General features: G+C 46.9%; 2 protein-coding genes across 17 annotated transcripts in view; both read left to right on the top strand.

The window, feature by feature from the left end:
• Window positions 1-16,009: 16,009 nt before the first annotated feature.
• Window positions 16,010-63,776, top strand: NTMT2 (N-terminal Xaa-Pro-Lys N-methyltransferase 2). Of its 14 annotated transcripts, XM_075156714.1 has the most exons (12): window positions 16,010-16,353; window positions 23,802-23,977; window positions 29,396-29,645; window positions 32,280-33,052; window positions 34,830-35,939; window positions 39,710-39,837; window positions 40,722-40,924; window positions 42,428-42,588; window positions 43,800-43,913; window positions 58,146-58,330; window positions 61,844-61,892; window positions 62,399-63,776. In XM_075156714.1, exons 1-4 carry the CDS (start codon window positions 16,110-16,112, stop codon window positions 32,552-32,554), a joined length of 945 nt encoding a protein of 314 aa, XP_075012815.1. In that variant the 5' UTR covers window positions 16,010-16,109; the 3' UTR covers window positions 32,555-33,052; window positions 34,830-35,939; window positions 39,710-39,837; window positions 40,722-40,924; window positions 42,428-42,588; window positions 43,800-43,913; window positions 58,146-58,330; window positions 61,844-61,892; window positions 62,399-63,776. The 14 variants fall into 14 exon arrangements, with proteins under 14 accessions (XP_075012815.1, XP_075012814.1, XP_075012816.1 ...); XM_075156713.1 differs by having other exon boundaries at window positions 32,280-35,939; XM_075156715.1 differs by having other exon boundaries at window positions 32,280-35,939; window positions 43,783-43,913.
• Window positions 63,777-117,547: 53,771 nt separating this feature from the next.
• GORAB (golgin, RAB6 interacting) overlaps window positions 117,548-121,896 on the top strand; it is a 10,285-nt gene continuing 5,936 nt past the window's right edge. For 2 of the 3 annotated variants that reach the window (XM_075156708.1, XM_075156709.1), the window contains exons 1-3: window positions 117,548-117,676; window positions 118,657-119,005; window positions 121,420-121,521. In XM_075156708.1, coding sequence (XP_075012809.1) covers window positions 117,613-117,676; window positions 118,657-119,005; window positions 121,420-121,521 — 515 coding nt within the window. In that variant the 5' untranslated portion in view covers window positions 117,548-117,612. Of the gene's footprint in view, window positions 117,677-118,656; window positions 119,018-121,419; window positions 121,522-121,896 lie in introns of all 3 variants that reach the window. The other variant, XM_075156707.1, reaches the window with a different exon arrangement.

The following is a 121,896-nucleotide window of genomic DNA, read 5'->3' as shown; positions in this document are numbered from 1 at the left end:
TATAAGATGCAGAGCAGATCCATGCATGTGTTGTTTTCTGGAGTGCTCTTTGCTGGATTACAGCCCCATTGCATACAACTGAAATGGCTGTCTACCCAGAGCCATAGAGGTGATACAGAAATAAATAATAGTCAGGTACCTAAGCTTCTGTTTTTATTGTGGCAAAATATTAAGAATAAATACTTAATGTCTACTGATCCTATTGAACACTAAAAATTTTTATATTTTCATGATCTGTGACAGAGCGGCAAAAAATATTTTGTGGTATCCATACTGTGCCCTGCCTTTATTTTAACAGAAAATGGAAAAAGAAAGTACCCTGTGAAATATAAAGTGCTACCTTAGAATTTACAAAACATTGCTAGAACATAACACTTTTGGTACTATCCTTATTCTATTTTTTATCACAGTAATATTTTCTATTAATGACTGTCATAAAGAAAAATGTATATATGACTACCTGATCAGAGCAACAGTCTTCAGTGATTTCAGCAGCTCTTCAGATAAGCATGAGCCAAACGTTGAATTCTGAAGTCATATTAATAAATAGTCTGATATTTCCTGAGTGCTAAGTACTTGACAATCTCCATCTATTTCACTGAGAATTTCTTTTTTTAATCTGGTCACATATGCCTACAAATGGAGACACCTATGAAAAAGTAGGTCAAAGATTAAAGATGAGAATGATACAAAAGAATGTGAAACCTGAAAAATATGAGAAAAGGAATATTTATTGCAGTTAAACGTGCCATGATGTTTGGGCTAAAATTGGCTGTTTGTCAGGCCCTGAAAGGACAGCAGAGCCTGTCTCAGCCTGACAGAGTCCAAATGAAAATACCTCACCTTTGTAGCAATTGAGCCACAAGCAGCGCCAAGATCAGATAATTTTGTCTCTCAGTGACAACCAGTTGATGCTGGGTTTAGAAGACCACATGGCACAAACACTAAAAACCTTGCATTGCATGGTAGATTCTTTTAAAATTAAATAGTAAAACAAACGCCACTAGAGGTCTGGTTCTACACCCTTTTCCTGAGCTGTTAATGTTGCTTTGCACAATTTCTTATATCCCTTTTGTTATAGTGTGATGAGGTTTATGGCATTACTGCAGGACCCTGGAGATTCCCCTCACCTCCATGTTAGAAGCATACACAAGGAGAAAGAAAGAGTGGTATCTGAGGGAGGAGGGTGATTGAGTTGCAAAGGGAAGCTGGAATGTGCAGTATTTCTGGGTTTCTCTTTTTTTGTTTTCTTTGGGTGGTTTTGGATTTTGTTTTTTTTCTTAGAGCAGCTGTAAGAAATACTGTTCTAAAATCAGGTAGAAGAAAAGATTTTTTTAGTGAGGGAGTATAAAGAAGAGTGGAAAAGAGCATGAAAAGAGTTGCAGAGAAAAGCAGAATAGGAAAAGAAAAGCAGAATAGGAAGAGAATGGTGGAGGAAGCTGCATGAAGAGAAGTTAGGTGAGAGAGGAGTGAAGCAGATGGGTAAACAGAACAAGAGGAAAGACAGAACTGCAGTGTTCTCAAGTTAAATACATGGTAGAATAAGTGTAGAAGAAATGGACAACAACATTTTTGTAGAATAAGTGTAGATGAAGAAATGAACAACATTTTTATTCTTTGTTTGCATTAAAAAAGTGAAAACGCTTTTTAATGTCATTGAGGAAGCACACTTTTATGCAAAAAATTGAGATTCTTTTTCTTTTTTTTTCTCAAGATGTGGCCAGGTTTTCTTAACCAGATAGACAAAATACACTCTGTGACATCGGAGCAACACTCACCATACTGTCTCACGGTAACTTAGTTTTATTTCTTCCTATTTGTTCTCTTAGTATAAAACAAATTCATTATGACTGAAAAGTACTGATGCTAAGCCTGATTTTGAAGTCAAAAAAGATGTTTCCATTGTCTTCAGTGAGCTTTATATGGGCCTTTGGTATATAAGCATGAGACTGCATGTTGAAAATGCCTTGGGGTCTGACTTCTTCCAATTTCATTGAATCCTACACAGATTTTTTTACATCATTGTGAAAAAAAAATCAAAAAAATAACCAACATTGCTTTTCTATAGCAAATTGAATTGTTAAAATGTAATAGATTAATTTCTGTCTTGCGGAATTAAGAAAGCAAAGCAACCCTGAGACTTGCAATCTCTTCACCAAAGATTGCATCTTGCTCTCAGGAAAAAAGAATATGGGTGGATTTCAAGGGAAGAATAGTAATACAGGATATTTTCCTAGACCTTGTAAAAATGAACAATGTATAAAACTCCTTAAGGCCTTTTATTTGCTAAAATAAAGCGCAGCAATCTGAAAGGATGACTTTCAGAGAAACATTTTAAGTGATTAGACTATGCTGCTCAGTGGGGGACAGAGATGATGTTCTGATGTGCTGTCACATAGTTAGTGATTGAGGTATGGAGGTAATAAACCCTTGGCTTAAAAGTTTATATTGGAAGGAAGAAGTGAGATGAGGCAAAGCAAAATCTGATATGCAAAGGGAAAGTCTGGCTTAACTCTTCTGGATGAAATTAATCTTGGGACACAGATCAAGGTGATTCTTGAATGCTTTTTTGATCAGCAGTGACAGGGACATCTGCGCAAGAGAAGGGCGTTTTCGATATGACACACGATCGTGCTGGTAAATGTTGGGTGCTCTTGTTATGCTTGACCATGAGACTTCACAAAAATGAAAACAGGAGTCTCTATGGAGAGCTTGATTTGTATTTTGTAATATATCTAATTCAACACTGACCTAAGTAAATGCATCAATTTGCGGCTCATTTAAACCAGTGAAGAAAATTAGCTGTAGGTTTTCATTGTTTCAGATGTAGAAAGAAAAATTTAAAGATGTGAAAAGAAGCAGACTTCTTCATAGAGAAGCAGAGCTTTCTTTTAACTAGACATTGTAGAGCAAAGGGTACACTGTTTTCTCCCTTGGCTTATTCAAATCAGAATTGCTCACTTCCATGAAAGTGATCTGGTTTGATGGCCTTGTACGCTCGTTCACTTGGCTGAGTGAGTATATCCAGCTGGTGGCAAGCTGACCTCTGCCATCTTGTGCCTCAGTGCTTCTCAGCAGCTGGAGTGTTACAAACTCTGCGTGTGCAGACCTGCGCAAGCCTGCAAGGCAGGAGTACCCAAGCTCAGCTGCAGCTGGTGATGTGGCGAAGCACCCATCTACATAAACTTTCAGTACCTAACTTGAGATTTGAGGGGTGCTACTTATGGAAAAAATACCAGTTTACTCATGTCCTAAGCAAGGCTGATCTAAGAAGTGTTGGAAGATACAAAATGTGCTGTAATGGTGCTACATTACCTTTTTTTTCCTTAAGGGATCAACCCTTTAAGAGGGAATTTTGCTGTGAGGAACACAGAACAGCATGTTGTGTTTTTTCATAGAATCATAGAGTCATTTAGGTTGGAAAAGACCTTTAAGATCATCGAGTCCAACTGAAAACCTAACACTGCCAAGTCCACTAATAAACCGTGTCCCTAAGTGCCACATCTACATGTCAGGATGTTCTGTGTGTATATGTTCAGTATGTATGGTGCACTAGAATTTGTGTATTTCATTTCTGCTTATTTTCTGACAAAATACCTGAGATGTAGTATCCCTGTCCAAAGAGCCAATGATGTGCTTTCAATTTGAGTTAATTTTAATTGGACTAAGGAAGACATAGATTAAATATAAAAGTGTCTATACAAGAGTGAGCAGATGGCCTCTCTCTGCTAATATCATCCTGTGGGCCCCAGTGACAATGATGGAGATTTCTTGTGCAAAATCCCAGTTCTGCTGAAGTCAATGAGAGTTTTACCATTGACCCCAATGGGGACAGAATTTCACCTCTTAATGTTTATTAGATGCAGCAGGCAGAAAGCAGACTCGTAGCTATAAAGGCTATGACATTTTATGGTTCTGACTCTGCAACCACTCAAGCACATGCTTAATTTTGCCACAGTAATAAAGTTAAGCGCCAGCTTAAGTGTTTTCAAGAAGGGGTCTCCTTTACACTTGAACAAGGCTATATTTGATCATAAATCAGGAATTCCCCCTCTTCCTCATCCCTCCCCTCCAAAAGAAAAGGATTCTGCATGTGATCATCAAAGTCTTTCTACTTCGCTCAAAAATAATTGCCTTTTTTTTCAGTTTTTGTCAAAAAAAGCAAAGGGAGAGTAAGGAATGAGTACCTCAGCTGAAGTGGTGTTGTTCAGGTGACATTTGACTTAAAGCAAGTTACTCATTTCAAACAGATTCAAACGGGAAATTTTCATTTCCAACAATTTATTATAAATATCTCAGACAACAGCTATTTCCTTAGAAGAAGTGAAGATTTTGCACAACACTTTACAGCCAAAATCTTTTTCATTAAGTCTTTGAACTATCCTGGACAGCACTAGCCTTGTTCTTCATATCACGGCAAATCCTGCTCCTTTTGCAGATAGCAGCATTTGTGTATTTGTTTCCACTTAATTTTAACCAAAGCACATGGGATGTGTACAGAGTAGAAGCACAAGGAGAGGCATTTAAGCTAGATGAATTCAGACCTGAAATCAAGCATAAAATTTTAGTGGGATACCACTTAACCAGTGGAATAACTTACCTTAGGATTTGTGACTGGATGCTTCCCCATTATTACCAGTCTTTATGTCAGGAGTAGATGCCTTTGTGAAACAAATGCTCCAGCTTAAACAGACTTGCAGGTTCACAGCAAATTGTTCTGAAGCAACCTCTTTCAGTCTATCCCCCTGCCCCAAGCCAAATAATTTGTACCCGTATTACTCCTCTCACCAATATAATCTTCAGTGATGTGCATTATAGTCTTCTTGCGGAATCTGTTCCAGGACTGAATTGCTGTTATTGCAAGAAAAACATTCCTTTTTTGTATCAAAGCTACTCAGTCAGCCCATGTTTTTCTTGAAGAGCCATGCCCAAACCTGGGTACAGTACTGCAGCTGAAGTCTTTCCAGTGCTGAATAGGTAAGAAGGATGACTTCATATTGTTTATGGGGATGAAGTAATCCTTCTGCTTGGTAGTGATAAGGCTGGTCTTGATGCGGGGATCAATGGATGGGGGTCTTTGGTGTGTATTATACTGAAGGGCCAACTACATGGTCATAGAAGTCCCTCCTGGTTTTAAATCTAAGAAAGAGAATGTGGATGATAAGTATGCAGTAAATTCTTTCACGAGTTCTGTTCTTATGCTAATTTGTTTTATTTACATTGTGGTTGATAATAATAGAGGAAGTAGTCCACTGGGAAGGGAGGGTGATGAGTCAGTTTTAGACTCATCAGGAACCCAATCAGATGCTGTACTTCTGATTTAGTGCACTTGCACCTTCACCCTACTTGGTCTTCCCAGAACAACCTGTGGCAACATGGCTGGGGTGGAAACTGTAAGAATGTATACAACAGAGACAGCTGTAAGAAAAAATGTAACTTAAGTGACAGTCAGCTGGGAGCCGATGACAAGCAGGATGCAGAGAGTGAAGGCTCATCATGGGGGCTGTGGCTGCTTTTCCCTCACAGTTAGGAGAGCCTGAAGGCTGCACTTGCTTGCTGCCTAGATCCCAGCTCATATTCCACTTAGGCCATCAGTTCTGGGTGGAACGATATCAGGCAAGATGCCTTTTCCTGCAGAGCTTTCCAAAATGCTTCTGACAAGAGTGGATGTGACTTGTGGGCAGCCTGAGCTCTGGAGCAGTGTGTGTTCCAAGTGCTGTCCTAGCCAGCCCAGCACAGAAACAGCCAGAGGGATTGCTGCCTGTGAAACATACTGAGGGAATGGCAGAAGAGTATATGAGGCGCCTGGAAGAGACTGTGTCAGAAGAGGAAGGTGATGGTGTTCAAAACAAGGTGTATGGAGGGCAACAGGAGGCCTGAGAGGTGGAAGGGAACATGGGGTGAAGAATATTTCTCCACCCTCCCAGCTGCACTTCCAGGTGTCTGGAAAGCACTGGGGGAAGGAAGGATCAGGGGCTGGTCTGGCCGGCCTGTGGGTAAGAAAATACAAGAGCCCAGGAGTTCAGCTCTGGTAATTACTGTTTCTCATGAGCTTCTGGGTTACAATAATGGAAGTTTTACAATGCTGTTGAGCTGTGTGTTGAAAAAACAATCCTTCAGCTTTCAACTAATTTAGTTACCATCTGTAAGCTGTTTAGGTAATTCCCCTCATTTCACTTTCCCCATTTAATTTTGCTATGTATGCTTTTCTTCATTACACCTCCTACATATGCATCTGTACAGGCACAGAGTAGCACATAGGTGTGTAATTCAGGATTTTCCGTAGAACTGGAAAACATAATTGACACTGATGTGCTTTGAGGGCAAAACAGGATAATGCTAGATTACTGTAGCCCATCCACAGACTGTAGGCATTTTGCTGAGGGGACCTGTGGTCTGTCCCTCACACCAGTGTATTTTAGACAGATACAGGAAGTGCAAAAAACATAAATAAAAAGTGCTTTATCCTACAAAACTCCAACATTGGCATTTGTATAGATGTCTGGGTTTTATTTTGTACCTTCCGTACAAAACTCAATTCGCTGTTGGATTTCAGATTTCAAAGTTAACATTAAAGTTGTCCTTAGTTCACCCAGCTCCAGCTAAGTATTGCATCTCATATGATTCGTAAGATTTCCCTGGAACCCAGGGGCATATCAGTTGTCGTGGCAAGGCACAGTGAGGTGAGTTAATTAATAGCATTCCAAGATATCCTGGGCTTTATTGGCTAGTAGTGAAGAATCCCAGAAGAAGAAAAGCACTGTAATTGTGCCAGATCCATCCTGTGTTTCCTATAGTTTCGTTCTTGAATTTTTTTCATATATATTATATTGTCTCGGTGCCAGTGCTCATGGTCTCTGAAATTAAAAGCATTCCTCATAAAGGGGATTATAAGATTAAAAATATTGCTCATAAAGAACACGTTGATCCTCACTGGGAGGATGATAGACATAAAACCACCAAATTACTGATGTCACCAAATAAAACTAATTTAGGAGATAACAATGCATTTTTAGAGAAATAGTGGGGATGTGTTAGATTTACAAACTGCAAGAACTTTCCTTCCCAGTATGCTCATTCTTCATTTATCATTTTATAACAAGAAAACCCCTTAAACTTAAAGTTAGTCTCATAGAAATGTCACTTGCTAGCTTTCTTGCTAATCCAGAGGAAATATTATCCTAGTGGTCCCTGAGGTCCAATGTCTAGGTGTTGGATACATGATAAACTTACTTGAAGCTTTCTTAGTGAGATATAGTCCTCTGGAGACAGCTGTGGATTTAATTTTTCAAGCTTTAGTACAACCTAACCCCTTAAAAATAAGATTTAAGTTTCCCTTGTCAGGTCACTTAAGAGTTTCTTCTTTTATTTCACTCTTTTTTTTTTTCCTCCTCTGCTACTTGCCCAGACTTCTAATCCCCAGCCTCTGGAGGAAACATTTAACCATCACAAACTTTTCATGTCTTGATTATTTTTTGGTTCCAAAGGACAACACACATACATTTGGCTTTTGAATGGTTCTAGTCTGAGAGCTCAGATAGAAAGCGTTCATGCAAAGCAAATAGTTTCCAGTCTTGATCATTTAGGTTTCTACTCTCAGTTCTGAACAAAGGTGGTTTTTGCAAATTTTGAGCCACTCCTCTGTGTAAGAGCAGTATTTCACAAGAAGAGGTGTGTTTATAGCCTCTGCAATCCATGTTCCTGTGTGTTTATGCTGTCCAGGAGTTGGGCTTAATCTGGTTTTCTTGCCCCTTGATACTTATCACTTAGTTTTCCAGAAACTGAGTTTAATGTTCCAAGGCATGCACAGGATTTAACTGCATAGTTCTCAGTATTGTGAAACTCCACACAACTCCGAGACAAGTCAAGGATGAAGGCTATCCAAGCCAGCAATGTCACAGATACACGGTATCTGAAATGCAGGTGTAGTATACTCGTGATACTTTTACTGATCCAGTAAAAATGCTGCTTACAGCTCCTGAGCCCCTCTAATTTCCCTGGTGTGCAACTCCCCCCCGCCCCGGCTTCTGCCAGACCGTTTCTTCTCAGGAGCTAAAGGTGGGAGAGGCCTTCCGAGGTCACTTGTCAGATTTGTTCCCTACAGTCAACTTTTCTTTTTTTCCTTCCAGCTTGTTTTCCTTTGGCTTTCTCAGGAAATGAGTTTTATTTTTCCTTACCTATCCATGCATTCATCAGGTCTCTTCTTCCTCCCTCTAATAACTTCATGACATGTTGGCCAAGTGCGATCACCATTGAAAGATGTGCGCAGAGTTTGAAAGTTAATTAAGTTTCTGGAGGTTTGTGTGCTCTGGCTGCCAGGTAGATGAGAGAGACCCATGATAGGGACTGCGCTGAGGGAGGGTTATGCAGAGTTCAGCTCTTTGGCAGCAGTGAGGGGTCAGTCACTCTGTGCACACTAGCCAGCCAGCCAGACAGCATAGATGAACGGGCTGGCCAAGCTGTCCCAGAGCAGCTCCAGACTGGCTGCAGCACAGGCAGTTTCTTGTCCAGGGTGGATATTTCACGATAGATGGCAAGTCAGAGGAGGCATGGTGGTTATTTCAGGTAGAAGCAGTAAGACGCAAATCTAAAAAAAACTAAGCGTCATGTTGCTCTATAGCTTACAGAATAACACATTTTCCAGTCTAGTTTTAACTGCCCTAACAAAAAGGATGTTCTCCACCGCTGCTGTGAAATATGCTGCTGTACCAGATCAAGGAAATGCCAATCTGATGGTTGCCATCCTAGCCAACAGCAGGGAGGGGTCCACAGAGCTCCAGATCTGAAAGCCTGGATCTCTACATCTCAGCCTCTGTAATAAGAGAGGCATATTGCAGAAGGTTAAATGATCTCTCTAATCCATGGTCTGCCAACATCACTTCTTTCTGCAGATCTGTTGTTAGCCATTGCACTCTCTGCTTCCTCAGGTTGGAGTTTTTGTTTTGTCAAGATGTTCACACTCCAGAGAAAGGCTGTCCTCTCCTGGCTTCACCACTCTCGTATCCCATCACATCACTAGCGTGTGCCCTGGTATGCCCAGGATGGGAGCCTTCATGCCTGGGCCTTCTAAGAGTTCAGGAAAATACCTGGTCTGGCTCTGTGCGGGAGCAGCATGTAAGTGCTAAGGACCAGCCAAAGAACATTCCCTAGCTAATGGGTTTAGACTGTTTCCCTAGGCATTGCTGCCGTTTGCTGTCAGAGACAAGATAACTGGGCAGGATGCTTTTCGGTCTGAGCAGATGCGTCAGTCATATGCCTTAGGTAGGAAGGATCCTGTTGAGAGGAAGTGGAAAGGCATGTTTTTCTGGCAGTGTTGTGTACAGAAGGAGCTTTGGTGGTGTGGGTTGCCATCTTTCTTTTGCTTTGGAATTGAAAATAAAGCCTTGAGAGACTTTTTACCAAAGCATTTCTGTCATTTGCTTGCCAGAGCTGAAAGAGATTAAGACTAACTTATCTCGCAGTTGCCCAGTTCTCCCACAGGCTTTTCTGTATTGCTTTTTGTGCTGTTTCCTCAGTGTGCAACATCCTCTTTATCCTGGCTCACCAAACCACTATCCCCTCCGGTCACTCCTTAAAACTCTCTCCTTATGTGCAGTCCACAATGGCTGAGACAGCCAGTCTCCAGACTCAGTTCCTCCTTGGTTAAAGAGCTGTGCCTGCATTCTTAAACACAGAGCTATGGGGGGATATGAACTATGCACACACGCACGCACAAGGCTACAGCTAACTTGATCCTGCATTTTCCAAAACCCACAACCCCTGCCACTCAGCCAGAAGGAGAATTTTGCTAGCTTTCACCTAGAAAAGGAGCTTTATCATGCGCTTGAGCCAACAGAGGGCAATATACGCAAAATTCAATATTGAGAAGAAATGCTTTTAAAAGACGACTCTAAGCAGCCCAGCCCTTACTGTATCTGGAGTCACATATCACAGTGAAAGGCGGCATTCCACGCTGGACCTAAAACCTTCTCAGGCTCCATCAATTAAACCACCACATATGGGGTGGAAGAGACTCAGCAAGGAACTCTCACTAGGGTTCAATGAAAACCAGATGTTGTGGGCAGAGCTGTCATGCTTCTTATCAAGAACAACAGAGCAGCCCCTGCTGCAGTTTCATCAGGAACCCTGCCCTTCCTTCCCTTCAGCCCCAGCACTACTGAGAGTCCCTAACCAGAACCAAATAAAATCCTCCCGGCCAAAGCATGCAGGAGTCCTCCCCAAATATCGCTATTTACGTTAGCACACTGTTTATGGATCTCCAAATCAGGGTCCCGCTGTGACTGTCGCCGTGTTTGAGACATGATGAGACAGACTCCCACTCCTACCTAAGAGTGGCTTCACTCACTCCCTTAAATATGTAATTTAGTGTTGGCTCCAGAGCTAGGATTAGAGGGAAAGAACTGTGTATTCCCTCCATAGGGATAAAGCTCTGGCCAATTTCATTTACATGAATTATAATGTATTTACCCATAGGGCTCACATGCTGTGTTCTGTTGCTTTAGATGGAATTCCAGATTGCTAAATTCCAATTGTATAAATGATAACAGATTGCTGCTGTGACTGCACCCGTGAAAGCGCACGGGAATTGTGCAGGATATGCCCTGAAGGGCGTGAGTCATCCTGACCTACAGGCAGTGAACTCTGCTCTGGAAATGTGGTTCAAAGCAAGGGTTTCTCACGAGAGATCAGAAGTCCTATCCCAAGGTTGGGTCTTTGCCTAAGGACCTGTTTTGCTCTGCATTTCCTTGGGTCCTTTTGCCACAGAGTGATTTTGCAAGACTGACTAGTCTACTGGTGACAACAGTATTATTATTGTTTGCACTTGTAAATGATATGCTGAAACCAAATTTACCTAAATTTAATTACAAATAAACAAATAAAGAAGTGGAAGAAGGGAAATAACCCTGCAAACAAAACAAAACATTTTGTTTGGCCTGACACAGAAATTTTTTTTTGGGTGAGAAAAGAGAAATATTTCAGTTTCTCGTCAACCCAAAACACTATTTTTTCTCAATTCCACACTCAACTGAAAAACAAATTATTTTCACAGTAATACTTCTGAAGACTGCTGAGTCTAATTGAACCCATGAGCGGAATTTAGGTGGGTGAGGATTGTGACTAAGAGTTCTGGACTTCAACAAGTCAGACAATTAGTGCATCCATTGTCATACTACTATTTCCCAGCTTGACACCCAGGCACTGGCGTACACTGTTGCTCTGAATAAGCCACCGAAGCTGCAGTCAGAACACCACAGGCAGTTGCTTTTCTGGCTGCAGCAAAGTCAGTTGTAAAGGTTACCACCTGCCATCCAACCTGCAGCTGTTCTTCACTGCCCTCATAACTGCACGTGTGCTCTCTGCCTGGGCCTCTTCTATCAACATGATCCTGTGGTTTTCAGGAACTTTTAAAAACTTGTTGTCAAAGATAAAACAAAAATTACTTGCTTTAACCACATCTATTCCTGACAGCATATGCCAGGCGTGAGCGTGAGGGAGAAGAATTAATATAGAGGCCTTTTTAAGATAAAAAGACATCTTACAGCAATCCTGATGGCTTGTCCGTGTGGAAATCAGATTGCATACCAGGTGTTTTGTAAGCAGAACATAGTAATTTAAAGGCAAAACTGACCCTTTGTGACCTGAGTGATATGTGGAGCTAGTGCACATGTTTTTCTTTTTCTCTTCTGTGCAGCTGATGTGTTTCAGAAGTAGCGTGTACAGCTTAGATCTGCAGAGATAGGTAGTAACCTACTAATATAAAAGTAAGTTCAACTTCTCTTTAAATACCCTAATGCTCCAACAAACAGATCTGCCTTGGACCTTGTAGTGACTCATCATAAGCCATCTGGTACCTTATTTTAAACCTGCTACCCTGAGGCAGAGATCAGCTGCAGGTATTTTAACAAGAAGCCGCTCTAGCTGATCCTTCATTTTAATCTGTGATAAACCTGATGTCCTAGAACTGCCTGATCTCACAAGCAGGAAGAAGACGACACATAGAGGAACTATTTGTTTACCCACATAAATACAAACACGTTCTTATTTTAGACCAGAAGCTGCTTGAGACAATGGCTGTCATGCATTATGGCTGTGTCTACTGTTGTTTTAGTGTAGGGCTTCAGTTTATCCAGAAGTCCAGATTCTCCAGTGACCCTACTACCAACAAAAAAGCTGGCTAGCTGGCTTCAACTTAAGAAAGAGTCAAATGGCCAATTTGGGAAAGGAAACTGATAAGTGGGTTAACTCACATTTCAGCAGTGATCCTACAAGTAGTATGGGTGCCATTGTGCCCCTACTTAAGCCCCACACTTCTTGTTAATGGCGATGTAGGATATATAATAGTGCTTAAATTATTTGCAGCTTCTGGGTAGATCAATACTACTCCTGTTCAGAATATGGGGTTAGGAGACAGTGTGAAGCAGTCGTACGTTGTTCTTAGCAGAAGACATTAAGATGCTGCTGTTGACAAATAGGCAGAGAATATAGCATCCACTTTTTGACAAAAACTGCTATTTCTGTGGCCTTTTCCAGGCACTTCTGGGCACAAATCTAGGTTTCATCATAACCTTTGACAGCAATAGGAAGTGCTTTGAAAGTGCTTTAAAAGGCTTCATGCTGTTGTGATTCACCTACTTAGCTGCACTAGTATCTGAGGACTAAGTGTGTGTTCACAGTAACTCTTAGATGCTAGAGCTGTTTGGAACAGGGACTTAGTCTTGATCACATACAAATAGAATAAATAGAATTAGTGTTTATGCAGCCTTCTGTAGATCTTCACTCTTTTTGTGTGGGGTGGGACTACTGTGAGTCAAACGCACTACTAATTTATCAAAAAGAGTTATAACCAACATTCAGCCTGAAAAACTAATCCTGTGAACTGTTGTTTCATGACACATTTGTGTTGGATGGTTAAGAATGGTACCTTGGAAAAAGAGGTGCAGATGTACCCGTGCCCATCCCTCCTTACGGGTTTTACAGTGTCTCAGAAGAGTGAAACTCACTTTGCTGAGTGACACCAGGATAAGACCTGTCTCTCTACCCCATCTGTTTTGATGCAAGCTTTGAAGTAGTTCTGGGATTTGTTTGAGATAGATAGGTTTAAATGTTGTTTGGTGATAGGGTAATAAAAGTCATAGACAGAGACATACACAACATGATTGCACATATCTTTTTTCCTAAGGAAAGTGGGCTCGAGTATGTTATGAGTAGATCACTTGCAGGGCATTAAAATGATAGGGAGCGACTCTGAAATATGCTCTGTTTGCCGTGTGTATGTATTCACTGTCGTAATTGGCCACATTCTCAGAGGGTGTAAATTGAGAGCGCTTCACTGGAGTCGCAGTCGCTGGGGCACTTTGTAGGCACCGGGGAACCCAAATGTGCTGCTCCAAAGAGAGAGTTAAACCCCACTTGTGCACAGAAGACCGGAGAAGCAGTGCCCTTTTCTGCCTTTGCACTTCTCATCCTCCTAGCGAATGTAAAAGCCCAGGCCCCTGTGGACCTCCTGAGTGTCAAAGCTATGGGGAGCCCTAGGGCTGCGGTCCCAGCACCCTCCACACTGCTGTCCCAGGTTTAACTCCACTAGGACACGTCAGGGCTTAGGTTTCATGCTTGGAGTCACTGCTATCTCTAAGCAGAGGGGTCAATTTGCTACACAATGGGTATTGCCAAAACCACAGCCATGACAAATGTGAAACGTGGTATCAAATGTGGAACAGGTGGGCTCTGAGTTCTTAGGGGTGTCTTTTGTCGGTGACAAAGTGAGCTTGTGCAACGTCTTTCCAAAGCATTAACATGCTGTCTTGATGCATCCGTTCCTGGCGCAGTAACTGGCAAGAGGCTGAAAATAGATAAGCAACGAGAAAGGGCCAGATTTGTGTGAAAACCAAGAGATACACCAGAATTCTATCTGGGCTCAGATATTTCAAAATTAGTTGGAGAGAGCCTGGTGCTTCTCTGATAGATACATAACCAGAGTTATTTCAAGGGATGGCTAAAGTTTCTAAGGCTGTGTGAAGAACATCGCCCTGTGTTCAAGCAAGGGCTCAGACTTTGGTGCAGTGGCATCAGAGGTGATCTAACCACTGCCGTGATCCCACTCTCCCCACCCCATCCTCAACTGCACACTTCTGCCTCCCTTCTTGCACTTTTCTGGCAATTGTAAGCTTTGCACTGAGCTGGTTCACAGTCCTGACCAGACAGAAAAAGCCAACTGACGTAGCAAGCTGAAATGGCTCAGCAGAGACCCCAACAGTGGAAATGCATGAGCAGGGAGGGGTGGGAGCATAGAAACATATCTTCCATACTTAGATTACCTTTGGCTGTCATGGAACCACCTCCAGCACACCTCTCTGACAGGATACAGGGAGGAGATCTGCATTATTTGTAAGGCCGTTGTGTATTGTGGCTGTATGAATACCTCCTCCACACCGCCATCCAAAGTGGCTGTTCCAGCCCCCATATTGTAGCACATGACAAATTCCCTTGTGTCAGCTGCAGGCTGGATTGAGGAACTGATCCCACTTGAAAGAAAAATAAGTATATTTTTCTGAATAAGATTTATTCACTGATCTGTTCACCAACACATTTGCACGATCATGTAGATTGGAACAGCTGGGGGAGCAGCATGTCAATGCAGTTAAGTGAGAATGAGTAGTACAGGATAGTAGCTGGGGAAACAAGAAAGGCAGTTATACCTAGGGATGATTTTGCCCCTAAATACTTTCAATAAGTAATATCAAAGCAGACATACAGAGATTGACTGCTTCAAGGAAGCGGGATGGAAAATATGCTTTAATTGATGCGTTGCTAAATGCTGCTTAGCATCATCTGTAGCTGAATTACTAGTGATTTTCCTTGGTGGAGGCTAGGTCATCTTTGTTCTGCTCTCAGAAGCTTAATCAGATGTTTATCACGAGTTGCAGTACTGCTCAGGACATATGGCAGCCCTTTTGTATTAAAAACATCCAACTTTCTGATCATGTGTTGCTGCATTATAGTGTGCTTACGCTGCAGACAGCTGGAATAAACAGCTTGAAAAGGGAAACCCTCATGGGCACAATGTGTGATCAGTGCAGTCAGTACAAAGCCCCCATCCCCTTGCTGGGTACCTTTGCAACTCAGGAGGCTTGAAGCTGTGCCACACCGAGTGCCCTGAACTACCAAGGGGCAAACAAGGTTTTGAAGCACTATCTTTCTCTCCTCATCCCTTGAGGGCCTGATCCTCCTCTGGGATAGGACATACGTATGATATACAGCCCCCTTCAGCAGCTTAACATTCTCCATCCTAGAAGCACTTCAGCTTCTCACCCTACTCCACTTCTTCTAGAATTTTGCGCGCTGTAGTGACCTGAACCTCCTTCTCTTTTCCAGCCAATGTATTTGTCTAAGTTTGTTAATGGGCAGTTTATCTCCTTTTGTTCTTCTGTGTATTTTGTTAGCTAAAGCAGAAAGCTCTTACCCTTCCCTGGCTTTACCATTCCTGTGTTCCCAGACAGCAATTTCTTCCAGCTAGCCTCTGCTGATGAGATAGTCTGTACCATTTAAACAGATTAAATGAACCCGGGCAGATTGAAGTGCATAGAGAGTGGCTTGCCCTGCTGTACATAGTGGCAAAGCATGAAGTTAAATGTGTTGCTTTCTCTTTGCTTGCTATAGTCACAGTTTGTTAGAACACACAGTTTGTGTAGAGGCATGTCCACGTTCTGTCTTCTGGCCTTCCTCTTGTGTGCCCCGGACTGAAAAACAAATAGCGAAGAAGAGACAGAGAAACAAAATCACCCTTTGAGAGAGAAAAGAGGGAGATGGGTGATCCTGGATAATATCTTAGTTCCTTTGAAGTGAGGGCTGAATAGATTAGGAAAAGTGTAATTGAATTAAAGCCACTCTTTCTTGGAGTAGATATACTTTTACCCTGGCTAAGCAATTTCCTGGTTGAGTTTTTTATCACTTTCCAGCACCTGCTCGTTTCAGAGGGCGACACTCCAGAGATTACTCTGAGCCAGTGCCAACAGCCAGCATTTCTCACTCCCCTCTTGCCCGCCTCCGCCCCCTGCACTGCTCTAGACATACACCCCGATATAGAATGACAGCACATTGCCACAATTTAAATGACGCTGCCTCTGCCTCTTCGGAAGGACAGGTCCTCCAGAGAGCACCAGCCAGAGCAACTGTCCACCCTTGCAAAAAACCTCTTCATCATGGCGTATAAAGCAGCACATTTGGCCTTTAAGTCGCGCTGGCACAAGACAGACGAAGAACTTTGTCGGCACAGTATGTCCTTTGTCTTGCATAAGGCGATCCGAAATGACTTCTTTCAGAGTTACCTTTATCTGCTGGAAAAGCTTCCCCTGGGTGAGTAGCTGGTGGGCAGGAGTGTCTGTGTGCGTGTGTGACCGTGCTCCGGAAAGACGTATCATGGTAGAGTGCAGACACATTAATGACAATAACTAGTAGTTTTGAGAAGCCTGGCTAGAGAGACTACAGTGCTAGCTAAACCACTCGGTACTCTCTCTCGGCTCCCTCTAATTCAGTACTCTGTTGTTTTACCTAAATACTCCACAGATTGTTGGGGGGGGCAAGGAAAAGACCACAGGAGTGAAAGAAAGTTTGGTTTCTGGCTGATGGTTCCTTTTTCTGTCACTGTTCAAGTAAAACATGCATTGACCTGTTTGGAACTTGGAAGGACAAATGCAAAACTAGCAGAGCTGACAGGCTTTACTTTCTGTTGCCTGATACCTGTTTTGTTGTCATTCAGTGTGTCCTTAGACTTGTCATTTGTATTGTTTTGGACAAGTGCTTGACGAGTAATGATTTTTAAATTTTTTTTCAAGAGTCTTTGTAATCCCGATCTCTGCAGCAGGCTGTCTAACCTACTGTTTGTTATCTGGGAGGAAAATGCTTCCAAAATGTTTGTTTATAGCCCAATTTCAGTGAAAGCCTCTGGTACAGCATGCCGAGACATTTTTTTTTAAAATGCAGAAAATGAATGTTCATTTCTTAGGAAAATTTGTCCCTGAATAAGAAACAAAATTTCCCTAGGACAATATAGCTAAAAAGTAAATTTGACTTGAGTCTGTATTACGTTAGCATGTCACTTTTTAAGCAGAATTATTCAGCCTCCACTCAATGTTAGAACTGTAGAAATTTAAGATGGAAAGGATGTGTCTATGCAACCTGTTAAACTACTCTTCACAATGAATTCCTGAGGGCTCCTTCCTAATTGAATGATCCATTTAAGCGAGAGGATTATCTTACCTGATTGTGTGAAACTATATAGACCCCAGAATGAGAACTCTGCTCAAGATGGTAGAATTCATGAGTCCTGTAAACAGAAAAAGCATTTCCGTGTTATCATAGTATTTTGATGTGGCTTTTCAAATGCAGCAATATCTGCAGCTATTTAAAATGAAACGTGGAAGATAAATACTCCTATCCCTAGTGGTAGGTAGCTGTGAACGATGGAAAGGAAGGAAAGATGGAAAGGAAGGAAAGTCAATTATAGGTCGATGGAATCTCAAGAAGTCTATGAAAATGTTATTCTTTCATTTGTTTTGAAAATAAACACAACATATTAGAAACTGAGCAAGATTTCCTACAGTGTTAACTGTTAGTGTAAGTACTAATAGATCATTTTAAGGCTAGAAGGTACCATTATGAACATTCAGCTTAGAATTTCATGTAAAAGTTCCTGCATCGTGCTTGTAACTTATACTGGCTCACAGTGTATATTTATGAAAACAAAAATACCTTGGTTTAAGGGCTGCAAATGACTGAGAATCCATCAGTCCATCATTAAGCTGTTTCCAGGGCTAATTACTTCACTCTTGTAAAACTATATTTTATTTCTTGTCTGAATTTTATTTGAATTTCCATTCCCAGCCAACAAGCTTTGTAAAATGTTCCTATCAGACTAAAGATCCCCTCTGCCAGGCTTTTCATTACCTGAATCATTATAACTTCACTAAAGAGCTTACAAGCTTGTTGCCAGCCTATCCAAATTAGTTTGCCTCCATGGAAAAGGTACGGTGAGTCCATCCTTCATGTGAACATGCAGTATGTCTGTTACTCCATGGTTATTGTCACGAAGTAAAAGTGTGCATAAGGTCAGGTACTGTGGGATAGCCCATGCACTATGAACACACATCCAAGAAACTTCACACCATGGTAGGATATCATGGTCTGGATGGGTGGACAATCAGATGGGTAAAAAGTGGTTGGGTGATTGGGCTCAGAAAGTTGTGGTCAGATCTCGAGGTCAGTGGAGTACCACAAGGGTCTGTCCTGGGGCCTGTCCTGTTTAACATCTTTATCAATAACCTGGAGGAGGTGAAGGGCTGCTTGCTCATCACATTTACAGATTGCAGCCAACTGGCAGGACTTGTCCACAAGTTCTAGGTCAGGACTGCCATGCAGAGGCACCTAAATAGGCTGGAGGGAAGAGACAGTGGAACCTAGTGAAATTCAAATTCACTGAAATTCAAAGGCAAATGCCAAGTCCTGTACCTGGAAAGGAAGAACCTTTGGCAACAACAACATGGGCTGGGCAGTGGCGGGCTGGGGAGCAGCCATGCTGATAGAGTTTTGGTAGACAGCAAATGAACGTGAACCAGCAGTGTGTCCTGGCAGCAAAGGTGGCCAACAGTATCCTGGGCTGTATTAACGAAAGCATAGCTAGTTGATCGAGGGAAGTGATTATCCCCTTTTATGCAGCAGTCATTAGACCATATGCGTGGAGTCTTGAACTCCCAATGCAGGGCATGACATGGAGTGAGTTGGATGACCTCCAAGGTGGTGAGGGAACAGGAGCATGTGCCCTATGAGGAGAGACTAAGGGAATGGGGCATGTTCAGCCAGAAGAGACAGCCGCAGGGAGACCAAATATCAACCTGCCGGTACCTACAAGAAGATCATGAAGAAGATGGAGCTGAGCTCTGCACAGTGCTGTGAGGCAGGAGGACAAGAGACAGCGGCCATAAATGAAAACAAAAGAAGTTCAGACTGCCTATAAGGAAAAACTCTTTCCCCGTAAAGACAGTCAGGCATTGGAACAGGTTGCCTAGCGAGGTCGTACAATTCTCCATCACTGGAGGCTTTCAAAACCTAGCTGAATAAAGTCCTGATGAACCTCATCTGATCTCATGTCTGTCCCTGCTTTGAGCGGAAGTTTGGACTAGAGACCTCCTTAGGTCCCTTCCAACCTGCATTATCCTGTGATCCAGTGCCCTCTGTGATGGACAGGACAGAATGTGGCAGGTCTGAACATCTCTGCAGAATGACATTTTCCAGTTCAGTTCAGAAAGGAACTGAGCAGAAATGAACTGAACTTCTCAGGCTTCAAGACTAGATCCAGATATCTCTGTGTAAACAGTATTAAACAACTAAAGCAACACTAAGACTGTGACCTAGCAGGGTAGTTAAGCATGTGTTTAACCCTAAGCATGAATAATGACACTGAAATCAAGCCTCACATTGAAACTTGCAGTGCAGCCCAGGGTCAGCAAGGTAGAAAGTTTGCTTCAAGCTATGCTAACTCCACAGTCCCCCCACTCCATTGCTAGGTTCAGTGGTAGAGCACTTAGGCATGTTTACCTATGAGTTGAGCGTATCTGGTATCACAGCCTGTTAAGAGAAACATGTCACTTTTACAGACCAGGGTAACATTTATAAATAAAAGACATGAGTAACTTTAGGCCCTGATCCAACAATGTACTTAAATGTGTGTGAATGCCCTTAAGCCCAGTGGACTTTAATGGAGCTATTCAGATGCTGGAAATTATGCATGTGTTTACATGGGCTGTGGGACTTGGTGCCAGTGGGGTGAGACCTGCAGTGGAAAACTCAGATGATCAGTCCACGGAGACAAATATTCCCGTGTGTGAAGCACGTGTCTGTAAAATCTGCTTTGGGGGTGGGCTGATGTTCATCCTCTATAAAACAGAATTTAAATGGTTCTCGGACCACAGTAGAGAGGTGAATTCTACCCTGCACCCAGATAACTATTTTTCAACTGATGCACAAAGCAGATGTTGCATTTAAAAGGGAATACTCAGCCAAACTGGAATTAGTTCAATATCTTGCAGAAAGCACTTGGAGCCACAAAATAATGTTCACAAATAAAAACTTCAAAAAAATTACTTGCAACATTTACTTCTGCCAGGGAAATTTAGCTGAGTAAACCCTGCAACCAAGAACTGTAAGACAGTCTATTGCAGGTTGGAATTGCACCCGGTCTTACGCATTAAGTGGTCCATTTCTCTAGAGATTTAGATCAGATGCACTGGGAAACAAAGTTTTGAACTGATCTGTAAGAAAATATTAGAGATAATCTTTTGGACTTTGCAGGGCAGAAGGGCTTAGGTAGATGCTCTCTGTCTAGTCCAGGGGTTGGCATTCAGCTGTAGATCACCACTCTGCATCCAGACTGTGTTTGCAGCGACTGAAAATTATTAACGTCTCATGACTGTGGAGTAACCTTTAGGGACTAATTGCTGTTCTCAGCCTGCTTTTGCAGTGAGTTTCTTTTAACCATCTCCACTTGGGGGACTTGCCAGCAGATTCACCTGAGAGATGAAGTGTGCCATGAAAAAAGTTTCTTCTTACTTTACTAGAAACACATTTCTAACCTTAAACCTTACAAGTTACCTTTCCTTACACTGAAAACCTTGTCTGTGAAGGACAGCTGCCCCCACTCAAAATGTCTGAGAGACTTGCAGCCTCCATCATCCTATCCTGCCTGTGCCCTGCTTTACAAAGTTCATTGAAATCAGGCTGTGTATCTGTAACAGACCTCAGAAGTATTTCATTTCCTGATGCACGAGATAGTCCCACATGGGTCATGGAAAGGGAGATGCCTCTGGCTAGACAGGTCCTGTGATGAGGGGGAGGCGCGCTGGAGCAGAGCTGCAACACTAACTGCCACTAAGGACACGTGTGCCTCCTCGCTCTTCTGTTTTGGGGTAGATTCCTGCAAGCTGGCAAACCTCCCTCTGCCTCTGGTCCTGCTGCTGGAGCCTGCATGCCAGGCACAGCTGCGAGGCAGATCAGAGGTGAGGTTGATTGGCTGTGTCTGGAAAATTGGGTTGTGCATTGGAAGAGTTGGCAGTGTTGCAGATTCATGGGAGGGAGGAGTAACACTGAGGCAGCAAGAGGTGGAAATCAACTCTATAGTGAGTTGCATGAGTGAGACTGGGGGTCCGCAGGAGTAGACTTTGGGTACAGTGCCATGTTAGCCTTTTACGTTAGCCTCTGTCCCTGCATGCCCGCAGGTGGGAGAGGTGAATAAAAAAATCTTTGCAAAGTTTGATGCATAGAGAAGACCCTATGGATGCTAAGCCCAGAGCTGGTTTCGGATGCCAGCACGTAAGGCAGGGCTCTGGGGCCCCAGCTGGCCCGGGAGGAGCCGCAGTCAGCTGGTGTATGCGTGCAAGTCCCGGCAGGCATTCTGCAAGCCTGATACTAGTTCTGAGTGAGAAATCTGAGAGCACACACTACAGATCTGATCTCCTGAACAGCGTATCATCCCCATGTGTTGCCTCAGGTCAGGCTCATGTTTTGAGTGGAAGGACTCTGAATATTTGTTGTTCATGCTGCCAGCTGCCTGCAACACCCTGTCCTAGTGGGCAGACAGCCTGTAAATGCCTTTCCCTTCAATGTAGCAAAATGGGATAAATTACTGTCCCTTGATAGGTCCATTAAACAAGCCCTAGAAGTCATCACTGGGCTCTTACATGGAAGATCTTGCAAAGCCAACATGCAGGGATTCAGTTCTGTTCACCAGACAGGCTGGCATCTGAAATGGAGGAAAAAGAGACACAGAGAAAACAAGATGGTGCCACTCCCAGGGAAGATGGAGGTAATTTACTGGAAGAATCACAGCCACCGATGGAGTCTTTTTCCCAGGCTCTGGGAGTCACCCTGGCCAAGTTGTGCTGGGGATTGGCTGCTGCCCCCTTCGTATTAATTTCTTCAGCTAAATGGTTTCTTCTGAGTATGTGAATGTAATCGGTGGAGTGTGTAAAACTCCCAGGTTTGACCCTTGCTGGGCTCAGTGCTTCTTGTGGTATAAATTTCTCAGGCATAACATAAATGTGTAATGGATTAAAGCTTTAATAGTATCCGTTCGGCAGTTGCCTTAAGCAGGTGATGACAAGAGGGGCTGGTAATGCTGCTTTTGTTGGATGAAGGATATGCCGGGCATGCTGCTTATGTGTAACCCAATAGCACTATTCTGTTCCGAGTGGTCCTTGGTGGTAATTACTCCTCATCCTACTTCCTTTGTCCCCCCCTCATTTGCCTCCAAAATGTCATTCTCCTGCTGAGGATGGGCAGGCACACACTTATCATTCCCTGCTGAGCTTGCTTGCCCTCAATAAATACATTCCAGGCTTATATTCAGGGCCTCTGGCCTAGCTCTCATCCTCTGCGTGGAGGGCATAATTCCTGTTCCCCAGCCGGCGTAAGCAAGGCATGGCCTGTTCAGACCCTTCCCAGAGCTACTGGCAGTGCTCCTGTGGATGTTTGAAGATGCAGCGACAAAGCACTGCTCCCTGGTCCTTCTGTGTACGCAGCCGGCAGGGAGCCCTCCCTTTACATTGTTATTAACCCAAAAGATGTTTGCTGCTGGCTCGTTTCCAGTTCCTCAAGCACGCTGGGAATCTGCAGCAGAGCTGGTCTCACACTGCAAGGTGATGCTCACAAAGACTTGTTCCCAGTGTGGCTCCATCCCTCCTTACTGCTCAGCTTTCATAGACAGGCTTGTAGTTGTGTTTTCGTTGGAAGGTCTGGCTGGGAATAGCTGTGTGTCGTACACACAGGAAACTGCCTGGACACCTGTATGTGTGCATGAGATAGTAAGAGGTGCTGGTTTCCGAGCAAACTATTTATGGCCTGCCTCAATCCAAACTTTTGAACTGCAAAACATAACTACTTTTGATATGCCGATGCACATCAAGTATAGAAAAAGCCAGGACGCGGAGGATAGACTTCCGTTTTTTAAAGAATATGGGAAAATAGCCCTTTAACCAGCAAAGCTCACAAGTTTTAATAAAACAGCTTCAGGCTTATGATTGCTGTATATTACCAGCAAAATAGCCAAGCAATGAAAAGAAACATCCAAGCCTCTGGCTCGCAGGAACTTTCCAGTATATCACCCACTGATTATCTCGCTCCTTGATCTGTGACAGATGAAAATTTAGGACTGTCTTTTCTAAATTGTCTTCCCCCCGGATACTCATTTAGGCCCAAGACTACCATCTGCTCTTTGGTTCAGCTTACTTGCAGTGCCACAGACTGTACAGTATCACTAAAAATAAACCAGCGCAAGTGCCTCATTCATCCACTCTCTTCTTGGTGCACTCTCCACGCAGCTGTCAATGGCTATAAAGCATCTATGGAAATCTGCAGAACAGTTAGGTTTGTGATAGCGGAAATGATGACCCTCTGTAGCAATAAATGCCACCCAGAGCTTTTCTGGGAGCAAATCAAACCCCTTGCTCTTTTTGGCATGCATATTCACTTCAAACTTGAAACGATTTTTCACTGATGTGAAAACATAGTGTGATGACAAAAATGATGTCTGAGCCCGGGAGGCACTGAATTTGCCCAAGGGGGGCTGTGTCCCATCAAAGTCTTGCAGGATTAAATCCAACACCTTTCCTTCCACCTTTGCTTTAGAAACAGCGGTTTGGTGATTTGAAGGCTCAACTTAAGTTTATAGATCTTGGCCATTGTGCCTCCAGAGCAATAAATTAAACCAGAAATATCTGTCATTAACAATAAAATAGTGATTTATCTGCTTGCAGTGAAACTTTACGCTTTGACAAGTCAAGTTATCAATGGGGAGATGCAGTTCTACGCCAGGGCCAAACACTTCTACCAGGAGGTGCCAGCCACAGAAGAGGGCATGATGGGAGACTACATTGAGCTCTCCAATACAGACATTGAATCCTCCAGGGAGTTTCTCAGGAAATTTGTTGGGGTGAGTCATTTAATCCTGTCTTCTGCAAGAAACAGTGGTGATGTGTCATAAATGACATGCAGTGCACTTGGTCACATATCTTTTAAATGGCACCATATGTCATATTTGATATGCAGTCACAGGCCATAACTGACTGTCATTAGGTCTAGTAATGTATTCTGCCAGGTCATGCATCATCATGAATACACATTTTACCTGGCCATATGCCGTTATTTACCTGTTTTGCATCCTTTTCTTATGCTCCAAAGCTTCAAAGAGGATTGTGCAAGGAGTTCTTAGAATTGTGTTTGGGTAGGAGATTAATTCTCAGTGCAGAACTGGGACCTTTCATGATAAAATCCTTGCTGGCTTCAGTGGGAGATTTGTCTGTGCAGTATATTTGGGAAAGTAGCTGAGACTAAATGCCAAGTTTCTGTTTTGCCTATTTATAGATATTTCTGAGAATGCTGCAACAAAACCCAGCCCTCCCTGCATGCCCCCCCCTCCCCAAACATTAGGAGTATATAGAATAAGCTACCCATTAGGAAAAATATTTTTTTCTTAAACATTCCAGTGTCACTAGGGACCTTTGCAGGCAGATTTCTAAAGGTCTGTAAACATCTTCAAAGGTCTGCTTTGACCTGAGATGCAAAGAGATGCCAGGTGGGATTTTAAAAGCACCTACAATAGCAATATCACTTTGGCATTTAGTTTTCTGAAAATCCTGTTGATGCCTAAATGTGTCCTTGGAAATCTGCAAATCTCTAAAAGTGTGGCCTGATGGTTTTCTGATTGCTCTTCCCTCTTCCCAGGGGAAAAGCCCACTAAATTAGCTCAACAACAGTATTAGATGCTAAAGAATCCACAAAGCTACAGGAAACCAAATTTTTTAGTCTTAATGATCTACTGTGGGAAAAAAGCTCAATAGGTTAATTAGATGTTGTGTATAAAAAAGGGCACAGTTTAAATGGATTGGGATGGAAAATGAGCATGGCTTAACAACAGATAGAAATCCTGTATAGCAGTGAAGGGCAACTGATGCCAGTTTGCTGTACCTGATAGAGGGAGGCTTTTGGGGCAGTGAGCCAGCAAAACACAAGTGAACAGCTACATTTTTTTTATTAACAGTCATTTGTATTAATGCTAATGCAAAAAGGCCTCACAACATTTCAAAGCTTTATTGTATCAGGCTTTCTACAAACACAGAATGAGAAAATACAAAGAAAGTTCAGCAAGGCAGCTGAACCTGATGGTAAAATGGCATTTTCAGAAAAAATGAAATGCAACTTATAAGCCTAGAGCCAGCTCAAGGCATATTCCTTAAATTTTACTTAAATCTTGTTTTAAGGACATTTGTGGAATTCAAGTGGTGCATAAGCATGTACTCAGGGAAAGATTTCACGCTTCCTAGACATCATATAGATTCAGTTTCCTGAACGGCAGGTTTATATCACGCTGTTATGCTTTCTCATCTCCAAGACCCGAAAAGGAAAGAAGTACAGTCGGTAGCAGAGTTTCACATGCCAAAGAGAAATCATACCCAATGCATCAGGTGTGATGACAGATACAAAATACTCCAGAGCAGAGTTCCTACTTCTATTATTAGCCAGGGATAGAAAGGATACTCTGAATGGCCAAGATCAAACAAGAAAAAAAAAAAAGGAACAGAAAGGAATCTGCACGTTTTGCTAGTTCTGATTTAGTTTGTTAAAGTCTGTCCTCTGTTGAGATACAATCAATTGGTTATGTTACTTATGGTTTATTTTCCTTTCTTACTACTGCAATTTGAATCCTACTCGACCAGATACAGATTTTTACTGGCTTCCTGTAGTAGTGACTTTATTGTAAAACTAACTTGACTTAAGTCTTCCCAAGTTTATGGCTTTATGAATAATTTTTTTTCCAATAAGGCGATCAAGATAGAAGAAAGCAATTTGCTTCACCCTAATATAAACTATACTTTCTTTTTTAAAGAGAAGTTTAACAAAATCAGAAAATAGGAAAATTAGTTTCAGATCAACTTAACATATTTCACTTTTTTTTTTTATTGTTTTACCCTGAAAAACTTTCCCCTTTGTTTTCAAGATATGTCAGTTCCAAAATGAAAAATGCTGTTTAGAAATGAAAAGTTGACAAGTTATTTTCTTTTCCTTGAAAGTCGTGAAAAAGAAGTATCTTGACATTTTCAACATTCTTTCCCATGTTTTTTGGCTATAACTATTCTTTAGTTTTGAAATATCAATTTCACAGAGAGTTTTATTCTTCCAAAATTTTATTTTCTGGCAAAACTAGTGCTCCTTAAAAAACAGTTGCCCAGTTCCACTCAAATTACCCCTCTTGAGTTAGTTTGGCTGGTGTGGAAATGCCACACAGTGACATTTCCCTTACATGACTGATGTTGCATACCTTCATGTATGGCATTTCTTAGCATGATTCTTAGCACCACTGTAAACTGAGCTACAGATTTCTTTACCATTGGAGAATTTATCTTGCCTGGGCACATGGAAGGAATTACAGAAAGGACTAAGGACTTCACTTACTTTTTAGCCTGTCTCCTTCCCAGGCGAGTCAAACTGAGTTAAAAGTGCCACTGTGCTCAAGTTAAGAGGTTTTATGTGTGTGTGGGCAGAACTCAAACCAAGAGCAACATTACTTGAGCCAACAGTGCTGTACAGACAAGCTATAGGCTGTCTTAGGTATAGTCGTACTTGAAGGGTTATCAGCAGAGCTGTAGCACTGCATATTTATGGCAATGTATTAATGCCAGTTAAAGCCTTGATGTTCACATAGACACTGTGTTTTCAGTGTTCGGAGGTAATGTGTAAAAAAGGAAATAAAGAAAACAAAGAAACCATTAATTCAGGAACAGTTGTGAGCTATAGGTATGTGAAATAATATGGACGGAGATTATATTAACTTTATAGCTCCCTTTCTGCCCTAAACCCTTACTCTCTTTCTTGCCCTCAGTTCACCTGCCTGATTGGTTACTTGCTGAATGAAAAGCTTCTCGAAAGTGATTTTTCTCCTGTTTGATCAGGGGGATGGAAGAGATGTTGAAAACCTGATTTTTTTTTTTTTTTAATTTAGAAAGAAAACCACTGTGATTTTTATCTATTTCTTGAACACTGATTTCTTTTTTATCCTACATATCTACACTGCCTTCCTGCCCTTCCAAGACCTGAAGTAGCATCAGGAACATATTCCACAGCTCTTTTATCTCTAAGGAAATTTGTGAGTGCCCTATTTAGCTTTACAGAAGAATTTTTGGGCGTGTATGTGTCCTAATTGATAGTCATTCTGAGTAATGGGAAGCAGGTAATCAGACGAGCAGTCAATCTTAAATTTTGAAGCCTTTTCTGGCGTAAAATTTTCACTTACACTATTTTTTTAAATAAGGAGTCTGATTTTCAACTCAATTAGGCTTTTGGGAAAATGATTGCCTTCCAAAGAAAATGTTAATACCCTGTCAAAGCTCTGAGCACTTCCAAACGGAAAATATATTAGCTGAACATGGAATTATGTCAACATTTTCATTACAAACGGAGCCGTGGTGCTTCACAGGGCTTCTCAACTGACTGCCTGATGCTCTTGCTCCCTTTCAGCGAAGTGTGGGATCAATCTTCATCTCCCATGATTGTTCCCTTTCCTTCTTCTCAATGGCAAATGGAGATGTGTCATCAGAGGTCCTTGCCGTGACGCATCATGGGAGATGAATTCCCTGTTTCAAGTGAGGTACTGTGACTACAGGTTCTCTGAAACACAAATGTCAGAGAAGTTATATGTTTTTTTGTCGAATTCTGTTACTTGTTTTGGTAAATCATCCCAGTTTTCTCACCAGCTTTCTCGAAAGATTTTTACTTAATCACATCAGTGTAGGCCTGTATATATCTGCCAGCAAACAATATGGAAATCCACCTTGTAAAGATCCAAGACACAATTCCTTCTCGTTTCATGAACTCCTCGTTACAGCTTAGTCTGGTCCTCAGTAAAAGCCACATGCTCCTAAGTGCAGCCTGTGAATGAAGAATGGCTCACATTTTCTGGCTAACTACAAACAGGTAGTCTCCAGAGTCCAATAGGGTTGAAGGCTTGTGGACTCTTGCACACATCGGGAGATTAATCTTCCTAGGTATACAAATTGGGACCAGCAGCCTTGGAGATTGGTGAGAGCCTTTGAGGTCCTTGTGCTCTTTCTACAGTTACTCTATGTAACCAGATGCTCAGCTGGGCTATTCATAGTCATGTCATTGATGGTATTTGACCTTAATAATCTACTGAATTACCCACTGAAGCAAGGCCAGAAAAGCAGTGAGTTACGTGATATATGCTTGGTCATTACAGAGGGGGTCCCCCAGTAAGCAGGAAGAGCAAGACTCTTCCTGGGCTTACTTCCTTTAAGAGCAGTGAAGTTGCAGCAGGGACTTTGGCCCATAGCTTTCACTTCAACACTCAGTTCCAGGGGACAGGGGAAAGGTGTTTACATTTGCTTTTAATATATTTGTTTAACAGATAACTTTGGCCAGGGTAGCTCCAATCCCACAGTCAGTGCATGTACAGACTTAAAATTTCTGTTTTGCAGAACAGCAGCAGGCTCTTAAGAGCCTTTTTATAGCTAGAATGGAAGCTTTAGGGGTGAAATACAGCTTTCATTATAAAGCTCCTTTTACAGTGACTCATTATTTTCTCATAGACATAGCCTTTGTGCCACATTTTTTCATGTCTGATCTCTGTCCAGAGATGATGTTTATGAAGAAAAAAGGAACAGTTAAGCAAAATCTACTCAATCATCTTTCTTGTCTCTATGCCTAAAAAAGAAATTCTGTATATGCTCCAGTCCAAACTTTTTGAGTTGTCATAAGTTACCTACAACTCCAAGATCTTCATTCAAACACAGCTTGTTTTGAAAACTGCACTCTGATCCCAAGGATGCTGTGTATCTGCAGAGATGTCCATGGGCACCTTGGGAGTTCTGTGCTGCAGAAGTTACTTCTTGCACGCAGTATTTGGTGTATGCTTACTTTTTTGTTTGGCCTTTACAAGGCTCAGAATGAGGCTGTGAGGTATGAATATTTGACAGATGAAGTTACAAGGACTTTACAAAGACCAGTGGATCTTCTGAGAAAGCTAGGAGCTTGTGAAAGATTATGTCTCTTCTTATACCAAGCAAAAACTTATTGTACAGCAGTAAATGCAGGGCTGCAATGAGGAGGTCCCATCAACAGCAGTCTGGGAACCTAGCAGCCCAGCTCAGCTCACATATAGGTACCCAAAGCTGTATTGAGACTGTCCCAGGTTCTTCTCAATCTTGCAACAGCCCTGCACAAATAAGGAGACAAGACACTAGGCTTGGTGGACTAAAGGCCATAGCGGGTAACACAGTTGCTATGATCTTTCAGGTGGTATTTTTCAGATTTCAAGTTACTTTCTTGTATCCCACAGGGAGTGGGGAAAGCTGGCACCACCCGCGCCCTGGACTGCGGATCTGGGATAGGTCGTATCAGCAAGCATGTCCTGTTACCAGTTTTCAAGAGAGTGGAACTGGTGGATATGATGGAGAATTTCCTGGCTGAGGTCCCGAACTACCTGCAGGGCGAGGAGGACAGAGTAGAGATGTATTACTGCAAAAGCCTCCAGGAATTCACTCCAGCCCCACAAAGATATGATGTCATCTGGATTCAGTGGGTTTCAGGTTAGTTCAGCATGATTTATCCAGCCCAGCATCTCAGAGAGTTCTTACACAGCCTGTGCTAAAGTTTATGTTAAAAGAATGGTGCAGCTGTAAAAGGAGGTTCTCAAATCTTTGGGACTGCTACCTAAAATCTCACAAGAGATTTCTGAGAGTTCTCCCCAGCCACATGCACAGTGGGTACAAATCAACTTGGGTTTTTTCAGGTCACGTATTGGAGGAAGGTACATGTTCTTGGAGAGTAGCCTGCATGCTAAGGTGCAGCTGAGGAGTACGCCTTATATATGGGTTTTCTTGAGCAGGAATCCTCCTTCTTAGTTGCCAGTGCTGCAGACAGATACACGGGTTTGGCCTCACCTGTGAGCTGGGATTTCTGAATCTGATGATTATCCAGACTTGGGGGTATTTCAGGAAACAATTTGAAAAAATCCATAGTGAAATCACCAGTACCTATAAACCAGATCATGTCTTATACATGCACTGATGCTTATCAAACAGGTTCACTTAGCCATGTCCCACAGTACCCCCTCATATAAGAAATATCTGCTGCTTCTCCTACAGCCACCCCAGTGAATGCCGTGCAGCATTAAGAGCAGCAGGCTGGCAGTCAGATAATGTGGGCTATGTTCCTCAACAAAAAAAAAAAAGTTCTTAATTTTTTCTAGAAAACCTGCTGCAGTGCCTAACTCTCCTTCCAGAAAGGAGGTTTTCTCCTAATCTGTGAACCTAAGTGTCCATGGTGCAGTTTCAGCTGGCAGAAGTCATTAAAGCACAAGAGGAGGCCTGAGCAACTCCTCTCCAAAACCCTGCAGATAGTTTCTTGCTAGGCAAAAAGAAAGATAAAGGTAGAGAGGTTAGCACAGGAGATTGTTTTATTCAGGAACACTTATTTGTCCTCTGTCTTAAAAAGTAATGAAACTGAGCTTCTTAGAACAGGTCTTTATAGCTGTACAAGTAAATTGCTTCAGAACAGTATCATTTTCCTTTGTATTTTTGCTTTTCTTGAATAACCAGTCATTGCAGTAAATGTAGCTTCTGCCTCATCTTTTGAGCAAATCCGAGGCAACATGAGACTGAATGAGCTAAGACTTGCTTGAGGCTGTGCTGATCAGCTCCTAACGAAGGGAGCATATGCCTTTTCTTTAACATAGACACAGATCTGAATCTCCTTCCTCCATCAATTTCAATGAAATATGTAGTGATCTTAAGTATTAATCAAACTTCTACCCCTATCTTGAATTTGGCTGAAATACGCCAACAAGCTCAATGCTTTTTGGTGGAGCGAGGGCAGGACTGTTTGGTAGAGAGAAACACCATGAAGATCTGATTTTCTTAGGAAACTAGGCTGAAAGCTAAGTTAAGAGAACATTAAGTTCCAAATTAGGTGTTCAAAAGCTTCAGTAAATCTTGCTGATGCAATCTTGATTTGTCTTATATATGCATAAGTATATGAGCCCAGGCTGTTATGTTATGAAAAAATAAAAATGCAAGTTTACATTTCATATAGAAATTACCATTTTCCTTCAACTTGAAAGGTGTTCAGCTTTAGGCTTTGGGGCTTTTTTCTTTTTCTTTTTTTTGGGGGGTAGTTAAGAAACCTGACATGCTATGTCAAAATGTGGTTTTGAAATGACAACTTCCATTTATAAAAGTTTAAATCTTCCATCAAGAAAAGTAAATATTTTGACTAGAAGATAAAAACAATTATTTTTTTCAAGTTTTTCATTCAGTTTCTGACCACCTGTCCTTGTTAATCCATTTTAGATGTTTCACATGTGAGAGTTCTCATTTTGCTCTTCTCTGAGCCCTGCACGGCTGATCTCAACATAACAGAAGCATTGATCTTTGAGAAGGAAGGATAAAAAACACAATCTCAATAACATATTGAAAAGAGTACTATTTTTAAATGTATATGGTATATGCAGAAATCACAACAGTATGGGGTAATATAAAGAGTTTATTTGGCAGTTTGGAACGTCTTGCATTCCTCACTGGATCTTTGATCCAGAACTCCTTTGATGGGTATGTAACGTTACACAAAGTTACAGAGATTTGTAGCATTAAAAGACAGAAGGGACTGTTAGATTACCTAGTTTGACCTACTCTATATCACAAGCTGTTATATTCATTCCTTTACCCTTGTACTGAGCCAATAGTTTGTCTTCAATTAAAACATATCTTGAGAAATGGAACCACGCTTGATTTGAGGACTTCAAGAGGTGGTAAACACCACTTCTGTTGGTAGTTTCCAATGGGTAATTACTTACACTGTTAAACAGTTGTCACTTATTTCCAATATGAATTTGTTTGGCTCCAGCTTCCTGCCACTGATTCTTATTATGACTTTAACCACCAGATTAAAGAACCCTTCAGCACCCAGTATTTTCTCCACTATTCCCATTGACTTCTGTCCACATCTGTTGCTACTACTAATATGGATCCTAAATATTGATTTGAGTTTGTAACTGTTGTTCTTGTTGATTTGCCCAAGATTTCATAATTAAATCTGGCAGGACTAGAACTTCTCCTGCAATAGACAGGGTATGGAGACTCAGATCAAGGCACCATTCTGATGTGTACAGCGGGAGTCTGTTTGAATGGTTAATAGTGATCTATTTTCCATCTTTTCATCTGTAGGATATCTGACAGATAAAGATCTCCTGGAGTTTCTCATCCGGTGCCAGAATGGCTTGAAGGATAATGGTGTTATCATTCTCAAGGACAATGTAGCCAGGGAGGGCTGTATCCTGGATTGCCTGGATAGTAGTGTGATCAGAGACCTGAACATCCTCCACAGCCTCATTGAAATGAGTGGACTCGCCATCCTACGAGAGGAGAGGCAGGAGGGATTCCCTGAGCAGTGTGTCCCTGTCTGGATGTTGGCCATGCAGAAAGGCCCTGGCCATTCCTGATTGCATAGTGAGACTGCAGAGACTGGACTATGGATGAACCGCAGGACTGGGAAGGAGAAAAACATCTACTAGAATCCTCCTAACCATGCACTGCACTGCTACTGCTACAACTCTAGGGCAGCAACTCCTGGAGAATCGGGAGAGAATTACAATTGAGCCAGCTTCTCCTGCCTACTTCATCATTCTCTCCGTTTTTAAAAGCCTTTCTAACAGCTCCTTGTCAGATCTCTCTTTCATTAAGGACTCAATACTGGACAAAACTCAACTAATAGAAAACAATTAGGTTTGAAGTTTCTGTAGTGGCTAATACATTTTGGAGTGTTCCGTAGGAGGTGTTAACAAATAAGCCTGGTTTTTACTATGGCACTTAAATCTTCTTGGAATTTAAGAAGGATCTGTCAGATCACTGAAGCAGGAAATTCAGATAACTTCTGGAAAACCTAACCCAAATTTTGACTGTCATCACTATCTGTACTTTAAAATATTTAAACCAAAAATGTGAGGAAAGTTTTATCCATTTGTTGGCATCAGCTATGGAATTTATTTCTTTTTTTGCATTTCTGTCAGTTTGGACAATAAGGCAACCTGGTTAATTTTCCATTTTTAGTAACTACTTTATCTTCCTGATGTTTCTACCATAGAACAATAGTGGTGCATAAGGGTTTTCGCACTCCAGGGGAAAACTTAGATGACAAATATATGCACATTTGCATTGAAATTTTGTGAAAAGATTGCCCCACAAATTACATTCTGGAAAATATTTTTTCAAAATGTTCACAGTGGAAACCACTTGAAAGCTTCTCTTTATTATTCATACCACTGTAAATTTCTTTCTTTCCCACATTCAGAACAAGTCTGGCACCATATGCAGAGCTAATGGGATTTCATGGGGTGTTAATAGTACGACTGTAAGAAGAACTAATACAGTATTGTATTAATTAACAACTGTACTAAACTGCAGAGGGTGTTAGTGTAACCCAAAAGCATCCATGATTTATATTCAACCAGCAGCTGTATAAGCCTGGATTTGAAAATACTAACACACATACCATCTCCTTAAGGTTCACAGAAATTACACATTAAGCTTCTTGTCCTCTTCATATAGGCACAGAAAGTGTTGTGGGAGGACAGAAGTTCATTTTGCAAAAAAATTCAGAATTCGAAATTCTGCTTCATTCTGAATGAGGACAAGAAGGGAGAATTTTGAAATTCTTTATGAAGGAAAGCCTCACAACCACAGACTTTTCCAAGTTGATTAAAATTTTTCATTCAGACAAAATCAAATGTTTCTTTTGACTTGGACTTTTAAAATAATTTGCGCTTAAAATACTATGAAATGCAGTAAAAAGCGAATTAAATATGGCTTGTTCAAATTTTTAGAAATTAATGATAGCGTTAGAATGGACTGTTCTGACTGTCAGAATTATTATCGTGTTTTATTCCCCTGAAATGCAATTCTGGCAAAACTTATCAGACTTTTTAAAGATTGCATTATGACAAACCTCCATGTTCTGATGGAAAGGAGTTCTATAAAACATCCTCCACATGACTGTAGGCACAATTGTCTGTGTCAAATATTGTCATCTGTGTTAGATTAACTCACATAGAAGCCTGAAGATAACGAGATGAGGGAACCTCTCAGCTGGATTTTAGTACGCTTTGCCATCCTTTGATAACAATTCTCCAGTTTTGGTTTTAATTGCATAACTCATCTTCTCTAGCAATATGGTTGCATATGTTGAGAATTTTCAATTTATGGCAGAGGGCTTCCTGCCGTCAAATCTTATCCAGTAATTGTTCTCTTAACGTACCATCACTAATTGTGGCATTAAGGAAAACAACCCTGGTGATTTGGTGAATATTCTGGCGTGTCATATAACCTAGAAACCAATGGTTCCCATGACACAGATGCTTCTGGAATGTTTTGGCTAATTCTTCCATTCTAATCAACTGGTAATGGATGTAAATTTAGTATATAACTATTAAAAACCCTAGGTGAACACTTACATTCTAGAATTGTCCCCAGAACTAAGTGCTTCAAATTCCTTTTAAGCCACTACAATGCTCTCATTCTGCCGAGGCTGCTAAAAGCTGGTATGGTCTTTGTGTGCATATGAGTATGTGCAGATATCTGAAGGAAACCCAGTCATTTGTTTTACAGGAAAGAGGCATCAGTCTTATAGTTAGTAACACTGGTTAGCAATAACAGGAGAATATTTAAAAGGCCTTTACGTGGATTACAAATTAATTTGTCCTTCACCATTTTTTCTTCCAGCCAGAGACGTCTGCCATGGTGCAGAATACTTGGGGACTGCTGGAGATCCTAGTACAATCGTGTCTGTGCCAGGCATATCTGAATGGTGTTGGTCACTACAATGGTGAGAGAACGGCATTGCGGAAATAGGGAAGTAAACAATTTTATACCAATCTAAACAGCTGCCACATCTCAAAGGGCAGAATATATCAGCTGTTCACTTACACACCAGCGTGGGTGCAGTTCAGTAATGAGAGACGTGGTTCCAAGATGGATATAGCATGTAAAGTGGTTTAGGATAAAAGGTAGAATATAAATGACTGGTATTGTTATCAGTGAAATACATTTTTCAAGGTAAAAATGTTCTTCCCGTATTTTGTACATCTTTCCTATTTGGATTTCCAGAATACATATACATAAACGTATAATGAAAATTGGTTCCCTTAACTATGTGAGACCAGAGACAAGTAAAATCTTAATTTAGTAGAAAAACCCATATTTCATGGTTTCCACATTCCTGGAAATTAATGTTTCATGGCTATGTTGCTTCCACAGTAAAATATTAAAGCTTTTCTGGTGACATAATGAACCTCAAGAGTAAAGAAACACAAGCCCTCCAGGGGCTTAAATACATGAGATTGCTGCAGACTGAATAATATTTTGGTTTCCTCCTTTTCCAAGATATATTTTAATTCAAGAACTCCCAGTCAACCACTGTAGGCCACCCTTAAATGTTCATGAATTTGGGTAAGGGCCATTCTTGGCTTAAATGTTCAGGGCTCTCTGGACTTTACCATAGTATATAATAATAATAATGAATCACAGATTTCAAACAGAAGATCTTGCTTAGAAATCATCTATGTATCAGTTGCTCTTTGGTATTCAAAGACTGGATAATCAGCTCAGTTGCTCTGCCTCAATTTCCAGGTTATTTAAACCATGCATTTAAAGAAGTCTTTATCTCATCAGATTGCAGTGGGAGTTTGAATCCCATTTGCATGGTGCTCATTTAAGACTTGTTCCCGATCTTGACGTTACCGAAATTTAATCCAAGATGAAGACCCTGGCTGAGGCAAGGTTCACAGAACATTCAGGGTCCTTCAAGCTCAAGCCCTCGTTCGCCACCAAGAGGTAATTAGTGAAATACCAAATTAGTCCTTCAGTCAGATGTTTCTCCCAGGCAATCACTACTCAAATAAATGCTTAACCAAAGTGCAGTAAAGCCCACTTCTGCCATGCCACCACCAAAGCTCTTGGTAATGCTTGGTTTCCCCATATCAGGTCCAGTGCTTCCATTCTGTGTGACTGAAGGCCAAGTATTTTCTTTATTATATGAATGTGAGGTTCCTTGCAAAAGAGATCCTCAAGCCCTGACAGTAGCCCCCAAATGCTACTGCAACCTGAACAAAATGTAAGGAAGCAATTATTACAGCAGTCTGAACAGTGATCCCAACTGTGCAGCTCCAGCAACCATCAAAGCTCAAGCTGTTCGTGTTCCGAAGGCAACTCAGACATTACAAATGTCCTTTCATTCCTAATTGGAAGAGAGAGCCATCATTTTGAAACATATCGCTGAATGGATGTTCTAAAATATTTTATTTCAGAAACACTGAAATGATCATATAAAATATTTTTAGTTTGATTTTCTTGTTTGGATGTTTATATAATGTAGTCTAAACTGACATGTTATGTGAGATGATAATATAATACATTATATAGTATTGTAATAGTTGAAATGAAACATTAGTTTCCTACAGAATACGCTAATAAAATCAGTACATTCCCTGCCCCCAAATTTAGTTAAACAAGTGAGCAATTTCCAGAGGAAACAGTCATTTCAAGAGGAACAGTCCTGTCAAGAAGTATTTGCCCAAGCTCTTTTTCTCCAAATGTATCCCATCCATTCAGGCAACTTGCAGCGTGCCTGGTCTAGGGAGCAGCCACCTTAGGCTCTTTGGCAGGCAAGATGAAGAAACTGGCACCTCCAGAGCAATTCAGACCACCTCAGAGCTGAACTGGCTTGAAATACAAGAGTCTCCCCTCTCCCTGATGGTTGTACAGCGGGAATGAAAGTGCATCCTTGTTATAACCAATTCAGCATCTTCATTGTTAATGTCAAACAGAAGCGCAGTGTGATCTGAGGAGCTATGAGTGTCAAAACCAGAAAAAGGCATGGACCTGGATAACCAAACACCCATTAAAAATCAAAGTCACGGTACCGGGGCACTACATTAGTGGGAGCAATGTATCACTGCATAATGCCAACTGACAAAAGCTTTGCCAGTTATTCCACTGAGTGCCCTGAGTACCTTTATGCCATTCACTTGTTTTTTCCATTCTCTTAATCCAGGCTCCCCAGAGCGTTTACAATGGCATATCAGACAGTAGGCCTGTCCAGAGGAACTTGACTGTTATGTGTGATTAAAACCAGTTGTGTTGCATCCCATCCCTCTTCTCTTCCTTTGATGCTTTTTCCAACTTGCCAAGAAAATCCCTCCTCCACTTGCCAAAAATGATTTGTTCTCTGTGGACATCACCACATCTCACTGAAGTAAAACAGATTACCTTTGATTTTAAGAGGAGGTAATTCTGTTTATCTGAGAGCAATAACAACACGCTGTATTTCAAACATACAGGTTAATACCTGTCTCTTTCAATTGATGTCACGTAGGCACTCCCAGACCTTTGTAACAAACAAAATTCACATTCTCATCATCACCATAAATAACAATATTTGTATGACACCATATATCCCTAGACCTTGAAGCATACGTTATCATTGTGTTCGGGATAAGGAAACTGAGGCACAGAAGGGTGATCTGGGCCGCATTACAGCTTTATCTAAGTGGTGGCTGTGAGTGATTAACACCTCCACAAATCAGGCCACTATGGGAACTATAGTGTTTTGCAGGCAGACATAAACTTATTCTGGTTACGCTTGGAGCAGATTGAAACAGCATGGTTGTGGTTAGCCTGCTTATTAGGCCAACCTGATATGTCCTGCAAAGAGAGGGCTCAGGCTGAACATTGTGCTCGTGAACACAAACAGCTTCTGTTCCTTTGAAAGCATTGGAAGAACAACCCAGTGTATGCCTGCAGCAAAAATAGACAGAAAATTGGTGGAAAGTCTCTCTTCCCTGTATCTCTCTTCCAAAAGCAGGCATTGAATTTGCAGGCATTTCAACCTGTTTTGGTATTTTCAGGCTCCTGAGACTAAGGTTTTTAGAGGCATTTGAAGATGCAGAAGTCCTGTAAGTGCACTGTGGCTTAGCAGATACCTATTGGTGTCTTTGAATCCTGCAAGTCTCTGAAGATTTGGCTTGTAGGAACTTCAGCTTCACACAAGACTACATTTTCAGAATTATCTAGGAAACCAGATTTGAAAGCATTTAAGTGCCTGTCAGTGGAGGAAGGCATCTAGAGGGATTTCTAAAGTGTTTGGCCAATTCAATCAAAGTTTAGCATCAGCATGTCTTTGAAAACCCCTCAGGGACATGTAGGCATCTTAGGTACAAATAATCTCACTTGATTTGAGACACCTAAATATAGATGTCTCATCTAAGATAATTGTCTAGGCTCTCTTTGCAGTCAGTCGAGAAAAACTGGCCCATGCAGGAGACATTCATGGCAGGTCCATGCATTTATCCCATTTGGATAGATGCGTTAAAGATCCAAGCAATAGCAAAGAACTTCTGAAAGCTCCATTCAACTGTACCACTTCGCAGTGACTTGAATTGACTTGCAGGTACATTATGCCCAATTGCTCCCCTCACCCTAACCTCTAACAAGGCCCTGTGAATGTAAAATCCTGATTCAGAGACTCTCTTCCAGATCTGTAGCAGAGATTCCCAAACAGTGGCACACATGCCACAAGTGCTGTCAAACCTCTACAAAGTGGTACACACCTTCTGAGCACCTTCTATGTGCACATGCAGCCTGATGCTTCTGGGAGCAGCTTCAGTTCCTGCTGCCACTGCTGCGGGGGCATACTCCAGCGTTGAAATCCTCCCACACTCTACCAATAACAGAATAACAAACATACAGCATCATCAACTCCAGAAAGTCAAAAATCACAGATCTAGCTTCAAAATCTTTGTTTGGAAGATTTCTCTGTGTACGTACACACATGGTTAACAGTTTTACAGATGTATACACATACATGTGGTCTAGACGCAGTTTGTATTAGCCAAGGTGACCTGTGGTCCTTGGAATATGTGTGGCTTGCCAGCTTTTTACAAGGCATCTGCTGCAGTGGAACAGGGGCCGCTATGTAATGTGGATCCCGAGCCACACAAAGAAATGGTCCAGCACCGTTTGCCAAGGCAACTGTTGCTGGATCAGCATTGGACGTCATCTGTTCAACCTGGCTCCATCCCAGGACTCCATGGTAGGATCCCTTGGGTGACACCTGGCATGTCTCACTTGTAAAACCCACTCAGATCTGCCCTACCCTCTTTGAATTATGTTGCTTGTATCTTAAGCCTCTCAGTCATGTGAGGATTTTGTAATGTGGTGCATAGGATCAGCTAAGATGACCTAATGACCTTGTGGCTCCCTTCTCTATGGCTGCACGTAATCACAGGGCACACCAGGCATGAGATGCTTCTTTCCTAATTTGGACATCTAAGAGACACTTGTCTGATGTTAAGGTAATTGTCAAGACTTCCCATGATTGTCACTGGGAAGAGATCACCTCCTCCCAGAAAGCTTCTTCCCTCCTGCAATGGTTATCCCATATACTCAACTGTAGAAGGAGTCTACAGGACTGTCTTAGGTTCATACAAGCCATTCTTAGGTGTTTACGTGAGGTGAGATGAATTCCAGCTCGAGTGTATGGGAATTCATGGACCCTGCTGTGAGACCGGTCTTCAGTGCATTCAAGTCTGTTCTTTCTCCCACAGATGCGGAACTTGGATCTGCAGCCCCAGCTGTAAAAATCTTACAACTCTGAAAGCCTCTACTGAGGACCAAAGTGAAGGTTGTCGGACATTACACCATCATGGACCTTTTAGCATTTTCCTTTCAGAAGGTATGGGCACAGATACTCCTGAAAACTCAGTGGAGTACAAAATTATACTGATGTTTGGTTTGTACCTCCCCCAGATAGACATGATAAGTTTCCTGAGGGGTGCTTTTTGCACTCTGGATTGATCAGTTTACCAGTGAGCCAGGGCTGACCCTCTGTTGGGTCTTATTAAATAACAGACTAGTTTTATTTATGGATCAGTACATGTGTGCATTGCTAAATAAACAAGTGGCTTCTCCTAAAATCAGGGTACCATTGGCAAACTCTTAAAAATCCAACCCATAAAATAAACAGACTCCAGGAGTTACCTGTGACTCCCACCACTGCAGTAACTTCAAGGTAACAAGAAGTCAATAAACCCCCATCAACAAAATCCCCACTGGGATCCAGCAGCTGAGACTCTGAAGCAGCAGTCATCAAGAGAAACTAAGTGATTCAGTAAAACATTAACGTTCCCAGAGGAACCATATTTGGGCTGCCTTGATTTGGTGAGAGAGGCAGCCCTGACCACTTACCAAAGGCAAAACGTAGGCCGTTGAAGAGGCTCCTGTTTGGATGGTGTCTGTAGAGCCGCTCTGCTATCTGACTTGCTCCCCTGCCTGTGATTAGGCTATGTATCATCCCTAGCTGTCTAGATGCCAAGGCAGAGGGACCCTGAGCAAGTGAGTACTTTCTCACCCTACACTAAGTCATTTCACTGCTCAAGTAGGATTCAGTCTCTGTCTTTCTGTTCTCCTAGATCTTGCAGATCCCCAAACTGATGTCTGATAGCGCCTTCAGTTTGCAGCTTGCAGTAATTCTGATTTCAGTGGGCAGAGCAAACCCTGCCTTTGCCCTAACGTAGCTGAGATCAGTAACTAATTATCTCCTTTTCTGGGCTCTTTCAGCACAGGCGGCTTTGTCCTGTCTCCCTGAACAGACTGCATTCTCTACAGCGAGGAGAGAAATGCCACTTCACAAAAGATGGCTGAGCACATCATTGCGGTGATCCAAACCAGCCATGCAACAGCCAGATGCAACAGGCAGATGCACGTACCGAACAGAAAGGATTTAGGAACCAGTGGACTACTTTCTGTCGCTGCCTTCTCAGGTAGACAGATCTACTTACAGTCAGGCTTTTATGGTCTCCAGCATCTCAGCATCAGAGTATGTTATAATAATTAGTACATTGATCCTTTCCGCCCCACTGTCAGGTGGCAAAGGACTAGTTAGCTTCATTGCATGTATGGGAACCCCAGAAAACAGAGTTACATTCACCTCATTTTACTTCAGCTGTTTAGTCCAACTGGTTATTATAACTGCCTAATAATCAAGTAAGCAAGGCCAGTACCTCTGCAAGACTTTTCAGTCCATCCAATACTAGGACAAATCTGACATTAGGAATATCCTGTCTCTCTCTGCTGCTTAGTGGTTTGGTCGTCAGCTGGAACCATATACCTAATGTTAAATGAGTTGAATCTCACCCTGAGGGAAGAGGGGCCTTAGAGAGTTGTATGCGTTAGAGCAGGGAACAGAACCCAGCTCTCCTTAGTCACAGCCATGTGCTCATACCACTGAGCCATTTTCTCTCTTAGTTGTGTAAACTGAGGGTATTTGGGTTTCCAGCATGGTAAACAAGGATTTAACTACTTCCTCCTCCCAAGTAACTTTCCCTGAAATTAACACGGTAAACAGAGCCCTCGCTCTCAAAAAAGCCTTTCTGCTTGGTGTTGTTTTTGTAACTGATCCTCTGCTGGAAAACAAGCAACTCAAATTTCTGCTAAAAACAACCCAAGGGAACCTCTTAACAATAACATTATAAGCAGTCTTATACCCTGCGTCGCTGCGTCCTGTGACAGAAGAGTGGATACCCACCCATGGCTGGGTTTGTAATCCTGTGTGATAAAGAAGCGCTAGGGCAGCTGGCAGCACACAGAGAGTGGCAGAGGGTGCCTCGCTCCCCTCCAGCTTTGTGCCGTGCTTGTCAGACAAGGGTGGACAGAGCAGCATCTAGCACCTGGGATCAGGAGCCAGAAAGAAGCTGTGGCCTCCTGCTGGGCATGTGCGAGTTGCAAATGTGGTGGCAGGAAAGGAGCAGGATGTTTGACATAGAAAGCAGGAGACTTGACAGGCTGGAATATTTTCATCCTCATACACCCCATTTTGAGAATGGTTTTAAAATAATGACATTTTAGGAAATAATAATCTTGTGTTTGTAGTTAAACCCTTTAAGGCTTAACTGCACCGTGAAGGTTGGAAAGTTGTTCTTTCAAAATGAAAATTCTTACAGAACTAGAAAATGTAGAAGTGGTTCTAACCTGCCTTTTCAGATTGTGTCCTTCCTTTCTGTCCATTAACCATGAGTGCACACAAATAGCCTGATGTATCCATAGAAGCACGGTGGCAGAAATCAAAGATCAAGACAAAGGTGACGAGTAAGGAGGAGGCAGTCATAGACAGGAGAAAAACGCTACTCCTTTTGACTGGGCAATAGCGAGAAACTTGCTGCCTATCACATAGTCTAGGAATATGTGTTGGAACTGTGCCTTCTAAATGTCTTTACTTAAGGTTAGGCCTAAAAGCACAAAGCAGCTTACAGCACTTTCATTCATAGGTCTCAAAGGGTGCAGTGCAGAGAGGAGCATATGGTAATCCCTACTGTAGAAAGGAAGACAGTGGCCCGAGGCATCGTATCACTGAGTAGCCAAGTTGGGAATCCCACCTGAATCAATCCTGTCTCTGGACAAAGCTGCCACTTCCCTATAAGTACAACAGGTAAGTTTTTCACAGGCTCGGGCTAGGTTTTCTTTGGCATGCCGTGTATCTTTCCTTCACAAGGGAGCTGAGAATGACAGCTAGCAACCAGCCCTCAGCCAGGGCCCCACTGCTGCTAGAGGCAGAGCGGGGCCTGCAAGGACAGTGTCTTGGTACGGTAGGATGGGAGTTCCAGCCAGGACAGCTGAGGTGAAAATCCTGCTCAAATCCATATGAGACACCCTTGCAGCTCAAGACATCCATCAGCTAATCCTCCCTTTGGCAATCTCCCCACTTACCCCTTCCATCAAAGGAGCTTGGATTACAACGGCTGCTGTCTTAATGAGTGAGACTCCGAAAGAAGCTGGTTTCTCCAGGACAAAAAATAGAGTACTTTGCACTCTCCAGATCACCTTGCCTCTTAAGAGAACCAGGCATTTAAAAAACTGTTACTGAGCCTCAGGAAGGAGGCGAGTGCACCCAGGGAGCTGTGCACACAGACGAGTTGGGGCTGAGAGAAGCTAAAAGTGCCTTGTCTCATGCCACAAAATAATCATGACCTGAACTGGGCACAGAATCTGTGTGTCCCACCTTGCAGGTTTTTGAGCAGATTGTGAGGCCAAGGCCCTGGCCGTTCACTGTCACTACAGACCTAGTGGTGTTCTTTGGCAGAGGAAAGGTGTTAACTCACATTTCCTGGACGCACTCCAATTTGGCTGACTATATTCTTGCGTTCTTAAATTCCTGCCCTACCCACCCAATCAGTTTTGACTGTTTGCTGATTCCCCCAGTTGCTTGTTGCTGTTGGTTGTGGAATGGCCGTTCTTTCACCCTGGAGCTCACTGCATTGTGTTGCTTAAGTAATCTCAGGTTGTAAGGTTATCTACCATGGCATTCCCTGTTCTGGAGAAGCACGTTTGCAAGATGAGTTCCCCCGCCTTCCTTTCCAATCCTTGGAAGTGTGGCTGTCACAAGAAGGATGGTGGAGTAGGGTGGTCTCATGTGCTGTTGCAGAGCTGATGTGCTTAGAGAGGGCTTTCCAGTTTCTGAGTTTCTCTCATCGCTGTTTCCCTGTAACTATCAGAACAAACTGCCCATGCCCCTCTAATCAAAGAAATGTGAAGTTAGCAAGAGGCCCCAAATAAATTTCCTGGCAACAAGACAAAAGTAAGTCTACTGAGAAGTTTATGCAAAGAGAATTTCTAGTATATACAGTTCTGTCTTGTTCTCAGATGCCCATACCAAAGCAATTACTGTACAGGAGATGCCGACTGGCTGGAAGAACCTGTTCATTCTGGGTCCGTAATGGAGTCTGTGAGGAGCTCAACTTCCTGGTGTGGAAGAAGGTAAGTGTGTGTGAGGAAGGGAGGCTGGGACATGTTTATTTGGGAGGGTAACCTTTCTGGGCTGGGAGCCTACTTTTTAATTTATTTGGTGGTCCGGGAAAATTCGTCACATCACATTCTTCAGCTCCTATTTCCACTGAGGCGATTACATCACCCCGGAGTCTTAGCTAGCTAACAGGGATGCAGCTGTATAAAGCGCAGGCTGGCTGTTTCATGATGGTAGCGATGCGGTTTGTCCCTAAGACAAACAAAGTTGCACAGGAAAGGTAGAAGTCTGGGTCCAGCCAGGGAAATGCAGATCCAAAGCCAACTCTGAACTTTGAGCCAGCTCACGGATGGTTTTTTCCATGTCTGCTTTTACCCCACCCTTGAGCTCCTCACATCAGATCCAGAGACACATGTGGCCTCTATGTTCCTGTAAGCACAACAGCTGCTGTTTCTAGGTTCCCAGGAGAAATGCCCAGGAAGTTTCCAAGTGATAACTCCAATGATCTGAGAAACATTTTGATGGTCTGGAGTTGCAGGGCATCTTGGCTTCTTGACAGCACTGTATTTTGCAAAACAAGGATGAGAGTTCAAGGCCTGCAGGAGTTGGGGCAGAGTCTCTGCAGAGGGTTGTGGCAAAGTGTTGAGAGCTGAGGAAGGTGGAAGGGGAGAGCCCTAGAGTGTGGGGTTTCCACGGTACAGAATCAGTGGCTCTCCCACTCACATGCTCGCTTTTTGGTGTCATCCCACATGCTAGTGTGAATACAGGAGAAAACTTGGTGTCTGCTGGGTCACAACCCCTTGCTATGGCGTGCCTGGGTTCAGACTCTCAGTATTCAAAGGAGCGTTGGGGTATTTACTCATGGAGTCTCACAGCACCTCTGAGAGGTGTCCAAGTACTTTACCACCGTTTCGCTCACAGCAGTGGTAAAGCAGTGCAGGGAATCGCCTTTCACAGCCAGAGAGTGTGGCCATGTCGAAGCCAGAAGGAGAAAACTCGGGGCTGCCTGGTGCTCAGCTCACTGTGTTCTCCTCCAGACCCTGCTGCTTCCTCTGCGGAATGCTGTATCTGCTTCTGAAGCCCATGTCTCGTGTTTCTAGTTTATCTTTGCACCAAAATCTTAACAGCAGTTTAAAACTGGCATAATTGGTTTTGATAAAATGCATCTCTAAGCTCTTGCAGGCAGGGATTCTGTTTTCAAAAGCTGAACTGTTCCTCCTGCAACACAATGCAACCATACTCTCAGAGAGTTAGTAAATCCATGCGTGCCCTTTAAAAGAAGAAATCAGGAGGATTTTTTAGACATTTTTAGGCAAAGGTTCTTTTTGTTCTTTTTTTTCTTCATGCAGCCTCCTTGGTAACCAGTTAAAACAAATTCCTCCAGACTGTAAACTAGAGATAATGGAGCTCGCCTTTAATCTCGGTCCGCTACAGATCAAGTTACCTCTTAGAAATTACTTATCCTGGCCAAGCAAATGAATTGGAATTGATGTTCTTAATTGTTTTCTAAATTGCTGTTCCCCACTCCCTTCCTCCCCTTCTCTCCACACAGCTGTTTTGCATCAGAGTCTAGTCTAATGGGTACTGTCACTCACACGAGGGGGTGAAGTCATGTGGTCATAAAAGAGAAAGATTGGGGGAAGAGAGAGAAATACCACCCAGTGCATTATCTGGCTGTGACACACACAAATTGAATAGAAATAATTCCTCCTAGGGGGCTAGTCCCAACAATGGACACAGTTCTGTCTTGGGCTAGAAAAATGTGGAGACTCACTCCGTTCTCTGATACTCGTTTCTCTCTCACAGAGAAGGAGGATGATTAAAGTGCTAGTTTGGGACACAGGAAACCTGAGTTGAAACTGCTGACTCTGCGGCAACCTCCTTTGTCTGGTTTTGTGCAAGTTGCTTTGTTTATGCCTTAGTGGCTGCATTTGTAATACATAAATAATACAATTCCCTTCCTTTCTCCTCAGGGCAACAATGGTCTTTCATTAGCGGTATCTTACAAAACAGCTTAACCTGCTCTCCGTCTCCAAAAAGTGCTTCAGTACTCCCTGTGTTTACATATATTAGTCTCCAGCTCACTTGGAACTTGTGTTGCAAAGCCTTTGGGCTCTGGGAGCATCAGGCCAGGACTCAACACCAGAATCCCATGCCTCCACATCCTCTAAAGTGGGGACAGAGCTCAAGTCTTAAGCAGGAACCATCTCCTGAGGATATTTTGCTCATATAAAAATCATTCCTGCATGTGAAATGTATGCAAACAAAACTATTTCACCAACTTCCGTGTCCTGCCACTGTGTTCCCTGCCGACCTATAAATGACCAATAATCCCAGTTTTGCTGCCAGCAGTTTTCCAGAACTCAGCTGTTGCCTTTCAGACCTTGTACTTCCATGGACTGGCAACTGTTTTCTGCTCATCTCTCCATTCAGAGTAGAACCTAAAAGAGCAGAGGTTATCCTCCTCTTAACCTCTCCCAGAAGGTCTTTCTTGACAAACAACAGTCTATCAATCACTTACTCTCGTTACACTGTCGAGTTAGTTTTCTGAGGGAGACCAGGGAAATGGAGAATTTGCTGCCCACATAAAATCCTGAAGTGCCTGCTGGAAAAGCAGCAGATTCTTGGATACCTGTTTGTAATATCTGAGAACACTGTGTAGAATAAGTCCAAGAAAAAATGGCAGGAAAGAAGGAATTTTATACAAAACGAGTTAAAAAGTCATGCTAGCTGCTGGAAGTGGTAGGACTATCATAAGCGAGGAGACTTTTTCCCTCCTTTTCCGTAAGGAGAACATGGATTGCTCGGGCTCACTGCAGCACTGCACACAACTATCGGGTATCAGATCACTGTTGACACTAGCAAAATCATGTGCATTTATTCTGCAAATGCTAGCCTGTGGGAGCTGCACATTTAGCATTCTTTGTAACTGGAAAGAGACTCTAACACTGGCTGGCCTGTCCTTACAGACACAGCCACTCTGTTTAAGTAGCCTTGTTTCTTAGGAAGTGTAATGCAAATAGTTATGACGATCCATATTAACATCACAGCACAAATACTGTTATCTCCCTGAAGAAAAGAGAAGGAAAAGAAAATCTACCTGTGACAAACCTTAGTTATGTGACTGGGAGGCGACCTGATGTGGTTATGGAGAAAATGGTGCAAGAATCCAGAGGGGATGCTCTTCTGCAGTTAGTCATCTCTGAAACAGGTAGGGCCAAGAGCTGGTCACTGTCCTGGAAGGAAGAAAATCAAATGTGCAGGTGTTGGGTGTTGTGAGTGAGGTTTTCAAAAGTGTGAATGTGAGTTAGGTGCACAACTTCCAAGTCGTGTGAATCAGGTACACCTAATTGTCTAAATTTGGGATTCATTCAGCTGTCTAATAGTCTTAAGTGCCCAGTTCAAAGCTAGTTTTCGGAGATCTCTCAGAACTCAGGGTAACGAGACAGGCAATTCATGAGGCTGATACATCCTGCCCATCGCAGGCACTATGCTAAAAGGCTAGTGGCTTCTATCAGCAATCACAGGAGTGGTCCCTTACCTGGTTCTGTCAAAGTGATCCAAAACAGCAGACCTAGTATTTAAAGTGACTAGGTATGACTGTGGCTCACAGGAGAATGACCTCTAGGAAGGGATGGCTACAAAAAGATGTAGGTAGGCAGTAGCGTCCTTCTGCCGTCACATGCGGGCACTATTTTTCAGTCTGGGAGGGAAAGCAGACAAAAGGCGATTAGAGCAATGCTCAGGAAGGAACTCTGACTTTCTCATCACAGCTTCCTTTTATCACAGGAGGATTTTTCTAGCTGTCAGAGCTATAAGCTGAGCTCCTGCTCTTTTTGCTTCTCACCGCGTTACCAGTAAGGAAGAATCTGCACCCAGCATTTAGCTGAAGAGGTGCCAGGTAGAAGGGAACCCAGTGTGCTTTTTCTGTAGCAGTGTGTGCTAATAGCAGGAAGGAGAAAAAACTCATTTATGTCAATGAAGCAAACAGATGTGACCCTTAGATGGTGCTTCCCTTGCTGACATTAGGTACTTGCTGACTCCTTGAATAGCCCCATTCAAATCAATGTAACTGCGCTTGGAGCGAGGTTCTGCTCAGTGTTAATGAAGATGTCGGAATCTGGCCCACAGGGAATAAATGCGTTGAGCAAGAAGGGGCTCTTTTATAACCTCTTTCCTAGAACATGTTTGGAGGCCTACATTTGCAGCTGGTTCCTATCTCAAAGCCGGGCCAAACCAAGCCCCCCGCACCAGAAGATGCAAGCGTGCCCAGACTTTTGGAAGTTCAGCTCCAGATCCAAACATAGGCCTCATCCAAAGTCGATAGACTCCCACTGACCTAAACAGACGTTTGGCCCGAGCCTCTGTGACTTGGGCCCATCCTGACACAAAGCAATACCCCGTACACCAATACTGCTGGGGTGTCTGGGCCCATGTCTGTAAGAATATGATCCCTTTTCTTTTTTTTCCTCTTGCTTTTAAATTTCTTTTTAGGGAAGGGATTGGTCTCAAGGAGGCATAAACTCCCTTCTTTTCCATCCCTGATTGAGTATCAAACTCCTCCGCTGAGATTTCTCCATGGAGACATTGGGTTTTCCTGGCAGGCAGGGTTGCAAACTACTCAGCGGAATGTCTACAGCTCTACAGCTCCGGAGGAGCCAGGAGGCTGGGCATCCCAGCCAAGGGAAATACTGCTGTCGTCCCAAGAACACTTTCATGGAGACTGAGGTGCATACTGGATTAGAGGCGGCTAAGCTGGGTTCTTGGGGGTTTTTGTTGGTTTCCTTTTTCCCCTCGAAAATCTAAAGCACGGGGAAGAGAAATCCACAGACGAGAAATCTGGGGATCCTTGTGGATGTTGCAAAATGTGGTTTGTTAATGGATCTTTTTACTCCTGGTACTTCTGGCTTGTTCGACACATACGCACACATACACACATACAGAGAATAACTTGGCAAGCTCATGTTTTCATGGCACAGCACCAGGAAATGGGAGTTCCCCTCCCAACAGAGAAGATCAGGGCAATGAGGCAAAGGTGGGGAATCAGACCCAGCCTGAGTCTCAGCGGAGCGCTGGCCCGGACAACTCTTACACAAATAATCTCCAGGAGCTCTGAACCCGTGCTTCATTGTGGACACAGACAGTGCTGTAGAAAAAACAGACTGAAATTGCTTCTCTTTCATGGCATCTGTAGTGTAAAAACGGTTTTCGTCCAAGACATTTGTGGTCGGAAAATCCTGACACCTCATAAATTATCTTAGAGGCGCAACAAAGCTTCAAAAAGATGAAACTCAATGCTGAGGTCAGCAGGAATTTTTTTGCATCTTCTGCAGTGGAGGAGCGTTTTCAGTCTCAGGAAAACCACCACAAAAAGAGGCAGCAAGAAGAGAGAATATTTCTTGGCATGAGAGCCTCAGTGCTCAGGGGAGTAAGGCGTCTTCTATTATTTGTTTTTGGCCACCTCTGTGTTCACACATCATCAGAACATGATCCAAGTGACCAGGGGCAGCCTGATAGCGAGGTGGCTGCTGCAGTTAGGTGACACTTCCAGGTCCACCCAAACACTCAGGCTAATTACCCTTGCATAGTTCTGGGGGCTACATGGGTTGAGCACCTTCCAGGATTGGTCTGACGACTTTATAGGTGAGGTGGGTGCAGGATACGGGTGAAGTACTGCAAAACCACGGCAGGCTTTAGTGTGAGTTTGCAGAGAGTGTGGAACAGTGTTGCGAGGAATGGTTTATGGTCTCTATCAGCTCATACACCCAAGCAGTCAGTTGGCATTTTTTAAAGCTGTTTTCCTATTCCTCTTGACTACAAATGCAAACCCACGGCTGGAGCTCTGGCTGCCCTGCTGCGTGAGGCTAAGCAGGCTGCTTAATGCCTTACACCTTCCCATAACTATAGCTAGTCTGAATGAGGACAATTGCCTGGCGGTTTCTCTTGCTCTCTTCTTGGATATTTCTGCTTTGCTGTATAGAGGAGAGTTTCCTTCTTCCAGATAAGAAGAAGGTGGAGAAAGAGGACCCTGAGGGTGATGTCACACAGAGCCCTTTTTAACACAAGAACCTCTGCAGGTTCTCAGTTACCACGTGTGGGTATTGGGGTGGCAACCAACTGTCCTCTGCAGCACATTAAACCCTGTGTTGGTCAAAACAGAGGAAAATTGAGGTGGTGCTTGAAAGGAAAACAGACACCTGGTGTCCAGGATGACCCGTGGTTCCCCTGTTGTGGTGTGTGGCAGGAAGGACCTAGCCAAAGCCAGTTAGTTCAGGAAAGAAGGGCTTTTTTGCGGGGTGAAAAGTGGAAGCGATGTTTCTAAGAAGGCAGAGACTCTTGTCTCTGTCAGGAAGAAATGGTCTGTCCTGTAGCAGGCCCTGCTGCTGCTCCTACCAGCCTGCCGCCTTACGTACCTGCTGCCATCCTGATCCATGCCTGGCCTTGCCCCGCAGGGCTCATGGCAGGAGGTCTGGTGCTGCGCGGGGCTGGAGTTGTGCCTGCAGCCTGGTGAGGGCTGCTTGGGAAAGGCAATGCCCAGGATGTGACAGCCAGCCCTCCTGCAGGGTCCCAGCGCAAGGGGGATGCTGCCAATGTAAAGCTAGTTTTGCAGGCGGGGACAATCCCCCCTGGGAGAGACAGTGGGTTTTAGGGTCGTTACTTATCCCCTTTACTGAGCGATCATCAAAATGGCTTCATTTTAATCTGTAGCATTGCCTGTTGCTTTTGAGTGTCTTATTTTGGAGAGTGAAGTTACAGGGTAAGATGTGAACTGCCTTCCTTTTCTGTGGGTGGACAAAACTTTCAGATTTAAAACTTCTCTCCATATGTTCAGCCCTCTGAGTCCCTAGCAGGATCTGACCTCCCTGCCCACTTAGTAAATCAATGGTTTCTAAGGCATGTAGAACTGATTTTATGGCAGCAAGATGCATTTCACTAGATTTATGTTATTAAACTGGAGGGGGGGAAGCCTCCTTTTATTTGGGGCAGTCCTTGAGTTTTACAGGCTTGTTTGAGTAAGTAATTATTTTGGTAATGCTGGGGCCTCCTTTATTGAATCGTAAATGCATCCTGAACAGCTCTCGGAATAACAAGCAGACCTTTCCCTGAAAGTCTATGGATTGCCCTGATTAGCAAATCTGAACATTAGTAGTTTACTCTCCGATTTGCTTTGCTGCTGAGGGCTGCCTTGGTTCACTTCTCTGGGGCTACTCACAAGATTAAGCGTGTATGTAAATGTTTGCAGGATCAGTGCCACAAAGGAAAGAAAAAACAACCCAAAAGCCGTTTCTTTGGAAACATCCTCTCTGACCATGTTAGGAAAAAGGATCAGATAATTGGGATCTTTATGATGCTTATTATAAAAAATGTTCTGGAACTAGTTCAAGCACCAATCAGAAACCACATTGTTCCACTAAATCACTTTCAGATGCCATTTCAGATACAGAATACAATTACTCCTAGTTTAAAAATATAAATGTTCCCTTCGTAAAACACACACACACATACACACACACAACTATTTTAATTTCTTTTATTTTTATCTGTCTTGGCTGGAGTTCAGGCTTTCCACAGTTGATCTATCAACAGATTTTGTACCATTTCTTTCTGCCAGGCTTTGTGCAGAGCCCACCGTACGGTGCAGAAGAGCTCTGTGACATGGACGTTAGGACTTGACATACAAAAGAGCTCTTGCAGAAGCCGGGGGGCTGGAGGCCCAGGCTTGGATGTGTATGTGCCTAAGAAATCAACTCAAAGCAAAACCTGGAACAAAGATTTTGCCCGAATGTTGCATTAAAAACCCACCCGAGATGCCTGGAGGGATTCCTGGTCTGTGATTTTTTGTTATTGGATAGCTATGGGTTTTGTGAAGCAAACTCCCTTCCCTACGTGGTGGCTGCCGCCCACGTGCTCTCCTTGTTAGGAGAGCGTGGAGGCCATCTGTGATGAGCTCAAACTGCGAGCCTGGCCCTGTTTGTAATCGGGGGACCCGCCCGCCGTCCGTGCTGTTTATGTGCGAGCACATGCTGAGGTGCAGGCAAACGGGGAGGTGTGAAAAAGCTGGAGGGGGAAAAACCTGTTACACTGTGGGCTGGCTGGGCCGGGCACCCTATGCTCGCCTGGGGTCGGCACAGCGTGAGCCCGCTGCCCCGACACAGCCCCTGGATAAGACATTTAGTGTTGGCAGACACATGCAATCTCCTTTCTTCTGAGTCAACACACAGACAGGCACCTCCGGAGGGTTTCTCAGCCTCTCTGTAAGGTGTGACTCATTTCCTAGGAGGAGCATCTCTACAGAGAGGTATGGAGGGAGCCAGAATAGCTCGATAGCTAACCCCAGGGCTTTGGTAGGCAGTAAGCTGGTTGGAAAGGGTCCCAGTCTGCCCAGCGGCAGCCCTCGGGCAGGCTCCTGAGCCTTGTGCTTTCATGGTGTAGCTGCTGGGCTGTGCAGAGGACTTTTCCACCTCACCAGAGCATCATGCTGCCTCCTTTCTAATGGAAAGCTGTCCTCTTTGTCAGGAAATCATCATTCGTCATTGCTGAAATCCTTCTCGAGAGTGGTTCTGTTTTGGTGAGCCCAGCCCCAGCCACGAGTCTGCGGGAGTGCAGCCTGCTCTCCTGCCAGCCGGCTCCGTTGTTTTCCAGGGCTTGGGGCCCCTGTGCTGCGTTCCATCCTGCTGTGGGACAGGAAGCCCACAGACACCCGGAGTGTTGCCCCAGAATCCAGACAAACACCCACCCCCCCCCCCGAGAGATGCCAGACCCCCAACAACCTGGCAAGAAGCCCTGGGAACCTGGAATCAAAACAGGGATAACAAGGCTTAGCTTTCTACCCCAAGGCTAGGGATGCTTGAGGATGCTGCCATCTTTCAGACACTCCACGGACCGTCCTTTTTTTTTCCTTTTTCTGGGGCGAGCAGAGGGATTTCTCAGCATCAGGGCAACGTGAGAATCCTGAGGGCTGCATTTTGGAAAAATTTATATGGAAACATTTTCATACTTTCCAAAACAAAAGATGCTAAGGGGTTTGTTACTAAGGGAAAATTCCTCCGCTAGTTTTGCAAAGGCTGAGATTTCTGAGTTTCCTTAGCACTGCTCGTGCCTTCTTTAGGAGGGCTTTAGTCCCGACATTGAGAGGAATGGCCTTTGAACTCAGTGGTAGCTTAAATACAATGTGTGAAATCCTGGCCCCAAGGAAAGCAGTGGGGTCCCAATGACTTGCACCAGTAAGCGAGATCAGGAAGTCGGGCATGGTGCATTAGCTGACATTGCTTGGGCCTCGTGATGGAGTAAGGGATCTGCTCTGAGACAAACTCTTGGCTGGGATGACCAAAGACCACTTTGCTCCTGTGTCTCCAAAGGCTGGGAAGCGAAGTTTGAATGGAGAACAAAGCCATTTCTGAAGAATGGATGTTTAGGCTGATGTATGAGATGAAGAAGCATTTTATAGCAGTCTGGAATAAATCCGAGAGAGGGGATTTTCAGAAGCACAGGCTGTTCCTCCTACCACCAGTGACTGATTTTGCAGTGGGAGCAGAGTCAGGCTGATGCAAGGTGACTGTGGAAATTCGACCCTCGGTGCTTAGGATTTTTAGTGTTTCTGGCAGAAGACTGGAGCTCTTGCTGAGATGCGATTACTCCTGTGATGTTTCGTTGTTACAATAGAGTCATAGAGCCTCGTTCAAAGGCTGGGACCCCCCTGTACCTTGCTGCATCCCTAAAGAATATCCCAGAGATTTTTGATCCAACTGGGCAATACCCTACCCAAGTCAAGAACAGCTCATACTCCCCTTCAATGAGTATTTTTTAATTATTACATATTAGTGTCATCAATCACTTTGTTTTTCAGCAAGATGGTTGTGGCCTTTGCTGCAACATGCAGATTTCTATTTAAAAGAGAGGTTGCTGACAAATGTTTCGCAACTCTTGCGTTACGATGTGCTTCTTACCTCAGGGATGCAAGTTTGCTCTGCAAACAGGAAACATTTTTCACTGATGTGGTGGGGAAATATTACAGATCCTGATGTTGCTAACTAGAGATGCATTATCAGGTGTGGGACTATTCATGAGGCACTAGTCATTGGTAGTGTGTGATTATTCAAACCTCTCAGGTTTTCTATTTTTCAAGACTATATTCCTAGCCCTTCTGATTACAGAAAAATTTCTAGCCCAATGAGACAACTGCACCTGAAAGCCTAACAAAACCTAGAAAACCAGTAAAAAAGGGTCACATTTCTTGTTCTTTTCTCTCTTTTTCTTTCTTCTCTTCCTTTTCGTGCCTGCCTCCTGATTCAATACTGAGGTTTGGCAGCATAGAAAACTGCAGTGGGAAGAGAGCCAAGATTGTTTGTGCAGATGGGCTTAAGCTGCGGTATCAAAGGTGCAGTTCCATCCTTGTATCCAAATATCACCAGAATTCTGTTTCCGTTCACTCTGATGGTTGGGCCTGAGCTCTTCTGCACAACAGAAAAAGCTTAATTCACCTATGTGAAGGTGTGGAAAACCAAGTGTCAGTAGTTATTAGCAGCAGCGGGACAAGTGCCATGTTTCTAGGTATGCATCTCTTCTGGGGCTCACTCCTCATTCTATGGTAACATTGAAAATGCCGGAGGAAGCAGAAGCAGCAGGAGCAGAGGTAATGGGCTCAGAATGGTGCCAGAATGCCACGGGTGAGTTTCCTTGCAAGCTGCCCATGGAGAGGGCCCGTCAGTGTGCACCAACAGAGCCATATTTCATTTGCACATAAGAACCTGGGGTTGTCCTGGGAGGCTGCGTAAGAAATGAGGCTCCATGGTCGGTGCAAAACCAATAACAAATACTGCGTTCCCTCCTACCAAGAGATCAGAGCGCAGGGGGGTGCCTGCAGTGGAGGAAGGCTGGGACAAGCGCAGAACAGCAAGGATGTTTGTTAGTTCTTCATTGTATCTCTTACCAAGCATAACTAACCTCACCACCATCAACAGGGATTGTGACCATGGAATGAACCCAGCTCTGGGACCTACTGGACATTTTTCATTAGAAGATTTTTAAACAAGACGTTATTTTTTGTGCGAACATTAAAAAGTACCTGTTTTGAATATTTTTTATGGAGAAAAGAAAAGCAAAGAAAACCCAGTCTTTCCCAAAATGAAACATTTTTATAATGTGAGAAAGTTCTGTTTCCACAGTTTTTGAGTGTTCTGAAATTTCTTATTTTCCAATATGAAATGTATTTGGTTATATTTTTTTAATGTTTCAGAAAATCAGTGTCAAAGTGAAAAACGTGTGCTCATATATCTATCAGTATAGTTTAACTATGAGAAGTTTATTTTCAAAATATTACCTTATCACCAATATAAAACGTTTTTACCCACCCTGGAAGAGCAAAGGGATTCAAAATCATGGAAAAAGCTCATGAGATGGAGGACCAGAAAGAAGAGGAAGGCAGGTGGCAATGAAGAGAAACAGAGGAGAAGACTTTAGGAAGGAAACAGAGGGCATTCAGGGGAGCACCACCAAGGTTAAAAATGGAGGAAAGCAGGATGAAGCTGTTTGCAGGATAGATTCCCTGCTGTGGAGAAGTCCTGCATAAGCGGACGACTCTGGATAGTCCACAGGCCTTGACGCAAGTTCAAGAGGTTGTGCAAGAATGGTGATGGCAGGGAGGAGGGGGATGTACTGAACACTGTATTGCTTTGTTTGGATCTATCTGTAAGTTTTATGCAACCTACCATAAAAAGTAACAGTGCTAAAAAATTTTGCAAAGCCTGCATGTCATGGGCTTTGACGGTCATGTGTCAAAGATGATCCCTAACTTAGACCTCCTACAAGGCTGCAGGGGTGGGGATATGTGTGCTTGATTAGTGGTGTGAGAAGACACAGAGGCCTGGAGGTCTGGTTTCCGTGGGGTGGTATCAGAGCTCCTGGGTTCAGGGTATGCAGGGAGGGCCCCCGAAGGAGGCAGCGCTGTAGGCTCAGCAAACCTAAGGAGCACTGTTCCTATGCGCTGCTGGGAGCCTGGAGACCATCCAGAATAGGGGCAGAGCCTAGCTTGCAGCACGACGACTTCTCCACGGCCAAATACCAGAGCGGGGCCGACAAAGGAGAAGGATGAAGATGACGTGCTTTAGTCCCGGCACCTCTCTGTCACTGGCAGGCAAACCTGTCCCCAAGGGCAAATTCTGCAGAGCCAGCTGCAGCCATCCCCCTCTGCAAAACACGCACGCAGTGTGGGGTTTCAGAGGCTTGCAAGGGCCTTGAAAACCACCTCTTGGGTGTGCTCCAATCTTGAGTAAACACTTCAAGGACACCACCGAGGTCCCCTGCCTCTCTGGCAGCACGAGCCAAAGTGATAAAAATTGAAATAAAAACCCCAAAACAAAGACAGAGGAAAGAGGGAGAAAATGCTGTGAGGCCCAAAGGGCTAAGGATGTGGGTACTGCTGGGCTTAATTGTCTTCTTCCTTGCTCTTCGAGGAGGAATGTTGCTGGGACAGCGTTGCTGTCTTTTGGATTGTTACTGGTTGGGGTTTTTTTTAATATTTTTTCTTCCCCCAAAGCAAACAGGCAAGTGACGTAAAGCAAATGGAATTGCGGTTCTGAAGCCGGGAAAGTCAGAGATGATCCCAGGCTGCAAAATCCAGATCTGGGTTTTGAACTCCCTGTGTAGCGCAAGGCCATGGAGGCCTTCAGCTGGGCTAGGTCTGCCGTGTGGAAGAGGGGGCGAGCGGCCAACTTCAGAGTCAGGTTCAGGTTTGGATTCTGAAACAAACCTCCCTCACTGAAAGTTCAGGGTCGTTCCCGGAGGCCCATGGGGGAAGAGCCGATTCCAGCCCTTCTCTAACAGGTCTTGGACTTACTGTAACAATTCATCTGGGCCCCTAATGAGGAAAGCCGTCTTCTTTGTGATGACAGTTAAATATGTGCTCAGGCTCATTCCTCAATCAAAGGTTTACATTGTATTAGGTTTAAATTATTTCTGTACTGTGGGTGCACCCTGATTTCACAAACCTTGCAGGCTATTCTGGTTTGGGACACGTGGAGAACTTCCAAAGACTGTTGAATTAAAGCAGGTAGATGTCTTCTCACAACCTGCGACCTTGTTTCCATTATCAGCCTTGAATCCACACCATTGACTTGTTCTACAGGGATGTGAGGGGCTGGAAACATCTGGAAGTGACACATAAAACAAGCCTTGAGCTCCAATAATCACTGCAAATCTGTGATTGCTCCTTGATTTGAAAGCTGGAATTCTCCCCAAACTCATGGGCTGACTGGACTGTCCATTGGATGGTTGGAAAGGAAGCAGTTATGATTTGATCAATATTTCAAGCAAATCAGTGAGGTCAATTGAAAGTGAACTCTGAGAATATGTTCGCATTGTGGGTTAGCCGCAAAAGAGATTGCTTCGAGGTCTCAAGCCAGGAGAAGGCATTACAAGTCAATCACGCCTCCTCATCCTCATGGCCTCTGCAGGCAGAGTTGAAGGGCAGTTCAAGGAGATGGAGCTGGTACGCGCAAAGTAACTCCAGAGTCTGTGATTGACTCAGGTCGGTGAAAGAGGCGTAAAGGTGGTGCTGTTACTGGGTAGGAAATAGGGTCCATGACGCATGCAGGGATTTCAGACACTGGGATTTTTTGCAACATTTATTGGAGCAGACAGGCTAAGAGCACTGAGGGATAAAGGATCCCAAATCAAACAGTCTAATTGGTCTCAAATGGAGTGACTAAGGAACTCTCTCCATTCCAAAATGGGTCAAATTGCATTTTAGAAGGTGATCTCTGAAATTTGAGTGGGAGGCCTGGATAGAAAAATGAATGGATGAACTCATAATTGACATGGATTCCATTATGGCTAATACCTATGTCAGAGCTGCCACTGAATATGTCCTGCAAATCCAGTCTGGGGGAATTCCCTTCAGAGATGTGACCCAGGTGAAGCAGACTATTTGCCGTGAGCCTGTGAGGAACTGAGATTTTAATTGCAAACATATGGCTGGGTAACTTTCCAGCAAGTGAAAACTGGGGGATGGATAGAGACCTGCTCTGAAACAGATGATGCAGAAGGGCTTTCACTATCTCTGATCCTCATAGTGGGTTTCTGTGCTCTCATATCACTTTATGCTGAACAGAGGATTGTAAAGAAAGGAAACATGATGTCAAAATTTAATGTTGGCACAAAAAGCCCAGTGATTTTAGGAAGAATGAGGCTGAAATTAAGTTCCCTGTGATTTTATTTAGACTTGGTTCCCTGTTTTTGTCCTCTAAAAGGCATCGGACTGATCTTCAGCTTGCTCCTGTCCTGGAGAAGACGTAAGGTGGCTTGTGTCATGCACAGTTCTGCCTGGGGTCAATTCCAATCTGAGAAGATGGCCTGAAGGACAAGGTCATCACCCACTTGTGATGGGGACCAGTGTGGCTGCTTAAATTGCCCATCCTGGTGTTCAGCAAGCAGGGTAAGTGCACTACAGCAAGGAGGACCTGGGCACCAGCTCCTGGATCTGATTGCTTCCAGGAGCGATAGGGCACACCTCTCCCTCCACATCCAGCATCAGGATCAACAAGGTGTATAAGCACAGACAGACCTACAAGATAGCTGAGGCAAAGACCAAGGGCAAGGGCCCGAGTTTAAAGGCAGCTCCCACGTGAAGTGGGGAAGGGCCCTGTAGAGGCTTCTTGCAGTTGTTTCACATTGTTTTTCACAGAAGTCTGATCTCAGCTTGCAGTTGCACTGTATCAGAGCTGGCCTGTAGCACAGGTGGCCAAACCCCAAGGAAAGGGGAGAGGCTGAGCTTTTCGGTGCACTTGGGGCCCTGGGAGTTCAGACTGTGGATTTCATCTTGTCTGTTGTTCTCTCTTCTGACTGTCCCAAAGGTTTTCCATGCTTTGCAGAATATCTTTAATGCTAGGAAGTCCATGTGTGTTTGTGCTTTCCTCTGGGACCTGGAAGCATGTCCTTATGCATAATGAAAGGTGTAGAACTATTGTCCTGGGTGACTGGGAAAGGGCAAAGGGGAACGTGAGCTGGCATTGATCACAAGAACAGAAGGAATGAGCTCAAGGGAGTTTTCTTTTCTGAAAGTGTTTTTGTTTGTCAGGTGACCTTGACAGGACAAGGACTTAACAAGACAAGAGCTACTTTGTGCTAGCTAGAAAGGAATGTAGCTGGGTCAGTAGAGTTTTATTAGGTTGCACAGCATCTTCTGGGTCCTGGCTTGGGAGAGGCAGCTCCTTGGTGTCGCAGATGGCCAGTCCACAGGGAACTTGGGCCTTTTCAGCGCTAGAGTTGTATGACTCCTGAGTGTTGGAGGCTCAAGTTCTGGAGTGAATTGAGCAAGGCCTGTACTTGCTGTGGAGAAGGGATTTCTCCTTCCTTGAGCAGGCATCCAGGTAAGGCAAGCAGAACATCGAATGTCAGCTGGGAGGTTGGCTTTTCGAAGAGAATCAAAGATGAGTTTGAACAAATATGACAACCTGTGAGTGCTGTTTTTGGGTCCGTAACTACACTCTTCCATGTGACCTAAATATTAAGGTTTGAAGAGGCAAAGATTGTAAGTAACTTACAGTGTAATTGCTGCTTTGTGATGATGTTTAGCAGTTCACACAGGCCACAGCACCAATTTTGGTCAGGATAATTTTTTTAAGAGCAGTGTCTGGGACGTCTGTGGCAAAGGCTCTGGTTATGCCGAGTAGTCCTGAGAATAGAACCAAGAAAAGTTGGGTCTGCAAAAACTGAGGCATTTAACAGTAAATATTCCCTAAACTGGTGACCACATGTCTGAAAAGGAAGATTTATGCAAAGTGGGAAGGGAAGTTTCATAACAGCACTCTGTAATAAAATAACAACAGTGACGTATGCACACATGTACACACACACTCATTCCAGATAAGATCAAATATCCAACACTCCGAAGATGAAACACTTTTCTATTTATTTTTCTCCTTCTGACTATGAAATACAATTTTTCTTGGACTGACAGTTCCAGGCAGAAATGCTGTAGAGAATTCTTTCAGCTAGTGCTGGGGGTGAGCTCGATCCTTTGCTGTGCCAATGTATGAATAGAATCATAGAATTATAGAATCATTTAGGTTGGAAAAGACCTTTAAGATCATTGAGTCCAACTGTTAACCTAACAGTGCCAAGTCCACTGCTAAACCATGTCCCTAAGTGTCACATCTATGTGTCTTCTAAATACCTCCAGCGATGGTGACTCAACCACTTCCCTGGGCAGCCTGTTCCAATGCTTGACAGCCCTTTCAGTGAAGAAGTTTTTCCTAATATCCAAGCTGAAGCTCCTTTCACACAACTTGAGGCCATTTCCTCTTGTCCTATCGCTAGTTACTTGGGAGAAGAGACCAACGCCCACCTCGCTACAACCTCCTTTCAGGTAGTTGTAGAGAGTGATAAGGTCTCCCCTCAGCCTCCTCTTCTCCAGGCTAAACAGTCCCAGTTCCCTCAGCCTCTCCTCATCAGCCTTGTGCTCCAGGCCCTTCACCAGCTTTGTTGCCCTTCTCTGGACACGCTCCAGCACCTCAGTGTCTTTCTCGTAATGAGGTGCCCAAAACTGAACACAGTATTCGAGGTGGGGCCTCAAAAGGCCTGTACCCCAGGCCTTTCCTGCCCATAACTCTTCTTGCATATCCCAGTCCTTCTGCCCCTCAAGTCCTGCTCTTTGCTCTATGCATCCTTTTCCAGGGCACTGGAATACATCTCCACTTAGATGTTCTGTTGTCAGTGACTTCAGCAGATAATGTAGAGGTAGGGATTGGAGTGGAGCCATCAAAGCAATAGTGGGATCTGTTGGAAGAGAGGAAATGCAGAAAGGAGACAGAAAAGGAGGTAACAAGATAGAAGTGGAAAGGAGGGGAAGTAAAAAGGGGAAGGTGGAGAAGGAAGAGAAAGAAAGGATAGAAAAAGCAAGGATCCCAAAGAATGACAAATTACTCCTCTGAGCCATGTTATATACGGCATAATTTATAGTAAATTGAAATATTGTTGATCTATAAAGGCTGTATTGTTCTCTTTTTCTCTTGGCCAACTACTGCTGACGTAAGCAGGAACTCTGCTCTGGGCTGAAGAAGTCGAGAGCCTAGCAAGCAAGCCTGGCACCCGGACTGGAGCTGGAAGTGGGATTTGGCCTCTGCTACAGAAAGACTTTGAGGACTCAGACTTAGAGGAACCCAGGGAACGTGAGGCTGTTGGGCAAGCTTCAGATAGGAGCTTTTAGTCAGTGTTTCTTCTACAAAAGCTAATAAAAATACATCTTTAAATCTCTTCCAGGAAGATGTCAGAGCTCTCCTGCAGAGTTAACATGCCCAACACAGAGAACAGCTTAGTCATTATAGGATAAGGCATAGGGGTTTAAGTCCTGCTAGGAGTTCATGTATCCTGCAAGCTTACTAAAGGAGGTGGTGCTTACTCCATGATGTGTATAAATGTATGTGCGTGGGTATATATGTGTGTGTGTGTGTATCACTGTGTATAAGCTTATGCAGCTATCTGTTTTCTCCCAATAATTCAGTAATTCTGCCTTTGGCTTTGCAGACTTCAGGATCCTGGCCAGCTGGAGCAGGAGAGGCTGCCAAGTCCGTCAGGTTGATGGAGCCAGCAGGCTGCTCCACCTGACTGTCTGGAAGCATTCTTTTGCTCTCTTGGGAGGTTCCCAGCACATCTCCATTTCCTCTGAAAGAAGACCCATGACTGCCAGCATCTATGTCAGATCTTCTTTCCATGGGTGCTGCGGCTGCAACACCCAGAGACCCATGGCCCTTCTTAGCACTGTTTTAGCCATCTCCCAGCTGCACAAACTCTGAAAATTTCCAAAATCTAGCTAATGAAGCACATGAAAAGCCTTAGCTAGTGCTATAGCTGCTTTATAGGGATAGAGGGGATGATCTTCTCAAGAATTCTTTATATCTCACAACCTGGTGAAGACAGTAACAAACCATATTTTTCTGTTCTTTTAAAGGAGAATAACTTCTTTGTCAACAACTGAGAAGATCCTGAAGAATCCCGAGGTGCGTGAGGAGGTAACAAGGGGACAGCTGAAATTTATGTTATTGTTAAGTTTCTATGTTAATCTCAAGAATGATCATGCTGAGAAAGTAAATCCTTTGCAAATGCTCATGAATCTCTGGTATTCAGGTGCCCTGCAGGAGAGACGCAGAGACACAGAAAAGATTTTCACCACTTGATCTCAGCATGTGGCTCTCATCTGGTGCTGTGTGTTCTGCCTGCTGCTTGCCTGGGACAGTGTTCAGAACAAGTGGGATTTTCAGAAGTGATCCGTATAGGGGAGAGCAAGAATATTCCTGTTTTCCCCCCTGCCCGGGCTAAACAGATTGCTCCACCTCCACCTCCCCTTCTGGGTCCTCCTCCTAACTACAGGTGAAGGATGGTTCTTCACAAGACTTGGAAGCAGAGGCTTGCACATCACTTGCATTGACAGTTCTGTTATCCTTCTGTAGTCATGCTCTGCTGCTGTACTGCCTAATGGATAGTGTTGTCCCTTCCTGTGTTTCAGCCTCCTTTTACACCTGAAAGTGCTATCCTAAGTGCGTACACCGCACCGAGGAGCCCCGAAAGGGGAGAGAGGGACAACAGAGAGAAAGAAGAGGTGGAAGAAAGCACCAGCAACAAGCCCAGGAAGTTCAGTGAATGCATAAGCCACACCATTAGCGAGTGCTGGTGAAATGCGTAACGTAGCAGAGAGCAGCCTTACTGGTTCTGGCTGACTCGAACAGGAAGTCTCTTTTACCTGTCATTAACATGTGAGATGTTCACCCTGCCGAGGAAATCTGTCACTGTTTGTTCAGCTCACTGTAGCTTGTCATATATAGAAAAGACATGCAACTCCATGCTCTTTCTCTCTTCCTTAATGCAGAGGTTCCCAAACCATAGCAAAGATCCCTGTCAACTTTGTTCATGTATTTTGGAGCACTTACACTTTTATTGTTGAACTTTGAAGAGAGTTTTTAAGAACAGTTGGTTCTCCAGACCAGCTACGAACTTCTATGACCTCACCAGCCATCCATGGATCAAGGGTGGGAAGTGCTGTTTTGGCCAAAAAGGTGCCAATTTTTATTATTTTTCTTTGATTTTTTAAATATAACAAGAATTCTGGTGAAGAAGAACTGCATGTAAAAAGGAGCTGAGGATTAATGAAGAAGCAAACGGGAGGTCTTTTTTTGCTTATGTGGAAAGAGAGAAAAAATAAAACGGCTGCTTGTGGAAACATGGAAGCTCTCCAGTATAATGAATAATAAGAATTATTTCAAATATATTTTCTGAGATCTGAACAGTATTTATATGCAAATACTATCTGAGAAGGTAGTGGAAAAAATCAGTTTTCCTAACATTGGCTGGGAAACAGAATTTGCAGTTCTGGAAGACTTGCGATTTCCATAGGAACCAGATGAGATGAAGTAGAAAGACTTAACAGAGGTGATTAAAAAGTATTTTGTACTGAAAACAAACTTTCTAGCTGAATGACATAAATTACATTTAAGGGAGCAAATGGCTTTCTAGCAAGTTTAAAAAAACATGCCAGTATCTGCCCTTTGGTAACCCTGTGTTAGAAAGCCTTAGAGAGCAGAGAGCTCAACTGCAGAGCACAACCTTAGAGGAACCATGGGCACATCTTTGGGGTGGCACACTGAGTTGGAGTAAATCTAGTTTATGCTACCAGATTTTTGGGGTCCTGTTCATATTCAAATACATGCAAAAAAGCCCTGTGCTTCCTAAATCAAGAAGGGACTTTCACTATTTTCCCTTGTTCTGAACAGAGGTTGGAGATGAGTGATGTGGGCAGAACACTTCATCCCCACTGTCTGGCGTTTGGGAATTTTAATGAGAGAAAGAATTATGGATGATATCTTGCATTAAAGATTTGCCTAATTTTGTGTTTTGTTTTGGTTATTTTAGCAGTAATAATTTTGTGGTTTCTGTACTCACCTTCCCAAAGAAGGGAGCCATCACAAACAAGCAAGCTACTTCCTCTGCAGTGCTATTTCTGTTTTGTTTTATTAGTGAGCTAAAAAAAAAAGCTTTGATCTGCCCTCCAGCTTGATATGTAATGAGATATTTTCATCAAACTCTGCTCTTGACTGAACTTATATTAATCTCAGCAAGATTAATGCAGATACGTGTTCTTACGGGCTTCTGGACAGTCAGATGGGATCTTGCAGTTAGACTTGCTGGTGCGAGTTCAGGGGACACCACTGCAGGGACAGAGATCTTTCTACAGAAAATTCATTGCAGGATTGGCACATAAGAGCAAATGCGTTCGGCCTGAAGCACAGTTAATTAATGCGTGGCTAAAGCTTGCTTATATGTGTTGGTCCTTCTCCCACTGAAGCTGACGGCAAAACTCCCATGGAGTTCAGCAAAGTGGGATGGAATCTATACAGAAATTATTTTTCCCAGAACAACTTTGCAATAACCAGTGGATTTGCAAACTCCTCACTCTGACACATTGAAATAATTTGGGACTTTCATTCCCTTTTGCTTTAATTGGACTTACGCTACATCTGAGTCTTCCTAAGTTGGTTGCTGTGCCTAAAATATGTGCAGGCATGTTTGCACTCTCTGAGGGAACATGGAGGTTAAACTAGAAGGCGAGGTTATGTTAGCAAGGATATTTTCTTTTTATACTGCTTCCAAAGGCAACCCTGTTTTGGGCTCACCACTCTGCCTTGACCGCTCTGTGCCTCTCCATACCAAATCATGCTGGGATTTGATGATAAAGCACATCCTCTTTCCAGGAGCCAAGCCAACCCCTACATCCTAACTCACTGGTGTTCTGGTACCTTAGGCACTTTGTGGTTAGAAGGCAGACTGCAAATGCGGGTATTAGCCGTGGTGACTCTGGAATGTCCAAACCCGCTGTAGGAAGAGAAGAAATTTCTTACAGAGCGGCTGTTGCCCATTTGATTCCCAGTTCCTTTGTTTTTATGTTTCTCAGACTGTGCCAGCTGAGATAGCTCTTAGCTGGATACCAGCACTTGCAGGGACTGATTTGGTTCATGTCTTCTATAAAAGTTTTCCATCTCTGACCAAGGTATTTCAGATCAGGGTAAAAATGTGAGTAAATCAGAGCTGGCATCTATCCCAGACATATCAATTCCCTTAATTCCCTTTTTCCTGTGGCTTTGGGACAATCAAAATAGGGAATGTTTCCATTGCTATACCTTTATGAAAATACAATATGTGAACGCCATATCCTGAGTGCATCTAGTGTGTTTCCTTACCTTGGTCGTTACCAACTGCGCAGCTTTCTCTGGCAATTATGTGAAACGGAGCACTGCAGTAGAGTAAATCTTTTGGCAGGGCTTGTTCCAGGGAAGATCAAAACCTGCAACGTGACAGTTAATGAAACAAGGAGAAAGAAGATGGAAGCTATCAGTCCCAGCCAGCCAACACTAACAGAGTCCGAAGGCAGCTGGAGGTGCCAAGGTGTCTACTTGCAAAATTTGGAGAGAGCTGTGGGGGTCGTAGAGAGGGCTGCACCAAGGCCAGTTTTCCTGGCAGGAAAAGCCACTTACGATAACAGAGGAGCAGTGGAGACAACTCATCCTCTCCAAGAGGACACGTACTGTCTTTTTTAAGATACAGAACAAGCTGGCATTATTCTGCATCCCTTGGGCAATGGTACTTTGCCATGGAGCTGACCTGGGTGGAGTACATGGAGCATGGCATGGATCCAGGGGTATAAACTGAATGCGCAGTGATTGCAAGGACAGGATGGCATGAGCTGAGCAGTGCAGAGCACCTGGTCCCCAGGGGACACAACCACTGTCTTTAACCAGGAGTTAAAGACAAAATGTAGCGGTCTGCTGCAGCATGAACCATAAAGCAGAGCAGAGAGCAAGGGCCTCCTGTAACGAGCCTATTTATCTCTAAAGCAGTGTTTCTCAGGCTGTGATCCATGGGCCTTTGGTGGTCTATAAAACATCCAGTGGTGGCTCATGAAACAATAGTAAACCCTCTCTCCTCCCCTCCAACAGCCACAGAAGCAAGCACGCAAACAAAATGGGAGAAAAGAAAAGCTACTATAGACTTAACTTTCAAATTTTAGTCTTTTGTTTGTTTGATTTGATAGATGAAATATACAAGTTGGTCTTTGGATTTTTTTTTTTTTCTGAAAAAAGGTTAATCCTTGGACTTGAGAAGCTTAAGAAATATGGTTCTGAGGGTGCTATTTTCGGAGCCAATTACAACAGCATTGAAATGTTGAAAGATTCCTTTTGTTTGTTGAAAGATTAGGCTGAAGCCCTTCAGTCTATAAAAGAATAATAAGCCCTAGTGGGATAAAATACTTCATTGCAATGAGTATACAAAAGCCACCTCAGAGTGGTATGTGGCCTGGACGGAGGCACAGGGCTGGCAGAGCTGGCACTGATAGTTACTAGAGCTATCAGTGCCCAGAAAAAAAGACTGTGAGCTCTCAAGTTATACAATCTCATCCTCTACCTCCTGCCATCATCTAGAGCTGATTTGGTAGCATTTGCCAAATGATACACGTTTACACAGTGTGCCTAGCCCCTGATAGTACCCTTCAGTCTCATACAATCTGCTGTGAAATGAGTTGTTAGAATGGAAGGATTGGCAAATTCATGTTTCGTGAAATCTTGGAGTGAAAGCTAGCTCTAACTGACCTTTTCTTCCTTGCCAGTATTGTCATCTGGGATGTTTCTGTTTTGAGGACCAGGCAGTGTACATCTTGCAACTGTGTAGAGTTTGCTTTTCAGATAATCCCACTTTGACAACTATAGTTTCTGGGTTATTTGTAAACCACCTTGAGATTCATCAGTAAGGATTATGTAGCTGTGCCTGCCTCTGACTTTGTGCAAATTAGCTGCAAGTGCAGCTTACTGGAGGGTATGGCTGAGCTGAGGACGTTTCTAAAGGAATGGTGGGTTTGAAGAAGGTAGGCAGTCCAAGATGCAGAGATTACATGAGAAAATAAAGCTGCAGGTAAAGACCAGGCATGCCTTTGTCTTGTCTGCCTGCAACAACACAAATTCAGCAGTAGGAATGGCAAAAAGCACCTCAGTGCAAGGGGTAGGGGTGTGTGTGACACAAACAGCAAGTGACAACGGTGTCACGGGTTATGGGCTGAGAGCCACATGTCCCTGCAGTCACAAGGAGCAAGAACTTCACGGCTGGTGAATCAGTAGAGGTGCTGCCCTCAGGCATCCGCCCGAGGGCTGATGGGCAGCAGTGGGTCATGTCCAACAACCCCAATCACGGTGTTGCTTTTGGAAGTTTTGCCCAGCCCTTTCCCTCCCAAGCTGAGTACTGATCCTGCCAGCCCAGCCCGTTCTCCTGGGATGCTGCGTTACCTGTCACACCAGCGTACGAACAGAGCACTAACGGAGCCTGATAAAAATCACATGGCGCCTTTCGCCGTTGTCTTAGCCAAGTTTCAGTGTGATTAATCACACTATTCCTGCCTAAAGTTCCCCTCATTCACCACGATTTTAATTCCTTTCATTTCATTTCTGGCTGGTGTGTTATGTTGAGCAGCACTGTTCTCATCTGTTAAATGCCTCTGTTTCACCCCAGAAAGTGCCCCCTCTCCACAGCAAATGAGGTGATTCCCCTGTGTCTCTTATTTCTTCCCAGGACCGTGGTGAGAATTAATAAGTAACCATTTGCAAAGTGCTTTGTGATCCTTTGAGTAAAGGGTTTATACAAGGGTAAAACGTTGCCCTTGATAGACCTTGTTCTGGTGACCAGGTCAGACCGCAGCTGTATGCGTCTTTTGGGCAGTAAGCGGGTACGACGTGTCATGAGCACAGAAAAGGCAAGCTGTCTTCATTCCCCAACCATGCCCCGAACCAGAATTATCTCACATATCCTTGGCATCGAAGCTTGGCTTGGCGTGCCGACAAGGATGAATCTCAGGGTGGGTGACGGACAGCTGAGGTCCATGGCACATTCAGGTCTTAGGAAATCAGTCTCACTGGGGTTTGCAAGGTGGAAGGAAATCCGCCTGCCCTTGGAGCCGTGAGTTTGATGGCAGAGCCGAGGGGCCTTTGGGGAATGGGGGAGGAAAAAGAACAACTCTAAAGAAACTGATTTCTACCCCAGGTATCAATTCCAGCAGAAATGGAAAACAAGCCTAATCAGAAAGATCCCTCAAAATGAAAAACCTGATGCGCTGCAGGCATGACTGGCTCCTGCTCACATGGTGTTTCTGCCTTTTATTGGGTTTAGTTCATCAGGCTTGCACTGAGTCAACAACATCGACTTGGAAAGCAGTGTAGACCCCTGCGCAGGACTAAGGTCAGGGGACTGCTGGCTCCCAGCGCCGAGAGCTGCCCTGAGCAGAGGGTTGCTCCTTGGGCTTGTGCATCCCGGACCGCTCTGGGGTTGCTGTCAGGAGGGCAGCCCAGAAGGGGATCCATCCCCGTGTCTGGGTGACTCAGGTAATTCTTGGCAGACCCATAGGAAGCTCTGACTCCTGCCCTGACGAGCTTAGGGTCGGAATAAGAATGATAACGACAGGCCTAATCTGCACCTACTAATTTGATTAAGTTTTGAAACTCAGCCTCCCCTTTGCAATGAAGCAGAGCTATAAAAGCAAGTGGGTCTATGAAATCGATGAAGCCAGCTTTCCTATGTCTACCTCCTGGTGTCTAGTAAAAGTGAGGTTATTCATCTTCCCTTCACTTGGGCCCCCAGTTTGGATCTCTCTCCCATAAGGGTATTTTATTGTCATTAATTTACTGCTTCTGAGATGTCTGCCCCTTTGACCAAATGGGTTTCAAAACTTGCCAACCAGTTCAAAACGGATTAGGAAACCCAAGTGGAGGGTTAGTGCATCAGCGATGTTTCCTTAGGAAACTGGCCTGAAAACCTGTCCAGCCCCCTTCCATCTGCCCCGTTTCGGCTTTGTTTCGGCTCAGCATTGAAACCCCTTGGTGAGCAGCAGCTCCAGGAGCGGCAGAGACCAGCTCCACCATGTACAGCCATCACGAGCTCCAGCCAGCCTGGCGTTTTCTCCAGCTGTCTAGTGTTTGCAAAGCTGTTTCGGGCAGCCGTTCCGACCTGATGTAGCCATCCCGCACCCCTTCTCGTCACCGAGCCGATGATGAACTCGGGCTAAGCAGGTGATGTTTGGATGGCTGAAATTTTGTGAATGGGTCCTACGTTTATCAGGTTGTACTGGTGGTGCTCCAGGCACAGCACCAGGAGTCACGTGTCTAATTCTGACCTTTCAGATTTAGAGGATTTGGGATTTCGAAGTGGTCTGATGAATCAGAGCAGACTGTATCTTCAGGCCGCCTCTCCTCCCTTTTTGTGCCAGCTCAGCACAAAAGCACATGAAAACACACACACGCACACACACAGAGGCAAGGACAGGGCTGTCCGAGCGACCCTCTTGACGACAGCAAAGCGCAGTCCTCCCTGGGTGACAGAGTCAGTCACCTCGGTAAAGGAGAAGAGCAGCGGTGAGAGAGATACGGGTTGAGCCAGACACTTTGCCGGGGGCTGGGAAATCAGGGTGGAAGGCAGGGGTTTCCAGGACTCGAATTAATTGCAGGGAGGGGGCTCTCATGGAAGGAGGAGAGGTCAGTTACGCTGGATAATGCCTTGGCTTCAACTTTTCTAGGAAGCTGCGGCCCAGAAGACTTCTTTTCCCTGCCAAGCGAGAGCCAGTACAATGACACCCTTCCCCCAGGCCTCCACCCTCTCTAATGCAATAATTGAAAAGGAAGATTTTTTTTTCCTGTGCCACGCATTAACGCTGCAGCTGCCGGAGCAGCATTTTCGTGCTGGATCTGTGCTGCCACGGCAGACCGGCAGCATGGCGGGGAACGTGCCTGCAGCCTCAGCTCTGCTCCCAGCTCTGGGGATGCAGGGTCGAGTGAACGGGGCAACGCTGTGTTGGCCCCTGAAAACCACTGCTGTGCTGGAGGCAGCAGCAAAGGGTGGGAGCCGCCTCTCCGCGGCTCACATCCCTGTCCCCTTAGCTTATAGCTGTTGAGCTCTGAGCTTGCACAGAAAGGCCTCTGCCTTTTCCACTGCGCTCTTTCCTCCCCTGTTGCCTTCTATGTCCTTTTTATCACTGCAGTGGGTCCAGGCTGCGCGGATCAGACTGGGAATCTGCTCAGAATTAAAACCACCCCATGGAAGCTGCAGCTCAGCCCCGGCAGAGACAGGCTTGCGGGGCGGTGAAGTTTGAGTTTCTATCTTATGGGACTTCCAAAGGTGCAAGCCAAGCCCAGCTCCCAGTAACCAGCCAGGGGCTCCTGACAGGAGATGGAAGATCCACCCGCAAGGACCGACGCCTTGGCAGGGGGCTCCCTGGAGAAGCCCACTCTCCTCCTGCCTGGGAGGGCCGCAGAGAGCCAGAGGAGAAGGTGCCTCTCGGGCACCAGGGAAGCATCATTTGGTGACACGACGTGTCTTGAATTTCTCCACTCTGTCCTGGCACCCTTCCTAGGGAGCTGAGGAGAGGCGTACGGCTGGGAGGCTGCTACTCTCCTTCCCTCAAAGAGCAGCTGTGCTTGCTGATCCCCGTGTTTCGTTTCAAAGCAAGCTCCTCTCCAGGGCGCTCTCTGGGCACGTGAAAATAACCTAAAGCCTGTAGCTACGGCAAAGCGCTACACGACTACTGTGCAAGCCCTACACAAACAAATCAGATTCATCCCTGACCGCTGCCCCTGCGGAGAGCTCCTCAAAACATCGCCGGGCTCCCACCAGTGCCTCCGAGGCAAAGTGGCTGCAATTGTTCACCCTGTGCCCGGAGGTCCCCGGGCAGCGGCCGCGCAGCCCAACTGCTGCCCATTTCATCGCATGCCATCTGTCACGCCGGAGGGACGGGCAGTAATGTCATCGTGGACATCCCTGGTGTGTCACAGCCACTGGGACTCCTTCCATGCGGCTTCTCGGGTCCTGCTGCGGGATGGGCGAGGGTGGGAGCCGGCTCCGCAGCTGCTCGTGGCAAGCGATGCTACTTTCATCATCAAAGCGGGACCTCTGGCAGCATGTGTGAGGATTAGCGTCAGATCCTCCACTTGGACCAGAAGCTTCAAGGCCTCCCAGCTCCGTCCCATCACCTTCACTGGCTGCGTTTGCCCGAGCTGTGCCGCCGCTTCTCCGAAACGAAGCAGGGTAGCCACAGGCTTCCTGGTCATGGCCACCAAGATGCACGAGGGGATGAGGACCCCGTCCCCCGTCTCCGAGCGGGACGAGACAGCGGTGCGAAAGGGTTAAGCCGTGTTGTTGATTGTCACATGGTGCTGGGAATGCAAAGGGAGCGAGAGGCTGGGGAGCCCAGCGCAGCGGCACATCTTGACTGCACATGTGGCCTCTACCACAAACACTTCAAAGTGCTTCCCTCAGACTGACGGAACAGCCTGACGCCGACTGTAAATGCCCTTGACACGCAGAGTGGAAAATATCAAACGCTTCGGCGTTCCCCCCGAAAAGCAGCCTGTTTTCGCTGGGGAAGGCCTTAATGAACCTGCGCGGGAGAGGAGGAGGGAGGACAGGAGGTGTTACGGGTGGTTCTCATTTAGCCCGTGTACGGGTACGCGCCAGCCCGGGCAACTGGACTTAATCTGAGGCAAATCCAAGTGCTTGAGGACATTTTAAGAGAGGCTGGGACATCAGCTCCAGGCGGCTCCGTGTCAAGACCCCACTGCGTCTTCCCCCCTGCCCCGCCGCCTGCCCCAAACTGCACCAGGAGGAACAAAAGGGTTTCCAGGCTGGAGGTTTCTCCTTTTCCTTGAGGAACCCCCACCTTCTTCCACCCCTGTGCTGCCTCCGCTCCACCGCCCCCAGCCCCAAAATGTCCATCCTGACTGGGTGCTTTTATGACACTGAAATCATCTCCGATCCCAGCACGGAGCAAGCGCTGGAGGAAACCTCGTCGTGGCCCCATCCCTCTCCCTGTGCTGTGAGATGGGGCAGACCTCTATGCCCCATCTGCTCTGAGCAGGACAGGCCTCTCCTGGGACATGGTCCTGTTCCGATGAGGAGGAAAAGCCTTGAGGACTGCAAGGGCAGATCTCCATCACTAGTAGCATCAGGGGGCCCTGTGCCGTAGCCCTGCCTGGGGACAGCATCTGCCCTTCGTCACCCGTGACATGCAGTCCTGGTTGGGGACGCTCATGGTGAGGTTTCATGTCACATCTGCTTGTTGGGTGATGCCTGCCAGGTCACTGCTCTGCGGGAACGAAGGTCCATGCCCATCCCACGAGGCATGACCCTGTCTTGTGATGGAGGACACCAGCCGCATGGTTGCGTGAGGGACCTGTAGAGTCACAAAAGCCAGGGGAAGGGCCATGGCTACAGTGTTCGGTTCTGAAAACAACCGATGCCGCCCACAGGCTGTGCCTTCTCCTGGCCAAGGAAGGAGAGAGGCAGAGAGCATGCCGTGAAGCAGGGATGGCCAGGTTGGCCATCCACACTGAGCAAGTCTCTCCAGCCTACCCCCACAGGCCTCAAGGTGCAAACACCATGTTTGCAGTCTCACTGCAGCAAGATGGGGGACGACCCATCTCAACTGACGGGTTTGGCCGCTGTGGCTGGGTAGATGTTCTCAGCTAGCAGTGCAAAGGAGCAGGGGAACGTGCCCCAAAGCTTTGAGGCCATTTCCCCAGGAATGGGGCTGATCAGGGACCCCGATCCAGGGAGAAAGCACCACATTCTCCTTGCTGCATGGAAACCTGCAGGCAGAGGGCAAGGCACTGCCTGTGCTGGTGGAGAAGACATGAGGTACTGAAGCATGGCTCTTGACCAACAGCTCGTGAGCCTGAGCCAGCATCAGAAAGACACAAACAGTCTCTGATGGCCCCTTTTGAGCCCGATCCCCACAGACTCAAGGGGAGTATGACAGCAAGGGATGGCCAATGGAGCAAACATACACAGGCAGACACAAATCTTCTGCCCAGCCAGATGCAGAAGAGGGGACAGAAAGACGATGGGCCTGTGTGCGGTCTCCTTGGCTCCAGCACAACACACATCACCAAGAGGCTGAACGGGGCTCCGATGACTGTAGGCAGGGATCCATTGGTTATGACACATTTGGCATGAATGAAATTGCCTCATAAAATACTTCTCAGATCAGCAAGAACTTGAGGGATCTCAGGAGGGAACTGAAGGAGAGGAAAGTTCAGATGATCGACGGCAAGATCCCTCCTTGCATCTTGGAAGCAAAAGCAGACAGGGGAGGGAGACCACCGAGGGGCAGAAGGTGTAAAGGGGAGGTAAAACGGAGGTGTTTTAGTTCATGGAGCATCGGGTCCGCTTTCTGAGGGGGCATGAGAGCTGGACCACCTCCATCTCCCTGGGAGAGCAACCAATATTCTGGATAACAAACAAGGTAGAGCAGTTAAGAGGGCTTTAATGGAACATCTTTGGGGAACAATATTAAGAGGGTAAACAGAAGACGTAGGCGCCACCATAAACTGCTGACTCCTGGCAGCACAAATGCTAAAAAGCAAACCTAGAAGCCTGGGCAGTAAATAACAGGAGGTAGAAAGAGCCACTGAAGGCAAAAAAAGAACGGCTTGGGATTTCTGAAACCTCGTGGGAGGGTTTACCCATGAGTAGGCTGTTGGCCGCACCCTCTGTTTGGAAAAGATGCTATTGCCTTCTTTAGTGTTGCTGGTTTTTCGGAAGGGCAGGAGGTGGGGTGCCCGCTCTCTGGTGGATCACGGGAGGGGACTCTGAGGGCGACTCGGCTCAGCCGCTGTGCGCTCAGCCTGCCAACTGCAAAACATACCGGGGGGACGGTGCCGGAGGCAGCGGGAGCCTGCTCCGGGGGAGCGGGCAGCCAGGGAGATTGGGTCCGGCGCTGGTGAACCCCCCGGGCGCTGCCGGAGCCGGCGGGGGATGGCAGGCTGGCACAGCCGGGGTCCTCCTGCGCCGGTCCCCGCGCTGACAGATAAAGATAGATTGATCGCTGAGTTGCAGATTGATGACTGCTGTCAGCTGGTGGCCTGCCTCGCCAGCCAGGGAAGGGAAGCAGACTCCATGCCCGGTCCTTTTAAAGGCTTTTTGCCTCAGGATATGATTTATTGTTAGAAAACAAAGGATGTTTAAGAAAAAAAGCCAACACAAAATAAAACATCTCAATTGATGAAAGCTGTCTTTGGTCCCCAGTGGCTTTTCCCCCTCTTCTTGAGCCTGGGAGCAGAGGAGGGATACATCCTCCCCCCCAAATAACCCAAAACCAGCTTCCTCTGCCTTTTAGGTATGCAACTCTCCGGTCTCATGATCGGCAGGGACTCCATAACCTATTCCCAGGCTGTCTCCCTGCCAGCAAGCATGACACTATGTGCAAACACAGAAAAGCTCTGACCAGTGCTATTTATACGTGATGAGGGATTTTTAAAAGCACAGAGGTGCCCAGCTCTAAGCCCCTGGTTCTGGAAAAAGAACAACTTCCCTGGGCTGAAAATAATTAGGAGTAAAATTAAGGAGTGGAAGGAATTATTTAAACAAAATCGAATGGATGATAATCGGAGAGCGTTTAAGGCTGTTTTGTGAGATGCTGTAAAATAACTACTATTCTGGAAGCCTGAACGCTGTTTTGCATGAGCAAGCCCAGGTAAGAGAGAAGGTGGAAGCAGCGGTAGTGTAGGTTTAGCATATATATATATACTTAGATAAATAGCATTATGGGCATAAATATGTGGCACTGATGTGCATTCCTGTTAATGGTTGATGTTAATGGTAATAAAAAAAAATCGGTGAGAACGTGCAGACACCTGGGAAGAGAAGCTAAAGGCAGGAGTGAAAAAACTCTGGCCACTAGGGTTAATGATAATAAGAAATTGTTTAAACGTATCAAGAAAAGCCAAATCCTATAATGAGATCCCAAACAATAATGGGAAAATATTCAGCCTGTGTGTAGAAGAGACAAAGTTATTTGTTCAACATTTATTTTTCTCTTTGGAAAGAAGTAGGATGACACATTCATACTCTACGGAGATAATGAAACACTTTGTATTCTACCAGTGACAAAGCTGAATGTTAAACAGCAGTGATTAAAGTTAGACATTCTGCAGGATCAGATAACTTGCATCAAAGGATAAACAAATTGGCCCGAGAGCTCTCTGAACCATTAGTGTCGATTTTTAAACAAATCTGGGAACTCTGGGGAAGTTCCAGAGGACTGGGGAAAAAATCTAACACCGGACTAATAAGGCAGTAAATAAGATGGGCCATGAAAACAAGCGGTGTTTGGCAGGACGTGGATCCAGAAAGACTGATCATAAATGGAACACAGTCCATACGGACTCGCAGTATGTCGCATAATTAATGTCAATCAGCTGCGGTTTGCAGAAACTAGAGCCTTTTTACTGTTTGTGATGGGATAACGACCTTAATTGACAAGGTGGCATCGTCCGCTTAGGTTTTTGTGTGGTGCTTGGCTTACATCTGCATGGCAGCCCAATAAAAAAAGAAAAAGAAATCATCCCTGTACAAAACCAGTGCAGTTGGGATTGGTTTTATGGCTCTGTAACCGAGTCAGTTGGAAATCTGGAGATGATGTCTGCTGGGGTTGTTCCTTTTGGGACCTTGCAGGGATCTGATTAATAAGAGGGACTGAACATTGCTGGAGAAATGGGCAGACAGTCAGGAGAGGGGTAAAGCCCTCCGTGGCCAGACAGGTCACTTGAGCTCTGTCTATGCTAACCAGTCCTTGTGTCTTGGTCTCCAGCCCCTGCAGGGTAGGAGCTATTGCGATGCGCCAGCATTCCCATCTGGGTTTCCTCTGCCTGCAAACTGAGGCTCTGGGGTTGCTGGTACATACCCAATCTGGAGTTGGGACGCAGCCAAAGCATGCCTCCAGATCTAAGATTTGGGAAGCATTCTGGGATAACCTCATCTAGACACAGCTTGGGTCCCTTGGCCAGGAGGACTCCCCTCAACAGTATGTGACTTAACCCAGCTGCATGCGGGGTCTTCTGTAGCTTGAAGGTTTGACCACCTGGCACCACAGCAAGTCAGTTCAGTAGCTCCCTGCAACCTCTCGGGCTCGTGAGCCACGGGATCTATCAGCCAGAGCAAAGGTGCATGTGATAGCAAGCGCTGTGCATCCTTCCCAGAGCTGCCCCACAGTTCAAAACCAGCTGTTCCCAGTCATACCCGTTTATTCTTTCAAGTCGTGATAATGATCATCTCCATTTCAGTGTGTGTGACAGTCTGTCTATTCCCTTCAGCCAAGTTTCCACAACAGCGGTATTTACAATCGAATGCTCGCACCCAGAAGTATAGGCTGAAATGCCGGGACAAACGCTCATGGAAGCTGAGAGCCCAATTATTCCAGCTATGTTGTTTTCAACCTACTATGTTTTTTGGAGTCCTAAATGGGGTTTTTTTTGAGCATTAAAGACCTCCTTTAGAAATTTCTGATCTGTATATAATTGCCGAGCATATATGAAATTTCATTCTTTTTTCATTGTAAGAGTAGCTTGCAGTATTTTGACTAGGTGGTGGGGCACGGGCCACAGCCCCTGGTTCAAAAAGGGGAACTGCTGACCTTGCAGGGCATGGAGAAGGTCAGGCTAGGAATCAGCTTAGGTTTTACATGGTGCCTTTGAGCCTGGGAGCTTTCAGCGGTCTGATGTTGTAGAAACACCACTCCATGCGTGGCTGGGGCACGTCTGCCCACACTGAGGAGCAAATGCAAGTGGAAAGTTGGGTAGGCAGAAGGTAACTAACCCAGCACAGCATCTCCCTGGGGGTGACCCCCTTTCCCCAGGGAATGGCCTGGCCCGGAGCGGTGTCATTTGTGGGGACCGGTGGCCACGACCATCCAGCTCTGTAGCGCATTTGTGGGGTCAGCAGGACACGAAACCGAATTCCCTTTCCCTTGGTGAGCTGTGTGCTCCATAACTCAGGAATGCAAACGACCACATGTTTGGTTGAAAAATGATCGTCCTCAGGAATGGAACAGGTCTATCATGCTAAAGGAAGGGAACAACTCAAAGCATGACGTGCAGAAATGACACCTCAGGGCTTCAAATTTGTTCCCCGTCAATGCAGAGGAAGAAAACTGACCTAGACGCTGTTGAGGTTGACAGGTCTTAAATTTAATCTGCTCTAAAGGCAAGACGTGACCCTGTTCCTGTGTGCTATAAGGCTGCAGCTGTTTTACCCATTGGCTTTTCGTACTCTCTGGCCACCTCGCAACCTCTCCAGCGGAGCGGAGAAGTATTCCTGTCTGTGCACCGACTGTCAAACGTGGACTTCAGCTAAGGCTGTCTGGACTGAAACCCAGCCCCGAGGAGGGGCTGGGCTGTTGCCAGAGGATGCCATCCCTTCTTGGGACCTGGCTGCTCTCTGCTGAGCTGGAGCCTTTCTCCAGTGCTGAGGCTTTTCTGCCCAGCAGCCGCGGAGGTATGCCAAAGCCCCTCCGTTCACTGCTAAGCCCCTCGAAGAGGTCTGGCTGAGCTGGGCTTTTTCAGAGCACTTACCCCTCCCTCACTCAGCCTTCCTCGAGGCAGGCACATTTCTTCCCGTTTAATTTTCCTGGAGCCCCAAGCTGGTTTTTTGGGAGTTGGTTTGTCTGCTGTTGCCGCTTTTGCCTTTTTCTCCCTCTTTGTTACACATCATCAGGCAATTCTAATTTCGGACCCTCGTTCCTGCAGCCAAAACTGGGCTCTCAATCTGTTTGGAGCCATGCAGGGGAGTCTGACCCCCATGGCCCCGGGGGGCTCTTACTGGTGGTCCATACGATGCTTAGGGACCTGCAGGCGTGAGACCTGGCCGATGGTCCCGCGGGGCCCCGCGGTTACTGCGGCCACGAAGGCTACCTGGATCGCACTTCAGCTACAGCCGCCGGAATAACCACGAGGTTTTTTTGTTCTACCGGCGGAGCCAAAGCCCTGAAGAAGAAAAGGTCCTGCCAAGTCAGCAGAACACATCCATCTTCCCGGTGAAGCAAACAAAAATGGGTTTCAGGTTAATCGATCTGCCCCAAACGAAGCGTTTTGGTTTGGCCTTCCTCACTTCCCCGTCTCCTCCTCTGTTCTCCTGTTGCGACTATTTGGATTTAGGATCTGCTGGATTCAACCCAAAGCCACAGAGGGGTCCAGTCCACTTGAATTAGTACTTCCCAGCAGACAAAATCCATATCTGAAAACTATCGTCTGCTTTTAGGTTCAGTAATTTCCCCTATCATGAATTCCCTCCTTTGACCTTGGTCCAAATACTTGAGCTCTGCGGGACCTTTGTTTATTTGCATAAGATGCTCTTCTCTTTCAGCGCTGATTGTTCGTCAAGGCAAGGACTATATTTAAGCCATACCCTGTGTTTATGCAGTTGGCCGATGTGTTGTTGTGAAACCGTTGATTGAGGCCCGTTAGAAGATGGAGAGCGCTCAGCGCAGATGGACTTTGTGCTTCATCCATCTGCCAAACTCCAACCAGCCTCTGCTGTTTCGGAGGCTCGTGATCTGACCGACTTCGGGTGCTGTCACGGGGATGGAGAAAGGCCCGTCTTCTCACTCAAAGGACACTTCTTGCCAAGCCTGGAGGCAGGGCTGCTTCTCAGTAAAATGGTTGTAATAATGTTTTAACATGGGCAAAAGAAAAAATAAAGAAAGAAAAGACCTCCCTAAACCTTGTTCAAAGGGCTGGTGGAAATGGAGTCATGGAATTTTTTGAAAAATACAAAACAAAACACAGCCCGAGGCGGAAACCCAGCATGGAAAATTGGAGCCCGGTTAAAGTCTGGCAAAATTGTAAGTAAGTGGAGAAACTTCTATTCTCTTCTATTCTATTCCAATCCTAAAAAGCTGCCTGATGTCTCCTCTCCGCTGGGAGGAGAGAGTAGGTATATGGTGGGTACTCACCTCGGTGCGCAACTGGAAGGTGTTTGCATTCATCATGGGGATGATGATGCAAGAGCCTTGGAGAACAGAAGAGCATGAGATGTTCACCAGGGGTCGGAGGCCTCGTGGAAGAAGCGGAAAATGAGGAAACGCAAAGTCCCAGCTCTGGTTCAGCCACTGATCCCATCAGCCACTGATCCCATGGTACCAAGGGAAATGTCAGAATTCACCTTTCTGTCCTCCCTCCTGACTGTCCTTCAGGCATGAATTAAGCAAAGGACCCTCCTACCTTCCGGGGCTGGTTTGCAGAGCCGGTGGGCAGGTGGGGCGAGAGGAGGCTTCAAGCGTGGCCACAGCCCCATGTGCCTCTGTGTCCCCATGCAAAATACGCACCCCGTCCCCCAGCATATCAAGAAGGGAGGGTGGGGGCAAAATACTGTGTAAGAGTGGTGGCAGAGGGGATCTACTTAGTAAGGCCAAGAGGAAATGTGGTTTATATCTATAGGGAGATGGAGGCACCAAATAATTTGCCCTGCTGGGATCTCTGTCCGGGCATCGCCGTGTGCTCACTCAATGGTGAGCTGGGGGGGCTGCGAGTCGTGCAGTGCTGGCACTGGCAGGACCGCCTGCAAGCCCCAGGCCAGCCTGGCCACGTCCTGCTTTCTCCATCTGGGACATCCCGGGCCGGTGACTCAGAAGCCCTCAGGAATGCGTGTCTGAGCCGCTTCCCCTCGGCCATCTGGGGAGCATCCTCTCCCCGCGAGTCATCCTCGTGAGGCCGAAGCCTGCCCCTTCGTCCGTCATCGGTGGACTTCAGCAGCTCTGCCTCAGGCACATCCACACATGGCATCCCTCTGCTTGCTGTCCCCACGGCTGTGTCCGGAGCTCCTGGCTTGTTCTGCATGGACCCGGTCATGGCTGGGCTGCTTCGTCACCCTGATGAAATGAGATTTCTCCTCTTGCTGTCCCAAACCTGGCCCTCGGGAGGTCAGTCGCGGGAAGAGACTAGAGAGAAACAGCAAGCTGCACGTGGCCACAGGATACCTCAACACTTAAAGAGAAGAAGCAATGGGACCCCCAAAACTGCCTGGACTGGGGAAGGTGGCAACAGAGCGGGCATGGCTTCTGTTGATGGGTGCACAAATAGGTTGGAGGAACTGGCCGGCAGGACAATCTATCACTGCAAGGGGCCAAAATGAACCCAGCTGGGATTCATATAAAACTTGGTGGATGCCATTTCATATACCATTTGGGTTCGTGTCTCGCGTTCAGATAAATCTGGATTGGAGCCAGCACGTTGCCATTCGAGCTACTTCAAATGCTGTGGCATATGAAGATGAAAATGAACTATCAGTCTCCTGGCTGTTCAGATCCTGGGAATAGCAAGCTTTTGGGAAAAAAAACCCCAACAGTTAGGAGCCTTACTTGCAGTCTTGCCTTTTTTTAGGTACCAAGGTCCAGCTCCACACAGGTATGTTACAAGTCCATCTCCTGTGGGAGCCTTTATGGGCTCGCTTGATCCTGGAACGAGCTCCTGCTTCTTTTTGTGTTTGCTTAGGACATTTATTCAGCATTGTCCCAACCGGGGAACACCCAGCCAGGAGGACTGGGCCTTTTCTTGGTGCTTTCTTGACAAAACCTTCATTTAGTCTCAGGTACTACCTGCATGCTGCCCGCTGGTATGAAGACAGTGGAGTTTGACTGCAGACATACCAGAAGCGGTCTGTTGTACCTGGTCTGGACGGAACGGGGACAGACTGCCAGCTAGAGCGCCTGGACAGACACGCTGTGGTTAGAGTAGTCTTGATTTTTAGATGGCAACGGTATTAAATGTGTGTAAAGCAGACAGACTGGTGCTAAAGTACTTACTGGGAACATTAATAAACCATGGACCACCCTTCCTCATCATATGATGTGGTTCTGTCTATAGGCAAGATATGTAAAAACAATTTAAAATTAATTTAGCTTTTAAACCTTTTAAAAACATATAAAACCCCCAACCTTTTGATATAGGATTGGGCTGTTTTTCCAAGTGGGAAAATGTTCACATCAGGATTGATTTAATTTTTTTTTTTCCCCTTTTAAATCATAAACAGTCCCGGTACAAGAAACAGTAGCTGTTATTGATTAAAAGTTCATTTGCCTTGTCTTTGCTGATGATTGATATTTGGGAAGGAGGGATAGAAGAAGGGAAGGGTGTTGTACTTTGGAGAGAAAAAGAAAATGAGTCACATGTTACCTGCATCTTAGAATAATATTAGTGTTGGAAGGCGTACGGGTTGCGAAGAATAATAATTGTTTTAAGGTTCAGTAGATCCTGGTCCTTTTTGCGTGAGTGCGTGTGTTTTAATGTGTCGGACGCGCCCTCTTTGCATAGCAGTGTGATGCAGGAGGGGAGCAAGGCAATTGCATTTCCAAATGGGATTTTTATGGCCCGTTGAAGGAAAGCAGCTACCCACTGAATCACACCGCGCAGTTTCCAGTGGCAGATTGTAAAGGCTTCCTTTCGCGAGCACGTGTGCCGCGCTGCTGAGCAGGCGGCGAGCGCAGGAGGTGCCACAGCACCGCGGGATGCTCAGGAGCTGGCGGGTTCGCCCTGACACCTCTGAATTTTTATTGGGCCCCGAAACCCCAAATCGGTGCGTGAGAAACTGCGACAAGCTGGGGGGTGCAGGATACGGCCGGTGAGCTGCCCGGTCCCGAGCCGGGGGTTAGATGGGCCGTGGGGGGGATTGTGTCATCGGTTCCTCGTCCCAGGGATGGTGGGCATGGGTGCCCCCATCGCCCTGGGTGCTGCTCTGCCTGTGACAAGCTGGTAGCCCGCAGGTTTTATAAAATCCCTGACCTTCCGGAAACCTCTGGTTTCAGGCAATTTACATGGAAACCAGGATGCTGGAGGTGGAAGACCCGTTCGCTCTAGGGCCTTCAAAGGACTTAGACTCAACGGGGCACAAAAGGCATTTCTAGGTCAAAACATTTTCCAGGCGAAAAGGACGGATTCGGAGAAGGTGAAATTCTGTGAATTCATCTCCATTCCCCAAATTGTTGAATTGGGGAAGAGACGAAAAAGGGAAACGTTTTGCTTAGACGTTTTCAAAGCAGAATGTTTCTGAGGTTTTTTTTCTTGGCCCGGTCTTTGGTTTCAGGACCTCCTTCAGTTTCAATAAAAAAATAAAATTCTTAAAAAAATATTTAAAACATCTGTCAAAACAGCAACTTCTCAGTAGAACCAAAATCTGCTTTTTCCAAGACTTCATAATTCGCTGAAAATATTTGTGGCAAATTTTCTTCCCGGCTCATTCCCAGTGCAAAATGGCTGTGAACTGGCGGGGCATGAGCACGCCGAGATTTGCAGAGCTCTTGGGGACCTTTTCCCAGCACTTCTCTGAAGGTCCCTCAGTGTGTGAAGAAACCGTGGCAAAAAAAAACCTAAAAATTTCCCAAAAAAGGAGCACCAGGGTTTCGTCACATGTACTTTTAGACTGATTTAATGAAAGTTTATTGATTATAAATGGAGATGTGATATTATGGGAAGGTGGGACTTGTCTCCATCAGCTTGACTTGCTTAAAAGTTAAAGACTTCATGGAGACGTTGCTGTCTCGAGTGTCCCTGCCCGGCCAGGGGTTCGTGTTTAAGGGCGATGGGGTGACTTGGTGCTCCCTCCCGTGGCAGCAGGGAGAGGATCCCCGCGGGGGGATGATATTTGGGGAGATGGCTCTAGGATGACCCTGTCATGCATTACCCACCTAATGTACCCTTCATTAGCAGTGATTTACACCTCGGCACAACAAAAGTTGACCGTATGCTCATTATAAACAGCGAGTAGCCCAGAGGGAGGCTTTCACCTAAAAGGGCAGAGTTAAGGGTATCTTAGCCTTAGGCTAAGGTAACTTTGACTTAAGCCGATTCATTACATGTTCTCTAAAAATGATTATGTCCATAAGGCAGAGGCATCTGGCATTTTATTGCGTTTTCCTATGTTTTGAATTGATTTGAAAGGAGAAGAGAAGGGGAAGGCACTCCTCTGTCTGACACGTGTGGATGTTTTCTGGCCCGCTACCTGTGTAAAGGCAGGCTTCTTTACATCCTCCTGATTTTACTGCTGGCTTTCCCATAAACAACGTGCCCTGCCTACTATTCCCTTACCCTGGGAACCCCATCCTGCTCTTCTGAAGCAGTTTAAGGTGGCGAGAAGCAGAAACCCATCTGAGCTATGGATCCGGAGCTGGGGTCCCTCCAGGGACCAGGTCTGCCCTCACCCCAGTGGTATCGGAGGAGGGGGCAGATCCTCTGCCGTTAAAATTGGTTTTCGACAGCAACACAGCCATGCTCGTTTACAGGAGCGGGGGTTTGGCCACATCAATTCACAAACCTGAACCTCTTCCAGTTTAGATGATGCAAAATCTCAGCCCACGGGGTCCAGGGTCTGGGATTTTTCCAAGTAGGACAAGTTGGACTGAAAGAGCTTGGGAAGACCCCTCCCCTCCAGCTCATTAACAACTTGCGTTAATTACCATTAACCCTTTCCTTGGCCTGGCATCATCCCCAGCGCCTTTCATCCCACACCACCAGGATTGGCCTTGGACATTGGACACTGCAACATCCCTTTGCATCCGGGATTGCATCCACGTTGCAGCCTCCCTTTGCATCCAGGATCGTATCCTTTGCGTCCACCCACCCAGCCGCCCCCAGAGACGGAGCAAAGCAAGGACGAGAGATCCCACCCGGCAGAGAGGTCTCAGTCCTACAGGCAGGCACGGGACCTGGGTGGGAGTGACAGGGGACAAGTGAGGCAGGCGGGCCACCCCCTCTGCAAGGCATCGCCCCATCGCTGCCCTGCGCCGAAGGGGCTGGCGCTTGCCCTGACCTGCCGGGACATCACCCCCCCGGCTCCCTCCCTTCTCCCTCTCTGGAGGAGTTGGAGTTTCAGGTTTTGCAGCACAGGCACCCGTGCCAAATCCCCTCTCCAATGCAGGCGTTCCTAATCATGCATAAATACGGCGGTGGATATAGCCGTCTGTGTTGCTCCAGAGAGAGCCTTTGATCCTGGATTGAGAGCTCATGTTTCAGGTGTTTGGGCAAATCAAAAGTACAAAATAGAAACTCCAAATTGCCTTGTAATTTTTAAGAGGCAGATCAGGAAGACACTGCTCGCTGGATGGGGAACAGATGTCTCTCCACCAACTTCAGCGCTGTCCGGAGCCGGGAGGCAGCGCAGCTCCCCTTCCCATGGGCGCCTGCGAGCAGAGATGGTGGGGGTTTGGGGAACGTGTCTCAGAGCTTTATGGATCCTGTCTGGGGAGGGGGCAAGTCTGTCTGTCTGTCTGTTCAAACACCAGCTTCGGTTCTGAGCTAGCCCTGCCCTCCTGCTCCTTTTCACCTATGGTTTTTTGGGACCGCAGCCCATCAGCAGCACGGCAGGCCCTTGCCCCAGGGCTTCACCAGAGAATCAAGTCCACCTGGGGAGTAAATCAACTCCCTGCGAAGCAGGTGGGGTTGGCAGCAGGATGGTCCCTGGGCCAGGCACCAGGGAGAGGCTGATGGATCACCTGAGGGATGCTATAAAAGGGGAGGGTGCAGGGCTTACCCTCCCTTGGGTGCAGCAGCGGTGGGAGCTGGGGAGGATGGGGTGAGGAGGGCTGCAGCCAGCCTCCCAGGGAGGGGAGCACCCCATTTAGGGAGCATCTGGGTTATTTCCAGTGTCACCTTGTGGGCTTTGCCCTTCTGGAAGAGGACACAGTGTTTAGAGATGCTCTCATTCAAAAGCCCCCTCCATCAGCCCAGGAGGACGCAGAAGGGGCACCCCATGGCAGGGGTGGTCCAACGGTGCCTTGAGGCTACAGGTATGTGAAGTGGGGGTGCACCGAAGGGGACAGCTGCCTGCATTAGAGGCAGAAAGTGTATGGGGTGACGTGCCTGGTCCCCATTACTGCTCGGTGATTGCCCCCCGTGCCAGCAGCGGTGGCACAGCCTGGTGACTGCTCGGTGCCCCAGAGCTGAGCCTGCCGAGCCCCCCCGGGGTGAGCCCAAGGCCGGCAGCCGGCTGGGTGCTCCAGCAAGCATGGTGCCTATTTCCCTTCACTTTGGTGCCTTGGCTTGGATCTCCAAACCACTTGAAAGGCGTTGGGGCTGGTGCTCATGGTGCCTGAGTCAGCGGAGGAGGCGAGCAGGAGCCTTGAGGTTAGGGCAGAGCCTGTGAGTCACGGCTGCTGGAGCTGCCGGGGCAGCAGCCGGGTGCCAAGATGCTTTTTGACAGAAAAGAGGGAAAAACTGCATTTGGCATCGAGAGAAAACCTAAGCAGGGCCAGGCCAAGAGGCTGCTTAGGGGATGGGAGGGGACAGTTGTGTTTCCCCTTGGAGGCTGGTGACCAAGGGAGGTCTCGGTGCCTGGACAGTCCTAAGCTGCCTTGGTGTTGGTGTGCGAAAGGGCTTCCTCCTCCTCTTCCTCCCCACTGAGCTGCTGCCTTGGGCAGGTGGATGCACGGGGACCTGCTCCATCCATGGGGCTGGCCCTTCCCCAGGCAGAACAAGCCAATGTTTTGGAGAGAAATGGGATGTGGGGGAAGATTTTCCAGCAATAGCGGTTATTTTCTTCCCTTTGCCTGAAGCTCTTGGCTGTGCTGCGGGAAGCCCAGGTAACTCCAGAAGACACGATATGTACTGAATAACCCAGCATAGAGCAATGGTGCCTGAAAGCGGGGACTGGTCTCACTGGTTCCAGGGGCGTGAAGGTCTGCATGGAGGTAGTTGAGGGCCAAGCAGTGGGTAAAGGTCTTCTGTACTGGGTTGTGGATGGGATGAAGGGAGAAACCAGCTCCTGGGACTGGTGTTTGCTCTGGGAGGGCTGGTGGCTACTGGCACTGGGCTCCCTGGATGGGCTTGAAGGATGTGTTGGGAAGCCAATGATGGAGGGTTGGTCCCAAAATATCCCTGATTATATCAAAAGGGTTTCAGATGGAGACTCCCAAGCTAGGCTGGAGAGCAGCACCACCAGCCTTGTCACCAGTGTGGGTACCCACTGCTTGGTGTGTTGGTGAACTTGGGTCCACCTTGCTGGACCACGGCACAGTCCTCTTCATCGCCCCTGGGAGACCCTCTCTGCCTACTGCCCTGCAACCCCCCACCCAAGAGAGGTGTCATGTTGTCTGCAGCCCCCAGAGCACAGGATGGATCTGCTCGTGCTTTGGCCTTCAGCGTCTGTGATTTATGCTCTGGGCAGGAGGCCTGTCACTGAGAGCACAGCTTGGCCACGATCCCTCGGCTGGGAGCAGACCGAGTGTCTCAGCCATGCCGAGTCTGACCTCAAGCTGACGGATGCCAGCTCCAGCGCTGTGTTTGTGAGACTTCAGTGCCGTGTTCCCCTAAATCCTCCTGAGCGTGGGGAGGGGGTGCGGGGTGTGATGGGACAGCTGCTGTGAATTAGTCCCCTCTGCTAAATTGCCTCTGAGCCCTCCCCCTTCCCCCTCCCCAAAAGGCAAGCTGCAAACCCCTCCGAGTTTATGATCTGTGAGTTCATGCAGCCTCCATTAATTTTATGAGTAGATTTTCCTATATCTACTCTCATATATCAGCCACGGGAGCAGGAGGTGGTGGCGGCGGGGGAGCATGACGTAAGCCAGCTCTGACACACATCACTGCTGGGAGGGAGGGCGTGCGAGCACCCGCTCTCGACGCGAGCATCCGCCAGTCTTCCCACCTTCTCCCGCTGCTGCAGGGAAGCTTTGGGGCTCCCCATGCAGAACAGGACACTTCTGAAGATCCTGTGGAGGAAGAGCAGCTTGTTGCCTGAGGAAGGGGCACTTGATGCTACGGGGTGAGGGTTGTCCTCTCTGGTGTCCCATCCTGCAGGATGGGGGACTATGGAAACCTCCATCCCTGGTCAAATGAAGATGAGAAATGGGAAAAGACCATAAATCACTCAGGAAAGCAATAGAGTTGGGAACCCAAAAGGCTCCAAGTCCCAGAGCACAGATCGTTGAGCTAAGCCTCCTCTGAGCAGGGCCAGCTTCTGGTCAGCAAAAGTGGTGTGACTTGTCCATGCCGTGTTAGTGCAGCTTTAAAAAGACCGAGGTATAGTGGGAAGCTGGGATGATGTGTTGAGTCTGGGGTGTCTGCAGGAGGTGTGAGCTGGGGATCTGCTGTGGGAGCCAGATGGGTGGCACAGTTCTACCTTCCTTGGAAAAACTCAGCATCGTTCCCCAGTGGATAATGAGAAGGGGCTGGAAAAATGCCCCTTTTCCGCTTTGATTTGCCCAGCTATGTAGGTGCCTCTGGCACGCAAGGAGCCTTAACCATCCCCAGAGCCCCTGGGGGAAATGGGCTGCATGGGCAGAATGAAAGAGGGACGTAAACCCCCAGACCTCCCCATAAACTTGCGGGGTAATTGGCAGCGTTGCACTTGCTATGAAACCCAAGAAGGAGCTAAGTCCTCAAAGAGGGGAGAGCTTTGGGAGGAGGGTGCAAGGGAGCCTGCTGGAAACCCTGGTTGTATTTCAGGCTCAGATTCTCTTTTGCTTTTCCCTGGGGACAAACTGCTTGGGTGGCTCCAGCCCAGGTGGGACTTGTTCCCCATCCTGGGGAGGAGCAGCTGGGGTTGCAGGTGTGGGGACCCCTGATGTGGGTCCTATGCCCTGGCAACTGCCAAAAAGTCCTTGTCTGAAGCTTTGATTCCTCAAATCACTCCGTGTCTGAGCAGGCTAATCCACCAGTAAACGCAGTTTTAAGTTTTTTGGCGCTGCGTTGTGCTTGCTGAGTTGTTGCACGGGGACTGTCTCACCATGGGGCTGGGCGATGCAATGGGGCAGGTTATGGGGCTGCATCCACGGAGCTGCGAGAAGGCTCTTGGCTTTGCTCTGCATTTGCCCATGCCACCTCCAAGGTGGTGGAAAGCCTTCTCCATGCTGCTGGAGCGGAGGGTGTGCAGCTGAGATGAGGCTGGTTCTGTCCTGGGGCTGCCAGAGACTTTTTTCCAGCAGCGCTTTGTTTCCACCGATTACCAGGGTCACTTTCAGCGACATTTTTTGATGATCTGGTCATTCTTCTTGAACAAAACCTGACCATTTTTGTTCATTTTGCCAGCACTTTGTATCTGTTTCCCAATTGGCAACACTTGGGCATTTCTTAGCAGCTTTATGTTGAAAGACTTTGGGGATTTTTGTTTCCCAGGATCAATTTTGCAGTGGAAAAATCCCGTTTTTCAGCTACCTCTGTGCATTGACTCTGACAGAGCACCCTCTCCCAAACCAACAGTAACCAAACCACAAAAATTGTTCTCAAAGAAGCAATCAAAAAGGAAAGAAAAAGACACCGACCAGGATCTCTTTTTCTTTCTATATTCTGAGAAAGCATGTGAATTATCCTGCTTCCAATTCTTCCCAGAACATCGTAGTAATGTTACAAATTTAGTCATAAAGCTGCGGTTGAATTATAGTTATCATTGTAAAACAATAATAACTATGCAGATACTTATTATGGTGCATTAAGTTACAATGATAGTAAATCTGTCATAATAACCATGGCAACTCTCTTAGCCGCGCAGTAGGGATCCTGCGATGTTATTGATAAAATCTGCTGAACTCGGCTGTCTTACCCTCCGCAGAGCCGCTGTACCGTTTTATTGGAAATGGTGATTAAATGATGCAAACCATATCTCCCCCGGCAGTCATTTGTTCTCTTCATTTACGTGAAGCCCTAAAGATGAGGCATTAAATGCGCTGTCATTTAACACATGGGACCAGTGACAATTGCGGACCCCGGGTGAGACTCGCCTCTCCGGGAGAGCAGTTTGTAGGATGGGCTCAGGCCGAAAGGAACGGGGCGGGGGGTAGGTTTGGCTCTCCGAGTGCTTTTTTTGGGGGGGATGGCTGGCGTTTGGCCGGGCTGCACGGGATTTCTTGTATCTCTGCTGCTTTGGGTGCTGGGGTGGGCTCTGGGGCTGGCTGCTGGCCCAGGGGTGGCTCTGCGGGAGGGCTGGTGCCTGCACCTGAAACCAGGGAGGTGCCCCCCAAAACAGCACAAGTGCAAACTCTTGGTCTGGAAGGTGCTGAGCCTTCCTTCAGGCTGGAGATGGTTAACGGTGCTGGGCTGCCCGGGCCAAAGCTGGGAGCGTGCTGGAGGCAGGTCGGTGGTGATGGGCTGACTCAGGCTGTGGTCAGGCTTGAGCGCCCAGCGCAGAGACTCGCATCGTGCGGCTGCTGCTCCGACGTGTTTTATGGCCCTGTGTCATCTTACTCCTGGTCCTGTCCAGCCCTGCCGCTGCCAGAATAACCCACAAGAAAGGCTGTTCTCATGAATTTCCCTGACTTGTTTTGGGGTGAGGGAAGATCACACTTCTTTGGATGCCTCTGGGAGCCAAACCACAGCGGCTCCTTCCTAGTTTCCATCGATCTCATGCATGTGCAATCTTATACAAACGTGTGGGGCGATGCCAGGGTGGGCACCGGTTTGCCCAGGCAGGGATGTGCAGGGAGGCATCAACAGCTTCCAGCACCTCCTGGTCGCATCTGTCCAGGCTGTGACAGCTCGGAGACTCACCTGCAGTCTCTCCCCCTCTGCCCCATGACAAAGTGGGGCCATTTTTATCCTAGAACAGCCTTCAGTTTTGTTAACCTGGTTTCCTAAGGACTGTGCGATTGCCGTCTGCTTTTTGAGGCTTATTTCAGACGAGCATAGCAGAGGTGCAGTTTGCGGAGATGTGGGAGCCAGCGAGTTTCTGGGGTGGCGGGAGGCTGCCTTTGTGCAGGGCAAGGGGGCTCCTGAGCCCAGCTCAGCTATATTAGCCAGCGGAGAAGCCACACAGCTGTGCTGGGCTCCGCTTGAGCTGCGGCAGGGCTGGCTATAGCGTCGGACATGCACTGGCACGTGCTGGCTGCGGTGCCCGTGGGTGATGTGGGCTGCCTGGGGCTGAGGACCCAGGGGTGAGGGTGCACGGGGGAAGAGCTGGGCTGCGGCAGGCTCCGTCCCGTCCCCCTGCCACGCTGAGCTGGCTCTTGCTCCCTCGCCCCTGTTCTGCTCCCTGCCAGCGCTGCCAAAAATGGGCATATTTCTCCTTTTGTCATTTTTCCATTGTAATGTTTCCTGCTGGTTTGGGAAAAAAGGCTAATAATTTATCACTTTAATAAGGATTTTCTGGCTGAAGAAAAGCCCATTAAGGTCTTGCTGAGTATAGGAACCCAAGTTCTGTTGTGAGTGTTTATATTTTCTAATTACTCACAGATGACTCCAATTGTGTCCGTGTGCAGCTGGTATTGGATTCTAAGTGCTAGCTGGTTTCTGCCCTGTTTGTTTACTGGCTACTCCATGCAACTCTGCCATGGCTGGGAAGGAACTCAAAGGGTTTGTTTGGAAAGGAAAGAAGATGCTGGGAGGTAGCAGCCTTACTGAGCTGCAGTGGTCCTGCAGGATGCTTTTGGTGTTTGCTTTTCTTTAAGTACCCTCTTTGCCCTGGGAAGGGACCATCCAGGATCTGCCGCTGTCTGAGCGCAGCTGGTGTAGGTCAGTGAAGTTGCAATAAAATGAGACAACCTCAGCTCTTGCCAGGAAGAGAGCTGGCCCTTCTGACTAACACTTACCCTTTAAAATATAGCAATGGAAAAAAAAAAAAAAATTCCTTGAGGAAACTGTTTTGTTCATTTTTGGGCCCCAAATATTCAACCAAACTCACCCTTGGCTTGCAAATAGTGCTGGTGGGGCATTTTCAGTACTGCAGTGATTTTATTTAAATACCAAGTTGGGGAAAATGTGTTTTGGTGTAAGACAGCTTTCTCCATCTTTACACTGGGGGGTTTCCCAGCCCTCTGGGAAATCCGTCTGGATCCCTGTAGGTACCAGCAGAGCAAGTGCTCTCGGAACAAAGGTGCATTGAGACACTGGCTGGGGGTGGGAATAGCTCCCGTGGGGTGTCGGGATGCTCTCCCCACCTGAGCATCACGCCTGCCTTTGCTCGTGTGGGTGAGCGTGGACTCAAGGGGTTGGCATAAGGCATGTCGAGCGGAGGTAGGGGCTGGCAAAGGATGGTCCACCAGGATGGAGGTCGAGTCCTTATCGCTCCTGTTCTGCAGCCGGTGACCATCTTCCCTTCCGAGTCGCGCTGCTCTCTGCTCCCAAAGACCCTCTGCAAATTCTGCTTTTGACTGCTGGGATCCTTTCAGTTTTGCGTAAGGACTTGTGGACAGATTTTATCTTTGTTCATTGCTGATTGGAAACTTATCAGTATAATTACACAAACATATGTTTTATAGGTTGCGTATTAACACTATTAAATGGCGATCTGGTATTTACTGTAAGTTATATTAACTGTTACTGATTACTATTACAACGAATGCTGACATAGTTATTGAATGAGGGCCATTTTAAATTGCAAACTCCCTGTATGTGCTACTGTGCAATACTTCTATTACTGAACCGAGCAAAGGGACTTCAAGTATCCACACTCCTTGATCTATTTATGTGGCTAAAGGCGTGATGGATTTCATATGTTGCAAAATCTGAGCTCTCATTTAAAAATAATAACCGGGCTCTCCAGGTTGCCAGCTCTGCTCGATACCCTCTTTCCTCCTTACCTTGAGCATCAAGAAACCCCCAATAGCCAAAACACCTTTCACAGTGCCTGAACACAAAAAATATTGTGTAGTTTAGGGTTTTTTTTTGTTTTGCCCAAGTCTGCAGGGGTCAAGGGCTTTCAGGTCTCAAAGCAGCTTTCCACTGCACGGGAAGGCCACAGAGATGTGCCACGGAGCATGATGGCCTCATCCTGCCATCGCCACGGGACTGTTTCAAGGTTGGGCTCATCCTGGAGGTGAAATGTGTGAAAGTGGGGATTGCCGTGGTGTGGCGCTTCTCCGTAGTGGTTCCCTTGGAGCAGCCCCGATGAGATGCTGCTTTCCATTGGGTCTGATGGGGAGGGAGGTGAAGGAAGCTGGAAAGGTTTGGTACGTCAGGAGAGCAGACATTTGGGAGCTTGTTAAATCAGGGAAGGGGGGAAGAATATTGGTTTTATAAAAAGGAACTCTAAATGACTCAGGATGCAATAAAAGCTCTGTTTCCAGCTGAGTAGATTGGGTTACACTTTGGGTTGCGGAGCTGGGGGGAAAAATAATCCTGTGCCTCTTGTTTGGATGTGTGCGCTGGGATGTCTGTGCAGAGATGGGGCATGACCTTCTTCTGGGCTCACGAGGGCTTAGAGGGAGATGAGATCCGGGGGCTGGAGCTGGTCTCGGGATCTCTCCTGCTCCATCCGCGCACGGGATGGCAGCAGCGCAGCCTCTGTTGGCTGCTTATTAAGGAATGTGCCTTTGATGATATAGGGCACCTGGGAGCACTAAATAATGACTTATAATGGGCCATATAAAAATAAAGACTCATTTTGTTCTGGCCATGGCTCACAAATGGAAGTTATCATCTCTCCAGCTCTCCGAAGGGGCTGGGAAGCCTTTGCTGTCTTAGCAGTATGAAACCTTGGGTCGCAGGAGGAGAAACGAGGGGGCTCAGGTCTTGTGTACTGGGGCTGCGAAGCCTTGAATCTCTGCTTTGAAAAACTCACTCTCTTGGGGGAAGATGGGTCTCGAGAAGAGTCTCCTGAATGCTGTGCTGAAGTCACCCGCAGGGACCTGTGGTGGGACAGCCATTGTGGGTAACTCGGTCACAGCTTCAGCAGCTGTATGGGGCTGCTCTGCTGGGGAGCTTGGGAAAGCTGCTTCTTCCCATGGTTTTCCTGTGGGATAGAGTGGATGACTGAGGCAAGCACCATCCATCTGAGCATCCTGTCCATTAGGACACCTTGCCCAAAAGCAATGTGGAAGGTAAGGAGTGAGCTTGTGTGCTGTTAAACCTCCCGACCCTGGAGCACTAAGGCTTTGCTTGTCTAGCAGAGATCTTCCCTGTAGGGTTGGATTCTTTAGGTGGCCATGATAACCGGTTTTGGGTGTCCTTGGCCAGCTGCACGGGGCAAGGGCTGCATGGAGAGGCAACTCAAAACGGCGAGGGGGCAATGGAGGAGCAGCCCTTGCTGTGGAGGGAAGGCATCTCTGCATCACCTGCAGGTTTAGGAAATCCTCTTGGATCAAATGAATGACAAAGGGGGAAAGGTCCAGCACAGCAGTGTCCTTAGGATGTCCCCCCCGAGGGAAGGAGCATCCAGCTTCTGCTACCTCTGAGGTTTGACCTTCGTAAGATGCATTAAAAGCCCAGCTCGCTGTGTGCATGCTAGTGCTGTAAACTCGTAGCTCACTGCACCTATCCTGCATTTCCAGCCTGCTTTCCCAAGAAAATGAGTCTTTTGCAAACAGCTTTCTGCCTCTTTTTTCCCTTTTCCACCCCATAATTTGCTTCCAGATTTCACCCACCTGACAGCGAGGCAGAGGTTTAAGGTTTCCGTGAGCTTTGTGAGAAACGGGAGGTGGTGAGCAGAGGGATGCTGGGGATGTCCCCACCGAGGACAGGCTGGCCTGAGAACTTGATGTTTATCAAACACCAAAGCCCGGGAGCTCGTGCCCCGCGGTTTCAATCCCTGGCTGCTGCTGGCTGCTAGGGGCTGGGAAGTGATGCTGGGCTCCTCTGCCTTGAGCGAAATGCAGGGGCATCCCTGTAAGCCGCAGGCAGGTGCTGTTTGCTCTCAAGGTGAAAATAAAGTCAGTAAATCAAGGGGACTTTACTGCCTTTAAGAAAAAGCTGCTTCCCTGCTTGCACCTTCCTCTCTGGAGAAGCATTAAGGTGTACGGGGCGGACCTGCTGGCTCGGCTGCGGGATGCTGCAGGGTTAGGGCATCGCCTGCCAGCCCTGAGGGCTTGCTAATCGAATTTTTTTTACATCTAATAGGAGCAAAGAAAGGCAAACAATCCGTGAGAAGACTCCCACAGCATATACTATTGGAATAACAGATGGAAATATTATATTTTTTGAAACATTCTTGCTGCAGAGCTGCCTCTTTGAAGTGTGTTTGAGTAGAACACACCGTGCCAAGAACAGGGGGAGAAATTATTTGTGTCAGCAGAGCTGGGAGCTTGCGCGTCCCAGATGCTGCAGAGCCCCAGCACGCTGGGCCACTCGCCCTTGCCAGGGAGGGGCGGAGGGGGCGGGGGTCCGGCAGGACCTGTCCTCTGCAGGCAAATCCACCGGCTGTGCCCAGGTGCGATGGTGAATATGGGGCTTTCCAGAGATGTTACTCCCTGAGCGTGGTGCTAATGGCCGGTGCTTGCTCGTGGTGCTGCCTGGTTACATTTGCACTTATACTTCCCTCCCCCGCAGTGATAAATGTCTCTTTGGGGAGGGGAAGGGGAGAGGATTAAAGTTTTGTTGGATCTTTCTCCAAAAAGCATAAGAGCATGGCTTTTCCTTCCACCTGATGCTCTTGTTCTGGGAATAAAAAGTTTCATATTCAGTCAATTTGGGGGAAATTGAAGAGGGAGCGGGGCACCCCCAGGGCCCTGCCCGGGATGTGCCATTAAATCAGAGCCTGTGAGGAAGAGGTGAAGGAAATGGTGATGGAGGCAGGTTGCAATCATCCAGCACCACTAAGGGAATGGGCAGAGAACTCTTCAACTGGGGAAGTGCCCCATCGCCCAGCTCCCACTGGGGTGGCTCTGCAGAGCTGGGGGACACCCAACACCCAGTGCCTGAGCTCAGAGCCGGGGGAGCACCATGGTGTGCCAGGGCACGGCTCATCTGCCCAGCTAGCAGGGAGAGGTTTGGGTTGAAAGAAGCTTCCTCCAAAACACGCAAGGAAGGAATAAAACAAGGTCAGGCAGAGTGACAAGGCTCTTGGCTCTGTTTATGGGGTCCCTTTGGGTGAATAAATACCGCTTTGATCTGCAGCAGCTTTTTCCAAGCCCTGGCTGTGGAGGAAGGTGGCTCTTGGTGTTGGGCTGGTGGGTTTGCTCCAGAGATGCTGGCAAAGAGCTCCAGCTCTGGGTGGCCCTGACCTTGAAGCAGGTGTTCTGGGAGGACTATCCTGTGAACCCACCATCCTCCTGCTCTCAGGTGTGTGCCTGTTGTCCTGGACCTGGCTTGGCAGTGGGCATGGCTGGTAGAAGAGCAGCTGTGTCCCCTGCACCCCACACCAGGTCAGGAAGGAAATGGGGTCCCAGGGTGGGAGAGGAACAGGGCAGTGCCTTTTCTTGGGCATGTGGTGGAGCAGGCAAGCACTCGTCTCCAGGACAGTGGGAAGCAAGGGAGGCTGAGACCCTGGCTGGGCTGTAACAGCCCTGCCCGCTACACAGTGAACCCACGCTGAAACCAGAGGCACCTTTGCTCCTGCCGGCTGGCATGTGGGCTTGCTGGAGCAAGGAGAGCTTTGAGGTTCCAATCTTATTCAGCAGACCAGTCCCCTGGCATTGCGTGGTAAATGCAAAGAGTTTCAAGGCAGAAGCAGGCCTGACACTTTGCAGCTTCTGCTATTCCACCCTCTGGCCCCTCTCTCCCCGCCGGGGAGGATGGTCGTGTGTGCTGGGTGCGGAGAAGCTGCATCGTTCTGGCTTGTCCCCGGCTCAGCCTGGCCAAGCAGGACACTTGCACTCCCCAGAAATGTTCCTCTCCCTCTGAGCAGACAGATGTGACTCTCCTTAGAGCTGACATGTGCCATAGCTGACATGTGGAAATGTGTAGGTCCTGAAGGATGCTGTGCCTCCCGGGGATTAGCAGACGAGGCTGGCTTTGCGCTGGTGGGTTCCCTGAGTTGGTCTGGCTGTACAACATCAGGATGAGCGTACGTGGGTCCTCTCCGTCACGCAGCTTCAACATGTTTTCTCTTCACAGCGTGGAGCGGCGCTAGCGGCTGGGGGCCGTCTTGTGACAGCAGGCTGCAATGCCATCCCGTACCTGTTTGATCTCATGGTGCAAAGACGTGTGTGTTATGAGCTTGTGATAAAGTTCCTGTGATAAAGCAGTGAAGATGTGACAGCTCCAGACAGGCCCCCGCCCCATCCCGCGCTCTGGGATACAGATGTTGGCCCTGCCACGCCGCACGCTGCCGGGGGATGTTCCCGGCAGAGCTGTGCTGAGAAGAGCATTTAAGACTTGCAGAGGTATTTGGAAATTTGGTTCCTTTCTGATGGGAAGTGAAGTTTGTGATGCTTTAGGGCTCTCCCTGAAGGGAAGCGGAGCATGAGAGCTGCATGGCAGCCACGGGTCCTGCGTCCCCCTCGTCCTTCCAGGGGACGGGCAGAGGAGCCAGGAGAGAGCGGGCAGGTTTCCATTTCTGGCCTGGGCTGTGCTGCTTGTTAGCAAAGGCTCTGCTACTTCAGCAAGGGGGTTTGATTTGGATGAGGCTGCGGAGTGTGCGTTTGCTCAGGGCTTTTCCTTCCAGCTCTGACTCGCCTTCCCCCTAAGGGATGGGGAAACTGAGGCACGGGGACTCACCGATGTCCCTGCATTGCCAGCGGGCACAGAGCAAGGTCACCCATGTTCTGCCTTTGGCTCAGCGCAGAGGAGTGGCTGGACGTGGCTCTGCTCTGAAGGAGCCCTGGTCTCCCTGTGTGCTCTGTTGAGCTCTCAGGCAGCCGGAGCCGTCTTCGCTTCCACCGGCCTGATGGCAGTTCCGCTCCTAATAAGTTAATCTGATGGGTTTTGTCATAAGCAAAACAAGAAATCACGTTTTTAATAATAAAAAAAGGGTCCTGCATCTTGTTAACATCTGGAGTTCAATCATTTCTGTGCTCAAAACTGTGGAATGCTTCAGCACAATATAAATCTTGCCACTTGCTGTACATGGGCTCCAGATGGGGAGGGAGAGTTCATGTTCACTTGTAACCCATCTGGGTGCCGGCGGCTCCGAGCGGAGCCACCACAGCGTGCGGCTCCCCTGGTCCCACACCGGGGGATAGCAGTGAACCTCCCAAATGGGCTCTGGCACCGCGTTCAGCGCCGGGTGTTTGCATTTGGCGTGGCAGGGTTGTACCGCGGCATTCCCATACCCACAGTGCCCATCTGGAGAGGGGTGAGGTCTCTCCACCACCCAAAAGCTTGGGATGCTGAAGGTTTCCCAGCGCTGTGGGGTGATGAAACCACAACCCAACGCTCCCATGGGACAAAAGCAAAGACCAGGTTGGGCATCTCTGCTGAGCGATGCGCAAACCGCCAGTGGCAGGTTGGCACCCATCTGATGGGACAGCCTGTGGTCAGGGTGATGGGACCCTGAGCCCCCACGGGCTTGTGTCATCTGTGGGCGTTACCACCTCCTTTTTCATCACTGATAAATATATTAAACCCCGGAGCAGAGCTGTGGGATGCCTGGCTGTTAACCTAACGTCAGGCTGAGAATGAAGCATTTCTCTTCGCTCTGCTCCTTCCCCAGGTTATAATCCAGACCGGTTCCTTCCCTTTTGCGCAGCGACTGTTTGATTTCCTTAACAGTCTCTTGAGGTGGGCTTTTTTGAAAATCTGAGTGTAGCCATCACACCATGAACGCTTTTAATGAAAGCAGGAGAATTTATTCTCTGGAAGCTTTCTCTGATTTTCACTAAAAAACTTGAAAATTGCATTTTTTGGTTAAAACTAAGATTTTTGCAGCTCGAGGCCAAAACATGATTTTTTTTCTAGGTTTTTTGACATTTCAGACAAGTCGGGCAAATTTCCACAAAAAAAGGTTTTCTCTGGTTTTTTTTTTTTTAGTTGCCTTTCACTGAAAAATGACCTGCTAAAAACTGTTTAGATGGAAATTTTTCCAGCAGCCGTAGTCAGGGCATTGATGTGAGAAAGGCGGTAGCGGAGCTGCAGGCAGGAATAGGAAATGTATGCTGGGAGGGTCGGGGAAGCTCCGCGCTGCTTGTGGTTTTGTCGACGTTATAGGTGGGGCGCGGCAGTTCGGGTTCTCCACGTTTTTCGGCACGTCTGGTCAAATAGCTCTGGGCTATTTAAGATGAGGGGAAGGAGAGGAGGGAGGCGGGGGGTGATGCGTGATGAGCACGGGTCCACGGCTGTCCTGAAATGGCAGAGCTTTGTGGCCGGGGGGGATCCGGCCTCCCTGGTTTTGGGCATGTCTAGAGCAGAGACATCCTGTTGCATTAATAAAATGATGCTGCAGGGCTTGCACTGCAGCCGAGCTGGAGGTTGGGTTTTCCCTTGCACGTGGTTTTCTATGATAACATGAAGATTTACAAGCCCTGATGCACAACGCGTGTGCCTAAATCTCTTCTTTTCAGGAAAGCCACTAGAAGTGGGGTTTTTTTAAGGCACGTGTGCACAAGACCCTATCCACAAAAGTACGTACGCTCTTAATTTCCATTAAAAACCTTGTGTTTCTAAATACCTTCTGAGGGTCTGGGTTTTACCAGCTGGTATCTAGGTCTTATCTGTTCCTTGAAGCATTTAGATATCTTTAAACTGCCTGGCCCATAAGAAGTGCTCGGTTCCCAGTGGCTTCAAAGGAGCCTGGAGATGTGCCTGCCTGCTTTCCTAAATAGAGATGCTTTCCTGGACGAGGGCTAGATCAACGTTCTCGGTGTGGCTTTGACGGATGACCTACCGCTCCGACAACCCCCTTCCCCCACTTTCCATCGCTGCCTTATTTATGGGGAAATATGGAGTCCAGGCATATGAAAATCATTTTTCATTTTTATCAGTTTGGCTGGAAAACTCAATCTGCTCCTAAGCAAGGGCCGAGGCGAATTCAGCGCTGCTCATAGGCAGCTCTTGGTCAAGAGGACAATGGCGATGTGAGGGTCTTGGGGCCAGATGGGTGCGTGTGCTCCATCCTGCTGGCTGGGACCTCTGCTTTGTGTTTTGGGTGGTCTGGAGAGCATTTTGGGATCTACGTGGGCTGAGATCACCTGTGGTTTTTAAGCAACGTGTTTTCCTGTGTCAGGCTAAGTCTGCAGAGGAAGCTTTTGAGATCTGCTTCAAGGTGTGGAGCTGTTCTCACCTGGGCTGCTTTAATTTGTGTTGATCAATACTGGGCTGGTAGTAAGGAGGCTATGTGTCCCTGCCGTGAGCAGATGGAGGATGCCACCATCTTGGCGTGAGCCTGGCAGATGTAGCAGAGACAGCTCTAGAGATGTGTGAGGAGGCCAGTGTTGGTTGCCAACATGGCCAGACTGGTACGCTCATCAAAACTTGGCCTTTGAAACTCCTTTTTCCTCCCCCGTAGAGGCTTGACTTGTGGCAAAACGAATGTTTCCATGTAAAATGTCTGTCCTCTTTTTGAAGAGCTCCAGTTTTAACTGGAAAGCAAAAAAGAACCAAACTGGAAATGAAAAGATTTGGGCTGGAAAACATTAGATGCCCAGAAATTTAAAAAAAAAAAGTCAGGCCAAATTGTTTTGGTTTCGGTTCCCAGCTTTTTTTTTTTTCCCTGGGAAACGAACTACCCCTCGTTTGACAGAGGAAGAGAGAGACAGGCAAAATAAATCCACGGCAATCTCTGCCAAGCTGATCTGGGGGGAATATTCCTTCCTGACCCTAAAATTGGAGATCTGGTAGCCCCGAATGTTACCAGGACGGCACCCAACCACCGAGGGGGTTTCCCAGCACCCAGGACTCCCAGCAAACCCCGTTAGCACCTTAGCTAGGACCCCTGGGGAGGGAACGGGGAAAAGATGGGCTGGAAATCATCTCCCTTGGATCAAAGCGCTCTGGTGTCCATCAGGCTTAAGAAGCAGGCGTTGAAGCTTGTCCACGGCTCCTCCAGTATGGGTTTGCTGTTGCTGACCAGGCTCTGCCTCTTCCATGCACCGATAACCAGGTGAAGAGGAAGGGTCCCGGCTTCTTCCTCGGCTCTTGCAATGGAGATGCAGAAGGTGACTCTCGGTTTGCTTTTCCCCTTGCCTATGGTTGAATATCTGTTGATGTTGTTTGCTAAACAAGAGCGCCGGTGGCAGAGGAATTAGAAGAAATCCCTTCTTAATTAGAAACAGTGAGTTTGTGTATTTTTTCAGTTGTCTATTTTGGGCCTTGTAAAATTAAAGTTATTAACTGTAATGCAGCGGTTTCCAGATTCCCACAGCCCTTTACAATAGCAGGGAAATTCATCCCAGGTCACTGGGAGCCTTTAATGAATACATTAAGGCTTATTATTAAAATAAAGTACTTGCAGCTTTATGGGAGACATCTGGCAAGGATGCTTGTCTCTCTGAAGGCAGCAAGGCTCCCCGAGTGTCCTCTCCCGGCGTGCACCGCGTGCGCCCCGGCAGAGGCTTTCAGGAGCGGTTCCCCACACAAGGATTCCCACAGGCGGGTCTGGGAGACAGAGAGGACCTTTGCTGGATGTGATGGAGAGCGGTTGAACCAGACCTGCCTCTGTGATCGCTCCACTGATGTTTCTAGAGCCCACCAGCCCCTCGCTGGTGCTGCAGGTACCGGTGTGAGCCCTGCCAGGATGCTCGTGCTCAGCAGAGCCGTTGCAGCGGGGTAAAGCTTCTTCATTCACCAGATAACGTGATGTGCAGGCAAAGCTGAGCTTGGGCTGACCCCAGGTAGGAGGAGAGGAGACCGGGCAGAGACAGCTGACCCGGGTGCAGGCGGGTCAGCTTGGAGCCGGCTGCGCTCGCCCAAAGCTCTGAGCTAGCGGGGTGCCCCATCTGACAAGCGGCTTCGTGTCGCATCGTGCGAGCTCCCTGGTGCGGGTGCACCTGCGCAACATCTCCAAGCTGCATGCGTACATCCTAAAACAACTCCTCGGTGTCGCATCGAAAGCTGGGAGCCAAATCCCTGGGGTTTAGTGCCATAAAGCTCCCCGGCCCGGCACTGATGGGAGCAGGTAACTTGCAGCTGGAGTATTTGGAGAACAACCCGTGGCCAAGGGAGGCTGCGAAGGGGTCTGGAACAGCGTGCGATCTTATCGCTGCTTTATCTCTATCCAGGCTTGATGCCGGCAGAAAGCAGGGCCACGTGGCAGTAATTGCGTTAGGAAAACAAACTAATCTCCAAAGGGACAGAGAGCAGCTGTTGGGCTATCGGTGCTATCGGGGGAAATGGATGTGGCCTGCCAGCTCGCAGCACGGGGCTGCTTTGCTGCCAGGGCCAGGCAGGGGGTGGAGGGGGCAGAAAGGGAATAAAAATAAGTTTGGGCTGCCAGGCGGGACTGAAGGAGCGTTTGTCATGGTGTGACCTGCCCAATGTTACCTGCCCCGCTTCGCCAAGGAGCCCTTCGCTTGCCAAGGTTTGTGAAACGTGGTCTGGCGGATCAGGCGTAGGAGTGGGGAGAGCTGGGTTTAACATACCGGCTCAGCGAGAGCCAGGTTTAACCTTGGCAGATTGCTTATCGCCTTCAGCCCTGATGTCTCCTCTGTGCCCCTTGTTAGTTAGGTAGCAGGTTTGCAGAGCGTCCTCTTAATGTGCTTCATACACGTCTTGCTCTGTGCCCCAGGCACCCCAAAACCTGCTGCTGACTGCAGCTGAGCCATGGCTTGCTTGCCCATCCCAGGGTTGGGCTTGCCCTCCCTCCCCACCCCACTCCCACCTCTTGGCAGCTCCAGACAGGGTCTCGCTGGCAGGGCATCACGGCGGGGTGGAGGGGCCGGACCCTGAAGGTGTGCTGCGGAGATGAAGAGGCTCTTGGAGATGCGTGAGGAGACCGGGCTGCAGCCCAAGGAGCCTTCCTGTGCAGCCCCTCCCCAAATTTGAAAGGGAGAGGAAACACGCAGTGGTCAGGCTGGTTTTGAGCTGGTTATCTCCTGTGAAGCCAATGGCGAGAAATTAATTACAACAATCCTATAATTGTTGTGCTTGGTCCTCCCCACACCTCTCCTCTGTGCCTGGGTCTCCAGCCCAGGAGCTCAGGCACTGCCGTGCGGTAAAACACTGCCACGAGATGGGGATCCCCCCCAAATCCTGAGTGTGAGCAACTTTGGGGTGGTGGAACTGGGGGGAGGAAAGCCAAGGGCAGAGGCAGGTCAGCCCCACAGGTCACACATGCCCCCCCTCCCTGACAAGCCGAATCAAGCCCCTGGCTTCGAATAACCCCAAACTTGGGGAAGGTTAAAATCCAGCTCTGAAGTGTCTGGCTCCAACCCAACACAAACATTATTGTTGTTTCTGGATTATGTAGTTTAACAGAAAAGAAAATCCTATCATTAAGTAATGCCAACAAGATACACACTTGTGTCTTGTATTTAGTCTGTCCTATGAACTCTACTAAGGCTCCAGTTGAGACGGACTTAAAAAAAGCCCAGAATTACGCAGCTCCCAAAAGTTTTCCTGAAAATAAATTTTTGCCATGTTCCTCCCCAGCAGTTAATTAAGACTTCTATTAAATGCTGACAGGCGCTTGATAATGTTATATATTGCAGCAGGCTCTGTTCGTGGTGTTATAATTATGGCAGTAAAACAGTTTCCATTATAGCCCTTCTTTTCATAAGCTAATAACTTTTGAAAACATTCACTTTTCAGGTTGAAATTTTTGCATGCCTGGCCCTTACCCAGTGGGGAATTTTTTTGGAAACTCTAAGCAAAATCCATTTAGTCCTTTGAGTTATGGAATAGAGGGGGAGAAAAAAAATGAACATTTTTTTCAGTGGGAATATAGGTGGGGAAAAAAGGTAATGACACGATTTTTCTAAATAGATGGATAGCGAAAGCATGTGATACCTGATGCTTGCTTCGGAAATCGATAGGGTAGGCTTTGCAGAGTGCCGGGGGCATGTCCCATCCAAAAAAAAAATCCTACCTCTGACTTAAAAGCCTTGATGAAGCCAATGGCAGAGCCTCGAGAGAATCTGGTTGTCACCCATGAGAAGTGACTCTTGGTTGCAGGTTAAAAATAGAGGTTGGTAATTAATAACTCTTTCCTCCTGGCAGCATTTTTGAGGTACTGATAGTATTTCTCATCTCTCGTGGGGATGAAGAGTCAGTCCTGAAAAATTTTGTGAACTAAAAAACCAAAGGGTAAGATCCTTTTAGGTCAATGAAAATATTTTTCTTTGATAATTTCAAGCTTCCTGTTTTGATAGGTTTTTTCCTACAAGCAGCCTAATTCTGAAGAGAAAAGACCTTTTCAGCTAAAACCCTGGGATGTGTCACTGAAGGAAATGTAAAAGCCAAACATTTGGACAATTTGGAAACGCGTGTCAGTTTTTTTTTTTTCAAACTGAAACAACTGTTTGAACCACCCTCGCCTGCGAAAAGTTAAATGGGCATTTTCCCACCAGCCCCCTTCCCCTTCCCAAGGCCATTGCACTGGGACTTTCCCGGCTGGCCCATGTTAGATGGTGGATAAGATGCAGTGATGGGGCAAATGAGATTGGAACCGCATTGGCAGGAGCAACTTGAACCACTCTGAGACGTCACTGGACTCTTGATTTTAATTCTCCCAGGGCAGGAGCCCTGGGTGGCTCCAAGATTCGTCCTTCTTCCCAGCCACTGCCATCGGGGTCCCTTAGGAGCGACTTCAAAGGCACGTGGGTCCCCTGAAGACCTTGGAGATACAGATGAACCTCTACTGCAACCTTCAAAAGCATCTAGGATGATTAACAGTCTACCTCCTGATGAGGCCTTTAACCACACTGGAAAATGGGATTTAGGCTCTTAAATTGTTTCTGTGCTTTTGAAAAATGCCTGTAGTCCTCGTCAGGGCTGGTTCTTCTCAGTCGGTGGCAGCAGTCAAGGAGGGACATGTGGGAGCGGGGTCAGACGGGAGCACGGCTGGGGAGCGATGCCTTTGCAGCATCATGGCACTTGGTGCGCTGGGCTGTTTTTCAGACAGAGCTAAAAGAAAAGGGGTCCTGGAGAAGGATGTGGAGGACGAGTGGAGGCACAGACCTGCCCAAGAGGAGGGGCTTATCCCTGAGAGATGGCAAATGCACTTTGGCAATGCTAATGACTGATAGAGCTGAAGTAAATTGGCCACTCTCAGCCCTCTTGTTTTCAGAAGTGGATCAAGGGGACATTTCGTACTAAACACAGCAGTTACACTTTTTCCCTCCTCTGTAAGACGGGGCATTGACTGCTAAACTTGGTTGCAAGTTTATATACAGCTTCACGTTCCCCAGTGGCGGCTGCAGGGAGTTTCCAAAGACCAGCTGGGTTTTCTGCAGTTCCTTTCCTAACCCGCCGCAGAAGAGGTGACCGGTTAGGACTGTCCGCGTGGCAGCCGGAGGTGGGTCTGCTGCCTGTGCGGCCCCACACGAGCTGGCTTTCCCCTCCACCGTGCCCCTGCGTGGGGGTGCGGAGGGACCAGTGCCCTCCCCGACACGCTGTGCGCAGCCGCTGGCCGGCTGCTTTCCTTGGCATGGCGGGAGCTCGCTTGGCTCTGGCGAAAAGCTGTGTCTTGACACTGATGTAATCGAAATCCAAATATCGCTGAAGGAAGCTTATCTCCAAACATGCCCAGCTCTGGAGCCAGCATCCCCAGCGCAAGCCCGCTGCCCGAGGCAGCGCCAGGAGGGTTGCACCGATGGTGTTAAATAAGTCGGCTCAAAACAATGGCTTGTAGACATGCTGCTGAGACCTGGAAAGGAGATTAGGGTTGGAAAAATCTGCCTTTGCTGTTAGACCCAAGGGTCTTCACTGACCTGGACCCTTTGTCTTTAGGTTTTGCTCCCTGGGGCTTTCCCAGAGGCCTCCCCTGTCAAGGCAGGGGGTAGCAAGAGGGATGCATGCCCCAAGTGCTACCCAAATACTCTCCCTGGCGTGGTTCCAAGGAGCCCCAAAGACAGAGGCAATGGAAATCTTGCTCTGGGTAGCAGACCCAATGTGTGTCCTTGCTAAGGACTGGAGCCAAGGGGGGACGTAGGGTGCTAGGTGGGATTCAGGCCAAATGCACATTCCAGAAAGAAGAAAAGAAAAAAATGCTCCATTGATTTAAAAAAAAAAACAAACCTTGGAAGCGCTCAAAACTGTTGCCTGTGGTAGTGAATTGGGCAAAAATGGGATGAGCAGAGAGGGATCAGCAGGTAGGAAATGACACCAGTGCTGCTCTTGTTGAGGAAGAGGTTTAGTCCATGGGATGAAATTTTGAAAAGACTTGTGAACAGTGCAAAGACATGGGGTAAAAAATACTGCAGGCATGGGATGGTGGAAAGGAGCTGCAAAAGGAAGAATGTCAGAAATGTTACATTAGATTCAATCAAAGGTTTCTGGTGTCCATCCGCAGGCAGCAGCGACTCCTTGGGGATGGAGCATATGGGATGGAGCATGTATGCTGCGATCTTTAGAGCCAAGGGTTGCACCTGGCCTGTAATTTTCAGATAGTTCCCAACAGATCAGCCTTCCTCAAGCGTGAATCCGTTCCTCCTTCATCCCTCCACGCCACCCTCTGGTGTCAGATACAATGGGACCTTGTGGCTGTAGGAAGCAGCCTGTGGTTTTTGTGCTGCTGGCAGTGGCAGGGTGCTAATTTTCAGCTTCTTACCCCAAATTCCCGACAGAAGTGGAGGAAACTTCAACTAGGGCTGTTCTTGGTGGGTCCATGTCACCGGTCTCGGTGCACTCAAAGGGGGTTTGTCGCTGGGTGCTTCTCCCCGCAGCGGCATCGAGGTGCGGGGAGCTGATCTGCTTGCAAAGAGCTCGCCGGTCGTCTCTCAAGTATGTGCTGGCATGTGGTTGGGTTCGGACTTCCCCGCTCTCCAGCTAATCTGCTCCCTCCACCCCGATTGTTTTTCCAGACTGCGGCAATAATCGAATGTGCAGAGGTAGCAGGGCACGGATCTGCGTCTGAGCCCCGCTCGCCTTCAGTACCCTGGTGTGCTTTTGGGGGAGGGAAGAGGAGAAGTGGGGGGAGAAGTTCCCCTTTTAAAAAGCAGGAACATGGGATGTGCATTAGGCTTTTCTTCTCCGGAGAGTATTTCTGCGTTTCGCCTCTCGCAGCCGTTCCTCGACGCGCGCACACCCCGCACCCCTCCCCGCGCATTCCTGCACAAACCCCTTTTGTTCGCTGCCCTCAGCCAATATACAGGCAGCAACAGCAGCCCAGATGTTCCCTATCAAACTCAGAGCCATGCCAACAAACTTTGGCACACATGAAAGTGTGCTGAGGAATGGGCCTCCGCAAATACCATTTATTTTTTTCCCCCCACCCTCCCATTCCTGCAAGTATTTTTAAATGTTAATGGCTTCCACGCCGCGACAGCCGGCGGGGGGCTGCCAAGCCGGGCTCCGGGGGCGTCTGGCAAATTAGCGGTTCAGGTATCCCCGGCGCCTTGTCGGGGCTGTGCTAACCTCGAGCCTCTGCCCCGTGTTTTCCTCGATGGCTTTCCAAGGACGGGGCTGAGCCGGGGGTGTTGTCCCATGGGCGATGCTGTTTGGAGGCAGCGACCCGCAGCCCAGCCCGCGGGGGGAATGCAGACAATGCTTTGGGGGGATTTGCTGTAAATCTGTTTTCTCCTAGAGCTGTCAGGGCTGGTTTGGGATGACCTAGAAAAGCGCATAGTTAAAGATGCTGCGAGGGCTGAGTGGCCCTTTTAGGCTTGGCTTTGCCACAAACCCAGTGCTCGGGAGGTGTGTGGAAGAGTGAGTTGGGTTTTTGGCTGGTGTGGGATGCAGTTTTTCATCATCTCTTTCTCAACGTCTTCCCTGCAAGCGATTCCCACTGCCATCGTTCAGCTGCGAGCCCTGGGACATGGTGCAGATGGAGCTACCGTGCTGCTCAGGAGCGCTGTCGGCACCGCAAGCTGCCGGAGATCACTGGGGTGGACCGGGAGCTGAAGACCAGCGTGGCCAGGACTCGGCACTACAAACCAGAATCGAGTTGGCTTTGACCATGAGCATAGCGAGTGAGTGCATAAGTGAAAACCTTCCTCTGTCCATACAAGCAACAAATCTACTTTTGAGTAAAACACAATCTTGAGGCTTCAGTGGAAGAGCTCCCCGTTGCACCCTGGTGTGTATATGTGGTGAAAAGCTGCTGCAGGCGGGAGCTGCCACCTCTATACGTTCCTGTGGGGGCTCAGCTCTGCTCCTTGCTGCAGATGTTTCTCCTCCCATCTCAAATGGCAGAGCCACGTCCCTCCTCTCCAGCTCCACCACTGAACCCTACGCTGTCTGTGCCAGATTTGGTGCCCACCACCTCAATTGCGGAGAGATGGGCTCAGGCAGGAGACGGCAAATGCCACCCCTCACCCAAGCTTGCTGAACCAAGCAAAGGCCATTTCTGCTAGAAGATGCATTCTCATCTAATTTAAACAAGAGAAGCCCATTTGTTTCAGTACCAGGGCTCTTCAAAGAGAGCCTGAACCCCCTTTTTCCCCTCCACTATAATGGCAGCAATATATTTTTTCACTCCTCTCTCACATTGTAAAGACTGAAGCATTTTTGCTCAAATTTAAAAAAAAAAAAAAAAAATCCCATCTGGATGAAGACCAGACCTTGCAAAGTTTCCACAGAGGGTGGTGAACCTCTCTCCCCAGCAGTGGGCTTATCTGAGATCATCTCCTCAAGGAGTGCGCCAAGATTTCCATACGGGAAAGAGACCCTTTTCAGAGGGTTTTGCACAAGAAGGGATGGCACGAGCCATTGCACGGCAAATTCGGCTAAGAGAGGAGGAGGCAGACAAGGTCCCAGGGGAGGAAGAACAGCTACGTTTCCAGCCCGGAGTTGAATGGGGATGAAGCAATGATTGCAGAGAGGTTCAGAGAAACAACCAGATGTGCACGCGATAGCCAGGACTGCGGAAGGGAGAGAAAATGGGTTTGCACAATCCAAGTGCAGGAGTCGGCTCTGGCTACGAAGACGCGCTCTGACGGGCAGCAACAACAGCCGCTGCAGAAGGGTCTGACTGGGTGAACTGGCCAGCATACTGGGCTGGATGAGGGCAGGGGCCATTTTCAGAGACACACTCCCCCCAGGCTTGTGCCTCTTGCAGCGGTGACAGTGATCCTCAAAAGACAAAGTCAGCTCCACCCTCTGTATCCTTGTCCTGGCCATGGACCTTGGAAAATAAATGTGACCTTGGAAAATAAATGTAACCTTGGAGAAAAGGTTAAGATAAAGAGGTAGCGGAAGAAAAATTGTCTGAGCTGATGAAAGCTCCCCCCCCGCCATCTCCTGGGGGAGAGAGAACGGGAAAGAGATGGTGGTTATATTTTTACAAAGGATTTGTACGGACTATTGCTAGAAAGCAGGAGAAATTAAGTGCCATCCCTGGCCCCTTCATTAAGGAGAGAAGGCAGCACACTGAATTTGCCATTAAAATAGTAATAATAATAAAATCCCATAGGCCCTAAATTATCCTATTTAAAAATAAAATAAAATAAAAAAAAAAGAGGTAGTTGCCATTTCACATGTGGTCTGGTTTAAATCCTGGGAGCAACGTGGCCCCCAAGATCTAACCTGTTGGAGCAGATCCCCGCTGTGTTCAAAGGCAATGGCGAACCCTTGAATTTGCTTTCAAACTTGGGCTGGGGTTGCTAAGGTTTTTGAAGCCCTGAGCAAGAGGAAGATCTCTTTTCATGACCAAGCAGTCTGTGGGAAAAAGATATCGGTAGATTTGCGTGAAGGGAACAGTTTGGGATGTGAGGCAAGTCGCTCCAGATGCTTGCTGGATTGTTTTGTGGCTTACGCAGAAAGTCTGCGATCTTTGGGGCTTTATATAAAACCTGGAGGACAAAGGTCCTCTCTGTAAGCGCAGACACAGTCAGATTCCCGCAAATGAGGCTGATTTCAACAGTTGATCTTCATTTAACACTCCCAAGCCAGATGAAAAATTGCAGACCGAATCCGACCATGTGTACTTAAGAAGGTTTTCTAGTTGCTGGTGCACAGGTGTTGCTGCAGGGAGGATGCAGACGTACCCTGATATACGCTGGCTAAATAATCCTGCTTTTCTGAGCTGGACAGTCTGTATTGGATTAAAAGGTAATGCTGGCTTGTTCTCAAAACTCAGGATATCTGTTTGTCCTCTTCAGTTCATCTTCAGTTTCTCTGTTTGTGAGTGCATTGCTACACTGGGCACGCGGACAGGGATTGCAGAGCCTTTTCTCCTGCTAGGAGAGGAATCTGGAAACAATTACAAGCTGCTCATGCTTAATCACTCGGGTAAATCTTAAATGCCTGTCTTAATATTTTGCAGGACTGAAGATGGCATCTGAATTTTTGCGGTGCGCAGGTTACACGGCAGAGCACATAAACTTTGACAGTTTTGCTCTGTGCATGTTTCAGGGGTGGCTGGTCCTGAGGACCCCACAGCTTCTCTGAAATTCAGGTACAATTTCAAAGACAACCTAAAATGCAAAGGTAAGAAAACCCCAAGTGTTTGCTTGATATTTGTGCAAATTGTCAGCTCAGTCCTGTTCTTACGAACCTTTGCTCAACCTGACCATTTGTCCCTCAAACTGAACTGGAAGGGAGTATTACATTAGTTTAAAAAAAAAAAAAGTCCCCTGTGAAAATGAAGGCAACCAAAATAACTCACAAATCTGGGCTGAAGTCAGTCAATGACAAGACAAAACAATAGAAGTCCTTCTTTCCTTCCTTAAATATTGAAATGTTTCACTTCAGCATTTTCAGGCTGAAGCAGTTTGCTTTACTGAAGATCATTTAGTTTAAAGCCTTTTTTTTTTTTCCATTTTCAAATGGACCTAAATTTAAAAGGAAAAGAGTTGTGGTTTTTAGTTTGACTTTTTTTTAAAAGATTAAATAGTCTCCAAGCAAACCAGAACATTTTGTTACTGGTCAAGCAAAACATTTTTGGTTGACCCAAAATGAAACAAGCTTTTCTCATTATATTAAGTCTTTCCTTTTCAGCTCCGCTCCAAAACCAGAATTTTCCACCACTAGAAGAAACAAGTCATCCTTGTTTTCACCTTACTGCTGTAGCAACAAAGGGTCTAATTTTGGTTGCCCCTATTTCAATCAGAGCTTGCTTTATTAACGTATCTCTCTATTGCAGGCTGAGATCTGTGTGATATCAGCGTTTGTAGCCAGGGTGTGGTACAGATCGCTCTCCAACTATCTCAGATACCTCATCAAAGAGCTGCTAAGCCTCTTTGGCCATCACCCTGCTTATTTGCGGTCTTTATAGCTGCAGCTCAAACCCTGCGAGTGACACCGACACTTGGAAATCTTCATTAGTACGTGGCCACGGTAAGCCTTGTGGGTGTCAGTTGGGTGTGCAGTCATGACAGTATTCAAAGACTACAGAAAACACTCTCCTCCCAGAGGAACTGCTGGAAAACGTCTTCTACGTGAAGATTGTAAAAGGCAGATACCGACTGACGGGGGTGACTTTCCAAAGCCACGAAAGGAAGTTACCTACTAAAGCCTCGGTGAGAGCCAAGCACTCTGCAACTTGAAAACCTCCTCCCAGACCCAGCCTCGGCGGGAAGCAGTTCTTCACTAAGAACACCCATAAACACACGGGGTTTTACATCCTTTTTGTGATTGCTGCAGAGAGAAAGCATCAACATTTTGTGAACTTTATTGCAGGAAAGACGCAACGTTTCATCTTAAAAACTTCCAAACTGTAGCACGCGTTATCTGTGGGGTGGCTAGTGGCCAAGGCTGCGGGTGGAAGCAGAAGACCATCCCTCAGGGGCTTGGTGCGTGCTCAGGAGCTGGCCGGGCGCAGGTGCTCCCAACATGGTGCACCACAGGTAGCGTTCGTTCAAGGTGACGCTGGAGTGCTGCACACAAAATTGACCACGCTATCTCCGGGCGCCTGTTTACGGTGCTGAGGATAACCTGGCTGACTTGGGCTCCCCCAGCCTCTCACCGTGGCTGCAGGGCAGTACCAGGCAGCTGAGGGGACAGCGAGGTCCTAACCCTGCACATCTGTCTGTTGTAGCTTAAGTGTTTGCAGGATGGGGAGGTGAAGCAACTGGTGCGTGTCCTGAAGAGCCCGCAGCTTGCTGGTCTCCAAATGGGTTCCTTTGCTATGGGAGATGTGGGGTTGTTCATCCTTAATATTTGTGTTACAGACACTCCGGAGACCCTGAGCAAGGAGGTGGGTGTGCTCTGGACAAGACCCCATGGAGCAATGTGCAATGTCTTACTACCTGGATATAGGAAAGGTGAGGGCACAGCTTGTTTTGCAAACGTGGAGGTTGCCACACATCCTCCTTTGGCACTGAATCTATCACCTGAGCTGGTGTCCCTTCAGCCACCTGGGCTGAAAATGAGCCAGAAGAGTGTACACTGATTCAGTGCTATGTCGTCATCACACCAGCGGCAGGATTTCTGGGGTACCTTGTGGGGATGTGACAGGATGGGAGCAGGGTCCCAGGTCACTCCCTGAGGACCACCAGCATTTCACCTGCAGAAGGAAGATGTCCAATCCCAGCTTGCTGAGTTGCAGCGGCGTTGAGCTGGGAGAGGCGAGAGGACAGCATCCTCCAACACGTGGCTTGCATAGCTGGAAAGAGGTACATGAACTGGCCCTAGAACATGTTGGACTCAGCTGTCACGTGGGGCAGTTGGGGATATTTGGCACTTTATGGTAATAAAGTGATTTTCACATCATATAATACTCTACTGCAAATACATATTACAAGCACTACTGGCTCTTGGGTTTGGCAACCATCTGTCTTTCTGTCTTACCATAAGAAGATGATTTCCCACACACTTTTGCAGAGGTGGCAGGAGCTACACATCTGGCTGGCACCAAAAGTGGACACAACCAGTGGTGCAGATGTGCGTGCCCATGAGAAGGGTGATGGGGTGGTGACAGCAGTGGAAAGAGGTAGGAATGTGTGGGAAGCATCAGAGTCATGGGAACAAGGCTGGGAGAGGTGTCAGGAGATGGCCAGTTCTCAGCTGGCAGCCAGCACACCCAACGGGCCAACAAAAACGATTCAGCAAAGCAAGGTCAAAAATGTTGTACAGCAGCCTGCACCTATGGGGTGTCTATAGGTCCTCATCTCCTCTAGAACCTGTGTGGGGATCCGCACACCCAAAATCACCAAAAATCACATCTTGTTGCCCAGGGCTGCGCTGACCTTTCCTCTGCCTTGCCCAACAGATGTTTATTGTTAAAAATATCTGGTGATGGAGACTCTATGGTGGTCTTAAGTCAATTCTCTCCATGTTTTGCTGCCCTGACAGCTGGGAAGTCCCTTCTCATCTCTAGCCTGGGTCTTGCTTTCTTCTTCACCTATCCACCATGGAGACTGAAAACACATTGCCCCTGTCTCTTTACAGCTGTGTTTTATATATTTAAAGACTATTATCATGTCTTCTCCCCCGCAATTCTCTCCCATCCAGACTAAACAACCGCAGTTCATTCACTTGAGCATGTAACAACATCAAGTTTGTTTGATGAAAATTCAATTTGTTTAGTGCAGTGGTTCTAATCACTCATGTTATGCCAAAGATAACAAACATTTAGCAAATTTCTCTTCAAATCTCTAGTTTTATCAACTGTTTTGACAGTTAGATTATAATTTTTACACAAATGGTTAGAATTAAAGCAATTGCTTTCTAATTTTTCTATATAAATGTTTGAATTACAACGTACATTAAGCAATACAATTAAAAGTATTATAGAGCTGTCAAGAAATATTTAACTTTGCTTTTAAAAAGTATTCTTTTAAAGATATTTAAAAACTATTTAGAAAGTATCTTTTTAAAGTCATTAGCTGCAAAAATATTTCTTTAGCTACGTGAAAATATATATAAATAATTGCTCATTTCCACTTGTTTTACTCAGCTCTGGTTTTGCCGTTCGAAAGTGGTAGATTTATAATCTTCAGGATATTTCTGGTCAGGATAAATTTTATTTTATTTTACCAGCTTTTTTCTTAAGGTGCTTTTATTTAGCCAGCTTTTAATCCTATTTAGATAGACAACTTTTTTTTCATGCAAACATTTTAAGATGAGGAATTACTATGGAATATTTTTGTCTGTATGGAAAATTTATTTTAAATAGTCTCAGGGAGGAAAGAAAGACCGACCCCAAAAATGTCAGTAAAAATTCTTTTTTTTTTTTTTTTTTTTAATTTAAAAAAAGGAAACGTTCGCAGTGCATGCTGAGCTTTCTTTCAGTTCAGATTTTATTTTCCAAAAGCTGAACTTATCTTAAGGAAAATACCCAAAAGTTGAAACAAGAAAACAGGGGGTGGGGGCCTTAAAAGCAGATGTTTTGAGGCTCAGTTTCAAAGCAAACACATCACTGTAATGAGAAGTGTCCTGGAAAAACATGCTGCTCTCCCCACCCAGCCCCGCTTGCCACCAGCCCCGCTCGGGATGTGCAGCCGAGCGGGTTTAGCCCTGGCACGGTGCAGAGCCCCTGGGACCGTCTCTCCCCCCGGTTTGGCTGCTGACAGCCCCGGGCACCCTCGGGAAGGAAAAAGCGGTGTCTGTGGGTCTGGCTGGGGAATTTGCAGCCTGCTGGGGTCCATGGCAAAAATTACACTGACTTCTGTAGCCCTGTGCTCTATCTTCATATCCCGTGCCCCCGGCTGCATTAGGACTTTTTTCTTTGGTCCAGCCCCACTGGCAGACAGCCCTGCAGCATCCTGCAAGGAGAGGGGAGAAATCTGCCGGGAGCCCTGCTAGGTCGTGCCCCCTCTTTCACTGGGATTTGGGAAGAAAAATTTGGACCTTTTAAAGTAAAATAGCTGTGGTTTCAAACCATGGCCTTAGCCCAGGGGTCAGGAGATTACCCCTAAGGTCTCTGTGAAAGGTAACTCAGAGGAAGCAAGGTCACAGCCTTAAACTTGCTGCATAAGAGTTTGCCTCTCCACTAGAAAATGTGTAAAGATCCACAAATCAAAAGATGTTGAAAACCATTGGTTTATATGGTTAAAAAGCAGGTTTCCAATGTCATTTTTTTCACTCAGTAGTTCTTTAGATAAGTGGATTTTTGTTTCCCTCCAAGAAATTCTTACAAACCAAAAGATTGCCTGGGTCCCAGAAATGACAGTGCTGACTTAATCCCAGTTACCGGGCAGCTCAAGGGAATAGAAACTGGGGAGGCAGAATAATGCTGTATTTTTTAATTCAGTTTTCTCCCTTTGCTCCAGAATCAAAATTATTTATTTTACAGTGGAATCACTATTTCCATGAGATATACCTGCATTTTTGCATAAATCCTTAAGGCAGCCCATTGCAGTATGGACAGCAACTGCAGGACAACGCTAGGGCTGTGTTCTCGCAGTGTTACAGGGGTTTGAATCGCTGGCTACGGTTTTATATCCAGAATAAAGCAGCCAAGAGGCAGAGTAAAACACACAGCACCCACTGTTAACCTCCTCCAGAGCCGAGATGCTGTAACACCGTTATATTATCTCGTTGCACTCAGAGCCCCGTCTTGCCATGGGCTGAGCTGCGGATTCCTGATGCAGCTACAGCCTCGAGCACCTGGTTAGGAGCGTGCTGGTGCCAAGCCAGGCATCCTGGCACTTCCCTGGATCCGCCCAGTAAGGCCCAATTAAAGAACAGAGCGTTAGCACATGGCTGAGGTTAAAGACACGCTCGCATGCTGTTTTGGATCAGGGCCTGGGGGCCAGGCTCAGCCAGGCTCATTTCCACCTTGGTTTCTGTGTCTGGTGTTTGCTAATGGAGAGCGCTCAGTCTTCGGGGTATTTAACCAGTAAAAAAAAAAACGATTGCACACAGAGACCAGTATTGATACAAGGCTTGAGGCAGAATCAAATCCACAGCCCACTGAAAAATGGGCAAAACCCAATTGCCTTCAACAGGCTGCAGAGGAGTTACAGCTCCGTACGTGGGTGTTTGCAGCCTCAGCACCCGAAGTGCCCTCTTGCTTTCAGTGCCACACTAAGAAATTAAATTATTCATCTCATGCATGGAAGCTGCCTGGACAGTTCACAAGAGAATCAGCAAAAGAAACTTCCATAGCGCGGATGTCAAAAGCATCCTTTAAAGGACAAATTAAATCCTGAGTTATTCCCAAAAGGCAGGACTTGCTCCTTGCTCACACAGTGCTATGGCTCGGCTGGACACGGTGACTCTTCCTAAGCCAGCCTGTGTTATGCTCTGGTAAAAGGTGGGATAGTATTGCCATCGATACAGTTTGATAGATTTTTCATTAGAAAGAGAAATAAACAGATTTAGGAATTTTTGGCTCTGTGTCTTTCAGGATGGTTTTTCCCCAGGCCTCTTGAATTATATGTCAAAGTCCTTGGGAGCTCGCAACAGGGTCTGAGACACAAGCAGAAGGGAAAGTGTCCTTCCCCATACATGTCTTCCCCTGTCTCACATTAGGGCTCAGTCTTTTACTGGGAAAATGTTGCTTTGTGTGTTACCGCAACAACGTGGAGAGTGGTGAGCAGAATCGGGTTAAAAATATACATCTAAGTAAGGGAGCCCCTTGCTGGAAGAGCTTATTTGGCTCTTAAAACCCCAAAAAGTTTTCAGTATGAACTAAACCGATGCAAATTGAAGTTATGTCCTGGTACAAATTGCATCTGTCCTGGGTTGAAATGTCATCTGAGGTCTGACCCTGAGGTCTGACCTGGAGAGTCCAATTTGCCAGCCAATGATGACATTTCCACACTGATTTGGGAATTGCAAGAAAAGATGTTTTTTGTGATCTGTTGGTGCTCACTGCTGCTAGAACCAGGAGACTCCAGGCCAATTAGATCAACAGAAAATGGATGCAGCAGTCATGGAGATCTCCACATCTGCTAGCGAGATGGCAGCTCTTGAAGCACAAAAAGATACGGGACTCAAATCCAGCCCCAGATGTAAAAGGTTTGTATTGTTGCTTTTTCATCATGGTTTAGGTTGTCTATCATCTCTCTTTCAAAGAGGGGGTGGAAAAGAAGGTTCCTATTTTCTGTTCATCTGGCCTTGTCCAGCCTGTGTTGTAGCAACGTTTGCCTGGAAAATACTTTATTCCTACACGGCAAATGTTCAGTGCCATGTTACGCTCACAGGACTTTAATCAGCTGGAGAACACGCCTAGCCTCCGTTTTCTAAATCTGCTGTTGGTAAATGCCCCGTGAAATGACTTCACTGCGTTGTAATTGTTCCTGGAGAAAGCTGGCCCAACTGCTGGTAATTAAACCTTTGGCTGATGGAAACTGTTAAAATGGATTGCTGCTTTGCCTATAGCATTATAGTTAACAACTCAAAAGTCTTTATACTTTTTCTATAAAACACGTGGGAGTTTTATGCCTGGAATATCTGCAGCAATAAAGTGAATATGGTGCTTCATTTTTGTTTGTAGCATTAAAACTTGGAAGAGAAGAAAGAACTAAGGTTCAAGAATGAGATCTGGCGTTTGTACTGCATGAAGCACGTTTGGTTGGGGGTTTGGTACAGCCCATTACAGTGATTTAGATACCACGATAGATGTAGATTCCCGATTCCTATACAGGCATCTAAAAGGGAATTAGGTGCCTACACCTTGTTGTGGGGCTGGCCAACGCTGATTCATTGTAAAATTCAAGCTGACACCTGGTTCTGGCGTCTGGACTCCCTGGAGTTTGAGAGCACTTGAGTCAAGGTTGGATTATGGTTCTTCTTCAGATCTCTTCTGTGCTCGGTCAGGTTTCCCAGAGGAAGCCGTAATCCCATCTGAAGGGCCGCTCGGCACCCCTCAGCCCCAGGCTCACCCAGGAAGGACCTCCCGGTCAGCGCTGGCAGGATGGAGATAACCACACTCCTCTTCTCCTCCGCTGGATGCCTGCAACGCCTCCGCTCGGTATCAAGGCCTGCAGCTAAGCTGCGGGTGAAAAATGGTGGCACTTCTGTTCCCCAAAGGCACTCAGCCAAATCCAATCAGAAACACTGAACGCCTGCCAGCGAGTGGCAGCTCAGCACTGCTGCTCCTCTGACCGGGGCTGGTATTTATGGGACGCGTTAGTCACGCAGGAGCTGTTAAAAGTGCTGCTGAGATAAATTGCGAAGTCATACACGGTCATCGAGTTATGAGTTTGCTCTGGGAGATAGCAATACTTCAGAGCTTGACTAATCCCTTACAGATTGGAAACGCGAGGGATGTGGTTAGGCACTGAAAACGTCCCCGTTTTATTGCCGATGATGTATTATTTAAGCCTCCAGTCCCCTGGATGGCTTCAGCTAAGCCTGGGGCTCGTGCCCTCGTGTTCCAGCCGGCTTTCTCCTGGTGGGAGGTAAGCTTGTCTGCAAGACCTCTGATAGGCTTAGAGCAGCCACAAGAATTTGGGCCGGATGGAAAAAAACGCTTGTTTTCGTGGCTACTGAGAGAATATTGCTGTATGTTGCAGGATCTTTTCAGTTTATATCTAAGGAGGGAAGTATGCCTGTGCACCCTTGTGCATAATGCTCAGAGCAGACCCTCAGGAACATCAGTATGGGCAAAATAATACTTTTCCTTGCTGATTTCCTCACAGTGGCATCACTGTAACTTACTGAAGCACAACAGCACCCAGCTGTGCACGTCCCTGCCTCGTAGCTCCCTTACTACGCAGGTCCCAAAGACCCTGCAAACGCAGCTCTAGATGCACTGCAGCAGGCATCTCACCTGCTCTTATAACTACCTAATTACAAGTTATAAATGACCAGGGGGCCGTGGTGACGCTCCTTGAAGCTTGCTTTATTTGGAAGCGGCTCCTCCTCTTCATTTATGCCTAATTAGCTGGGGCTCACTGAGCTCTTTACGGTAGTACATTCCCAGGAGCTCCCGGGACGTGCCCCATGCAGCGTACCACGCACTGCACCAACCGAGCCCACGGCAGCCTTCCCTGCAGCCCGGGTGCCGCGCGGGAGCACCGCGGCCGTGGCTGCCCGGCGGATCCACCGACGGGGCGCTGGGCCTGCCCGCCCGCCGAGGAGCCCTGGGGCTGCCCCGCCGGTGAGCGGCAGCCAGGGGCGGCCTGTGGCCTCCAGGCCCTGTCAACGCCCTGCCGCGCACTCCGTCTCCCACCACCTCCGGAGCCCAGCGACCCGCGCCAAGGGCCGGCCCCGCTCTCTCCGGCTCCAGACCCCCCGCCCGCGGGCTACCCCACCCCGGCTCCTCAGGGCGCCATGTTCCCCGCCCCGCCGCCGCCGCGTTGCCGTGGAGGCGCGAGGCCCCCCGGCGCTGCCGGCCGGGGCTGTCCGCGGCGTTCGCCTGCGGCGAGCGGGCGGCGGTGGCGGGGCAGCCGCGGGCCCTGCCTGCCGCGCTGCCCCGTCAGCGGAAGGAGGAAGCGCCATGGCCGAGGCCTGGGCCGGCTTCTCGCAGGAGGAGCTGCGGCGCCTGCGGGGCCAGCGCCCAGGTACGGACCGCGACCGGGCTCTGGCGGGGGCCGGGGCTCGGAACCGGGCCGGCCGAAGCGCCCGCCCCGGTTAGCGGGGGGCAGCTGGGCCGGGCGCGGCGCGGAGGAGCCTTCGGGCCCTCGGCACCCCGTCAACCTCCGTCCGTCCGTCCGTCCCCTCAGCCCCCCTATCGACACCTCCGTTCGCCCCGGCCTCTCTCTGCAGCTCCCTCAGCCCTCCACGTCCTTTTCCTCAGCCTTCCCATCCCCCCTGGCTTCCCGCCCCCTTAGCCCTCACACTCATCCCCCCATCGGTCAGCCTCGGCCTCCTCATTCAGCCCCCTACATCCACACCTCTATCCATTCCCTCAGCTCATCCAGTCCATCCCCGCATCAAACGCCTCAGCTTCTCCAGGCAGCCCCTCGTTTCCCCCAGCCAGTCCCTCGGCCCCTCCCATCCAGGCCCCGTCTCTCACTGCTCCCCTCAATCTCCCATCCAGCCCCTCTGTCTCTCCACCCACAACCTCTCTGTCACGTTTCCAAACTCCAGCCCCTTCTCCTGCACCTGCACCTGTCTCTCCACTACCCCACTCATGTTCTCAGCTTCCCTTTTGCCCATCTGTCATCTTGTTCTTCCCCTGTTCTTCACTTTATAAACCCCCAGTTTGCCCACCAGACTGCCTGGGACCCTTCGTTACCCTACATCCATCTCTCCATGATTCCCCCAAGAGTTGCCTCGCTCCTACCTAAGGTTCCTCCTTTAGTCCCGCGGTCCAGGCACCTTATTCCTCTCTTTCCTTGTTTCGGATGCTCAGATCCTCTAAAACATTTCCAGGTTCCAGGGTTTTCCCCCACGTTGCCTTCCCTTGACACCCTGGGATGTCTTTCCCTTTTGTTGGTTTTGCACCAGTTTGCTTGCCCAGAAAAGCTAATTCACAGCATCTGTCTTTGGTCTTAAGATTTAGTTTTTAATCCTGTTTCTCCCTCTCATCCATTGATAGATTTGTATGAACCCTCGGAGCAGCAGCGTCGCCCCCACACTGTGAATAAGAGTCGGAAGCAAACGCAAAGAGAAAAAGCCCTCCAGCAGCAATGTCAGAAGCTGGGGCTGCAGGGTGGAGCAGCCTCTATTCCTCCTGAGCAGTTGCTTTCTGTACCAAAACACAAGCCTGGTCATCCTCAGCAGCCTGTGCCACCACCTCACCCTCCTTTAGCGGGAGATCAAAGGCAAAGTGACAACCAAGACCAGCAGAAGGAAGTGACACCGGTAGATCCTTGTAATGGCAGTGACAATGCGCAGACCCGCCCTGCAAAGCCAAACTCCAAAGTGGAGAAAAAGAAAGTGGAATTGTTAGTAAGTCGGTAAAATCGGGATGGGTTTTATTCTGTATTGACTCATTCTTTCGTTGTACAGTAAAGTGAACTTTCCTGTATCTAATAGGAAGGTTTGAGAGATCATGTTTGCTTCCTCTGCATTGAACCTTTGGTTTTCATCTCTGCTTGGGTTAAACCTGATTCGAGACCAAATTCTGTAGTTTAATCCGTGCAGGTACGCACCGTGCTGTCTTCACATAATTTCCTATGGTAGTGGGACTGTACATCATAAAACGCCCAAGATGTAGGACTTTGGTTCATGAAGACTTAATCTCACATCATGCTGCGTAGACAAGCCAGCAGCCACAACAAAAAGCCCTTTTGGAAGTAGATATGCCATGATTTGTGTAACTTTGTGTTCCCCTTCACAATATTGCTGCAGATTTGTTAATGCCAAAAGTGTTGGTAAGGAGGTAAAATTTCAGGTTTAAGCTGTTCTCTAGCTTTTATGATTCAAGCTGAGACCCATCTCAAGGCTCTCACCCTGTGCATCAGCCCACAGTGGGGTGTCTGTCTCCTTCAGAAGCTTCAGACTGGTACATGTGAGAGAGAGAAAGGAAAAAGTACTGAACATGGCTCTCTGCGATTCTGATTGAATGTGGCAATTACTTTGTTCATCATCCAGAATTCAGATAGTAGCCTATAAAAGGAAGCTGCTGTCTAAATGCTAGAGAGGGCAGGCATTACCAGTATGGGAGATTACTTGGTTTTACTTCTTCACATTTGTTTTCCTGTCTGTATCCAAGTGCTAATTTTCTTTTTCTCCTCAGTGGCCAAAGTAAAGTGTGAGGGGCAAAAGGATAGATTCCTTTTCTAGGGCATATAGTTTATTTTTAAAACACACTAACAATGCGGCTCCAGCCTTGAGTCCAAACTTTTCTGCCCAATATAATCAACAAACACTAGCTGGCCACCAAACTTCCATGTATCATTTGTATTCCCCCAAAATAGGGATCAGCAGCTTTCCAAGTGTGGTGTGCCAGGCCCTGTCTCTGGTTAGATCTGTCTGTAGGATCTGGGAGGGGACTGAAGGTGCTTCCCACTGGAGAGGCAGGACTGCGGCAGTCAGCAGCACTTATATGGAGAAGCAGAGCGTGGCTTCTCTTGAATTCAAAACTCAAAAGGATCTGGGAGGTTCTGTTTTGCACAGATGTGCCTTAAGAGGCTGCAGCTGCTGGCCATGCTGCCTGCCATTTACCTTCCCGGCCCCTGGCTGGGTTCACCTACCTGCAGATAGCTGTCCCTTCACCAGAATAGCAGCACTTTGAAGAGCAGTGCCAAATTCCTCATCTGGGTGGAGCTCACCGGTAGTACTGGCTGTTCAGCTCCTTCCTGGTGGTGAAAAATACAGACACTGTTTGACTGGGGAGAAGATAGCTAAAGCTTTGCAGGGAAGTTTTCCACTCTGTGGGGAGCAAATGACATTTAGCTGCGACAACCACCCTCTGAATCTGCTGAATTCATCTCAGCCTGTGCACTTGAATTTAAATCTTATTAAAAATATTTCTCCATATGAGGTTTTAGGAATAGGGTGATGAAGAGAAGTCTGAAGAGAGATTCTTGTGCAGAAATGGTTGTTAAGATTAACATAGCTGAGTTACTTGGGTATTTTTAAGCTAAGCTATTTTTAAGCTGAGACTTCTTGAGAGAGAGCATGAAGAACACAACAGGGTGGAAAAGCAGCAAAGCAGTTTTTGTTTCTCCTTAATCCTGCCCAGTGGTGTTGACGCAGGTTGTCCCCTCTCACCTGAGACCTTGCCTTCCATCCTCTGGGGCTGGTTGTATCTCTTAGTAGATGTAGCCTAGGAAATGGAATCCACATAACTCTTTCCCTAGTGGTGAAAGTGAATTCTTGTTCTTCCTCGTTGCTCATTTTCATTGTAACTTTTTACCAGCTTTTCATTTGTATCAGTTTAATTATTTGGGGCTGTATTGTAAAGCAGACATGTGAAAGGATCTGTTTTATGGAAAAAACATTTCCAAAAGAGAGGCTGTGTTGGCAGGCTGAAGAGATAATGACTTCTAGCAACCAGTAGGAAACCTGAAACTGCTTCTACCTAGTGGGGAAGCACATCATTTACATGAAAAATTCCACCCATTTCTGAAAAAGTGCGGTATGCTCTTTCTTCCAGCAAAGCTGAATTAACCAGCAGCTTGCTTGCTTATGAAGATTTTTGTTCTGATCAGCAGATTTCATCTGGAAATGTTTTATTGGTCTGAATGACTTCTTGCAGATGATTCTTCTTTCCTCAGAACCGAAACCTGTTTATAGTTCCTTTGACATTTTTAGAGTTTTCTCCAGGAAATACAATGGTGAATATTTGTGTCATTTGGGGAGCAGGGAGAGAAATGAACTTTCTATTAATTTTGATCTTATTGTCAATGAACAGGCAGGAAAAATCACGATGGGAAATCCTCCAGCAAGAGCAGCGGCTGATAGAAGAGAAGAATAAACGCAAGAAGGCACTCCTGGCCAAAGCTATTGCTGAGAGGTAAAGGGCTATGCTGCAGCGTGGGCTGAGGCTGAGGAAGGGATTACTTTTTATCTGCAACCAGTTGCATATCTTCTATTTAAATCTCACTTTTTCCTCCTCTCCGTGCTCTGTATGTACTGCTCCACAAGTGAGCAGCTGTGATTGACGTTTCCCTTTGATGACAAGTGCTGGCCAAGAAGCTGTGACTAAGCTTTTCACACTTCCAAAGCTGCAGCTCTGTGCGCAGATGGAAAAGTTATTACAGAATTCGAGAATTAGCTGAAGTCCCTATGCCTGTTAGTAAGGGCATGTTTGGGGAGCTCGGATGCTCATTCCTGTTCTGTTCCTGATTTGTTTTCACTGGATTTAAGGAAAGTTTATTTGATTCCTAAC

The sequence above is a fragment of the Calonectris borealis genome, chromosome 8 (assembly GCF_964195595.1).
Source record: "Calonectris borealis chromosome 8, bCalBor7.hap1.2, whole genome shotgun sequence".
Classification (NCBI taxonomy): domain Eukaryota; kingdom Metazoa; phylum Chordata; class Aves; order Procellariiformes; family Procellariidae; genus Calonectris; species Calonectris borealis.
This window is presented reverse-complemented; position numbering and strand designations above follow the sequence as displayed.

Coding starts and splice junctions, on each gene's coding strand:
- NTMT2 (XM_075156714.1), top strand. CDS start 16,110: ATGACGCTGCCTCTGCCTCTTCGGAAGGACAGGTCCTCCAGAGAGCAC. Junction 16,354..23,801: donor GCTGGAAAAGCTTCCCCTGG/GTGAGTAGCTGG, acceptor ATCTGCTTGCAG/TGAAACTTTACGCTTTGACA. Junction 23,978..29,395: donor TTCTCAGGAAATTTGTTGGG/GTGAGTCATTTA, acceptor TGTATCCCACAG/GGAGTGGGGAAAGCTGGCAC.